General features: G+C 39.7%; 4 protein-coding genes and 1 pseudogene across 8 annotated transcripts; 1 reads left to right on the forward strand and 4 right to left on the reverse strand.

Moving 5' to 3' along the window:
• Nucleotides 1-1,350: 1,350 nt before the first annotated feature.
• On the reverse strand, nt 1,351-21,708 carry SPA17 (sperm autoantigenic protein 17). The gene is made up of 5 exons (XM_032285094.1): nt 21,563-21,708; nt 20,102-20,282; nt 14,497-14,567; nt 4,136-4,222; nt 1,351-1,849 (listed from the first exon to the last, which is right to left on the reverse strand). The coding sequence occupies exons 2-5, from the start codon at nt 20,253-20,255 to the stop codon at nt 1,697-1,699; spliced, it is 465 nt and encodes a 154-aa protein (XP_032140985.1). The 5' UTR covers nt 20,256-20,282; nt 21,563-21,708; the 3' UTR covers nt 1,351-1,696.
• Nucleotides 20,186-57,643, forward strand: SIAE (sialic acid acetylesterase). Of its 3 annotated transcripts, XM_032285092.1 has the most exons (11): nt 21,821-21,907; nt 23,298-23,380; nt 25,874-26,035; nt 34,391-34,566; nt 39,614-39,752; nt 44,197-44,374; nt 46,135-46,244; nt 46,816-46,949; nt 53,662-53,816; nt 54,764-54,959; nt 56,354-56,699. In XM_032285092.1, the coding sequence occupies exons 3-11, from the start codon at nt 26,011-26,013 to the stop codon at nt 56,570-56,572; spliced, it is 1,332 nt and encodes a 443-aa protein (XP_032140983.1). In that variant the 5' UTR covers nt 21,821-21,907; nt 23,298-23,380; nt 25,874-26,010; the 3' UTR covers nt 56,573-56,699. The 3 variants fall into 3 exon arrangements, with proteins under 3 accessions (XP_032140984.1, XP_032140982.1, XP_032140983.1); XM_032285093.1 differs by lacking the exons at nt 21,821-21,907; nt 23,298-23,380 and adding an exon at nt 20,186-20,262; XM_032285091.1 differs by lacking the exon at nt 23,298-23,380 and having other exon boundaries at nt 21,776-21,907; nt 56,354-57,643.
• Nucleotides 40,524-40,642, reverse strand: LOC116556472 (annotated as a pseudogene).
• A 3,627-nt stretch (nt 57,644-61,270) lies between the features above and the next one.
• Nucleotides 61,271-70,323, reverse strand: TBRG1 (transforming growth factor beta regulator 1). The gene is made up of 9 exons (XM_032285095.1): nt 69,941-70,323; nt 68,256-68,326; nt 67,369-67,601; nt 66,679-66,815; nt 66,240-66,386; nt 63,198-63,295; nt 62,828-62,938; nt 62,273-62,415; nt 61,271-61,623 (listed from the first exon to the last, which is right to left on the reverse strand). The coding sequence occupies exons 1-9, from the start codon at nt 70,088-70,090 to the stop codon at nt 61,478-61,480; spliced, it is 1,236 nt and encodes a 411-aa protein (XP_032140986.1). The 5' UTR covers nt 70,091-70,323; the 3' UTR covers nt 61,271-61,477.
• Nucleotides 70,324-72,276: 1,953 nt separating this feature from the next.
• PANX3 (pannexin 3) lies at nt 72,277-82,765 on the reverse strand. Of its 3 annotated transcripts, XM_032285096.1 has the most exons (6): nt 82,657-82,765; nt 82,233-82,394; nt 80,563-80,705; nt 76,901-77,115; nt 74,491-75,132; nt 72,277-74,170 (listed from the first exon to the last, which is right to left on the reverse strand). In XM_032285096.1, the coding sequence occupies exons 1-5, from the start codon at nt 82,730-82,732 to the stop codon at nt 74,493-74,495; spliced, it is 1,236 nt and encodes a 411-aa protein (XP_032140987.1). In that variant the 5' UTR covers nt 82,733-82,765; the 3' UTR covers nt 72,277-74,170; nt 74,491-74,492. The 3 variants fall into 3 exon arrangements, with proteins under 3 accessions (XP_032140987.1, XP_032140990.1, XP_032140988.1); XM_032285099.1 differs by lacking the exon at nt 82,657-82,765 and having other exon boundaries at nt 82,233-82,625; XM_032285097.1 differs by lacking the exon at nt 72,277-74,170 and having other exon boundaries at nt 74,477-75,132.
• Nucleotides 82,766-111,173: the final 28,408 nt, after the last annotated feature.

Raw genomic sequence — 111,173 nt, forward strand, 5'->3', positions numbered from 1 at the left:
GTTAAGGAGGATGTTAGAGACTTGTATTTAGCTAGCATGAAGTTCTTTATAGTGGTAGCAAGACTTTAGAAGGATTTGGCCACCTGTATGAGTGGACATTAGAGAATGAATGCCATAACCTTAAAAGGGTTGGTGTGAATCAACTGTGTTTGAGTGGAGATCTCTTGGGTGAACCTCTGTTGCAGTGCCTGATAAAGGCTCAGTGCCAGGAATGGGCAGTGAGGCACCTGAAATAAAACTGCTTTGGAGAAAGAGTACATCTAAGCCTATGACAAGGATCAAAGTGTTTGTAGAAGAGTATTATTTATGACATAACATATACCTAGTTTTAGAAACTCCTCAGGACTGGGCCATCCCGCCTTGTTTTTGAGCTTTGGGAACAATGGTTGTGGAACTATGAATGAAGAGAGATGTAATCCTGGAACTAAATCACGGACCATCCACTATGGTGCAGGCAGGAATTGGAACCAGTCAGAGAATCACCTCAGTCTGCTGGACTATGTTACAACGTTACGGTAGAAGGCAACAACATTAACTAAATGGTAAGACTGTACTTTCTACCTTTCGTATTGGGAAGAGAACTGCACCTTTTGGTCTAAGACATGAACCCTCAGTTTCTTGGACAATCAAGGGTGGAGGGGCCTCAAAAGGGAGAGACTGAACTTTCTAAAAATAAGGCACTGGGGATTTGAATGGTTCAGTGAACCATTCAAATAAGATATAAGGCCTCTGAGTTTGTAAAATAGGCATTACCATTTGTATATTTTTTTAATATACCATTGTATATTAAAAAAACTTGGGAAGTTTTAACTGAAGAAGACAGCATGATATGATAGCTTTTGCTTTTTCCAATGTGATGTTCTGGAGAGCAAAACAATAAAAAATTGTAAGTTGCATAAGTGTAAGAACGGTATTCACTACAAGTTCCCAGCACATGAATAGTGCTCAATAAATTTTCAATAAATAATCGAATGCATGTATGATAAATGAAAACAAGTGGGTTAAATTTACAAGGGGGCAGATTTTTTTTTTTTTGAGACAGAATCTTGCTCTGTCGTCCAGGCTGGAGTACAGTGGCACAATCTCAGCTCACTGCAACCTCCGCCTCCTGGGTTCAAGTGATTCTTCTGCCTCAGCCTCCTGAGTAGCTGGGATTACAGGCGCATGTCACCATGTCTGGCTAATTTTTGTATTTTTAGTAGAGATGAAGTTTCACCATGTTGGCCAGGCTGAAGGAGGCAGAGTTTTGACCCAGCTTATCTTTCTAAAAATTCTAAATTTAAATGGACTATCCTTAAAAAGCAGTGAAATTTTTTATCACTGGGAGTGAAACAGGAGCTCAAGAACATCTTTGGGGGATGTGATAGCGAGGATTTATTTATTTGGTAATGGTTAGACCACATAGCCTCTGAGATCTCTGTAATCTCAGATACTTTAGTTCTATACTTCTAAATCCAAGCGTCTCTATAGATAGGCTTGAGACAAGTGTAAACAAACTCATGATCTCAGAGAAATCTTCAAGTGGCATGTTTCAGTGGTATGCTTATTAAACAAATGCTCATGACAGATTTTCACAACAGCAACAAATGTTATTTCACAACATCTAATCTTCCTTATTCAGGAAAAAAAGACAATAACAAGAACATTAATGGAGTTGAATTATTTTTCATGTTTCCTGGAGGTAAAAACAGTGTCCTCACATGTTTTCCTCTTTTTCCTCATTTTCCTCATTTTGAAGACTATCTGTTTTCATTTTCTTTACCTCCTCTCTGGCTACGTGTCCCCGGAAGGCAGCTTGGATTTTGACAGCAGCAACCTCTTCTTTTTCTTTATCTTCCTCAGAAGAGTCCTTCATTGAAAGTAGAAAAAGTAACAGACTCTTTAAACATGCCGTAGTTTTGATGCCATAAAAATAAATGCATAAAATTTAATCAATTTAGGGATGCAACTATCTGAGATCTGTTGCTTCCTGAGGGACTTTCATATATTGTCACATTGTATATGCACCGAATGGCAAATGCCAAAATAGCAGGCATTTTGTTTTGTCACTCTTTAATATGTCTCAGCAACAAAAGATCATTGCCAACTTTCCTTCCCCCAGAATAGTGCCTATTTCAGTTTCCTTAAATAGGTATTATTTTGGGGGGTTGGGGAGGGACAATAAAGAATCCTTGAGGCATGGTAAAAATGTTAAGAATAAGAATAAATGTTATGTCTAAAAATAATCATAATTACATACAATAAATTAGAATAACTTCTCAATTTCTAAATGATTAGCTAATCAAAGTCATACATTTAAAGTGAAGTGCCAAAGAGAAATCCATTTAGTCCAGTAAAGTCAGTTTTAACATGGTTTGTTGAACTTTGGCACATACCATCTTTTTTTAAAAAAAAAGGGTATAAATTTTTAGGTATAAATTTACAGATAGTAAAATGTATGAATCATTAGTGTACAACTGAATAAATATATAGCTTTTAATATATCTTTAAATATTATAGAAATGATATGTATACACTTTAAAAACTCAAATGTCATCGGCAGTGAAAGCTTTCTCCCCCTATTCAAATCCTGCTCCTGGGAGATACCCATTATTATGAGTTGAGTATCTATATCCTTCCAAAATTTCTGCATATGCAAATATATTCATATGGTATATATATGCCTTTTTATTTTAAAAATGAGATCATGCTAATCACAGAGTTCTGCAGCTACTTTTTCCATGTAACAATTTATCTTGGTTCTCTTTTTCTGTATTATTAGTCAGTGTATAACTCGGCCCATTCTTTTTTTATGACATCATTGTATTATATTATACTGATGTACTTTTATTTAATATTTACTCAATCTCATATTAATGGGTTTCTCAAGCTCCCAGTCCCCCCATTATAAACAATGAGACAAATCTAGCTCAAACTTTTAAATGCAAACAGAATGGTACTAAATTCTTTGAGATGACATCCTAATACAGGCAAATGAAAACACTCAAGTTGGAAATCAATGAGATCCCTATTCAAATTCATGAAAACCTGTGTAAGAGCATCTATGAAAGATGTAGGGAAATAAAACTCCCTTCTTCCTTGACTTCCTGTTACATCTTAATGTTAGGCTTATTGGGTTGTATTGATATAATTCTGGAATAACCTGTACATCTTATAGGGAAAATTCATGCATTACTAGGTAGGAAGTAGGGTATTCCTTGAGGGGATATCCATTCTGGGTGCCAGATACTGGGCAACTACCTGGGACCTGAGACATAAAAAGGAACTCAGAAGTTTGAACTTCGACATTGTAGAGAGTGAGTTTTTTTCCTTATGAGGCCTAGTCCACAAGAGTCTGGACTATGAAGAATATAAACAATCATGTACTGATAAGTGTTTTAACAACTGGCTCTCCAGAAAAAAACAAAGCCCAGATTTGCAGTGTTTGCCATGGTCTTAAAATTCTCATTGTGGATGATTCAAGTTATTAAAGTGACATTACTGAACATGAGCCTGGGTAGAAATGTGCACAATTGTCTCTTGAGAGCTGGCTCTAGCACACCACTGAATATAGGTATCTTTGAGGGTGGACTTCTCTATGTCTTGACTGCTTGGATGTAGTACTTCAGGCACAGAGGTATTTTTGTAGAGAGTTATGCCTGGAAGATGAATAAGCCACATTGTTGTAAAGCCATTATTTTGGCTGTATGTAATTCCCTGTGACTTTTCTTTTGTTATCTCTGAATGTTTGCTATTGTATAGTGGTGACACCATCAATTAGTGAAAAATTCCCAAAGTGGAAGATGAATCTGAAACATCACAACTGGGGCTGTGAGTTCTGTCTGCCCTTCCCCATAGGGAGATTTTCCATCCATGAACAATCTTGAAAAATAAGATTTTATTTTTAAGGGAAAAATGAGTTTTTGATCATAAGAGGCATGGCTGAAAATGATCTACCAGTTATTTTATCTGGATATTATCTTGATGTTAATCTTTATCTGGAGTTTATCTTGATGTTAATTATCTGGAAGGTAAAATCATAATTTTGACAATAAAGATAACAGACATTCATTGGAGTTCAATTTTAAATTGGGTAATATCATTCTTTGTACATGAAAATATCATTCTTCAATAGTACATGAAAAATATTACATACTAAGATGGTGACTGGTGTTTCTTCCTCCTTCCCAGATATCTGAGACTTTTCTTGTTTAGGATCACATTTCTCAGGTGGTTCTTGCTTCTGGACAGACAGGAGAGAGCCAAATTAGCAATGTTTCCAAAATAGCAAAGTCTTATATAAAACTGTTTAGAAGTAATTAAATATTACTTTAAATTACTGAGAAATCGAGGGAATTAAATACTACATATTTATCTTTAATAAGGAAAATACATTAAAACAAGAATAAATAATTAACGCTCTTAAGGGAATATGTGTAAACAAATATTAAAGACCAAATAATTGGCAAAACATTTGATCTGTTGCTTTTGGAATGTGTGTACCACTGTTTTATGATAAAAGTAAACCACTGTTCTATATTAAAAGTTGATAAGATGCTATAATGAATCCTGAACAAAGTATAAAAGAGAGATTCCAATAGTTTCTAAAATAGGAATAAAATAAATGGCATTGTGTTCTATAGTGTGACGTCAAGTTGACTTTTGAGTGAGGTTTATGAATTAAAACTAGCAAAAGAAGGAAGTTTTGCTGTGGAGTTTTGCTTTGATTTAAATATAAAAGGAGAAACCACCTCTGCCTATTTTGACATGGTTATTTAAGTCTTCCTCCCCAAACTAAAGGCATTGCTAATTCACGATTGAAAGAGCTTATTTAACCCATGAAACTGAAATTTAAGAATATGTGCTCTAATCAAATAAAACCTTTAGAATTAAAAAAAAGAAATACCCCAGAATTGCTATGTGATACAAGGATTTAAAATTTTCAACAGTATTACTTTATTTCAATAAAACATGAATACAAATAAAACATGAACACAGAGAATCTAGTAAAATAGAAATAAGCAGAACACACCCATATCTGCAGGTACAAATGGATGGAACTTCACTTTCAAACTCATGTAATAAGTGACAGCTACTTCTTCAGGAAATCCCTCAAATCTACCGGAGAACACCGCCAAAACCTGAACTTTGTTAATTCTTTTCAATTCTAATATCCACTGATGCTTTGTGGCTAACAGTATTAACTCAGTTGTCTACAGCAGTGTTCTCAAATTTTAATGTACCTACGAATTATTCTGGTGATCTTTTAAAAATGTAACTTCTGATGTGTAGACCTTGGGAAGACAATACTTTGAATTTCTTCTTTTTTTAATATTTGTACAAATTTATAGAGTACACGTACAAATTTGTTATAGGCATGGATTGGTGATCAAGTCAGGGTTTTTAGGATGTCCATTACCCAAATAATGTACATTTTACCCATTAACCAATTTCTCATTATTCTCCCCCCTCCCACCTCTCCTCATTTTTTTGAGTCTCCATTATCTATCATTTCATTCTCTATGTCCATTTGAACACATTTTTTTTTAGCACCCACTTACGAGTGTAAACATCTACTACATGTCTTTCTGTGCCTGGCTTGTTTTACTTAAGATAATGGCATCCTGTTTTATCCATGTTGCTGAACAAGACATAACTTCTTTCTTTATTATGGCTGAATTATATTTCATTGTGTATATATCCCGTATTTTCTTTATTCATTCATCCATTGGACTGATATGTAGGTTGATTCCATAATTTTGCTGTTGTGAATGGTGCTGCAAACAACATAAAAATGAAGGTATCTTTTGATGTATTAATTTATTTTCCTTTGGGTAGATACCTAATAGTGAGATTGTTGGACTGAATAGTAGTTTTATTTTTAGTTATTTGTGAAATCTCCATACTGTTTTCCTTAAAGGCTGTACTAATTTATGTTCTTGCCAACAGTGTATAAGAGTTCTCCTTTCTCTATATCCTTGCCAATATGTTATTTTTTTTTTTGTCTTTTTCATAATAGCCATTCTGAGTGGGGTAAGATGATACCTACTGTAGTTTTGATTTGAACTTCTCTGATGATTAGTGATATTGGGCATTTAAAAATATACCTGTTGCACTTGTATGTCTTCTAAAATATCTCTATTCGTGTCCTTTTCCAAGTTCTTTTTACTTTTTCCTTTCCTTTTCTTTTCTTTCTTTCTCTCTCTCTCTTTTTTTTTTTTTTTTTTTTTTTTTGAGACAGGGTCTCACTCTGTTGCCCAGGCTGGAGTGCAATGGCATGATTATGGCTCACTACAGCCTTGGCTTGTGGGCTCAAGTGTTCCTTTCACCTTAGCCTCCCTAGTAACTGGGGACTACAGGTGCACACCACCACGTCTGGCTAATTTTTTGTAGAGATGGGTTTTACCACGTTGCCCATGCTAATGTCAAACTCCTGGGCTCAAATAATCTTCCTGCCTTGCCTCTCAAAGTGCTGGGATTACACGCATAAGCCACCATGTCCAGCCCTTTGCCCATTTTTAATGGGATTATTTATTTGTTGTTGTTGTTGAATTGTTTGACTCCCTTGTGTATTTTGGATATTAGTCCTCTGGTGGATGAATAGTTTGCAAATATTTTCTCCCATTCAACAGCTTGTCTTTTCACTCTGTTGATTATTTCTTTCACTGTGCAGGAGCTTTTTAGCTTAATTAAGTCCCATTTGTCTATTTTTGGTTTTGTTGCCTGTGCTTTTGTTGTCTTAGTCATATGTTCTTTGCCTAGACCAATATCCAGAAAAGTTTCCCCTAGGTTTTCTTCTAGCATTTTTATACTTCTAGGTCTTATGTTTAGATTTTTAATTGATGATGAGTTGATTTTTGTATATGATGGGAGATAGGGATCCAGTTTCAGTTTTCTATATATGGGTCTCCAATTTTGCCAGCACTAATTATCGAAGAGGATGTCCTTTCCACAATGTATGTTCTTACCAGCTTTGCTAAAGATCTGTTGGTTATATGTATATGGGTTTATTTCTGATTCTTCTCTATTCCATTGATTTATGTGTCTGTTGTTATACCAGTTCTATGCTGTTTTGGTTACTATAGCCTTGTATTCATTTGGTGCAAAAGTAACTGCAGTATTTTTCTACTGAAATAGCAAAAACCGCAATTACTTTTGCACCAACCTATAATATCATTTGAATATCATTTAATAATGTGATATCTCCAGCTTTGTTTTTCCTGCTCAGGATTGCTTTGGCTATTTGGACTCTTTTTTGGTTCCATATGAATTTTAGGATTGTTTTTCACAATTCTGTGAAAAGTGAGCTGGTATTCTGATAGGGATAGCATTGACTCTGTAGATTGTTTTGAGAAAAAGTATGGTCATTTTAAAGATATTAATTCTTCTGATCCATGAGCCTGGGATGTTTTTCCATTTGTTTGTATCATCTTCAATTGCTTTCATCAGTGTTTTATCGTTTTTCTTGTACAGATTTTTCACCACCTTGGTTGCATTTACTCCTTGTTTTTTAAAGCTATTATAAATGGGATTGCCTTCTTGATTCTTTTCTCAGTCACCTTGTTATTAGTGTATATAAATGCTACTGATTTTTGTGCATTGATTTTGTATCCTGCAACGTTAATGAATTCTTTTAAAAAATCTAAGAGTTTTCTAGTGGAGTCTTTAGATTTTTCTAGATATGATTATATTGGGAGTCAGGCATGGTGGTTCATGCCTGAAATCCCAGCACTTTAGGAGGCCAAGGCAGGATGATCACTTGAGACCAGGAGCTGGAGACCTGTTTGGACAACATGGCAAAACTCCATCTTTACAAAAGACAAAAACATTATTCAGTGTGGTGGCACGTTTGTAGTCCTAGCAGCTTGGGAGCCTAAGATGGGAGGATCCCTTGATTCCAAGAGGCCAAGGCTACAATGAACTATAATCACACCATGGCACTCCAGCCTGGATGACAGAGTGAGACCTCATTTCTGAATATATATTCATATATATATATATATATATATATATATATATGTATATACAGCAAACAGAGATAAGTGACTTACTCTTTTCCAATATGGATGTTTTTTATTTCTTTCCTTTGCCTCATTGCTCTGGCTAGGACTTCCAGTAGTATGTTGAATAGGAGTGGTGAAAATCCTTGTCTTGTTCCTGTTCTTTGGGGAACTGCTTTTAATTTTTTCTATTAGATATAGTATTAGCTGTGGAATTTTTGTATATGGCATTTATTGTTTTGAAGTATGTTCCTTCTATGCCTAGTTTGTTGAGGATTTTTATAATGAAGTGATGTTGAATTTTATCAAATGCTTTTTCTGCATATGATTTTTGTCTTTCATTTTGTTGATGTATCACATTTATTGATTTACAGATGTTGAATCATCCTTGTATCCATGGTTTAAAACTGATTTTATCATGGTGTGTTACCTTTTTGATGTGCTGTTGGATTTTGTTTGCTAGTATTCTGTTATAGATTTTTGCATCTATTCATCAGGAATATTGGTCTGCAGTTTTCTGTTTTTGTTGGGTTCTTGTCTGGTTTTGGTATCAGGGTGATACTGGCCTCATAGAATGAGTTTAGGGAGAATCCATTCTTCTCAATTTTTTGGAATAGTTTCAGGATTAGTTCTTCTTTGTATGCAGAGCTGGGTAGAATTTGGCTGTGAATTCCTTAAGCCTGGCCTTTTATTTTGGTGGTGATGATGGGGGCAGATTTTTATTACTGTATCAATCTTACTACTTGTTATTGGTCTGTTCAAGTTTTCTATTTCTTCCTGATTCAATCTTGGTGGGTTGTATGTTTCCAGGAATTTATCTATTTCCTCTATGTCTTCTAGTTTGTGAGTGTATAATTGTTCATCATAGTCTCTGATGACTGTTTATGTTTCTGTACCATCAGTTGTAATGTCTTCTTTTTCATTTCTAATTTTGTTTATTTGGGTCTTCTCTCTTCTTGGTTAGTCTAGCTAGCCATTTATCAATTTTATTTATCTTTTCAAAGAACCAATTTTTTTGGTTTGTTAATCTTTTTGTATTGTCATTTTAGTCTTCATTTAGTTTTGTTCTGATCTTTGTTCCCTCTTTTTTTCTGCCACTGTTTGGTTTGTTCTTGCTTTTCAAGTTGCTTGAGGTTCATCTTTCAACTGGTAATTTGTAGCCTTTCTACATTTTTGATGTAGGCATTTATTGCTATCAACTTCTCTCTTAGCACTACTTTTTCTGTATACCATAGGTATGTTGTTTCCAGTTTTAATTTGTTTCAAACTTTTAAAAAACTTTCTTCAAACTTTAAATTTGTTTCAAACTTTTCAAAAATTTCTGTCTTGATCCAGTAGACCTTCAGAAGTACGTTGTTTAATTTCCATGTATTTGTACTATTTCCAAAATTCCTCTCAGTATTGATTTTTAGTTTTATTCCACTGTGGTCTGACAAGATACTTTATACTGACTTTAAAAAATTTGTTGAGACTTATTTTGTGCCCTAACATTATTTGGTCTATTTTTGAGAATGTTCCATGTGCTGATGAAAATAATATATATTCTGCAGTTGCTGAATAGAATGTTCTGTAAATGTTGTTAGGTCCATTTGTTTAAAGTCAAATTTAAGTTCAATGTTATGGCATTACTTCATTCTCAAACTGCTATGAAAAAATACCTGAGACTGGGTAATTTATAAAGAAAAGAGATTTAAATGACTCACAGCTCTGCATGGCTTGGGAGGCCTCAGGAAACTTACAATCATGGTGGAAAGCACCTCTTCACAGGATGGCAGGAGAGAGAATGAGAGCAGGGCAAAGGGGGAAAAGCTCCTTATAAAACCATCACACCCATGATTCAATTACCTCCACAAGGTCCCTCCCATGATATGTGGGAATTAGGAGAACAACAATTCAAGATGAGATTTGGGTGAGGACACAGCCAAAGCATATCATTTGGCCCCAGTCCCTCCAAAATCTCATGCTCTCACATTTCAAACACAATCATGCCTTTCCAACAGTCCCCCAAAGTCTTAACTCATTCCAGCATTAACCCAAAAGTCCAAGTTCAAAGTCCTATCTGAGACAAGGCAAGTTCCTTCTGCTTATAAGCCTGTAAAATCAAAAGCAAGCTAGTTACTTTCTGGATACAATGTGGGTACAGGCATTGGGTAAATACACCTGGTCCAAATGAGAGAAATTGGCCAAAACAAAGGTGGTACAGACCCTATGCAAGTCTGAAATCCAATAGAGCAGTCATTAAACCTTAAAGTTTCAAAATGATCTCCTTAGACTCCATGTCTCATATCCATGGTATGCTGATGTAAGGGGTGGGCTCCCATGACCTTGTCAGCTCCACCCCTGTGACTTTGCAGGGTATAGCTCCCCTCCTGGCTGCTTTCATAGGCTGGCATTGAGTGTCTGCAGCTTTTCCATGTGCACAGTGCAAGCTGTTGGTGGATCCACCATTCTGAGGTCTGGAGGATAGTCACCCTCTTCTCATAGCTCCACCAGGCAGTGCCCCAGTGGGGACTCTGTGTGGCTGCTCCGACCTCACATTTCCCTTCTACACTGCTCTAGCAGAGGTTCTCCATGGGGGCTCTGCACCTGCAGCAAAATTCTGCCTGGATATACAGGTGTTTCCATTCTCCTCTGAATTCTAGGTGCAGATTCCCAAACCTCAATTCTTGGCTTCTGTGTACCCACAGGCTCAACACCACATGTAAGCTGCCAAGGTTTGGGGTTTGCACCATCTGAAGCAATGGCCTGAACTGTACATTGGCCCTGTTTAACCACGGCTGGAGCTGAAGCAGCTGGGACACAGGATACCATGTCCCAAGGCTGCAGAGAGCAAGACAGCCCTGGGTCTGGTCCAGAAAACCATTTTTTCTCTCTTAGGCCTCCAGGCTTGTGATGGGAGGTTGCTGTGAAGGTCTCTCACATACCCTGGGGACATTTTTCCCATTGTCTTGGTGATTAATATTTGGCTCCTCATTACTTATGCAAATTTCTGCAGCCAGCTTGAATTTTTCCCCAGAAAATGGGGTTTTCTTTTCTATTGTGTCATCAGGCTGCAAAATTTCTGAACTTTTGTATTCTGCTTCCTCTTGAATGCTTTGCTGCTTAGAAATTTCTTCCACCAGATACCATAAATTATCTCTCTCAAGTTCAAAGTTCCACAGATCTTTAGGGAAGGGGCAACATGCTGCGAGTCTCTTTGCATAGTAAGAGTGACCTTTACTCCAATTCTCAACAAGTTCCTCATCTCCATCTTAGACCACCTCAGCCTGGACTTCATTGTCCATATCACTATCAGTATTTTGGTCAAACCCATTCAACAAGTCTCTAGGAAGTTCCAAACTTTCCAACATCTTCTTGCCTTCTGAATCCTCCAAATGGTTCCAACCCCTGCCTGTTACACAGTTCCAAAGTTGCTTCCAAGTTTTGGGTATCTTTACAGTAGTGCCTCACTCTCTGCAGTACCAATTTTCTGTATTAGCTAGGCCACATTGGCTCATACCTGTAATCTCAGTAATTTGGGAAGCAGAGGTGGATGGATCACTTGAGGCCAGGAGTTTGAGACCAGCCTGGCCAACATGGTGAAAATATAAAATACAAAAATTAGCTGGGTGTGGTGGTATGTACCTATAATTCCAGCTACTTGGGAGGCTGAGGCAGGAGAATCGCTTGAACCTGGGAGGTGGACGGTGCAGTGAGGTGAGATTATGCCACTGCACTCCAGCCTGGGTGAGAGAATGACACTCTGCCTCAAAAAAAACATTACTGTATTAGTCTGCTCGTACACTGTTATGAAGAAATACTGAGACTGGGTAATTTATAAAGAAAAGAGGTTTAATTGATTCACACACACTTCTGCATGGCTATGGAAGCCTCAGAAAACTTACAATCATGGTGGAGGGCATCTCTTTACAGAGTGGCAGGAGAGAGAATGAGAGTTGAGCAAAGGAGGAAACGCCCCTTATAAAACCATCACCCCTACAATTCAATTATCTCCCACTGCATCCCTCCCACAACATGTGGGGATTGTGAGAACTACAATTCAAGATGAGATTTGGGTAGGGACACAGCCAAACTATATCAGTTACTTTGCTGATTTTCTGTCTAGATAATCTGTCTAATGTTATGAGTGGGGTGTTGAAGTCCCCCACTATTATTGTATTTCAGTCTACCTCTGTCTTTACACATAGTAATTTTTTAAAATGAACTGGTTGCTCCAGTGCTGAGTGTGTATATATTTACAATTGTTACATCCTCTTGCTGAACTGATCCCTTTTTCATTATAAAGTGAACTTGTTTGTTGTTTTTTACTGTTTTTGACTTAAACTGTTTTTACCGAATATCACTATAGCTACTTCTGCTTACTTTTGGTTTCTGTTGGTCTGGAATATGTTTTTCCACCTCTTTACTTGCAGTCTATATGTTTTTACAGGTAAGGTAAGTTTCTTATTGGAAGCATATAGTTGGATCATGTTTTTTTTTTTTTTTTAAAAGAAATTCATTCAGCTCATCTATAGCTTTTATGTTGAATATTTCATCTATATATGTTTAAAGTTATTATTGATATGTGAAGTTTTGTTGCTTTTGTCATATTGTTAATTGTTTTCTTGTTATTTTATATATTATTTGTTTCTTCTTCTCTTACTGTTTGTCATTGTGGATTGGTGGAATTCTGTTGTGGTGCCATTTGGTTCATTTCTCTTCCTCCTTTGTGTGACTGCTTTAACATTGAGTTTTATACTTTCATGTGTTTTCATGATGCTAAATGCCATCTTCTGGCTTCCAAGTTGAAGATTTATTTGAACATTTCTTGCAGGACAAGGCTAGTTTGCTTGTTTGGGAAATACTTTATTTTTCCTTCATTTCTGAAGGTTAATTTTGCTGGATATAGAATTCTTGGCTGATAGTTGTTTTCTTCCAGCACTTTGAATCATCATTCCATTCTTCCTGGCCTGTCAGGTTTCTGCTGAGAAATACAGTTACCAGTCGGATGGGTTTTCCCTCTAAGTTGATGTTTTTCTCTTGCTGTTTTTAGAATTCACTCTTTGACTTTAGATAGTGCTGTGGTGAAACCTGTGTATGTGTGTGTGTGTGTGTGTGTGTGTGTGTGTGTATGTGTGTGTGTGTGTATGTGTGTTGTATTTGTTTGGGGAATCACTGTGCCTTTTATATCTGGATGCTTAAATCTCTTGCTAGACTTGCAAAGTTTTCATTTTTATTACATTAAATAGGTTTTCTAAACCTTCTGATCTTTATGTCCTTAGGGATACCAATAATTCAAATATTCAGTTGCTTTATGTTATCCCAAATGTCTTACAGGCTTTTTTTATTCTCTTTTACTTTTGTCTAACTGGATCGTTTCAGACCTGTATTCAAGTTCTAAATTTTTTTTGTTCTACTTAGTCTAGTCTATTGTTAAAGCTTTTGAATATATTTTGCATTTCCTTCAATAAATTCTTCAATTCCAGAATTTATGTTAGAGTTTTTTTAAAATAAAAATCTATCTCCTTGAATAATTTTTCATTTATATCCTCAATTGTTTCCCTGAGTTCTTTGTATTGGTTTTCAGATTTCTCTTGCACCTCACTGACCATATTTAAAAACCAATATTTTTAATTCCTCACCTGAGACCTCAAGAATTTCATTTTGGTTATGATCTATTGCTGAAGAATTGTGTTCATTCTGGGGTGTCATATTTCCTTGTTTTTCATGTTTCCTGTGAGACTCTGAATTTCTATCAAGTTTCCAGTTGATGCCAATAATGCTGATACCACACAGCCTTTTTCAACCAGGATTCATTATCTAAGTCATAGAACACAGAGAATGTTTTCAGTGCCTCTTTTCTCAATTTTCCCAAGGATGGTACACAACCAGAACCATTCTAGATACAAAGCAGGGCACTGATTCCTTATATGCAATTAGTGCCTTTGGTTTAGGGCTTAATCTTTTTTTGAGGAAACTCGGTTGAGAAAGTTGTCTTTGTAAAGCTGCTAAAGAGAAATATAGGCTCAGGCGCTGAAAAAACTAGCTTTATAGAGAAAACTATACCATTACCATCTTTAATTATAATTAGTCTTTTGTAATATATCACTGATAATGAAATGATTGGACTAATAGTGTTTTGGTCTATGAAATAGACTATTTAACAGACTATTCATAATATAGACTATGAAATAGACTATTCACCTATTAATTCAGTAATTATTTGTTGAGTACCTGCTATTGTTAAGCACTGTGATGCTGAAAACATTTGAAGAATAAATAATGAAATAATTATTCATAACTTGCAAGCACTTTCTTCCTGTTGATCATTGTTAAACTTAAGTGAAATATCTGTACATGACTCAGATACTTTAGAAAAAAATTTTCATAAAAAAATCCCAGACCAATTAAAAAGATTTAATAAGTTATTTGTGATGCCTCCTCACATAATTCTCACAATTCTGGGGATAGCCTAATAATTGCTAGCCATTGAGAGAGAGAAGAAATAGCCAAATCCAATAGCTTCAAAGGACCATACCTCAAATGCATGATTATTATAGAAGCGGTCGTCTACCTTACTCCCCCATTCTGCTGGATCAAAGTTGGTTTCTAAATAATAAAAATATAATAACTTCAGATTTATTTGAATGCATTAAGGTAAATATAGAATAGTAACACAAATATAAGTTTCTTGTTTCAAATTACAGGTTCTTTACTGACAGTCCAAAATCTTGTTGACATAGTACATAGCCTAGCACTGCAGACATTAGCAGTGATCATTAAATATACAATTACCAATTGAACATTGGATGACCCTTTGGGGATACTTAGAACAGCACCAAAAACATAATTTCTGCCTTGATAGAATTTATAATAAAATGGGAGAAAGAACAAATGCCAGTACTTAAATATAAATGTTGACACTTAGAACATGCATTAGTAAACACAGAAAAATGTATAAAACTAAATGCTAAGTTGTCAGAAAGTTTGGAAAAGTGAAGGATGAAAGAAACTTTTAAAAATAATATGTAGACAGTTGACATAGACAAAGACAGATATTTATTTTTAAACAATTTTTTCTTTAACTTTATAGTATGAAAAATTTCAAACTTAGAAAGTAAATAGGATAAGAAACTCCCATGTGCATACTGTCTAGATTCAATTATCAACCCGTGATTTACTTTGTTTTATCTGTAACCCTTTCTTCTGATTATTTCTAAACCAACCCCTTGCATCCTGTTATTTTATCTACAATTACTTATTTCAGAATGTATCTCAATATATACTTTAAAAATATAACCACAACACCATTATCATACTTCAAAATACTAATAATATCAATAATTCCTCAATATTATCAATTATTCAGTCAACTATCCAAATTTCTACCATTGTCTTATTTATCTGTTGGTTCAAATCAGGATCCCCAAAATGGGGATGCACAGCCCTTTGTTATGTCTTTTAAATTTCTTTTAAAGATCCCTCAGTCCGATTCTTTCCTTGCAATTTATTTGTTGATGAAATTAGGTGATTTTCCCTTTGGAGTTTTTCATAGTTCAGATGTTTCTGACTATCCCCATGGTGGCTTTAACAAATTCTTCTGCCTTTCAATTTCCTGCAGACTGGTATTAGATGTTTAGGTTTGATCTGATGTGGGTTTGATGGTTTGATTTTTTCAGCAAGTATACTTGATTGGTAGTGCTGTGTAATTCTGTCATAAAATTTATAATATGTGGTTACTCTTTTATAATTTTTATTGGCCCCCTGATGATCCTTGCTTAGATCATTTTTTTTAGGGGTTGTGAAATGGTAATGCTCTAATTTGATCAATACTTATTTATTTTCTGGAGTACTCATTAAGGAGAACTTTTCCTCATCAACTGTTTGGTTACTCTGAAGAACAGTTCTTACAGGAAAGAAAGGTTAAAGGTTTGGTTCTTTCCTTTTATTTACCAGTTTTCAGAATAATCAGTTGAATTCCTAGAATCCTTTAAAGATGACCAATGAATGTTTTTTTTAACAACCACAAATTCACAAATGTTTAAGAAAATGGATGCATTTCAATCCAATGCACACATTATTCTTATTATTGATGCTCTAATTGTCAAACATTTGTCCAGCGGTAGCTTATTCAGGTGCTCAAATGTTCCTGAGTCCCTTGGAAACACCTCTAGTAATCTTTGATAGCATCTGTCTTTTCTGGTATGGCAAGATGTTCAGCCTAATCTTGTATATTTCCTGCCAAGTTCATGAAATTAGCTTGTTCTCCAGGAAGCCTTCATTCCTGGGAATGGTATTTAGAGATGACAACCTAGAAGCTAGGTGCTCACTGGTACTGGGTTGGTCATTGTTTTGAGGCCTTTAAGTACAAAGCCAGAAAATACTTCTTTCATTTTTCAACGAGAGAAAACATGAGGTCACACTGATATTTTTCAACTCAAATTTAGGATTACAGGATTTTATTAACCTCTTTCATTTTCTTACTTGAATGTCACTTTTCCTATACTAAAAATCTTATTCCTAATAATACTAGCTTAGTTGCTTACTTGCTTTGTTCTACAATATATAACTTCATTTTGTTTTTAGGATATAGGCACTAGGCATGCACAAATTATTACATTTTAATATCACTTGAAATAATTCCTTTCGGTGTGTGTATGTCACTCAGTCAATACTAGTTAGGCTCATGTTTCACTTTGCTTTTACAGTTTAGAAATTGCTTAAAAATTTTTAAATTTAAAATTATAACTATGCTAAACTTTTATGACTCCAAATTAAAGATATTTTATATCATGTTCCCTCTACTGTGTTCACTTTCTCCTAAAGGTAAATGTTAAGTTTTTAAAGATTTACTCTTCCATTTAAAAATATAATTGAAGCCGAGTGTGGTGGCTCACTCCTGTAATCCCAGCACTTTAGGAGGCCAAGGCTGGCGGATTTTTTGAGTTCAGATGTTTGAGACCAGCCTGGGCAACATGGTGAAACCCTCTCTCTACAAACAAAACAAAGCAAAACAAAAATTAGCCCAGTGTGGTTGTGTATGCCTATAGTTGCAGCTACTTGGGAGGCTGAGGTGGGAGGACTGCTTGAGCCTGGGAGGTTGCAGTGGAGCCACAATTGTACCACTGCACTCCAGGAGTTTGAGAACAGTCTGGATAATATAGTGAGATTCCCGTCTCTGTTAAAAAAAAAAATAGTAGCACATTAAGCACACTTTTTCTCATCTTGCTGTTTTCACTGAACATGTCCTGAAAGTTACTCCATAGTATCACCTATAGTATCATCAAGTGACCTTTTTCATTTTTGAAAACAGTAATATATATTATTCAGTTGTGTACATGTACTATATTCACTCAACCTCCTATTATGGATATTTGGATTGTTTCTACAAAGAATAGTGCACTGAAAAATGTAAAAGTGGAACTTCTGGGTCAAAGATTAAATACATATATAATTTTGGTAGGTATTGCTAAGTTTCCCTCCTTGAAATTATGGCATTTTGCTTATCCACCAGCAATGTATATAAATGCTTATTATCCCACAGCACTGCCTACAGAGTATGTTGAGTTTTTGCCAATATAATGGAGGGATTGTTATTGCTAGGTCAGTGCAGTTTTGATTTGGATTTCTATTATTATTAATTATGAATTAGTTTGAATATATTTTTGTAAGTGCCATTCGCATTCATTTTTGTGTGAACTGTTTGCTCATATCTCTTGACAATGTTTTCTATTGGGTTCTATAAGCCTGTAACACACTGTTTTTTTTTTTTTTTTTCAAACTATTTATTAGGGCTATTAACCCACTGGGACATAAATTACAAATATTTTTTCTGTTTGTCTTTTGTAGTTTTGTTTTCCTCACAGTGCTTTTTCTCATGTAAAAGTTTGCTTTTATGTTGTCAAATTATAACAATCTTTTCCCTAATTGCTTCCAAATTTTTGAAGCAACTAAAGCAATTTAGCTAGCAAAACTTTTTCTTCTCTTACAGAGAGATTCATCCATATTTATCTGTACAGTTTCTTTTAAAAAATATTTATATACTCGACTAATTTGGAATTTGTCCTTGTGTATAAGAAATTGATCCAATTTTATCTTTTTCCTTTTTAATCTCAAAATAATTTAATAAAAGAGTCCATCTTTTTTCTAGTGACCTGAAATACCACTTAAATCATATACTAACATGTTTCCTGTCACAAAAATAAAAATGAAGACTAGTAACCACCTATGATGAAGGCTGGCAAGAGAATTCTTGCACTGTGTGGGAGACTGAGCTAGTGGTCTATAACGATTGTTTTTTTTTTTTTTTTTTCCTTTTTGAAGAGACTGAATTCTGAAACTTATATCATCTAGATAATTTGCCCATGGGTGTAATTGGGTGTGGTGCTTACAATTTTTTCAAATGGTTTTACCCATTGTTTATTAGAGAGCTAGTGTCCTGAGACCGTTAATCTGAAACATTTGCTTTAATTACTGTGATCTGATAACAATGACGCAAATGTTTTTATGATGGGATGTTTCTCAGTTCTAAAATTAAATAAATGACTAAAGACTTTTTACTGCATGAATTTGCAGTTAATCTTATAATAAAACAAATGTTCATTACAATTCACCTCTTTTTCCAAAGAATTTTATTCTTTTCCCCCTTCCAACTTTCGTTTTACGTTCAAGGGATGCACATGCAGATTTGTTATATGGGTAAACTCTATGTCGAGGGACTTTGGTGTGGAGACAATTTTTGTCACCAGGGTAATCAGCATAATGATTGATAGGTAGTTTTTCAATCCTAACCCACCTCCTACCTCTACCCTCAAATAGGCCCCAGAGTCTATTGCCACATAATTTCTCTTAATAACGTTCCTCTTCTATATATAGTTTATCAAATGTTTTCAGTGGAAAATATTTAAAGTGTCAGATTGTGCAACAAATATTCACACTGACCGGATATGGAAAAGACCAGCAACATTCAGGAAATTGGCAGAGATTCTGAGCTCTGCGAGGGCAGGGCAAAAAAAGCAAGCGGGTGGAGCTATGAAGTGTGTATGGGAGTTGCTTTAATTTTACCCTTGTGCTAGGTTTTCTTCCACTATAAAATGATTACAATAGAATGTTTGTTTGCTTGTGCCTATTTCTAGTCACCTTTACCACTCCATTGGAATACTGTAATAAAAAGTAATGATGACAAGAGTTTACATAAAATGGATGTTCTAATCAAGAATGGCTTTCTGAGGGTTGGGGCGGGGGTCATGGGAGTGGGGAAAGGGACTCACTTTGTTGCCCAGGATGGAGTGCAGTGGCTATTCGCAGGTGTAATCATAACTTACTACTCTTCTGAACCCCTGGGCTCAAGTGATCCTCCTGCCTCAGCCCCTGAGTAGCTGCTGCTAAAGGTGTGCACCACCATGCCTGGCTAAGGATAGGTTTTTAGTACAAAACTGGTCAAGCCCTGACAGTCATAAACCTTCATGGTTGGGGATTTAGAAATTTTATTTATGGGAGTGACGGGACTTTGCTTTGGCTTTCAACCAAAGAGTTATTGTTAGTGGGGATCTTGGCATCTGTGCAGGATGGGACTTAGCATAAAGAATAGAAATTACCTTTCCAGGCTGGCAGTCCAGCTTTCAAAGCATTTTTTCTGTGCCTTTATTGCAGAACAGTTTCATATACCCTAGCGAATATCAGTTTATTTAAGGAGTGCAGAATTCTTTTTGCAGCACTTATAATACTTTCAAATGAAAGGAATCAAAATGGAACAGACAACCATCTCAAGAATAATAGTCAACTGCCAGGGAGACACGGGAACAGTGTGCTGGAATGTGGTGAGGGTAGACTGCATGATCTTTTGTCCCCCCACTGAATTCTCCAGAGAAATGTATGCTCTTTTGAAGTTACCTTCCGCACTGTATGTCTGTAAGAAATACAATGAAGGTCTGAATAATGAACTGGTAATCTTCCATAATGTGAAACTGACTTAAGAGAACATATCACAGAGGTACATACTGTTTCAAAGAGCAAGAACTGTTATCTGAAACTCCTTGCCTCATAAAGGCTTTCTGCAGAATGGAGATGGTCTTAAGCAAGTTTTACCATAAACAAAGGCTTAGTCTCCTATTTTAAAAAGTGACTACTTTTAGAAAGCTTACTCTCTCTTTTCTCTAGAAGGCTCTCAAAATATGCTGCTGCAAAAGCTGGTATATTGTCCGGTTGTTCTCTCAGAATCTCGCGTGTCAGCCCTTCAAGAAGATTCCCAAATCCTTGTGGAATTCGATAGTGGGTGTTGGAGAATGGAATCGACATCTTCTTGGTAAGAACTGCCTGTGGAACCTAAAGATTCATTAAAGAGTACTGTCTTTAAATTTGTCTGATTTTACTTATATAACCACAACTATGCCAAAGAATTATTTCTGAGACCCACATTTTTTGGACTTGAATTCCTTTTTTCCCCAACACAAACCAAGTCCATTCATTTCTTCCAAAGAGTTTTAATTCTGCATTATGAATTAGAATAATACAAATACAGACCCATTCACTAGGGCAAATCTTTTTTTAAACACTACAAAAAAAATCACAATTTCAATATGACTTTTTCTCTCTTTACCTTTGGTATTCTCAAAAGGTAAGGGTAAATTTTTACTATCACACAGAAATTTAGAGAGAATGATTGTTAAAAAGTTAAATTGAATTCATTATCAATTGCTGAGAATACCCTCTTTGAAGTATATATATATATACATATATATAATTAAAGAGTAGAAATTAGTCCTGGTTCTAGAAATCAATTTGTTGAATGAAGAAGTTGCACAGTCTTTCCCTTTGCTGCCACTTCTGAAGCATGACCCCATAATGCTTTGAACACCTTTGTACTGTGGAATGGGGTTGTGCGTGCCTAGGTGTGAGGGAGGGATGGGATGGGATGGGATGGGGGTGTGTCATGATTTTGAAATCCCAGCCTCTAAAGTTTTGGGATTCTTATATTTTCCGGTTTCTTCTTGACCAGACTATCTCTTCCTGTCTTGGAATACAAGGGCTAGATTAAGGGTAGCTGCTAAGCAGAGGGTTGAGCTACTGAGTATGAAAAGAATCCTCAGGGACTCGGCCTGTTAATGTGAGAGTGCGTGTCAGTGAGGAATAGAGACAGAGGCCATGGTAGGGGTCCAGGTTAGGGGAACTAGACGGTTTAATGAGGCTCAGTCTATGGAGGGTTCTCGTTTCATCGTTTTTTTTTTCTTTGAAACGGTGTCTCTGGCCTCGAACTCCTGGACTCCAGCGGTGTTCCCACCTCACCCTCCCGAGCAACTGGGATTACAAACGCGCGCGACCACGCCAAGCTCCTCTCTTTTGCTTTTTCTGAGAGCAGGAGATGGGGGTATTGAATCATTCTAGGGCGGTGAGGACTGGCGAGACCGTGAACCAGTGTAGTCAGAGGAGGGAGGGCGGAGGGGGCAGACCCGTCTAGTCGAGGGCAAGACGTTGAGGACCCGGGATTTCAGACTCGCGCCGAATGGGCTGCCTCTAGGTTGTGTCTGGGATGCTGAGAGAATACGAGAGACAAAGGGAAAAGGGGAAGTTTTGGTGTCGGAGAGCAAGTAGGGAAGCGGCCTCACCTCCTTTCTCTCCCAGCTGGTGCCACTGGTTCCGGTTGTTTTTCTCGTTGCTAGGTAACCGTTTTTTCTTTTAAAAAAAAAAAAAACTACGGCGGCCGGGAAGGGGCGAGCACGGCCCCGCCCTGCGGTCGCTGGAGGCTTGGAGGACTGCAGGGCCTGAAAAGGGTGGAGCCGACCTCGCCTCCGACAGGCCCCGCCCCTGCCAGGCCCCGCCCTCGCCCCGCCCCCACCAGGAGTACACCTTCCCAGTCCCGGGCGGCGGGCAGATCCTGGCAACTATGGTCACGCCGGGGCTTGTAGTCGGGCTGCTGCTGCCGTTAATCCTGTGGGCCGACAAAAGTGCAGGTGAGGCGGCCCGGCTCGGCCGGACCCCTGCCCCTCAGGCTGTGCGGGCTCCGAGACTCCGCGTCCCCTCCGGGACACGGACCAGTGCCCCTTTCTCAAAGGTCGCCGAAGGAACCTAGCTTGGCTAGGGACTCTCATCTCCGACCTAGGCCTGGTCTGCAGGGATCCGCTGGGTTGGACCCCGGCCTCTCCGATTGCTCCACTCCCACTCATCATCCCTAACATACGGCGCGTGAGCAAGGAGGAAGTGCCGTTTATCTCAGTGGGGAGGCCCAAATGTGCCCAGAAAGAGACCTTCGGGGTTCTGGAGTAACTGCAGAGGAGCTCAGGGAAGGGGGCGAAGCTAGTTAGATAATATTTGGAAACAGGTGACTGAATCATCCAAAACATTTCAGCGCTGCCCCCTCAGTGGTGCCCTTGGGGAGAGTTTGCTTCAGGCGGGGTTCCGTGGGGGAATTAAATTTTACTAGTTTAAGTGGTTATTAGGGCTAAGAAATACAGCCTCCTCACTAGCTCAGACTATTTAAGGCTCAGTTTTGATTTCTGGTGCAGCTTACAGATATTGGTGGTGGGATAATATGAGTGGCATAGAGGAGGAGGGTGACTCGATTTTGCTGTTGTGTAGGTTAAATCTTGCCATTCGAATACCCTAGGCTGGACACTGGGTCACAGTATGGAGGCAGCAGAAGATGGAATCTATCTGCTAATGCAAACTAAAGTGAAAATGTTGGTTTTCTTCCTTTCTTTTTCAAAACACTCAAAGAGTGGACCCTGGAGATGTTAAGAAATGAAAGTTGGGGCAGGAGAACAGCTTGCAGAAAAATGTCTGCTGCTCTACCTGAGAGCCAGAAAAGTACCTAGATTCAGACAAACTGCAGCCCATAAATGATTGTTCAGGGTTTAACAAACGTGCAAACTGCTAGCACTCTGATTTGCTGATTCTTATCTCCACTCAGTGACCTTTGAGATCTATCAAATGAGGTGGGGAGGTTTTTAGTTAAAAGCTATTTATTTTAGTGTCAGTATTTTATCTCCTCCTTTGGGTCTTACTGTTATATCACCTTCATTAATTACATTTTTCATTCATTAGTACTCTACTTGGTTGCATATCCTGACATCCTTCCTTTAAGGCATTCCTCCTGTGCCCATGTTTACCACGTAATACTGGAGGTGCACAAAATTATACGTAACAATGACACAATAAAATAAACACCCATGAGAGCAGCACCCAACTTAAGAACTAGAACATTGTCAGTCTATTCAGCCTGCCATTGTGCCCCTTGCCAATGCATCCACTGTTCCTCACCAGAGGTAACCACTGTCCTATTGTTATTCCACTTTTAATGATGGTCTCTTCCCCAAAATACTAATCCCTGTTTTTCTACTCCAGCCCTAAATGAAGGAAAAAACTGAAGACCTGAAAAATCCAAATGTTGGCTCATGCCTGTAATCTCAGCATTTTGGGAGGCTGAGGTGGGCGGATCACTTGAGGTCAGGAGTTCAAGACCAGCCTGGCCAACATGGCGAAACCTTGTCTCTACTAAAAATTAAAAAAGAAAAAAATTAGCCTGGTGTGGTGGCGGGTACCTGTAATCCCAGCTACTCAGGAGGCTGAGGCAGGAGAATCGCCGGAACCCAGGAGGTGGAAGTTGTGGTGAGCTGAGATTGGGCCACTGTACTCTAGTCTGGGCGACAGAGCAAGACTGTCTCAAACAAACAAACAAACAAAATCAAATGTTAAATGTATGTGTCTTGTGTTTGACACAAAGAATGATCAGCCTTGCTCTCTTTCTCATTCTCTCTCTTTTTGTTTTTTGTCCATTGCACAGTTCCATGATGTTCCACTGTCTACTCTAATGAGCTTAAAATTTAAGCTTTACAAGGACAAGAAATACGACTTTTCTTTGATTTGCCACAAGTATCTAATTTCAGTAAAGTGGGAATTTCAAGTTTGGAATCAAGTGACTTGTTTTCTAACTTTGTCATAAGCTACGTGATTTGAGACCAAAGGACATTAATGTTTGTGGTGAGTTTAGCACCATGCCTGCCACAGGTAAAGTCTCCAGTAGAATGGAAGCTCCCTGTGGGCAAGGATTTTTGTCTGTTACTATTATTATTTTTTCATTGTTATATCCCCAATGCTTAAAATAGTAGGCATCAATAAATATTTGTTAAATTAACTGATGAACATGCAAGCTATTAAAAAAATCTGCTTTGGTCTCAGTTTCTTGATCAGTAATGTGATAATACTACTTGATTAGAAAGTAACATGTTTATACCACAACTATGAAGATCCTTTCCACCTCTAAAACTCTTTAGCCCCCACAGAGTCATCCACAAAGATGTTCACTAAGTGTATGTTGGTGAAAATGGACTGACTTGGAAAGGTATTTCCCGTAGCCTATGGGCTACTGACTGCATGCAAATGTGCAAGCTGCAACCGGTTTTCTTCACTCCATTCCCCTACCCCCACCCGCACTCTGCTTAGCTCTTATTTATGTCTGTGGTTTTCCTTTTTTTGGTTCCATATGAAGCACCTACCCAAGACAAGGCCCTCCCACACATGTGCCTCCCCCTTCCCCCCAGCAGGCTGCCAACCTGCTTATGCAATTCTGGGGCGTTGTATTCTTTTCTTAGAGCATTTTGCTCATGGTAACTGTGCAGCTCCAGCCCAGTAGGCCTTCTGGGTGATCTTTCATTGTCATGTAGGTTTTATGATCACACTAGCTCATAAGAGAGAGCTGAGAATTTTTAGGGACTGGGCTGTTATTCCAAGAGCAGGATAAATAGGCCACAGAGCTGTGTAGGCGACTGCATTAGCTGTGCTGTCCTGTTAAGTATAGCCAAAGGGGCCCTCATCATTTGTAGCTTCCAGGGAGGAAAATGTCAGCCTTGTTAATTCTGATTCTCTTTTCTGCCTATCATTTTTTTTTGTTTAAAATGCTTAAAAACATCTTAATTTTGTTAAATAATTTTCTTTTAGGTAGTTTGGGGTCTGTTTAGACAAATTGGGATGTAACTTGTTTTTTTCCTTGTTAAGTTTTGATGAGTAACGCGCTGAGATAATTTGGATGGATGTTTGTTATTAATAAAATACTTCTATATAGGCTGGATGTTAAAAATAGGAGTGATCTCGTTAAAGTGAGTTCTTATTCAGTCTTGTTAGTGACTCTTTAGAATAGAATCCAGTTTCTAGTGTGCTTTCTCTTGTCTTTTTTGTATAATTTAGGTTGTGGAATGGGTAAAATTGTGACAGAAGACCTTTGTTCAGACACATTGACCTTCTGTCTCTCACTGACCTTATTTTTGTGTCTTGATTTATCTGAATTTACCTGAGAAGGAAGCTGACTTATCATGAATATTTATAAAGGCTTATTTAGAATTTTCGGTGCAGTATAGTGGGTTGTCAGAAAACCGTGATAAGGGGCACTATTTGAAGGAAATTGGCATTAGTGGCATGGAAAGGGAGAGAGAGAGGAGGGGAAAAAGATTAGGGAAGGCTGTCTGGAGAGAGGCATGCTGCTTTACTCCCAGCCATTAGGAGTGGGTGTGGTAATGGAAAATAGGGAAAGGAAGCAGTTTATTTTTCTCATAAACACCATCTGTAGGGTGCATGAAAGGAACATTTTAGTGGTTTAGGGGGAGAGAGCCCAATGTTAGGGCCAAGCCTGAGAACAAAGAAAGATCAAGAGCTCTGAAAGGGAAAGAAGACTGTTACATTGGTTGCCTTGAGCTCTGGGAGTTTTCCTTAAGTGGTCATTGTGTACTGTGATGCATACTGCTGGAAAGTGTTCTTGTTATGTTGCTTGCCTAATTAGGAGGAAGAAGATCTAGTTTTAGATGATCAAAAGGACTTAGCATGTTAAAATTCTCTTGCATAAAGACCGTATGTTCTTTGATGTTTCACTCGATCTAGTTGGTGCTGAATCAGATGATGCTCCCCTCAGTGTTTGCTAAATTTTTTAGGTATTGGTTTTCGCTTTGCTTCATACATCAGTAATAACGTGGTGCTGCAGAAGGAGCCTGCTGGGGCAGTGATATGGGGCTTCGGTACTCCTGGAGCCACAGTGACCGTGACCCTGTGCCAAGGTCAGGAAACCATCATGAAGAAAGTGACCAGTGTGAAAGGTAAGGCAGCCCATTTCTCTTCAGCTATTGCCTTCTTCTGCCACCTGCTGGATTATCTGAAAATGAATGCTAATGCTCCAGCTCATCTTATCCATCCCTCCGTCTGTACGTCTGTCTGTCCATTTATCCGTAAAAGTTATTTGAATGTTTGCCATGTGCTAGACACGGAGGATACAAAGAAAAATAAGACGGATTCAAAGTTCCTGTTCTCAAGAAACTTATTGAATAATGGAAATAGATACCAAGTTATATAGGGCAGTATGATGAATACGATGATGAAGGTGCATGTGGGATGTCCTGGGGTACAGAGGAGAAACGTTGAACTCAGACTGGGTGGTCAGGGAAGGTTTCCACAGAAGGTGATATTTGAGCTGAATTGTATATAAAGGAAGAGACAGTGTGGAGGAAAGGGTAAGAACCTAGGCTCTGGAAGTGACTACATTCAGGTCCTGATTCTGTCATTTATATGGCTGCGTAATCTTGGACTGTAATATAACATCTCCATGTCACAGTTTATATGTAAAGTGGCTATCCTCATAATACCTACAGGATTGCTGTGAGAATTAAATGAACTAACAGGTTTAAGTACTTGTAACAGTGCCTGGCACACAAGTGCAGAGTAAGTTTTAGCAGTCATGATTGTTACCCCTACTATTATTAGTCATTCAAATATCTATTGAGAGCCTACTATGTGTTCCTTACTGTGCTAGGTACTGGTGATACAGTGATGAGTAAAACAGATGTGGCCTCTCCCTTGATGAGGTGTGCAGGTTGGACAGGAAGACAATAAGCAGTTACAGTTAGGTGTGATAAGTGCCATAGTGAGGAAGAACAGGGTGCGATGGGAGTGCTTCGTAGAGAGTAGGGAGAATTACGTAGTCTGAGGCTCATCTCAAGAGGTGAGCAGGGCACACCAGCTAGTGAGAATAGCCTGGCAAAGGTGTGGAGGCCTGACAATACCTGGGTCACGAGAGAGATGCCAGGCAGGTTGGTTGCTCTGGAACACGGTGGGTGTGTGACTTTGGGCAGATGAGAAGAGATAGGTTGGAAAGGCTCATTTGTCATTGTTCAGGAGTGTATGTTTTATTCTAAACTGACAGATTTTTAAATGGCAAAATAATATGATCAGATATCTTAGAACACTTACTCTGGCAACCTGTGGAAGATGGATTGGAGATCAGTAAGACAGAGGTGGTGGGCCCTGTGGGCAGGCTGCTATGATATCCAAGCAGGAGATGATGAGGGCTTGACCTCATAGAGTGGCTGTGAGGATGTTCAGGAAGGTGAGAATTAGCAGTTTTCATGAGCAGGGAGATCTTACAAAGGAGTAAGTCTTTGTCTAGAAGAGATGAAGATGTAGAAGACAGTGTGGAGGAGGCGAAGCTAGAAGTTACGGGATGCAGGAAGGCATGCTCAGGGCTGGATGTTACAGAGAGCTCTACAATTGTGTGAAGTGGAAGTGAGAATGAGACAGATGAGGAGGCTGCTCAGAGGTGGAGGTGGAGTTCAGGTACACATTGGTGGTTTGAGCAATGGCAAGCATATATATATGTGACAGGGCTGCCTGTGGGAATTGTACTGGCCCCCGAAAGCAAGGATTGCCTGGTTAGTTTTATCAATATATAGAACTGATGATCCAGTCCAGAGTGATCCATACCCTGATGCAATCTCTTCAAAATTCATTTCCATTCAGCAAACATTTAAAAATACTACATGCCAGGCGTAGAAGTAAGGTAAGTGCTTCTAATTCTTGGGTTTTAAGACTTTTTAAGATAAGAATGTTGTTGGGTAAACTAAGAGACCTGAAAGTGAAGCTTCAGCGGATGAGACGTGCTTCTCTGTTGAACTAAATGCTGTTGGTGACTTGCAGGATATCCTGAAAGTGAAGGATTCAAGGGACTCTCGGTGCTTTCTGTTTGTGCTGGGCCACCTTGGAAATGGAGCATTGTGTACAAATAATGGCACTCTCAGTAAATGATGCTCACTTAGAAATCCAAAGAACTGCTGTGATCTAAAAATAAGAAATGGGATTTACATGGTACTAACAATTAAGTTACCAATAAATATTTAGGCGACAGAGACAACATAGTGCTGTAGAGATACATACAGAAAGCACACAGTATTACATAGGGTTTCAGTTTAAAAAGTCCTTGTACATCATTTTTTGAGTTTTTTCTCCCTTCATGCCTGTTTCAGACCTAATATTTGAGGTGGGCAGAGATGAAGCAGGAGGCTAGGTGGAATGAAAGGTAGTAAGTAGGAGAGGAGCCTCCCTTTTCCTTTACCGTGATTGTGAAGCTGGTCATTTGCCTTGAGTTCAATTTGATAAACACCGAGCGAGGGCTTACTATGCCTAAAACACTGAGCCAGAAACCCTAGGAAAGTATAAAGAAGAATACCTGTCTTTCAAATGTGCCCATCTTTCAAGAACTCACTCCCCCATTCCATCCTTTCACATTTAGTAATTTAGGCTCAGGTAACGCTCCAGCAACTTCACTGCAAAGGGATGTATTATTTGTAGTTAAAATAGCCAGCAGCAACTTAAGATAATTGAGTGATTCATGGGTACTGATAATTTCACAGGAAAAGGGGTTGATGTTATTGGTGGTGGTGGGAGGAACCTATTTATTAGACTTTCCTCATTTGCTTGGTAGAAAAGGGCAAGGTATTTGAGTTTAGAGAGATCTGTAAACCTGCTTCAGTGGGTATCCTACTTTGTTCTGCCCATGAAGCAAAACAGATGAAGTGTTAATTGGAATAAAGGAAGTAGACATGTAAGAAATTTCATAGGCAGAAAATATCTCTCAAAAGAGATACCACAGAGAATACTGGAGGGTGCATTTTTGGTTTAGATTTTAATGAGGACTCTGAGATTTTCAGCCACATTACCTCAATTTGCAGCTTTTTCTCCCTCTGGTAATATTTAACTTATTACCCACCGTCCCCTAGGTACCCAGAACAAAGTAAGATATTACAGTATAAAGGTTTTTGTCTAGCAGACTGACACTTAGACATTGGGAAAATTAACACCTGGGGCATGACTGGGACCATGGTCAGGTACTGGGTTGGTTCACACGATGTTGTCAAATGATGCAAGATGATTCTTTCAGACACAAGGAATCCAATCAGGGAAAATAGGGCATATCCTCTCACTTTGACATAGGTGATAAAATGATGGTGTGTCTGTTTATATTTATCGTCATGATTGAGGTAAATAGATATATTTTCTCTAACTTAAAATAATGCAAAAGCCTAAAGCCCTCCCCGCCCCTGGTTGTCATGCATACCAATTTTCTTTCTTTTCCTTTTTTTTTTTTTTTTTAAAGATAAAGTCTTGCTCTGTCACCCAGGCTGGAGTGCAGAGGTGTGATCTCGGCTCACTGCAACCTCCAGCTCCCAGGTTCAAGTGATCCTCGTGCCTCAGCCTCCTGAGTAGCTGGGGTTACAGGCACCTGCCACCATGCCTGGATAATTTGCATACTAGTTTTCTATGCTACATAATAAATTGCCACAAACTTAGGTGCTTAAAACAACATGCTTTTACACTCTCACAATTTCTGCAGGTCTGAAGTCTGGTCACGGTTTAGCCGGATTCTCTATTCAGGGTCTCACAGGGCTGAAATCAAGGTGTAGGCCAGGCTGTGTTCCCATCTGGAGGAGTGAGTAGCGAGTTACCTGCTTCTAAGCTCCCTTGTGTTGCTGACAGAATTCAGTTAGGTGTTGAGTTCATGGTAGCACCTCTGCTGTTTCAGATCTCTGACCTCTAGATCCTCTTTGAAAGAGCTCACCTGATGATGTATGCCAACCCAGGAAAATCTCGATTTTTGTTAAAGTCAAATGACTAGGGACTTTAATCACATCTGCAAAATCCCTTCACCTTTTCCATAGAACAGTATCTAATCACAAGAGTGACATCTCATTCCCTTTGCCATTTTCTGTTGATTAGAAGCCAGTCACAGATTCTGCCAGCCACACAATTGTGTGACTTTGGAGTGTCACCTTAGGATGTGTCTGCCACCACAGGCTATAGTGTAAGTAACTCGTATGAGCAATTTTATTGATACAAAAGCATTTAAACCTTTTCCCTTTGCATTCATATTTTGTGGTAGAGATGAACTTCAGGTTACAACAGAATAAATGTAGACTGGTGAGGGGCAGTGGAGGCAGTAAGGCCTTCTTGACTTCCAAGCCAGTTCTGCAAAACACTGAGCCACTTTGCAGCTAGTGAGGAACTAGGTTGTGTTGGGTGGTTTGGTTGGGGGTGGGGAGTGAATAGTCTCCTTTTTTCATTTCTAGGTTATTCTTCTCAGCAAGGGAAAGGTCATGGATAATTTTCCTTTTTCTCTTCTTAGCATCTGAGATTTTGGCACAATAATAGAACGATATAATTAACATCTGATATGAATGGTAAAAAGAAAAAACAAGATAGCACTTTTTGACTATGTCTCTAGACAAATTATTTTCATTGTTTCTTTTGTTTGCTTGTTCTTCCCATTTGGAGGTGGGAGTTAATTGGGAGGTGGAGAGAAGGTAGAGACAGAGAGTTCTTAACTGCCCTTGGCTGGAATATGAGAAGAAGAGCAACAATAAGAAATAGGCCACCAGAGGCCAGGCATGTGGTTCACGCCTGTAATCCCAGCACTTTGGGAGACTGAGGCCAGCAGATTGACTGAGCTCAGGAGCTTGCAACCAGCTTGGTCAACACGGTGAAACCCTGTCTCTACTAAAAATACAAAAATTTTTTGGACATGGTGGTGTGCTCCTATAATCCCAGCTACTTGAGAGGCTGAGACAGGAGAATTGCTTGAACTTGGGAGGTGGAGGTTGCAGTGAGTCAAGATCATACCACTGCACTCCAGCCTGGGAAACAGAGCAAGACTCTGTCTCAAAAAAAAAAAAAAAAAAAAAAAAAAAAGAAAAGAAAAAGAAAGAAAGAAATAGGCTACCAGAAATGCTAACCTTTAGATATGAAAACATAAAGCCCTAGTCAATTTGCATGGCTGTCTTTTCAATGTAACCCAGGGATGGGGTTTACTTCCTACTATTTACTTGATGGAGTGCCTGGCACACTAAGCACTCTAAGTAGCTGTGTAATGAAAAAAGGAAATTAATCTTCCTAGGTGGTACAAGAAAAATTGCAAGGAAGCAGAGATTTGAATGCACTGAAAATGAAAATTTACAGAAACCTGGGCCTGGCTTGGAATAGCTGATAGCAAGTGATTAGGGCCCAGAAGAAGGATGCAGAGCCACTTGTTCAGAAAGCTGATCTGGATCAGCAGAAAGCCAGCTGGATAGCGAACTCTTTGTGGTTAGTTGGTCATTTATTATTTGGACTCAAGCTTATGGACTTCATGGGTCTGTACCGTTTCTAATACCTCTTAAATGAACTTCATTTGCCTGTGGTGAGCTCCATTTCAACCAACCAGTCCTGAACTGATAAGAAACATGGTGGGTTTTCCCTTTTTAATCTCACCCTTGCTTTTGGTCTAAGAAACAGTCTTCACAGTTGCTGCTGTTCTTTGTATGTACCTACATAGAAGTAAATCCTTATTGTTTTAAATGAACTGTCTCTGAATTGGTTTAACCATTAGTAACCTCTGGAGTGCATCGCATCAAGTTTTCCCTGCTTTCTCTGGAAGTTAACTGTTCTTAACACTTGTTATTGTCAGAGTTTACTTTTTCTTTTCTTTCTTTCTTTCTTTTTTTTTTTTTTGAGCTGGAATTTTGCTCTTGTTGCCCAGGCTGGACTGTAATGGTGTGATCTCAGCTCACTGCAACCTCTGCCTCCTGGGTTCAAGTGATTCTCCTGCCTCAGCCTCCCAAGTAGCTGGGATTACAGGTGCCCACCACCATGCCCAGCTAATTTTTGTATTTTTAGTAGAGATGGGGTTTCACCATGTTGTCCAGGCTAGTCTGAAACTCTTGACCTCAGGTGATATACCCGCCTTGGCCTCCCAAAGTGCTGGGATTACAGGCATGAGCCACAACGCCTGGCCAGAGGTTACTTTTCTTTTATCAAGTAGGGAAGGAAAAAAAAGTTCGAAAGTAACATCTTGAGGACTAGCACAGAAGAAAGTTTTCCAAGGTCTTTGAGGAAGTTGGAAGGAGGTTTCTCTGGGAGGGCAATCTTGGGAATAAGGCTCAGCTCTTGATGCCTAGTTTTTTGACTCCTTAGGCCCTAGAGGGAGTGCATCCAATGGCTGTAGTAGGATGGTATTGCCATGTTTTGCCCAAATAGTTTGAGCATTGTCTTTTTATTACTGGGTAGCAAAATTTTTCAGAACCTCTGGTGAAGGTAGTTTTCTTCACCAGCTATGTTGCTGGATTGAGGCTAAGGGTAAATACCTAATTAATAGCAGTGAATAGGAATAAATAGTATAGCCATAGAAGGCTAAGAAATAGTCCTTGGTTTTCTGGGGGTTGACCTCACCATCATAAGTGAGTAACGTTGGTGGCAGAAGGACAGAGCTCCAGTAAGATGTGTCAGTGCAGGAAGCCTGGAAAGACCTTGGCAAGCCTGGAGTTGGGACAGATTGGAGTGTCTGCCTGCTCAGAAGTGTGAGCCATATGGAACACATCACACCTGTGCGACACAATCTGTCCTAGCTGCCCACTGTTTCCAAAACAGTGATTTTTCTGGTTTAGGTGAATTATACATTTAATATGTTGACTTGTAGCTATTGATGGTATAAAAACAATACCGAACATTTGGTCCAGGGTTTAATTAACCTCTTAGGCATGGGAGTAGCAAGCTTAATTGCTTATGCTTTTTTTTTTTTTTTTTGTAAGACGGAGTTTCGCTCTTGTTACCCAGGCTGGAGTGCAATGGCGCGATCTCGGCTTACCGCAACCTCCGCCTCCTGGGTTCAGGCAATTCTCCTGCCTCAGCCTCCTGAGTAGCTGGGATTACAGGCACGAGCCACCATGCCCAGCTAATTTTTTGTAATTTTAGTAGAGACGGGGTTTCACCATGTTGACCAGGATGGTCTCGATCTCTTGACCTTGTGATCCACCCGCCTCGGCCACCCAAAGTGCTGGGATTACAGGCGTGAGCCACCGTGCCTGGCCTGCTTATGCTTTTAAGAGGAGCAAACATGCACCCTTTCCCTGATGACTTGGGGCTTTTGGACATTTTCCCCAGAACTCTGAGCAATATTTTATGAATTGAGTTTTTGCTAGTCACCTGTTGTACATCGGGACATCTGATGCTTCTGCTTAGCTCTTGCTGATTAGAAAGAACTTTGCAGTGTCTAGCATATAGGAGGCACTTGGATGGTATATTTAGAATTTATTGTTTCTCATATTGGATGTAATAATTTTAGGATGCTTCATTTCCAGTTCTTATCATTCTTTCCCTTTGAATTTACATTGATCTGATGGGTACAAATTATAAATCAGTTCATATTCTTTGGCATAATGCCAAGGATATTTATTTTAAAATGTTAATATCTCATTTTTTTTCTATTTTCCCACTCTTGTTTCATCAACTTTGTTCATGTTGCTTGGTTCTCCTTGGCATAATTTTTGCCATTTTGAAGATATTTTCCTGAAGCTTCTAAGTTTGTTGATGGCAGAGGTGGTCTGGTGAGTGATGAGAGGGAGCAGGGTGGTAGGGGTGGTTCTAGGGAATATGCTTTGAATTCCTGAAATTGGGTCTTGGATAGCTTCTCATCTCCCTAATTGAGTCCCAAAGACTTGAGTCTTGTAGACAACTCTGTAAAAATAATTAATTGGGCATATTGGAATATCTTTTTCACAGAGAGATTAAATTATATGCTTCCCACTACTTTTTGGTGTGTCAGTTTCTCCACTCAACAGTTTGCTGTTAGGAGAACCCGGACCACTGGTAGTGTTAATCCTTGTTAGCAACGCAGGAGGAGGTGGGATACTGTCAAGCCAGGGGAAGTTCCAGATTATCAGCGATTTCCTCTACCCTGTGGTCACATATGATTGAGTAATTGCAAGTTAGTTTGGGACATTATGCTAATCTAAAAGATGAAATTATGTTAATTTTGACAGCTGGATAGTATAATAAAAATTTCTTTTTTATGTTTTCTATTAAACTCTTGAATTTTAATCTGTGCGTATTTTTGTCTATCCTCATTTAGGATTATAACTGGGTAACTTACTTTTTTTGTAAATGCTTCAAAAGTTAAAAGTAAAGAGGGATTGGTACAGATTAAGGATAAAAATGTTGCTGCTCTTGTTAGTTTTATCCTCTTGTCTGAAATTTGGCCAATCTTCATAGCTTTGAATTCAGTTTATTACAGAGGCTGGGAATAGCCACAAATGAGTATAATTGGGCTTTAATTTCATTTAATTGACTAATTCCTTGGAGTCCTGTTACTATTTTAGCTCACTCTAATACCTGGATGGTGGTACTGGATCCTATGAAGCCTGGAGGACCTTTTGAAGTGATGGCACAACAGACTTTGGAGAAAATAAACTTCACCATGAGAGTTCATGATGTCCTGTTTGGAGATGTCTGGCTCTGTAGTGGGCAGAGTAACATGCAGATGACTGTTTTACAGGTAATTTGCAGAGTCTCAGCAATAATACATAGTGTTGATGATGAAGGAAAAGAAGGAAGAATAAAGGGGCAACGAGGAGAAGCAGAGCTGTTTCTATTTACTGAATACCATGAGCCGAGATCTGTTCTAAGTGCTTTGAATGAATTCATTAATTTGACTTAACAATCTTAAGAGATAAGTTATTGATTAAATTGGTAGTTATTGACTGGTGCTAATATATTCTACATAGGTTAAGAACTTAGAAGGTTAGGAACCTAGAAGGAGTATTGTTTTCTCTAGCACTTTTTTAAAAACTGAGAGTTTCTTCTCAAGTTGATTTTTATTTTCTTGCCCTTTTTTTTTTTTTTTTTTTTTTTTTTTGGAGATGGAGTTTCTCTCTTGTTTCCCAGGCTGGAGTTCAATGGCACAATCTCAGCTCACTGCAACCTCCGCCTCCTTGTTTTAAGTAATTCTCCTGTCTCAGCCTCCCGAGTAGCTGGGATTACAAACATGTGCCGCCATACCTGGCTAATTTTTGTATTTTTAGTAGAGACGGGGTTTTGCTATGTTGGTCAGGCTGGTCTCGAATTCTTGACCTCAGGTGATCCACCTGCCTCGGCCTCCCAAAGTGCTGGGATTACAGGTGTGAGCCACCATGCCCAGCTAATTTTTTATTTTTTATAGAGATAGGGTCTTGCTGTGTTGCCCAAGCTGGGCTTTTTGAATTGAAATGTTTATTAAACAGAACTTTGACTGGACTATCTTTTAGCATAAGAGAGTGGAGGCAAAATTGAAATTTATTTCTTGATAGGAAAGATAGTTTTGTACAGAGCAGAATTGCTGTTAACTCATTAAGGGAAAGAGTACTTTTCTTTAATGCTGTAATTGCAGTTCCCTGTTTGCACAGAAAGGCGTGGACCAGATATGTTTGTATCTAGTCACTTTCTCAACAGCAGTCTATGCCAGGGGATCCCATCCCATTTTCTGTCAAGTTAAATCACATTTTGATTGTTAAGAGTAAACATATTTTTCCTGCCTAGAATTTACCCCTAAGCATCTTCTGTATAAAGCTAGGGCTCCAAGCTCTGAGATATAGGGGAAATAGGAAAAAAATTCCATCTGAAACATCCAAGTGTTAATTTTTATTTTTTATTTTTGTTTAAATCATACACTTAGTTTGCAAGATAACATTTTAGGTGCTGACAGTACCAAAAGCCAAGTTTTCTAGTCTCTTAACAGCCTATGCAACCTTATATTTTGACTAAAAGGATGTTCTACATGGCTTCCCCTTTATTCCTTTTGCTCCTTTCCTCCTACAAACCCCAACACACACACATCTCTCTCTCTCTCTCACTCTCTCTCTCTCTCTCTCTCTTTCTCTCTAACACACACACACCCACCCACCCACACACACACACACACACACACACACACACACACACACACATCTTTCTCCTTCCCTCCTTCCATGTGACTTTTCTGAGGAGGTAAGATTTCCACTATAACCTACCACTCTTCACATTCAAATCAAGGAAATGGCAGATTGCGTGCCCATCTTGTTGTTAGGGTAAAGTGGAATTTTAAAATTGAGTGTTATTTATAACACTGAGTGAGATGTTTATAAATGGAGAAAAGTCTAAATGTTCATCTGTCGCCTCCTAAGTCAGGGTAGGTCTTAAGACTTGAATATTTCTAGTTATGCTCAGAAAAAGATGGCCAATATCCATCAGGAAACCCATTTTCCAATACCTCAGAACTCCCCACATTCCTTCTTTACAAATAGAGAAATTAAGATCCAGAAGAGAAGGGCTGATACCACATTCCAACAGAAGATTCACAGGACTTATGAGGGTGGCTTTTTTTTATAGTTTCCTCCTCAGTTTTAGAAGTGTGCCATAGTAGAAGGTAAAATAACGTACAGAATTTCCAAATTCTTTTAAGTAAATTTTCTGTCCTTCAGTGTGTGTGTATGCACACACAGACTCACACACATGCTTTGCTTCCCCATGCAGACCCCATGCCAAGATCCTCTGAGGAAATAGATTCTTGACGTGTCTTCATTAATTCAAGAATGTGGTATAAAGGTTACAAAACGAACACCAGTGAGCAGCTGCTTTGATGGTGAACGGTCCAGTCCCTAGAGAGGCAGCGGTTCTCTCTCCCAGCCTCTGAGGCGTTAATGACTTCAAATACCTTGGTATTCATTTACATCCTCATTTAAATACTTGGTAGAAAAATAATTACACTGAGGTGTTTGATGAGATGAAATCTGATCTCAGCAGATGGAGTAAGGCTTCCCCTTTCATCAGCAGGGAAACCAAGTGTCATTTAAATGAAAATCTTCCTGCAATCTCTTTATTCCTAAGTTTGCTGCCCATATCCCTGAGGAAATGCTTTCATCAAAAAGGCCTAGTTATTGGGAAAGGATACCAATTTCTGAAGTAATTGTCATTACGTTGTCAGGTACAGAAGGAATGGTCCCACCCCCCATTTTTGCTGACACTCTCTGTGGCTTTCAAGTCTTGGCTTGAAATTCCACGCAAATGTGTCTGAAAATGGAAGTTTTCCAGTTAATGTTTTGGATCCAGTTCCGTGTGCTGGTATCAATATAGGAGAATGCCAACCACTCTGACTCTATTGGCCTCACAGCACTCTACAGTGTTAGCAACGGGTCTAAAAGACACGTAGCATGTGCTCCCATACTGCCTCCCAAGCTGGCGTCTCACTGCGATGAGGCACTTGAGTTCCCAGTCAGTGCGGAAGCTAGTGTGGGTGGAGAGAATGAAAGCAGTTTCATCCACTGTTTCCATGGAAGCAACATACAATCCTGAGTGCTTAGTGCAGAGCTGAATTCCAAAGGAGGCGGCTTTTTACAGGTACTTGCTGCTGAAAAATAATTTCCCTGCCAGATACACTGTGAGTGCATTAGCCTGTTCTTACTCCTTCGTGTTTACTTTACATTCAACCTGCCAGGTATGGATTTCCTGTGGAATTTTCCTGAGACCGTATGTAATCTGTCTGGAAAATGGGAAGACCAGTAGCCCTGACACCCTAGAGCTGCCATTTCCAAGGGAGCATTTCAGGTTGTGGCTCCCACTGTGAGACAAAAGAGCCATCTCGTTTCCATCTGGTCATCTTACTGGGTGCTGCAGGCTCATTGGCAAGTCCAAAGCGATTCAAGGGGCAGCATCTTTCAGTGAAATGCACCATGGGGGCACCTGGCTGCTTGAGAGTTTCTCTTACGCTGTGGTTGGAGGGCCAGCTGTGTTCTCTGTGGTGGGTGGGGGCAGAAAGCAAGCCAGCTGCACACTCTGTGACCAGCAGCCAATGGAACGTATCCGGCCTCCTGTGCCTCCGGCGGCTGTGGCAGCCCCGACTCAGCTGGAGCGCCTGTTCCCTGAGGCAAGTGGTAACTGGGCTTCCTGATGCTACTGTTAGTCCTTTGTTTTGGGAGAAGCTGGGCCAGTCCAGGGGGATAGAAAGGACTCAAAAAGAAACACACAAATTAAAAAGCAGAATAAAATATTTCTGATATATTTGTTTTAAAATAAAATAACTAAAATGTCAGGATGAAAGGAAATAGCACTGATGCATAAGCTCATAGAGGAAGGATGCTTCACTGCACTAACAAAGAAGGTACTAGGTGTAGCACCCACATTCTTGTCCAGAAAAACTCTCAGTCACTCCTTTCATACTCCTGACAATTGATGAGGTGTAATAAAGTGATTTGGGAAAACATGATTTATCTCTGGATGGACCCTTTTCTTTGTTTAATTCCTTGGGACTGTTCTGAGCTGTTACCCTGAACACCATCTTTCCAATCTCCATGCCTCCCTTGCTTTTCTTTGGTGATTTACCAGGACCAAGATGAGGATACCGTCAGCCTTGAGTATCCACCAGTGCCACATGTGCAGACCCAGCCTCAATATTTTCAGATGGAAAATATTTGAAGAATAAAAATTAAAAGTGACAATGCAACAATAAATAATACACATTGAAAAAACAATACATACAGGTTGAGTATCCCTTATCTGAAGTTGCTTGAGATCAGAAGTGTTTCAGATTTCGGATTTTTTTTGGATTCTGTAATATTTGCATAGACATAATGAGATATCTTAGGGATGGGACCTGAGTCTAAATATGAAATTCATTTATGTTTCCTATATACCTTATGCACATAGCCTGAAGGTAATTTTGTATCATATTTTAAAATAACTTTGTGCATGAAACAAAATTTGTGTTAAGTATTTATGTGTGGAATTTTCCACTTGTTGACATCATGTTGGCACACAAAAAATTTTGGATTTTGGGGCATTTTGGATTTTGGATTTTCAGATTAGGGTTGCTCAACATATAACTATTAAATAGCATTTACATTGCATTAGGTATAAGTAATCTAGAGATGATTGAAAGTACAGGAGGATGTTTGTAGGCTATAAACAAATATGCCATTTTACATAAGGGACATGAATCCTCAGATTTTGGCATGCTGGGTTTTGGTGGGTGGACGGGGTGGGGGGGTTCTTGGAACCAACACCCTGTAGATCTGAAGGATAACTGAGACTTACTCCAGTATGTTTCAGTAGTTTAACAGTCATTTCTTAGGTGTTGAGCACGCTTCTCTTGTGTGGTATGGATTAGACAAATCTACCTTCCCATGGCCTTTTTGGTTCCACAGAATATCCTACTTTAAAAAGAAGTTAATTGGCATGGTTTTGTGTTATGAAATACTTTTTCAGAGTAGAAATAGTTTCAAGGTATCAGAGTGTGCGCAGTGTGGGGCAATATTCTTTAGCCTAAGCTACTTCACGGCTCCTCATGTCTAATATAGACCTGCTCCTTAAGATCACAGATTTCATTATATTTCTATCCTTTTTGGGAACATGATTCATCATGGTCTTTTTTGGTAAAAGTGGATCAAGGTGATTCAGTCTACCCATTGGTTTTGGCTATTAATTTGATCTCAGTGTATTGAAGGCTCAGGAGCTCAGAGGATTGATGTTTACTAAGAGATGTCAGGCTAGTTCACCACCCACCAGGTTAAATGATGTTTCAATTTCTTTTCCAGATATTAAATGCTACAAGGGAGTTGTCTAACACGGCTGCCTACCAGTCTGTCCGCATCTTCTCCGTCTCCCCCATTCAAGCAGAGCAGGAGCTGGAGGACCTTGTTGCCGTTGACTTGCAGTGGTCTAAGCCCACTGAAGGTATGACAGCTTGAACGTGCTGTCTCTTATATAATGGTTTAGTATCCTAAGTGGAATTTATAAGACTGAATTTGGTTCTTATCTGTCTGTTTATTGTTACTCATGTCTTTTATTCCTTTCTTATTGATTCTTCATCCTTCCTGATGGTGATTATTTCAGATTTCTTCCCAAGACTACCAACAAATCTTCCCTCTTGCTGTGGGAAATGACTCTTCCATCGACACCTGCAGTGAAAATATCGAGGCCCCTCGTCATGGTCTCTGCCAGCATCTCTCCCAGTGCCTTCACTCCAAATCCTCTTCTCTTTCTTCCCTTGTTTCTTTGTCTCTAGACAACTGACTGGTCTCTTTTCAGGGCTAACTCTGATTTGGGTTCTGCTTTCTCCAGAGCCTTCTTTAATCCCGTAGGCGGTGTGGTTTCCCCCTCAGTCCATGCAGCATTTCGTGACTGCTCTGTGTCAGGATCTGTGCCAGGCCCCAGGGACAAAACAGTGACCAAACAGATTCACGGTCCCTGCTCTCTGAGCTTAGCCTTTCTTTTATTCTCATGAAACAAAACAATAGTAAACATCACAAACACCCTTCTCAGACGCTTCATCTTTCTCCTTTGCTTTGTTAAACCTTTCTAGAACATCTCCTGTTTTCATGCTTTTCACTGCCTTTCCCTGTGTTCATTCTTCAGCCCTTTGTCACCTGGCTTCTGCTTCCACCTCAACAATTTGTTCACCCGGAAGTTCCTACTGTTCTTCTTTTTTTATTTTTATTTTTAAAAAGCCTACAGCACTTGGTAGTCCCAGGCAGTCTCCCATCCAAGTACTAACCAGGCCTGGCCCTGCTTAGCTTCCAAGATCAGATGAGACCGGGTGCGTTCAGGGTGATACGACCATAGACCCTACTGTTCTTCTAATGATAAACCTGGAGACCTCTGCCGCATTCGGCACTGTGGACCACCCCCTTTAGAAACCACATGTTCCTCCTCGCTTGCCTGGTGCCTTTCCTTTCCTAGTTCTCCTCCTCTGGCTTCTCTGTCCCTTTTTCTTGGCTTCTTCATTCCCTTCTTTCAGATGTGACCCCTGTGTTCTCCCTGGACTTTTTCTTTTTTTCCTATGCATGCTTTCCTTGGTGCTCAGATGCTCCAACATTTTCAAGTATTAATTCACTTAACAAATATTTGAGTGCCTGCTGTGTGCTCGGCACTATTCCAAGTGCTTGGTATATAGTAGTGAGTAAAACGGGCAAGAATGCCTGACCTCATGGAGCTTACAGTCTAGTGTGAGGAAATACTGAAAGTGATTCATAAAATTAGTAAATTATGGCAAAGTATCTGATGCTATCCAGTTTCATGCTATCTGAACTCTCCCTGTAAAAGAGCTCAGGAACTGAATGGATTCAGGTAAATTTTTGGGCGAATCCTTTGCTTTATGAATTCTTACTACATGGTATCCAAAACTCAGGACACAATCAAATTTGGATAATGCATTATGCCTTGCTATCTGAATTTGTTTTCACTTTGTGAAATCAGAAATGGAATGAATAAATGTGGATATCACAGGATAGGTTAATGGGTGATATGTACTAATGCGACAAAAATAAATAAATCAAATATATCAGGGAAGGGAGGCAATAGGGAGTGTTGATGCTGGGATGGAAGAGTGGTTTGCAATTTAGAGTAGCCAGGGAAGTCCCAACTGAGAAAGGTGACATTTCAGTAGCAGCCTGAAAGAGGAGAGGCAAGGCAGACATCTAGGAAGGGCACAGAGGATCCATCTCTCCCACACTGAGATTCTCTCTTGTCTCTTCTTCCTTTTTTTTTTTTTGAGACGGAATCTCACTCTGTCACCCAGGCTGGAGTGCAGTGGCATGATCTTGGTTCACTGCAACCTCCACCTCCCGGGTTCAATCACCTCCCGGGTGATTCTTCTGCCTCAGCCTCCCAAGTAGCTGGGATTATAGGTGCGTGCCATTGCACCCAGCTAATATTTGTATTTTTAGTAGAGACAGGGTTTCACCATGTTGGCCAGGATGGTCTTGAACTCCTGGCCTCAAGTGATCTGCCTGCCTAAGACTCCCAAAGTGCTGGGATTGTAGGCGTGAGCCACCGTGCCAGGCCTCCCACCTCTTCTGTCATCACATCACTGCTGCTGGGAAAGGTTTTCTGATTTTAAGGGCTGTTGTAATTAGATTGGATCCACCTGGATAATCCAGGACACTCTCCACATCTCAGGTTTTTAATCTTTATCACATCTACACAGTACCTTTAGCCATGTGAGATAACACATCCACAGGTTCCAGGGATGAGTGTGTGGATGTCTTTTGGGTCTGTTGTTTTGCCTACCGTCCACATTCTCATTCTCAAGCATTTCCAAGTGGCTTTCCATTTTCTTTACTCCAAGATGTGGCTCCAACCTCCCCTCCAGTCTTATCTTCCACTGTTCTCTTTTGTAATGTCTGCTCCAGCCAAATACTTTCAGAGCATTTCCTATTCTGTGTGCCTTTTTATGTATTTTTTCTTCTGCCTAAGGTGCCAGCTCTGTTTATTAAACTCCTGTTGGTGGTTTAAGGCTTCCCCAGCTCTTCTCTTCCTTCCTGTTTACCACTCCCCTCTATCTACTGCCAGTGAAACCACCCTTATACCAGATAGGCACAGCCACCCTCCACCAGTCAGCAAACACTGACTGTCCATTGTGTCCTGGACACTGGGGATACAGATGTGAATCAGGTGAAGTCCCTGCTAATAGTGTAGTGGGCTAAGGGAAACACTAAACAGAGGGTGATTGCAAAGTCTAGTGATGGAGCAATGCTCAGAGTATTGTGGAAGCACAGTGTGGGGTGGGGAGGTCAGTCTTTAGCAGAACTTTTAGGATCTGCCTCTCATTTGATATTCTTTCTTGGTGTTAAAACTTTTTAATACTTGTTTGTACCTCTTGAGGCACTTACCATCTTTTGCCATATATTTTATTCAACTAAATACTTGTCTTATTCTATCAAGTATTGGAGTGCCAGTGACTTAGCCATAGTCCGTCTTTATTAATAAACCTTGGGCTGAACTGATTCCATCCTTGTGTATATATGCATGTTCCCCTCTTCACCAGCTTTCCTCTAACATGAAATTGCCCACTCTTGCTTCTGTTGGTTACTGGGCAGTGTAATTGGACGAATGAGTTACACTGTGCTGAGAATTTAAACACTAGTTTTGGCTTCTGTTGCCTTTCTTTTTGGGCCAAATTTTCCATTACTTATCTGTTCATGTTTTCTTTACCATAGCTATTTACTTTTATTTTTTGATTTTTATTTTATTATTTATTTATTTTTTTTTTTGAGACCGAGTTTTGCTCTTGTTGCCCAGGCTGGAGTACAGTGGCACAATCTTGGCTCGCTGAAACCTCCACCTCCTGCCTCAGCCTCCTGAGTAGCTGAGATTACGGGTGCCTACCACCATGCCTAGCTAATTTTTATATTTTTAGTAGAGACAGGGTTTCACCACGTTGGCCAGGCTGGTCTCGAACTCCTGACTCCTGATGATCCACCCGCCTCATCCTCCCAAAGTGCTGGGATTACAGGTGTGAGCCACCCTGCCCACCCTCTTTACCATAGCTATAAAATTGTGTATAAAGCCACCCAGAAAAAAAAAATACACATTTCTTCTTAAGTTGCCCCCTGCTTGCTTTTTCCCTTCCACAGAGCTAAGTGGCAACGAGTGGCTGAGTAAGAGGGGAGACATAGAAGAGAGTGAGTAGCATAGGGACCTGATGGCCTTCCCACCTCTCACCTATTTGAGGGAGATAATTGATTATCCGGGAGTCTGCAGAGTCTGTAAGTGATGGGAAGCACAGGGAAGCCTATTGCCTAGCCAGAGAGCTTTAACTTTCATGTTATGTAAGTGAATTATTTATACTCAGGCTGAGAGCAAAATCGCTATCATATCTGCCTCTCTCCCAGGCAGAGAGTGCTCTTTCCTTGTTATGAGAACAAGCATTTTGAGCAACTGAAAAAACATGAAGACAGATAAAAGGGAACTATCGCTAAGATTGTGGTTTTCTCCCTTGGAAAAGATTCTCCTTAGGGAAGGTTTCGAAGAGATGATAGTGTCCAGACGGGCATATTGGTCTTGATGCTGTATCTTCTCTGTGCTTCTCAATCTTATCCTACTTTTAAAAGTCTTAGAAAAGAACAGAAGAATGACCTCGGCTCACCCTTCTCACCTAGACCCACCTAGCAGCTGCAGTTTGTATCCGTCCACCTTTTTTTTTTTGAGACGGAGTCTCACTCTTTTCCCCAGGCCGGAGTGCAGTGGCACAATCTCAGCTCACTGCAACCTCCACCTCCTGGGTTCAAGCGATTCTCCTGCCTCAGCCTCCTGAGTAGCTTGGATTACAGGCATGTGCCACCACACCTGACTCATTTTTTTGTTTGTTTGTTTGTTTTTTTACCGTTTCTCTGAACAGAAAACTTAGGCCATGGAAATTTCACGTACATGTCAGCAGTGTGCTGGCTCTTTGGGCGTCACCTGTATGACACTCTGCAGTATCCCATCGGTCTGATCTCCTCCAGCTGGGGCGGGACACCCATTGAAGCCTGGTCATCTCGACGGTCACTGAAAGCCTGTGGGGTCCCTAAACAAGGGTAAGACAGCATTCTCCAGTCTGAGAAAGAGCCTACCAGGGAATTATGTAAGAGAGAGGTTCATGTTTCTCTGTGGGGAGTTAAGTATATGTTGAATGTCCTAGTACGTGTTGAATGTATGTGATTTATTCAAGCACAGGGAAAGCATTATTTTCATGTCATGCCACCACAATCATTTGAGAACATGTAAAAAAATTATCTTTTTCCCTGATAATAGTAATAACTAGTAGTTACTGAAAGCTTTTTATATGGCAGACACTGTGCTAAGCACTTTATATATATTATTAATATAATGAATATATATTATATATTGATATATTGAAGTATAGATACTATTAAAGACTGTGGATGAAGACACTAAGTTTCAGAGAGATTTAGTAACTCGTTCATGGGCATGACTAGTAAGTGGCAAGTCTGGCTTCAATGTCTGTGTACCTAACCATTGTGCTGTATTGCCTAGAAAAATAAACAGGCCAACAGGAAGAACAAATGCTATAAACACGTACTCAGAGAAATGTATTGGCATACTGACTATGAACACCCACTTAGGAAAGGCTGGATCAGGAAGAATATGTGGGAGAGGAAGGGCTAGTTAATATAAATCCTGATACTAACATCAATGTAGAGATGAGCAGTATGTGACCTGCTTTCATGGACCATGTCTCATTCACACTGGGAAGGCCTGTGGGAAGAGGATGGGCTCGAGCTCTTGGTATAGTTTGGGTACAAGCTTGCCTGTGGGGGAGTGAAGATGTTCAACTTTGGAACAGGAAGAATGGCCTGCAGTAGAGTAGGAGGGAATGTTAGACCAGATCTCTGGGGATGGAAGGGATAATACTGAGGGTGTGGGGAAGTGGGCTTCTCACACGCAGCAGCTACGGGATAAATTCATATAAATAATCTACAGAGAAATTTGAGAACGTGTTCAGAGTCTTAAAAAAAGTGCCCTTTGACACAGCAGTTTCATTTCTGGGAATTTATCTTATGGATATAGTTAAGCATGTATGCAATGACTTAGCTATGAGGAAGATAATCCTGGCATTGCTTATAAAAGCAAAAAGTTTAAAACAACCTAAATGCCTGTCCATTAAATAAAGGTTTATTTAATAAAAGTTAAATAAATGTATTGCCCGTGTGAGATACTCAACAATAAAGCACTCCTTCCCTGTGACTTTAATTACCTTATCTGGAAACTGGGATGACCCACTCTGGACTCATGAAAAGCTGACTGATACACTTATTTTGGGAATAACCTGGAGGTAAAATTCAGAGACTATTCACATGTTTTCAAGTGAAAGAGTTTCAATTCAATTTTTTTTTTTTTTTTTTTTTTTTTTTTTTGAGACTGAGACTAGCTCTTTTCCCCAGGCCGGAGTACGGTGGCATGATCTCGGCCCACTGCAACCTCCACCTCCCTGGTTCGAGAGATTCTCCTGCCTCAGTCTCCTGAGTAGCTTGGATTACAGGTGTGCACCACCACACCTGGCTAAATTTTTTGTATTTTTAGTAGAGATGGGGTTTCACTATATTGGTCAGGCTGGTCTTGAACTCCTGACCTCATGATCCACCCCCTGCCTCAGCCTCCCAAAGTGCTGGGGTTACAGATGTGAGTCACTGTGCCCAGCCTCAATTCAATTTTAATTCTGTGTTGCTTTTGTCAGAAGTTTGCCACAAGTGAAAGTGGATAGATGCCCAGTTAGGGACCCTTATGTGATCAATTACTGGCTCTTTGGTCACACTTGTGCATGGTATGATTTCAGATCAGTTCCATCTGATACGGTAACTGGTCCTGCGAAGCACTCTGTTCTCTGGAATGCCATGATCCATCCACTGTGCAGTATGACTCTGAAAGGGGTGGTATGGTACCAGGGTAAGTGTTCAGTGTACTCTTTCTCCATTGTATCAGATAGTGTTTGCTGTATAACAGCACCCTAGAACTTACTGGTTTAAAGCAACAATAACTTTATAATTTTATTCAGCTCACTGTTCTGTGGGTTAGCAGGGTAGTTTTCCTGTCTGGGCTGCTTCAGCTAATTCCTGCCGGGACCTCTTATGTGTCTTTGGCCTCCTGGCAGGTTGTCTGGTGGCTGGATGACCTGGGATGGTCTCTGCCTCCCATGTGTTGTCTGGGGACTGTTATAACATGGTTCTGAGGTGGCCTCTTATCCTTCAGCAAGCCAGTGTAGACTCATTTATTATTTATATAATAGTCTCAGGGTTCCAGGGTCATCAGGAGAGGGCAGAGCCCAAACCTGAAGTGCTTTTCAAGCCTCTGCTTGTACCACATTTGCCGATGCCTCATTGGTCAGAACAAGTCACAGGGCCAGTCTAGAGAGACCATGGGAAGACTACTAATTCAGGGCATGGGTAGAGGGAGGAGAGTAATGTGTGGCCATTTGCAGTCTGCTCCAAACTCCACTTGCAATTTGGACTGTTTTTAGGGGAATCCAATATAAATTATAACATGGATCTGTACAATTGCACATTCCCTGCACTCATTGAAGACTGGCGCCAGACCTTCCACCATGGTTCCCAGGGGCAGACGGAGCAGTACTTTCCATTTGGATTTGTCCAGGTACGATGTGGGCAAAGGTTTCTCTGACCATGTTAGTACATGTTCCTGTGATGAGAAGAAGAGGCTTATGGGGATTGGTATGGGGATGTGCTATTTAGACGTTTTTCCTGAGTTCATATTCTGTTTTTTTTTTTGTCCTTATAATGTACTGATCAGGAACTGAATGTTAAGACTTACTTCATCTCAGTTCACTGATAAGACAATTAAATCTTCAAAAAATGTTGATAAGTAACTAATATTATTAAAAAAGGATTACAGTTTCATTGAGGAAATATTAAAAAGATAAGCAAAAAAGAAGCTAAAAACATTGATAATTTTACAATCCAGAAATAAGCTCATTCATTTTTGAAATAGATCTTTACCGTATTTTGCATTTTCTCTTAAAGTAGCATCTCAATTAGAGATAAGTAGTAAACGTTTTTTTCATGTCAATAAATATTAATTTTCAATGCAGTTTGTAATGATTGCAGAGTCTGAAACATGTTTATATTGTAGTTTATTTGACTAGCTCTCTATAGATGGGCATTTATGTTGTTTTACAAGTTTGCTTTAATAAGCTTTGGCATGTTTATTTTCCTTGTTGCTAAATCATTGCATATATGCTTGATTATTTCCCTAAGGTAAATTCCGAGAAATGAAATTCCTAGGTCAAAAGGTATACCTTTATAAGGCTTTGAACACGTTCCCAAATTTCTCTGTAGAAATTCATGAATTTGTATAAATTTATACTCTTAGCAAGTGTCTGTAAGAATGTCCACTTTCCCACCCCCTCCCCAACTTGATGTCCACTCCCTGGAATGCACCATGCTCCCTCACTCCCAGGCCATTGCACATACTCTCCTAGTTAACTCTAATCACCTTTAAGTTTCAGCCTACATATTATTTAGGAAGCCTCCTGTGACTATCCAGAGTCTGGGTTAGATGCTTCCTTTCTCTCTACTTCTCCTTTTTATTTGCATGAGGTTTCCTACGTGACTATATTTTCCTGGGTCACACTTATATCCCTGGTAGGTATGTATGTAGCTGGTTGGCACTCATTAAATAGCAGCTTAGCACGTGAATGAAAGAAGATAGCAAGAGAAACTATACATTTATTTTATTTACTATTATTATTATTATTATTATGCTTCTGCGGTACATGTGCAGAGCGTTCAGGTTTGTTACATAGGTATACACGTGCCATGGTGGTGTGCTGCATCCATCACCCCATCATCTACATTGGGTATTTCTCCTAATGCTATCCCTCCCCTATCCCCCAACCCCCTGCTATCCCTCCCCTAGCCCCTCACCCTCCGACAGGCCCTGCTGTGTGATGTTCCCTTCCCTGTGTCCATCTGAAACCATACATTTAATTAGAGATAACTAGTCAGAAAGATTCTGCTTTCAGCCTTGCATAAAAGGAATAAACATTTGACCAAGTTCATAATTGCCTAGCCTCCATCTGTTCACATGACCTACACTTTTTAGCAGGGTGGTAGTTCAGGTTTTTCTAGAACATAGGAAATCAAGTAAGGTGATATAAAAACAATGCCTATCTTACAACATGACAAGAGAGGCTTTACTGTGTAAATGGGACATACGTATTTGCAGAGACCTGCCTCCGCATGCCCCACAGATGCCTTCTTCTTACCATCATCCCATCTCCTCTACCTTGTCCTATTTCACGGCACCTTTTTTTTTTAAAATTTGTATAGACCTTCTTTTCACTTAAAATGTCTTTATGATTATTTTCTTCTTTCCTGCATTTGTTTTGACTTTGAAATAAGATGATTATTCTCATTATTTTCAAAGTAGCAGCTCCTGTCACCAGTTCTGCATCACTGTTCGTGGAAACTACACTTGGGCTTTGGAAGTTCTTTTTTCCTCTCTTGGCCTGTGCACATGGTGATTGGAATATGACTTTAGTCAACTCACATCAAAAGTATGTGTTGAATGCTTATTATATGCTGTGAATCTCGTGAGGTGCTAGAAATATAGCAACGGAGAGACCTGGTCCTTGTACTTATGCCTTACAGTTTAGTGGACGTCCTTTAAGCTCCAGGCGTTAACTTTCTTATCACCAGCACAGACATTCTGGTTACTTGTGGGAGACTGGAAATACAAACATATCCCTCCAAAGGGAAATACCCAACATGACAACATAATGGTCCAGACTGAATCGGAGCGAGACTAACTGCATTCAAATGCTAGCTCTGACACTTCTTGAGCTATGTGATTTTGAACATGATATTGGACCTCTTTGTTATTTTAAATATTGAATGAGTTAATCCATGTAAATCCCAGAACATGCCAGATAATGTTAGTGTTGAATATTATTGATGAGAGAAATCAGAAAATCTGGAGGGATAGTTGGTCTGTAAGGAAAGAGGAACTGGCTTCATAGAAGTGCTGAGTTTGAAATGATGGTTACAGTGACTAGAGTACAGCTAGAGACGGAGGAATGAGCTCCGTGGAGAGACCAGGGCTAGACACGTGTATCTGAGTTATTATTAGAGCGACCACCTGGAGCCTGGGAGAGAAGGAGCAGGAGGCTAGGGGCTGGAGTCCCAAGGAGTGTGCTTTTTAAAAAGGGATTTGGAAACAGTTGAACAGACCACAAACTGCAGCATGTTATTTGTGAAATCCTCTGAGCATGGCCAGCTTTATATTCTTTGGCTGGTCTATGCCTTTATTAGCCGCAGTATTTCTACCAGCCACTGTGGGAGAGGGATTAGCGCCCCACTCTATCTCAGATTAGGAAAACAGGAATTTCATTTGGGTGTGGAGTACGCTGATGCCTCCATGTGGCGAGTATATAGTAGTGTAGTTAATGAAACAGAGCAAATTGCTGCAAGGATTCTCAGCAAACTGCCATTTTGAGAAAATTCCTTTGGCTTGAGAAGCTGTTATTAGCTTGCTCCCTGTTGAGCTTCAGGCTGGTTTTTACCAGAGGCTCTTTCCCATGGCTTTGTTGCTGTGATCTTCATTATGAGCGTGGCTGGTGCACATGGTTCTACTTTGTCTTCTGGGTGTTGTGTGGAAGAAGTAGGGTGACTTACTAGATCTTTTTATTTCCATCTTCTAGTCTTCATGAGATTCCACTGTGAAGCTCCAGAAGCATCTTTTTGCATTTCCTATGTTAAAGCTGATTTGCCTAAGAGAATTTTAATAAGAGAATTGGAAATATCCTATGAGTTCCATATCATATCCAAGGCTCCTTTCTGTTACTATTGCAACCTTGCTGTGTTCTCCTGATGATTTTCTCATCTTTCTGGAGCAACTCAGAGAGCAGAAAATATCCTTGATTCAAAGTTGCATTTGGCCACATTTCTAGGGATGATGTCAGGTATTTTCTGGGCTGTGTGAGTAACAGGCTGGTGGAACAGTCTGTGTAAAATGCAGTCCTTTGAGGGGGTCAGACATTTTGAAACGGAGTCAAAAAACTGTTGTTGCTGGCCCAGACTGCTTCCCAGTTTGTGGTTTGACTTACAGTAAGATCATCGCTTGTAAAAGAGAGATAACAGGTTGATGCCTCTCATTGGCTGGAACTGGGGCTAAGAATAAAATGCTATCTAAATCAAAGGACAGGGTGATGTAAACATCAGAAAAGGAAGGAAGGAAGAAATAGCTGGACTGCATGTATCATAGTAATAGTAAAGAATTTTTTCTGGGAGCCTCTGTGTTTTGCAGGAGTAGGAGTATATCAACTTTCCGTTTAGATGAAAACAAATCCTGTTAACTCACTCTGCATTCAGAATCTGACCACTTCTCACTACCTTTACCCCTCCTACGCTAGTCTATGCCACCATCATCTCTCCCTTGAATTATTGCCTCCTAACTGGACTTCTTCCTGCTTCTACCTTTTCTTCTCCCTCTTTAGGATATTCTCAGTATATCAAAGTGATCCTTTGAAGCGTAAGTCACATCGGAAGGCTCCAGTGGGCCCTCGTGTGCTGAGGTCAACAAGGCCATACATGATGTGGCCCCTGCCTGCCTTACCCGCCGACCTCACCTCCTAATTCTCTCTGCCTTGCAGACGCTGCTCCAGCCACACTGGCTGCCCTACTTTTCTTTAAGCGCGGTAGGCATACTCCCCTCCTAGGGCCTGCTATTTTCTTTTCCATTCTGCCTGGGAAGTTCTTTTTCTGTTTTAGTTTTCTGTTGCTGAGTAAGAAATGAATGCATAGTTAGCAACTTAAAAAGAGGAGAGTATTGTATAAGAATGTGGGTCACTGTGGGTCATCTGCCTAACATACGCAGATATCCTCATAGCTTCTTCATACATCTCCTTCTAGTCTTTATTCAACTCTGACACTCTCTCCTCTTCCCCCGTTATATTTTCCTCCAGCACACTTACCACTTTCTCATAGGATATGTAGTTTACAGATCTATTTTGTTATTGGTTATCTCTCCCCACTAGAATATAAAAATGGGAAGGAATTTTTGTGTTTTGTTCACTATCTCCTATGCCAATATTAGTGCATGACACAGACTTGATGTTCAGTAAATATTTGTTAAAAGCATGAATAAATAAATGAGCGGACTGATATTACATGAGCTGTGGATCCTTCACAGGTTCCTTCTGGAACAATATTATTCCTCAAATATTCTGGTGCTACTTGGATGCCTGAGACGCCGTACAGTTAATTCAGATGCCGTGGCTTCTGAATGATGGATTTTAGCCTTTCTCTTCTTGTCCCATATCCAGCTGGTTGCCCGGTTCTGCCGGTTGGTCTTATGTCTCATCATCTCATTCCACTACTATCTTTGTAGATGAGACCTTTGTTGTTTTGTGTCTAGAACATAATAATAGCTACTTAACTAATCAGTCTCTGTGCGTTAAGTCCTTTATTGTTATGAATTTTCTTGCCACAGCCGTTTGTATGATTGTTAGAGCAATCTTTTGAAATGGTCCTTTGATCATGTCAATAATTTCAGTGGCTCTGTTAATAACTTAATTGAGTTGAAATTCATGTAACGTACAATTGACCACTTAAAAGTGCTCAGTTCAGTTCAGTTGAGTTCAGAAGCATTTTAGCACATTCACCATGTTGTGCAGCTATCACCTCTACAGTTCTTTATTGCTTAATACAAAAGTATCAACTATACAAACACTTGCCTTACTGTCTTTCCAAGTTTGCCTTTCCTTCACAAATCCCCCAGTCCAGCTGGATTGCCCTTCTCTCAGAACGACCATTCTCTTTCCCACCTTTGCATCTTACATGGTCCTAACATGTGAAGTGGGAGCAGTACTGCCGGTAGTGATTTCTCATATTTTTGGTGCCCATTTAATTTTTTTTATGAATTCTAAGGCCACGTTTTCCTATAATAATATTTGCCTGTTCTAAATGTTTAGTACTTGCCATCTGTGCCACTGATTTAGCATTTAATCCATACTATTTTATAGGTTTATGAACCATAAACTCATTAAACTCTTATGTTTATTTCTTATGTGTAGGTCTGTCTGCAACAAAGCTGTAAAGTACTTGTACCAGTTAGCTACTGCTCTGTAACAAACTACCTCAAAACCCCCTGGCCTAAAGTAGCCTTTCTTATATAGGTAGCCCTTGTCTAGGGAGCCGGGGTTTGGGGGGATTTGGCTAAGCTGCAGATCTTTGGGCTCTCTCAGACCTCTGTGGGTCAGTGGGGAAGCTCTGCTCCAGTCTGGGCTGCTGGAGTGGATTAGACACAGCAGCTCTATTCCATATCTCTTGTCTTTCTCCAGGGAGCATCAGGCTAGCCCAGGTTAGCTTCGTCCTTCTTGTGGCGATAGCAGCAGTGCAAATGAGCAAGTGAAGCCATGTGGGGTCTCTTGAGGCCTAGGCTAGGAAGTGACACATCATCATTTCTGCTTCTGTCTATTGGTCAAAGCAAACCACATGGCTGAGCTGAGAATCAAGTGGTTGGGAAACATACTTGTCTTGATAGCAGGGGGAACTGCAAAGCCACATGGCAAGAGGGTGTGGATATAGGAAGGAGTGAAGAATTGGGGTCTCCAATGCAATTTGGCACATGCTCAAGGGCAAATTCTTCTCTGCTTCCCCACAGTGCCTAGCGTATTGTATACAGATGTATCAGTTATCTATTGCTTTGTAACAAGCTACCCCAAAACTTAGTGGCTGAAACCATCAGCCATAGTTTTTGCTCATGAGTCCTTGGGTTGAGCATGTAGGGCTCACCTGGGATAGCTCATCTCTGCCTTACATGATGCCAGCTGGGCTTGCTTATGTGGCTGCAATTTGAACTGGAGGATCTAGAAATCCACATGACTGGTCTCTTATCTGGGATTCCTGGAACACTAGAGCCTCTCTTTCTAAGGACCCTCTCTTTGCATAATCTCTCCAGCAGTAGCTGGGCAGCATGACCAGCTCAGGGTTTAAAGAGAATGAAATCAGAAGTCAAGGCGTCATAAGGCCAAGACTCAGTAACTGTATAACATCATTTCTCTTGTATTCTGTGGGTCGGAACAAATCCCAGATTCAAAGAGAAGAGAAACAGACCCCGCTGCTTGATGAGAGGTGTGGCAAAGTTGCATTCCAAGAGGGCACATGGGATTAGAGGGACTGCTGCAGCTGTCTTTGGAAAGACACTGCCACAGCGATAAGAAGCTTAGTAAATACTTGTTGAATGAGCATTTGAACGCAATGAGAGAAGCAGAAGCAGAGTCCGCCAGTGAAACAACTCCAGTGTGCGAATCAGATGCAATAAAATGAACAATGTCTCTGCTTTCTAGTTATCTTCATATTTGTCTAAGATACGCTCAGATGGTTTTCCCCAGATCCGTTGGCATCAAACAGCAGACTTCGGCTATGTCCCCAACCTAAAGATGCCCAATACTTTCATGGCCGTAGCTATGGATCTCTGTGATAGAGAGTCGCCTTTTGGCAGGTATGATTGCTTCTTGGGCTTTGCATGAACAGTGTATGTACTTTGTAGTCTTTCACTGATGTTCACCTGTGAGGGGCAAATTAGACTGAGGATTGGCACTTAGAATCACGTTTGCTGGGATGTGCCGCAGTAACAACAACAAACACCCTCAACATCTCAGTTCTTTGATGCAACAAAAATTTATTTCTTGCTCACACTCTACGTTAAAAGAAGGTCAACAGAGACTTTGCTCACTGTAATCATTCATAGACCCAGAGCAATAGAGGCGGCAAGTTGACCTGTGCTTCCACAGTCATCTTAAAGTCTCATCCTGGCAATTCAGTGCTTCCACACAAGTCATTTCTGCTCACATTGCACTGGCCAAACCAAGTCACAAGGCCACGGTTAACTTCATTGACAGCAGGAAATGGGATTCCAGCATTCCTCTAGCCTCAGAGGAGGAATACTGGAATACCTGTGATCAGCCCCCGTGAATAGCACACACTAACTGTAGGATGTGAGAGGAGTCCAACATACAACGTCTGGATTGTAGGAGTAACTTGACTGATTTATTGAATAAATGAATAAAAGCTCTAGGGGACCAAATAATGAACAGATGTTTCAGAAGAAACCTTTTAGTGGTTCAGAACAGTCTTATGAGTTAGCTCTCCTAGGTTAGTTCCAGTATCTTTCCTTCCTCTGTCTCCCTCCCTCCTCCCATCCCTCTTTTTATTCCTTCCTTCCAAGCCATCTATTGTTTCAAGGTTTCCAACCCATAGAAGACCCAGAGCCCCATCTATGGTTACCATTCACCATTTCTCTTAAGCTGACTAGCCACTGATCAGGGAGGTCAGTCAACTTCATTCTTACTTTCATAAAGGGTGCTTGGTATAATAACCCTTTAAAAAAAATATGTGGTTATTGTTGAGCTTAAACCCAAAGTTCTCTACTTTTTCCTTATCCTGTAGCATCCACCCTCGAGATAAACAGACTGTGGCCTATCGGCTGCACTTGGGAGCCCGGGCTGTGGCTTATGGTGAGAAGAATTTGACCTTTCAAGGACCACTGCCTGAGAAGATAGAACGCTTGGCTCACAAGGGGCTGCTCAATGTCACATATTACCAGGAAATCCAGGTGCAGAAAAGGGACAACAAGATATTTGAGGTGAGAACAACAGAAAAAACAGGGGTTCATCTTGTGGTGGAGTCAGGATTTCCTCCATGCTGAGGCCATCTCTTTCATTATAACATTACGATGTGGCGGGTCTTGGTTGGTTGGGGGCTGAGCTCATCTCAGAGACACACATAAACAGCTGTTAATTCATTAGATTAGAGGCAGTTTTGATAGAACAATCAAGGAAGGGAAGACAAGTCCATATTAAAATAGACTTTAAAAATTTGAAATTTCCTTTCAAATTTTTTCTCCCAGAGCAACTATCGTTGCTCAGGGCTGGACCTACAGCTTTATTGGTAGGTTACCTACTGAAAGATCCTTGCTCCAGAATATTTACCTCATCCTCAGGTGTATTTTTTTGTTATACTATCCTAAATTCTGACATTCTCTGAGTTTAGGTTCTCCTTTGAGAGGCTTATTCTTAGTGATTTGTAACTTCGTGTGATTTAATATAATGAGACTCCTTTTAATACCTAGCAGGGGTCATTCTGCTGTAGAATTGTGGCCGCTGATGAAGGAGGTTATTCAGGAGTCTTCTATAGTTGAGGGTGGGGCGTGGAGGCATTCCTACATGGAATATTTAAATGAGTGACTTTGGGAATCATGAGGTCTTAGGCTGGAAAGGGGTGTGCGAAAAGAATGCATTGGAGGAGAGAAAAGAACATTAAAGGCAAACTTTAACTACACAGGAGTTTAGGGCTGTTGTTTCTGGAATTCTAACTACAGTATCCACCTGCCTCAGATGCTTGGTTGGCACTTATCCCACTTAGCTTCTTTCCACACTGGGTTCTAGGTGAATTTAGAGAAGTCTGCATTCTGAGCTCTCCTCTTTAGTCAGTTGCTGGTGGTCTGCCCATCATCTGGTCCAGGACAGAATTTAACCTTTGGGTTCTAGATAATTTGTATTCCCTCTTCCAGATTGCCTTCTGGCTTGAGAAAGTCTTTGTATCTAGAGTTCCTTTGTGCCCCTTCTTCATTCTGCAGCTCCTTGGGAGTACCAGAGAGAAACAGCAGCAGCTGAGCCACGCTGTTAACTTAAATTCCCACCTGCCTTGCTGTTTAGCAGGAGGGATCACCCAAGGAATGTTCAGGCGAGCCCTTCCCTAAATGCCTCATGTGATCATGCTTCCTTGTCTTCCTCAGCAAATGTTTTATTTATTATTTATTTAACCACATGGAAATCTATTATCAACCTGTGACTGCTGACTAAATCCAAAGTGGACTCAGGTTTGTTCTGGTTACTGTAGGAATACGTCCTTGGTGAAGAGTGGCTCCTTCCTCCCATCCGTTGTCTGAAAGAGCAGCACCTGGTTTCTTAGAACACCCTTCTGAGCATTCTTTAGGTCACCCTTCTAATCATTCCTATTTTATGGCTCTCTTGTTAGATCTCCTGCTGCAGTGACCATCAATGCAAGTGGCTTCCAGCTTCCATGAACACCTTCTCCACCCAGACCCTGACCCTGACAATCAATTCTTGTCATGGCACTGTGGTTGCTCTCCGCTATGCCTGGACCACATGGCCTTGTGAATATAAGCAGTGTCCCCTGTATCACCCCAGCAGTGCCCTGCCAGCCCCTCCCTTCATTGCGTTCATCACAGACTAGGTTCCTGGTCATCAGAGCAATGTTGCCAAATGACCGTTTCAATATAATCAGAGCTTAGCTATAAGGATGGGCTCTTTAGATTTTAGCATTTAGGAGTTTCATTAATAACTGTTGCTTTTAAAGGAAATTAATAGAAAGCCTCATTGAATGGCTTCCAGCTAGCACATGGCTGTTTCTATATTCTGATGAGCCCAGGCTGGTAGGTAACTTGAAATGCTTGCTTTTAGTCCCTTAGTCTAAGGTCTGTTTTGGACAAATTCTGAACTACGGACAAATTGGACCTCAATGTCATTCACTTCCCTCATATTAATGGGAGTGAAATGTCTAATACTTTTGTCCCCTTTTATCCAGAGTTGTGGGATGTTAGGATTGGAAGAGATGTTAAAGGCCCCATAGGCCAGCTAGTGTTCACATGTTCTTTACAAAATTTCTGACAGGTGGTTACTGAATCTCTGTATGAACTTTCCATTCAAAACTTTCCAAGTTTTTCCTTATGTGGAACTGAAGTCTTTCTCCTGTGAAACTTTATTACTATCAGAGTCTTTCAGATAATTTAAGACAGATCTATTTGTATTCTCTTCAAGCCAAAACCAGTTCTCTTCCTTCAATCTAAATAATGAAATATGAATGTTTAAGAAATAAGAAACACATGCAGGGACTTTGGGAGGTGCTAAGGGACTGCCCTAGGGAATGAAAAGCAAGGGCCAGGTGGTAGTAACCCAGGGAAGGCACTTGGGCTGCCATAAACAGGAGAGCTGAGAAACTCTGGTTTATGAAAACATGAACACAGGGGCAACAGAGGCAAATGTGTCATTCAAGTTAAATATAAATCTCAGACTCTTTAAAGGTAAAAGGTTTAAGGATAATCCATCTGGGAGAAAAGCGTGAGGCTGAAAGTAAAGCCGCATAACAAGCATGTAAAAAAATAATGCAGATGATACAAATGTGAAAGAGGCCTTTTGTGTTTATTATTAATAATCTTAATGCAGTTTATTGATGGATTAAAAACAGCTAACGGTACTTGAAAATTATATTACCTATTAGAAGTTAGAAATAAAAGAATGATCACTAGTGATGTGTATATATTTATATCCAGCCAAAACTTGCTAATTGTCCTTGAAACATGTGAAAAGAAATAAGAATGCTATCTATGGGTAGCTTTCCTCCGCTTAATGTGAAAAATGAGAACTAAAGCAAAAAGTATCATTCACTCTACATATTTAATGTATTTTACACAGTGTAAAAAATACGGTTTAGGTAGTGAATGTATTAAGGAAGTCATATGTAAATTTATTTTTAGTGGCTGAATAATTTAAAACCTTATGTAGGAATTCACTAAATTTCCCCCAATTTAGGAACTTTTTACTATTTGAAAAGGAAATTTATAATCACTTTGTAGAGTGAGTGATGGTTTTTGCTTTAGTTCTACCCCTTTGTAGAGTTCCAAGGGGTTCTGGTATAGCTCCAAACAGCAGGCATAGCTTTTGTCAGTGCCAAGATTTTATTTAGTTAAGAAACAAAAAATCTTTACAAGGAACTTTGGCTCCCCTGAGGACTTCCTAGCATTCAATTCATTCAATTAACTCCTATTGCGCATGCTTTGACCTCTCATGTATCTGGTCCCATAGAAACCATGAACCTCGTAACAGATTGATGCCTATGAAAACGTCAATTTGCCTGTCCATTCTTCCACCCCAATACACATACCCCCATGGGCTGTTCTAATTTGGAGGCAGCTAGAGGTAGCCAAGAACTCCAGGTTTCTTTCACCTGCAGGAACTTAGAATACATACTGTGAAAAACTTGGTTTAGGTATTGAATATGTTAATGAAGTCATGTACATTTATTTTTAGTGGCTGAATAATTTAAAACATTATGTGGGAATTCACTGTATTTCCCCAAATATAAGAACTTTTTAGTTTTAAAATGGAATTTACAATCACTGTAGAAAATTTGGACATTAAAGTATAAGCAAGTAAAAATCACCCCGAAATTCATCATTCAGAGAAACAGTATTTTGCCGAACCATTCGAGTTACATAATTTTATATACTACATATTATTTTGTAATCTGTGTTTTTGACTTACTTTACCAAAATAATTTTCTTATGTAAACAGAATATAGATTTAGAGTGTTTCAATTTGGGGAAGCCTCATACTTTAACCAATTTCCTATTAATGGACATATAGATTTTTAACAATTTCTACTGTTAAAATAATACTATAATGAATATCACATGCAATCATCATACCACACTTGTCCAATTATTTCTTAGGGTCCTTAACGTTGAATGGAATGAATATGTATTTAAAATTTTGATATCTACAGTTTAACCCTCCCAAAGGATTAAACAACTTACATTCTCACCAAGGTAGTCCTTTTTTTCCTTCACCATCATTGACACTGGATGTTGTTAAATTGAAAAAAATCATTGGCTGGGCACGGTGGCTCATGCCTGTATTCCCAGCACTTTGGGAGGCCAAGGTGGCTGTATCATGAGGTCGGGAGATCAAGACCATCCTGACCAACACAGTGAAACCCCGTCTCTACTAAAAATACAAAAATTAGCTGGGCATGGTAGTACGTGCCTATAATCGCAGTTACTTGGGAGGCTGAGGCAGAGAATAGCTTGAACCAGGGAGTCAGAGTTTGCAGTGAGCTGAGATCGTGCCACTGCACTCCAGCCTGGTGACAGAATGAGACTCTGTCTCTAAATAAATAAATAAATAAAATGAAATAATCTGATAGATGAAAAGGTAGTTTAAGTATATTATGGTAGTGTTTTTCAGGTTTCTCAAATCAATCCATAGTAAAAACATTTTACACATATATCCATACAAGTATATGTGGTATACATATACATTATAGTTGCATATGCACTGTAGTTGAAAAAAGTTTCAACGTTTCTTTATGTGATACGTTCCAAAAAATTTGAATGTCTTTCTAAAATGAGGCTCTTTTAGTATGGGTATTACTCAGGCTGTAATAGTGAGAAAATATTTGTTATATGAAAAAAGCATCTATCACTTCTGTGTTAAGTGCCAGTATTCTCAATTTATGCAGAGAAAAAAAGAAAAACAATACATTAATATTTTAAGCAATCCCCTTCCCACCCGATTTGCGATTATACAAAATATATTAGTTTCTTTTACATTGTAAAATGTATACAACTTATAAGAAGACTATACTCAAAATCATAAAATACTAGTTAACTTAGCTTCTGAGTTTACAGTGGCCAGTGTGGTGTGCTCTAAATGCTGCTGTCTGATCCCTCCCTCCGCTGGTCAGATTTATTACTATAAAAATACCACTCCCATTTGTTTTTTTCCTCAATTGGCAATTATAAATGGTAGTGCATTAACCATTCAGTTCTCACCACTCCTTCCCTATTCTTCTACCTCTGGGTCCTTTTGTTCCTCCCTTTCCAGATAGCCCTTGGTAACCTGGTGATGAGTAGTAGCTAAGGCATCCCACAAGTAGTGATGAGTTGTTAGGTGACAAAGGGAACCTCTATCTTAATGCTATTAACAGGGTCCAAAAATCCCATTGCATGGAACACGGAGTTATATTATTACATGGCTAATGAAAAGACAGGACTAAGTCTGTTATAGAGGATGGGACTAACCCCTAATTATGTTATATATGAATTTGTATTATTATATGGTTTCAATGTATTGAGCTAAAAAGCATTCTCTGAGGTGTGAAACAAAGGCTTAAAGCTCCCCTTGAAGGATGTGCAAAATGTGAAGAAAAAGATGAACAGTGTACCTTGGACTAGACTTTCCATCTTGAGTTAAAGCAGATTTGACTTTGATGATACATGAAAATAACGCAGCAGCCTGGGTTGCAGGGCCTGAGACTTGATATTCCTTGAATTAGGATCAGAATCAAGAGTAGAAGTTTATCAGAATCTCTCCATCTCCCTCATTAGTCAGCGGCTGCTACAGACTGTGTTTTTATCTCCCCACAATTCATAAGTTAAATTCTAACCCCTAGTGTGGTGGTATTGGGAGGTGGGGACTTTGGAAGGGCAGACATCTCATGAACGGGCTTAATGTTCTTATGAAAGGGACCCTGAGGCTGGGTGCGGTGGCTCACGCCTGTAATCACAGTACTTTGGGAGGCCAAGGTGGGCAGATCACGAGGTCAGATCAAGACCAGCCTGGCCAACATGGTGAAACCCCGTCTCTACTAAAAATACAAAAAAATTAGCCAGGCGTGGTGGCACATGCCTGTAATCCCAGCTACTTGGGAAGCTGAGGCAGGAGAACTGCTTGAACCTGGGAGGTAGAGGTTGCAGTAAGCCAAGATCACACCATTGCACTCCAGCCTGGAAGACAGAGCAAGACCCTGTCTCAAAAAAAAAAAGTGACCCCGGAGAGCTACCTTCCCCTTCCACCATGTGAGGACACAGAGACTAAGAATTAGGAAGTTCTAAGACTAAGAACTAGTCTAAGAACTAGGAAGTAGGCTCTCACCAGACCCTGAATTTGCCGGCACCTTGAACTTGGACTTCTCAGCATTCAGAACTGTAAGAAGTAAATTTATTTTATAAACCACCCAGTCTATGGTATTTGTTGTAGCAGTCTGAATAGACTAAGATAGCAGCTCTCTATCACTCTTGTTTATAAGGGGTTGAAGTTTACTCTACCTCAGGCAGAGCTAAGCAAAAAAGATTCTATCCTGATTACAACAAGATGAAAATAAACAGAATTGACAAGATAAATTTATTACTAAAAATAAAGCAGCTGAAGTTTTTCCCAGGGAAAACCATCACCACAGGATCCATGATGAAATATGTTAGTATCTTCTTTGCTTCTGAATTGCTGCTTTCTTCCATATATCTGAAATCTTAAAGTTAAATTAATCATGATGAAAATGATGTGGCATCCGATCCCTTCCTGTTCAATCTGAAGACTGAATTGGGTTACACTGTGATGGAGACGTCAAGTGCTGCAGGTGAGTATCTACCAAGGGTTCATGTGTCAGGAACACAGGCTGGTAAGAAGACGCAAAGGCTGCAGGCTGAAGCTCCGGGAGGTCCAGGGATCCTGGAGAAAACAATTCCTTAAGTTCCACTGCTACTTGGGAGTCTCAGGAGACTGTTTTGGTCAGACATGTACATGTCCTTTCAATCAATTCCTCAACACCCTTGCATCTGTCAGCTCAATTTTGCCTTTGTTAGGATAGGAAAGATACTTTGACAATGAAAACTGAAACACATTAAGTGGGTTATAGAGTGTATTAGGCAAAGAGTGAGGATTTCAATTCCATTTTTTAGCCCAGAGTTTTCCCTATATGACCCCAAAGCCTGAACCCCTGATCACTCATTTGTGGGAGGAATTCATGGAACACAGGCAGGGCCAAGGCTTTGACTTTACTTGAATGTTATTCCCTGAACAGTAAACCTTCCCCTGGTGTTCTGCTCTGGTCTTGTTAGGTTACAGAATGAGATACCTTAGTTTCTGGGGCACCCTGCCTTACTATAATCGCAGGTGCTCCCTGTGACATCTGTGAGTAACCTAGGAAGCTATGCAGGCCACAGGTTCCCCTCTGACGCAGCACTCTGCAAGGCTGATTCAGTGAAAGCTTTTTATCACTCAATGCCTAGATATTTAGGGTAACTCAGTTATGTGTGAAGATGGGAAGGTAGCCTAAACACAGTCAATTCTCAAACCAGAAGGGTAAAGTTAAAGATACCTGGCAGAAGGGGATCATTCTGATCTTCATTAAAGGTGTGTCTCTGAAAGGCTTCAAAGCTCATAGCTGCATCATTCTCTGGCAGCCCCTCGGGTAGCTGCCCATCTCCAGGTTTGCACACATCAAATTTCACCCACTGGTAACTGTGGAGTCAAAGGAAATCACTCTTGAGAGTTATCTGCTAGCCATAAATACCCATTCCTACCTCCAAAGGATCAGGTATTTTTTCTTTATATTCCTCCCATATATATCTAAAACACATATTAGCTAACAAAAATCTAAAAGCAGGCCTCTTTAGTGACAAATTATTCCGCTAGATTTCCCACCTCTTTTGCGGTCATGGTATACACAGAAAATAGTAATAATCAAGAGAACAGTGGGGTCCTGGCTCTTGCTCACCTGACCAGAGGGCTAAGAGGACCGATACTGAGCCATACTGGTCAAGAAGCAAGCAGGCTCTGCACAAAGCAGCTCAGTGAACAAAGCAGTAACTGCCAGTCCCTGCCTGGCTGATCACTGAGCTTTTCTCAAGGGAATGAATTTGACCACACTTACTCCATGCATTTTCGAGCTCCTGGGCAACTCTGGATCAGGTTGTGGATGGCTGGATGGGAAAACCCAAAAAAGTCAGCTCCAGCTGGAAGCAGGTTAGGCATTAGTTTCCCCCTAAACAGGAGAGGGATAATTTTGGTTTGAGAGCTTAGAGGGAGATGAAGATGGGTTTAAGAACAGAATAGTGGTATGAACACATAGGATAAGCTTTCTTGACTTTGATAATGTGGAGGCTCTAGTTGGTATGAAGTGAGGAGAATCCAGGATAGGTTTCTATAAAATAAGAGATCTCCACTCATTAAAAGCAAGAGTAAGGGTTTCACTGTACCAGCGGTGATCTTTTATCCTGTTTTCAAGCTTTTGGTCAACTTACATAGTAGCGCTTATAGTCTTGAGCAGTTCTGCATGGCAAGCATCTGCAGAAGAGCTGACGATGGGATTCTGGGGGTCATCTTCGGGAACAATTTCAAACTGAGAAAGATAAACGAACAATGAGATCAATCCTCAAGAAGGAAGGAGAGAGAAGCATACTACCCCTGTAAATATTTCTTTACTCTGGAGCTTGAAGCTGATGTATACCATCCTCAAAAGGGACACAATTACTTTCCTATAGGGCTGCTAAAAATTAAAAAAAATCCAAGTCCATAGAGAAAGTCCTTTGACTGTTTCAGTTCTACCCTTCTTGGTTGACAGCTTTCCAAAGGTGAGCATTTAATTTGTTATATACCTTTCCAATCCACTTATATCCTTAAGTACAAATACAAATGGTATTTTAAAAACAAATGAGATTACTCTCCATGTAGTCTTGTTAGTTTTACAAGATCTAGAAAAACAGGCTGATTGCAAACTGCCATTTCATTGTATTTGCTTTAAGTGTTAAAAGATCTTCATTGTGTTTATGTGGCCAGTTTTCTATAAAGTTCAATGATATTTTTGCCAGGAAAATATTTCTGTAACAAGTTCTACCTAGCCAATTAAATTCCTTGACTAGTTACATAAAGTTCAGTTAAACAGTTTCTAGTTCTTCAATGTTTACTTCATTCAAATTATCCTGAGTGGTATTAATTTATTTTCTGTATAATTTTTTAGAATACTGAACATTACTGATTTCTAAAAAAGTCAAAGCAAATTTTACTGAGTATAGATTCTATTACTGTTAGTTTTCTTCTGTGGTTATTTCACTGGATTAAATTTACTATGTCAAATTTTAGAGATCTCTCAATTGTATAAGTAATAAATTCTCCTGTGAGTAGTTTTAGTCAATGGTGGTTTTCTTATTTCAAACAATGGCATATCTTGCCAGGTTAAGATTCTAATGTTTTATATTTATTTCTCGGCTAATTAATGAAAACACTGTGAGCAATTAATTTCAAGTAGTCCAGGACTGCTCTACTATTTGGTATCCATCATGTCCATTTCAATTACTTTTTTGTATTGAAAGTTTTACCCTACTTGGGTAAGGAGCATTAAGGGTAGAAATGTTACACTTTAAAGATACTTCCTTGTTAGTACTAATGTGTAAATCCATCTCATTCTTTCAATTGCTATACATACAAGAATGGATATATTTTACTTAACCATTTTCTGGTTGATGGTTATTTAGGCTATTTCTGATTTCCTGCTATTGCAAATACTGGTACAATGCACATTGTTACGTGTTACTTTGGTCACATTTGCACATTTCTCTAGGTGCAAATGTGTACCTAGTGCAGTCTAGATACCAGACTATCTAGACATATTCTGGGTCAAATGATATACATATTAAAATTGTTGATACTGCCAACCTGCCCTCCCAAAACACTACCAATTTTCACTCCTACTAATGTGTACTTGTTTTCCTCCACCCCAGCCAGCACTGGATATTATTAATCCCTCTGATAGGTGCCTATGAGCAAAATAAGATCAAATAAGATATCATTTTTGTTTTATTTGCATTTCCTCACTTACTGATGAGGCAGGCCCACTCTTTACCATCTGTACTACTTCTGTGAAATGCCTGTGGGTTTTGTTTTTTTTTTCTTTTTTTTAAATATTGCTTTTTCTTACTCTACAGGAGCACTTTATCTAATAGTAATCCTTTGGCATATGTTTTCTTTCTGTTTATTGCTTGTGTTTTAACTCTGATCATGGTGCCTTTTGCCATTCAGAAGTGTTTACATTTTTAATAGTTAAGTATGTTATTATTTTCCATTATGACTTCTAAATTTCATGTCTTGCTAAAGAAAGCCTTTCATCTCACCCTAAGAGTATAAGAAATTCTTTTAAATTTTCCTTTAACATATTTGTAGAATAAAATATTCAACAAAGCTAAAGTAATAAGTCATATTGCCACTTACAGACAAATATATCAATAAAATGGAATCATCTGGAAACAGATACAAGTATTACATATATTTACTGTGCCACTTGACGTTAGTTGGAACAAAATTTCAAGCTAGATTCCTAGCTCACAAACCTAAAACTAATGTCCAGTTAGGTTAATGAGCTAAAAAACTAAAAACACAACAGATTCTTCTTTTTCAAAAACGTTTTAGCATTTTGTTTTTCACCGGAAATTAAGAATTGACTCATCAATTTCTATTAGTATTTTGATTAAATTTGCATTACATTTATAGATGTATTATAAATATGGTATACCATTAAAATAATGAGTCTTTCTAAAGAAACTGTTGCATAATTAAGGTCATATGAGCTCTCAACTATGCCTAACAGCGCTCTGATAGGCGTGATGCAGTATTATCTACAAGACTCAAGCAGTCTCAGGGTTCTCCTAGCTTCTGCTGAAAGACTCCTTGCCTTGCCTCTACTTCCTTCTACCTTACTCTCTAGTGATCTGTAACTTCCTCAGTGAAGTTTAAAACTCTGAAAATGGTCTATTTCCCCCCACCCCCCAAAATCAGGAGATGATGGTTGGGGAAAATGAACTGTCTCAAATCTTAGCACTGAGAATTATGAAAAACGTACTTAGCAAGACCAGGATTTAAGACTCTCAGGTCTTTAAGAGTATGTACAGCCAGAAACTAATACGCAGCTTCTTTGCCAACTCCATTTTGGTCCAACCTGAAATGGCAGTGTATCAAACCATACCTTCCCTGTATTTTGGCCTGTACTTCACAAGTAGGCTTGATCAAGGCTTGATCAAGGCTTACACAGTCACAAAGTCAGCAGTTGAAGTAGCATGGTTAAATAGAAAAGAGCCTCAATTTGAGAATTAGACAGATAACAGACTCACATCCAAGCTCAACCACTTATTAGCAGAGGTATGACTTTGGGCCACTTACTTTTCTGCATCTTTGGACTACCCAAATGGTGATTATACGTATCTACCTTGTAAGGTATCAGAACAGGTAATTCATATTAAGTGCCTAGCATAGAAAAGGTTCTAAAGACAAACAGTGGTTATTGGAGGGGGTACCTGAGGCCGCACACCACCATCCTTTATCTGACAGGTATATAGACACTTCTGGTCTGGGCACTTCATGCTGGCATATATTCGAGTACTGCAGTAGCCCACAGGGTAGATGGCACTCTCATCATGAAAGCCAGGTCGGTCGGTGATGATCTATAAAAAACATTCCCCCAACCTAGGATTGAGGTCACTGCAGAATTTAGAAGTCCAGTTTCCTGTGGTCGCCTTTAGAACCACTTTGGGGCTGTAAAGAGTGACAAATCACAGAGACAGAGAGTAGGCTATGTGGCAGACAACACTGACCTGGTTTTGCAGGGACTGGAGATATTCTGGGGTTGGTATAAATCAGCAAGGGGCTGCTGCTAATGGGAAGAGGGAGGGAAGGCTCAACCCCATTCCCACATTTCTCTGATTCTCCTCTCTATATATCGCTGGTCTCACTCACCTCCCCCAGGCTATATACTGTTAGACCCCCTAGTCCGATGGGGAACACAGGCCGTCCTGAGGGATCCAGGGCAATGGGCTGAACCAGCTTGCGAGCACCTCCCTCCATTTTCTTTTTCTTGCATGTTTTCTTCAGAACTGAAACGCAAATCTGGGGTCACCCACTTCAGGCCCATCCCAATGTTGAAGGGAAGGGAAAAATTTGCATGTGAATAGTAAGAGCAATAAGCCAATTCTGGTTTTACATACTTACTGAATGGGCATGTGGGGCATTCCCCCAAAAGCCTTGAGTAGCTTTCTAACCTGCCCATATTAGTGTTTAGGAGCTAAAAGCCTCATACATTTTAAGGCCTCTTATTTCATTTGTAAGATCAGAAATTTCCCAAACCAGCAGTGTGCTCAAAAGGCCACCTAGCCCATTCCCCTGCCTCTAGGAAAGACTAAATGGAATGCAACCCAGAGAGCTGGGGGAAGGAGGAAGTCCGTCTGCTCCCCTTGCATTTAAGGAAGTCTAGCCAGAATTTCTCCACCCAAAGTGGCTCTAATACATTTGTTTCTCAAGGGCTATCAGGGTTCCTTAACCGGATGAGACTCTAAGTATATCTGTAGCCATATGTGTCTATAAGTTAGTACCAGGTCTGTCATTAATAGGTGAGTCACTGGGGCAATTGATATCATCTCCCCCAAGTACCTTCCAGTTTGTTGTTCTCTTTGCCTTTTTCTTTTTTCTCCTTCTTGGATTTCTTCCCAAATGGTTCCTCAGCCCCAGTGCTGGGCCCAGAAATAGGCCCAGCTCCCTGTATAGTTCCCACAGAGCTGGCCACACTGTAAGTCAGGGGCAAACTGGAGCTGTGGGAGGGAGCTGCAGTCTGCACTTCCCCTTCAGTTAGAGCCTGAAGCTGGAGAAGCTTCTTTAGCAAGTACCTGAGGTCAGAAAGGAAAAGGAACAGAGGAATGAACTTCTGTATTGTCTAAATTCAGTATTTTACTCAAGTACTGGGAAAAGCCAGAATTGTATATAAGATTATTACACTCATAAAAATAAGGTTCTTAATTGGACCCTGTGAATCAACCATAAAGCCCTAGAGGGCAATGAATACTTCAAGAAGCCACAGATAGGATAAGAGCTGTTGCTTATCTCTTGCATCTGGATGGTTTCTCTACTTTGATGTTGGACAGTGTTAGGCTTCTAAAAGGCACATGATTTACAGATGTATATATACCCATTTTGCTTTGCACAGAATAATATGTACAGACTAAATATTTGTAGAATGAGAGGCAGTTGCTTTTATCATTTAGCTTTTATAATTGGGGGGTTTAAATAAGATTATTTACTAGATGTGGCAAGATGGCTTTTTCAGAAAGATGAGTAGAGGAGCTGTCGCATCACCATGGCCCAACATAACTTGGGTGTGCAGGAACCAATGCCACAGGTTGTGAGTTTCTCTGTATTTGATCAAGTGGCCAAGGGGCTATGCGCTACATATAAATCCCAGTGGAAAGAAAAATCTCTACAGCAGTAACACCATTATCAAGCTCCAAAAATGTGATGCTGAACACAAAATGAAGCCAGCTCACCTTCTTTCTTCTTTTGCTTTAAGAAATTTTTCCTCAAGACGAGCAATTTCATCACAAATAGCAGCATTTTCCTTTAAGTAAAATTTTGAATACAATCATATAAAATGAATAAACAATCACATTCATATGCTGGGAAGAGAATCTATATTTCAAATCAAAAACCTTGTATTGCTGAGTGAGAAGGAAGAGCTATTCTACCTTGTGACAAGCTATAAATAGAGCCATAGGTAAAGGTAGTCAGGTTCTACTATGGGCAGGGTAACTATGTAATTTATTATCCAATCTGGGACACCTTTGAGTGAAAAGGGGGTGCTATTAATGCTTATGCCAGAACAATATGGTAAACCAAGACTGTCCTGGGCAAGCCAAGATTAATGGTCACCCTAATTAGTATAGTGTTTGGTAGAGAAAAAGGCATACTGCTTAAATCCATAGATGCTTAAATTCAATACTATAAAAATGAAGACTGTCTATTCCCAAGTGCCTCAACTCTTGAGAAACTTAGAAAGCCTATCTAACCCAAATAGAGAAATACTTATATGTATTCAAGCATCATCTTTTTTTTTTTTTTTTTAACTGATGACTCAATCTATCTCCCAAGCACCAATCCTGAAGGGAATGCTGAATCTGAATGCTCCATAGGTGGAACCTCAAGCTCTCAATGTTCAAAACAACATCCCTTTTCTTCACATAATCTTCTTCATGTATTTGATGGAACCAACATCCTGGAAATAAATTCCAAGCTTTAGGTACCTTTGACGTATAGGGGATAAAAGAAAGGGAACAGTCAATCAGATGCCAAGTCCTCTTAGTTCTACTTTTCTTGTTCCTCTCCAGTGCAAATAGCAAGCAATGCACTTAGCAAGTGCTGAATAAGTGTTTTTGGAACGTGTATTCTAACTTCTGAACCTTTCCTTATGCTTCCAAAAATGCTGAGACGTTTGAGCTTTTGGTAAAGAGAAGAGATAAACTGTTGACTTGGATGTAGGAGGACATTTGAGGACTCCACCTCTATTTCCAAGCACTGAAGCAAGCCAAAATATTCTAATATAAAGTTATGGCTGGCAAGCTATATTAAGTTTATTCATTCAATAATTCCAGTGCTTCTACAATAAAAGGAAGAAACACTTGGAACACTCAAAGCTTAGAGGGGGGAAATTCCTGAAAGTTTCATGTACGTGTTTGGGCAAGGGGTCAGTTATGGGGAAGTGAGGTGCTCAGAAAATAGGCTGTGTAGTGGAAGTTATAAAATAGAATCACGGCATCTTAAGTTGGGGTCAGGGCTCTGACACACTACCCTTGGGCAAATCATCTCTCTGGGCTTCAGTATTCTCATTTTAAAAATAATGCCTAATTCTCAGGGCTGCATCTCGAGAATCAAACACATTTCCTAGAGTTTTGCAATAATAACGATGACTAAAATTTATTGGCATATCTTCTAGGCACCAAGCACTTTTCTTTGCTCATTTAATCTTTATTATTCTACAAGGTAGTTATCTCATTTACAGATTAGGACAGAGAAATTACGTAATTTGTCCAAGGACACAAGGCTAACAAGTAGTAGTGTATATGGAAAAGCCAACACTATATTAATACTGTCACCCTGAGAAGAGGGGGAACGCTTGGGGAAAGACTTCGTGAGGGAGTCTCCAGGCGGAGACTGGCTGGACGCGGGTCAGACTCACAAACACCGTGGCCTTGGCCGCTTTGCGCAGCCGCAGGTACTTCAGCCGGTACTTCTCGTTCTGGCTCTTCTTCGGAAGCTTTTTCATCCTGGCCTTGCTGGACTGCAGCTGGGCCCGCGGCGAAGAGGCGAGGCCGTCCAGCAGGCTCATGGTCCAGCCCCGCTACGGGGGCCCCAAGACGCGGCCGGCATCGGATCCTAGGTCAGGGAGCAGGCAGGAGCGCTGGCTTCGTTTGTTCGGTGCCAGTGGAATCGGGCCTCTAGGAATCCAGCTCTCCAAGGCGTTCCCAGGGCTGACCGCAGAGCCAGAGACCCTAGCAACCCACCCGGCTCCCGGATCCTCTCAGTACTTCCGTGTCTCTCTCGGAAGTAAGCCATTCCCGGAACTTACGTCACGGTGCCGGCCGCGTGTAACTTCCGGGGCAGGGAGAGTAGGTAGTCTAGCGGTGCAATCCCTGGCCAGCTTGGAGGAAAGAAAGGGCTGGGGGGAGTGCGGGAAGAGGAGAGGAGGGATGGCCGACGGCCGGAATCGGAATCCGAACGTCGGGCGTCTTTGTGCTTAGCTGAAGGGTACTATTGTTGAACTAACTCGCGAACAAACAAAAAGCTTACCAACGCGAGCTCTCGTTCACGCTCCCCCGCACGGCCACTGCATTTCAACACGTTTTTCATGCGTGGAGCAGACAGGCTTTCCCCAGACTATAGAACAAAGGGAACGCAAGTGTTGGGACTCTGCTTCCTTACCTGTCTCATTCCTTTATGCAGCTCACAGAAATGTGTTTGCAGGGCCTTCTAATGCTATGATCTTCCTAGGAGCTGGGAACGCAGTAGTGAATAGGAAGAAACGCCCTGGCTCTTTCTAGTAGGGAAGATGAAAGATTTAACACGCAGTTTTAATACTAGCACTAAGCAGGCACTCAGTAAATGTTTGCCTACTGAAGCCAGAAGTATATTTCTGTACATAATATGTACGTTTATGTGGTTCTAACTTTATAAACAAGGTCTATTTAAAATTAAGGTGTATAGACAAATCTTTATGGTGCGGTATTGGTAAATGACCCAGGCCGGATGGCAGAAGGCTTGCATCTTTTCCAGCGATGGCAATACCTAGTTTAGTAACTCTCTTTTTTTCTCTCTAACCTGAATATAGTCTTTGGATTCTGAAGTTTGTAATAGTGGAGGTGAATGGGATTTCTACATTGTAAAATACTCTATTGATACATAATGACTGTTACATTTTCAAAATGTAGGCTTCTTGTTTTTTTTTTTTTTTTTTTTTTTTTTTGAGACGGAGTCTGGCTCTGCCGCCCAGGCTGGAGTGCAGTGGCGCGATGCGGCTCACTTCAGCCTCTGCCTCGTGGATTCAAGCGATTCTCCTGCCTCAGCCTCCCGAGTAGCTGGGATTACAGACGCCCGCCACCATGCCTCGCTACTTTTTGTATCTTTAGTAGAAATGTGGTTTTACCATGTTGGGCAGGCTGGTCTCAAACTCCTGACCTCAGATAATCTGCCTGCCTTGTATTACAGGGTGAGCCACCGTAACCGGCTCAAAATGTAGACTCTTAGAAGTGTAGAAATTCAGGAAATATGTTACATAGTTAAAACAGTAAGTTCACTACTGGAGAAAAATATAACACTATAATACGTAAGGTATAGTCAGAATAAAAAACAGGTTTAGAACTGATGACCCAGGTACTTAATTTCTGAAAATAGTAAAAGCAGTGACAGGGTCTTGGCAAAATTGGTTTAATACAGAGGAAAGCTTATGGAATTCTTTTTATGATCATCCATATTGTAAACTGCTCCAACAAGACCTGAGTGAGTTAGGTGCCAGTGTTTCACAAACATACTTAAGGCAGCCATATCTATTCAGTTTTGGAAAATACTAGGATTATTTTTAGCTCATAAAATACCCACATTAATGCCTTTGGTAATATAGACTGGTGCTTTACCTTGGAACCTGAAAGTAATCCCAGTAATAGGAAGAGACTTTTCTTTCTTTTCCTTTTTCTTTATTTAAAAAAAATCTTGTTTGTTGATTGCCTGATTTATTTGCTGTCATGCTGTATTTTGTCCTTGCAGGCTTTGGGGTCTGACTTTATTTGCATTATTTATGTTCATATACGTGTATCACATCTAGTGGGAAGAAAAGTGCTATCCTTTGTCCTAGTTTGCAGGCTGTTCTGGCCAATGGACTTCAGTGGAATTTTCATGAAAATATTTTTTGTTTGTTCTTCATTTGAAGCATTTCCTAACCCTTACAAAGCATTTCATTCGAAATTTAGAAATTTAGAAAATATAGTACAAGAAAGGTTTAAAAAATCCATAATGTTACCATTTGGAATGAACTACTTTTAACATGTTAGTATATGTGTCTAATATTTTATGCATTTTTATATAGATTAGAGAATACTGAAAATAAAGTTTCCTTTTTGTTCATTTACCATTATGTCATTTCAATTTCACAAGTGTTACTATAGCTTCTTTTTAAGCATAATTTAAAGTAGCTGGTTGATATTCTAGTTATGGCTGTATTATATTTTGCATAATTACTTCCATGTTCTTTGGCTTTTTGGTCAATTCCATTAAAAACACATCTTTGTGTACAAAGCTTTTTCCATGTAGGACTGTTTAGAGGCTGGATCTGTGTGCTCCAAAATGGTGATGCCACTGAGCAACTCATTCCTTATATGTTTAGAAGAATATTTACTTAGTGCCAATTATGATACCACCTTTAAGAACCTTAGTTTAAGAAGGAAAGACAGAGAAGTAAATTGGCAATGTTAATATGGTGTAATAAGTTTATTTCATAGGTTTTATTTTATTTGACAGCACCCAGTCAGCGAGGGAGGGAGAAGATAGGAAAGGTTTCTTAAAGGAGATCTATCTGGGCAGACTCTGAAGGAATGGTAGTAGTTGGCTGGCCCAGGGAAGAACAAAGGAGGGCATGCTGGGTGGTAGAGACAGCATATTCAAAGGGTCAGCATAGTGAGAAGCATGGGAACTACAAGTAGTTGATCAGTGTGAAAGATGAGTGTAGAGAGAAGCAAGAGGGGAGACTGAAGCAGTAAGTAGGGTTTGGGTCATGGAAAGTCTTGTGTACCAACTGAAGAGTTGGACTTGAACCCAGTGACAATAGGAAACCATTGATCAATGTCTATCAGCTCTTTGCTTGTTTTAGGTAGACTTAACTGAATTTGTCAGAAGCAACATAACTTTTCTACTTTATGAAGAAGGGTGTAAATGGCCTACACTAAAATTCTCTAATGAAATGCATAATATGCAGCCCTAAAAAGAAATATAAAATGGCAGACAGCATGATGTTGTGTCTGAGTGTCATCTTTGAAGTCAGATCAAAGTTCCATTAACTACAGGTGTAGGAATAGGAGTTAGAAGCTAAAATGGGGTGATAAATCAGGAGAGAAAGAAGTTCAATAGGACTTTACTGTCTACCCATTTCTAAGTGCTTGCTATGCAGTGATTGGCTATAAGGGAAGGCATAGTATCCTCTGGAGTACTAAAAGCATACCTGGCCCCATTAACAGCTGTGAAGGAGTCCATAGCCCATAATCACAGCCCCTGGTGGAATGAGTTCCTGGTTTAGATGGTGAAAGTGTATCTGGGTATCTGAAGCCCCCACTCATGGCTGAGACATGGCCCTGGCCTTTTTCTACTATGTCCTTACATCCCAAGAGCAGATTACAAATTGAAACCATTATCTCCCAGTGCACTTTGGAGGCTACAGAGGACTTGGGCAAGGTTGATAACTTCCACGGAGTAAGCTGGGTAAATTCCTAGGATTTCAGGCCACACCAGAGGGTTTCCAGGGGTTTACATCTTTATTAATCTCTTGACAACTTGCCTCACTTGCTCTCTTGGGTGAGTGGAATGCACATCCTAGAAGGATTATGGAATTGCCTCCATAAATGGCCTTTAGAATCTTCTTTCCTTGCAGCATGTCTTTATTTCTTTTTATTTATACTATCGTCATAGAATGTTCTAGATTTAATTTTTTCTCTCTTTAACTCTTCAGCTCCAGCTTTCACATTTATTTCCATGTCTTGATTATGTCTTCTTACTTTTAGGATAACACGATAAAAGATATTCAGTTAAATCCAAACTTAGCAATTCTAAAGTGTGTTTTGTGTGTGTGTGTGTGTGTGTATTAGTATGCATGTATTATGAAGAAGAAGAGAGAATTTCTACAAAATTTCTTGCTCCATGGCTTTTTTTCTTTTTCTTTTTTTTTTTTGAGACGGAGTTTCGCTCTTGTTACCCTGGCTGAAGTGCAATGGCGCGATCTCAGCTCACCGCAACCTCCGCCTCCTGGGTTCAGGTAGTTCTCCTGCCTCAGCCTCCTGAGTAGCTGAGATTACAGGCACGCGCACCACCACGCCCAGCTAATGTTTTGTATTTTTAGTAGAGACGGGGTTTCACCATGTTGACCAGGATGGTCTCGATCTCTTGACCTTGTGATCCACCCGCCTCAGCCTCCCAAAGTGCTGAGATTACAGGCGTGAGCCACCGCGCCTGGCCGCTCCATGGCTTTTTAACTATGGGTGTTCATCACATGCCGGGTGGGTGAGGTGTTTGGGTTTTGAGGGTTCTAAGCCAGCCAATAAAGTCATAAAATCAACTACTGTGTCAATATTGTGCTTCTGGGTGGTTGTTTCCTTTAACACACATAAGACACTCAGCCAGCTAAAAGAGATGAGCTCAGAGATGTTAGCTCGGAGGAAAAGAAGGATCACATTGAGGTCATTGATGGGGCATCCTAGCATCTTTCTGCTGAGGAGATCAAAAGCTGGGAGCATCTCATAGACAGATAAGAGTCGTTTGTCCCACTGACATAGTCGTGTGAGGTTGTATATTATCACTGGAACCAATATGGTGTATATTGCTATGCTGGAGAGGCTAACAATCTGGAAAACGGACAGCAATGTCAGCCTACACATGATTAAATTGGGGACATGGGTCTCATCACTTAGCAGCCCTGTCTTGATGGAGCAGCTGAATTCTTCCTGGAAGAAGATATCCAGATGGAAATGACCAAGGTATAGGTAAGTGGCGGAGGTGAAGAGGAGCAATAGGGAGTTCCTCAGAAGGTAGGTAGCCACTAGTGAATGTGAACGCTGCTTACATGCCAGGTACCGCTCTAGCAAAGGGAATTCAAAGTATCGTTCTTTCCGAGCCCTGGGCAGTGGAAGAAAGGAGGCAAGGTTAGTAGTGACCATTTAGAACTATACTCCAAGAGAGCCATGTGACAAAGCAACAGATCTGTGTTTTCAACATGGCATTCTTGGCTCCCATGAAAATCTGCCTTCCCCGAGCATACCCATACTTCTCCCCAAAACAGAGGCATGTGAGTATATCCTGATTCTCCAAGTTCTAACTGCAATGTGATAAACCCAGTGAATGATCAGTGAGTAATGATTTGTTACACTGGATTTCTGCCTAGCAAGGCAGATAGAAGTTCTAAGCTGAAGTAGGAGCTTTAGAATACACTTATGAAATTAGCACTGGACTGGAAGTTTAGCTAAGTATACTCTGGACCAGGCATGGTGGCTCATGCCTATATATAATCCCAGCACTTTGGGAGGCTGAGGTAGAAGGGTCCCTTAAACCCAGGAATTTGAGATCACCCTGGGAAACACAGTGAGACCCCATCTCCATGAGAAAAATACAAAAATTAGCTGGGTGTGGTAGTGCACACTTATCGTCCCAGCTACTCGGGAGGCCGAGGAGGGAGGATTGCTTGTGCCCAGGAGACAGACTGTAATGAGCCAACGTGCCATTGCATTCCAGCCTAGGCAACAGAGCGAGACCTTGTCTCCAAAAAAAAGTTCATTCTGGTTCTTGGCTTGTGTACTATGTGTATGATTTTTGGGCCAATTCATTCATTTTACACAAATAATTTGGCTCACAAATGTTTCTTGAGAGCTGTGGTGTTCAGGTACATGTAAGCCAGTCTGTGCTCTGAAGAAGCTTAGAGCCTGGCTTGTGAGGAAGGGGCAGATAAGACATGCAGATATGGAATAAAAATGACACTTGGTTTGTTGCTAAAATCATGGACACAAACTGTAGTAGCTGCAAAATTTAGGAGACGAGGTAGCAGTGTGGCCTTCAGTGTTCAGAAACACTTACGGAAAATATTGACTGAAATCTGGGCTTCAAAAGATAGAGATGAATATTTTTCAGAGGATAGAGTATGTGCATAAATACGGGTCAAATGTTAACGCAACTGTCCCCTTGTGCGGTCTAGCCTGGCCACTCTGTATAAAACTATCCCTCCAGCTTCCTCCTGCCCCTACTTTACTTTTTCTTTTCTTCATTCCACTTATTATCTCAGAACATATATTTCACTCCTGCGTTCTGTTTATTCGTCTGCTTTTCCTTAATAGAATGTAAACTCCACATGGGTAGGTACAGTTTTGTCTCTCCTGCCCTCACCCCCAACACATACATACGAATGTATCAGAAGCACCCAGGACAGTGCCTGTATGCAGGTGGAGGGATGATTAAATAGATAAATGATTTGTTCAGGGGAAAAGGAGGAGGCTGCCTAGGTGCAGTGAAAGGTTTTTGTCACCTGGTAGTTAGAATTTTGAAAAGGTAGTTGGTGACAGTGTGCTGAGGGCCTTGAACACATATTTGGGAAAATTTGGGTATTTTTGGTGGGCACGAAGGGAGCTATTTAAGGTTTCTGAAGGGAGTAGTGTATGAAAGTGGAATTCCAGAGAGATGAATTCCTTTGTGGGCTCAGTGTGGTCACCTGTACACTAGAGAAAGAGTCCCTTCTCTCTTCCTTTACAGAAACACTAGAAAGTTAATGAGATGATGTGTTAAGCACGTTGCTTTCTTAAGAAGGATGGCATGGAAGATCATTTAAAGATGACTATGCAAAGATACCATTTTAACGCTTGAGTGAATTTTTCAGAAAAAGATGGAAGAGACAACTCACTTCTCCAGCTCATCCCAGAACACATAGGGGTCGGAGCTCTTCTGCCGGATCTTCAGCATGTGCTGCACCAGGCGGATGGAGCGATTATAGGATTTGTCCAGTTCGCTGATGATGAACAGCAGATCGGAGCTGAGGGCTGGCACAGCTGCATACTGCCACAGCAGCACTGGCAGGTACATGAGCAAGGCCAGGGCCAGCAGGGAGTAGGGGAGGGCCTGCAGGGTGAAAGCAGCTGAAGGGAGGCTGGGGCTGCTGAGACCCCCCAAAGTGACAGCATTGAGTGAAGGGCTCTCTTTTCCTCAGTTCTCGCCTCAGCAGAGGAAGGCTGTGTGGGGAATGGGTTCGCCCAGGCTGAGGCCCTGAGGCTCCCTACTGACCTGGCTGAGTATAGGGAGGGCTGCTTGAGAAGGGATGAGCAACTTCATGCTCCCCTGGTTCACTTTTCTGATCCAGGGTCTGTGTGGGGTGCCAGGAAGAAGAGAGAGAGAGGAGGGGCGGGGAAGGGGAAGAGAACAGAGAAGGGGAAGAAGAAGGCGAATGGGGAGATACATATAGAGAGATAGGGAGGGAGAGAGAGAGCTATCTCCCTACCTCCCTCAAAGTAGTCTGGGCAGCTAGGGATCCTGGCCAGCAGAGGCCATGTTGTCTTAAGGGAGAGAAAATACCATTTCTTCCCTGTCACCTTCCTGGACTTGTCTGATGCACAGTGGTCTTTTCTGATTTTTGGATTCTTGGTAATGCCAAACTACACCATCAGACACTGTCTTGGGACTCTTTGGGGGCTCTTTCAGGTATGTAAATCTACAAGCATACTTTTAGGAATTGTCTCCTCAGTGACTATATCATTATCTACCTGCAATAAGGGACTGATATGGGTTGAATGGTGTCCATGTCCACCTCCCTCCATTCATACACTGAAGTCCTAATTCTTAGTACATCAGAAAGAAACCCTATTTGGAAATGGGTTTGTTGTGGATGCCATTAGTTAATTTAAAACGAGGTCATACTGGAATAGGGTGGGCCCCTAATTCATTATGACTGACGTGCTTAAAAAAAAAAAGGCAGGTAAAGAGGCAGACATGCACTCAGGGAGACTGCCCAGGGCACTGCATCTACAAGCCGAGGAGTGGGACCTGGCAGACCTTTCCCTCACAGCCCTCAGGGGAGCCAATACTGATGACACTTTGATCTTGGACTTCGGTCTCCAGAACCATGAGACAATAATTTTCATTATTGAAGCCACCCAGCTAGTGGTGCTTTGTTTTGGCAGCCCTAGCAAATTAATATAGGGACTTTTCCTTAGGTTTCCTCATCAGACTTACCACACCTAGCAGGGTTGGCCAACTATTTTGGCTACAGTGAAAAAAAAAGAGTTTTTTTTCTTTTTTCTTTTTTTTTTTTGAGATGGAGTCTCATTTCTGTCACCCAGCCTGGAGTGCAGTGGCACGATTTTCGCTCACTACAACCTCCACCTCTTGAGTTCAAGCAATTCTCCTGCCTCAGCCTCCTGAGTAGCTGGGATTACAGGTGCTTGGTACCACACCTGGCTAATTTTTGTGTTTTTAGTAGAGACAGGGTTTCACCATGTTGGCTAGGCTGGTCTTCATTTCTCAAGTAATCCACCTGCCTTGGCCTCCTAAAGTGCTGGATTATAGGTGTGAGATACCACGTCCAGCCTGCAAAGATTTTTTAAAACTACATTTTTGCTAGGTGCTAAACATGGATTATTTTATTTGATTTTCACAAGGATGTCATCAGGTAGATATAGTTAGCGTCTCTATTTAACAGATAAAGAAACCAAAGCATAAAAAGATTAAGTAACCCGTGCAGAGTTGTACATCAAGTAGGTAGGAGAGCCAGCATTTGGAACTATACACTGTCTGATTTTGGAGCTTATTCCCTGAATGACTACCTCACTTACAGCTTCTGCAGAACCAGGGATGTTTTTCAGAAGAGAGTTTGAAGAAAAAGGGAGGATACATAATTGATTGCATCTGGGTAGAAAAGAAAGGTGTGTGTTTGTGTTTTCTGAATTAAATGAGAAAGACATGTTAAGAAAGGCACAGCAGGCTCTAGAGAAAATTAGAAACTTTTTGCTCCTAAAAAAGGACATTTCTTGAAAATAAACCCTTCACACTTAGGGATTCTGTTGTAGTAGGCTAAAGTGGGGTCTGAGAATTTGGGTTTAAAGAGCTTCCTGGTGGCCGGGCGTGGTGGCTCACGCCTGTAATCCCAGCACTTTGGGAAGCTGAGGCAAGTAGATCACCTGAGATAAGGAGTTCAAGACCAGCTTGGTCAACATAGTAAAACCCCATCTCTACTAAAAATACAAAAATTAGCCAGGCATGGTGGCATGCACCTGTAATCCCAGCTACTCGGGAGGCTGAGACAGGAGAATTGCTTGAACCCTGGAGGTAAAGTTTGCAGTGAGCCAAGATTGTGCCACCGCCCCCCCCCCTGGGAAAAGAAAGGGAACCCACCCTCCCTACAAAAAAAAAAAAAAAAAAAAAAAAAAAAGAGCTTCTGGTGATCAAGATTATCAGGCAATTTGATCCTTTTCTGATATGCGAATTCCACTACCATAGAACTTTTTTTTTTTTTTTTTTTTTAACTATCTAGATCCTTCCTGAACTTCTAGTGACAGAAATCTCATGAACTCTTTCCATTAAGTATCCAGTTTTGTCTCAGTCCTAGAACTGTGGCAATTTGAGCCCCTGTAAACTGTCATGCCTAGAAAATGCTACAAGTGTCTTCTGACTAAACATCATGAATCAAACATACATGTTACCACTGCTGCCTCCTAAAACCCCACTAGGCTGTCAATGAGGTATAAAAGAAGACATATTTTTATAAGATCAAAGAGAACAGGGGAAGAGACAAAGAAACCCATTATTGAAAACTGGAAAGTTGCAGGATAGAAGACACCAGCCATGGGGAGGATGGGGAGAGCAGCAGGGACAGGCAGCTGTTTTCACCACTGAACCAGGAATTGGACACACCAGATACTTCTGAAAACAAGTGTGCAGGAGGGGCTCAAAACAGGGAAGTTTTTGGAAAAATTTGTGTAAGAAATAGCCTGCGTATCTTTTCTGTAATGTGAGGCAGACAAGCAACTGCTCTTTCCCTCCCCTAACAGAGGCTTGATGGTTACTCCCTGGAGAGATTAAATCACATTAAACTCTCCACTTGGGTCCACTGAGGCAGGGGAACGGTGCTGAGGACAGGGTGAGCAGCTGAGTGAACTCTGAATGGTGAGACCCACAGCCGAGTTCCCAGAGGGTTGGCAGCCGGGCTTAATTCCAATTGCACCCTGCCTCTCCCCACAAATTAAGGATTCAATGACTCTTCTAGGAGGAAACTGACAAGCCCAGGAGAGAGGACTACAGAGTCAATATTTCAGATACTAATGAAATAGACCAAAGGGATCACCTTAAACCGAAGTCTGCTTGTTTATATGCCTCACCCTTACAAACAAAGCTTCCAATTAGATAAAAGTCGGCAACCAAAGATCACCAGATTCAGAGAATGCCTGAAATGTGAAAGTAAGTGATGAAAATAAATGGGTTGGGGATGGGGGAGACAGAGGCAAGAAGGAGTAGAATGAAGTGGTTCTGCCGTACTCCACTCAGCTGTGAAGCCGGCCTTACAAGGGTTTGCTTTACCTTGTGGGGCCAGAGAGATTTCATCTTGTTCTGGCCAGGCCCGTCCTGCTCATGGTGAACCAGTGAGTCCCAACAGGAGCTGTCCACGTAGGCCGCCTGCCAGACGCTGAAGTTACTGGGAGAGAAGCAGCTGATTGGAGACCCTGCAACAGGAATACAACTTTGAGGCCGTTGGAGTGGAGCAGTGGGGAGTCAGGGGCAATCACGTAACTCTTCCCCAGTTTCTGCTTCTGGCAGGGACTGTCTTCTTCCCACACCTTAGTTTTCTGGGTTGAGCACTGCTATGTCACTGTAGGACAGGGCACTCCTGGACACATCTCACTATATGGCCTGGGCCTGCCAGTGCTGACTCATCCTTTTGGGTCTGGCAGTTCTTTGCTCTCAGTGCACCCCCTGGCCTCCTTGTGCTCCTGTAGTCTGGTACCAGAAGGCTTGCAGTTTGATGATGATGTCTCTTTCCTTAAATAACTGACATCCTTTAGGCTCTAAAATGTTGAGGATTGATTGCCTGGGCTTCTGAGCCTAAATGAAGAGAAAGAGTGGGCAAATTATGCCGGAAGGAAAGTGGGCTTGGAGGAGAGTTCCTGCCTTTTGTTTTCACGTCATTCTCCAGAAAGAGGCAGAAGTGGGAGCCATTTCTTCTCCCCTGGTGTGGATGAATGAAGAGGCAGTGGGAGGCTGGCATACCTTTTTGGGAACTGTAGTAAGCACTGCCAGAAAGGAAAGCCAGAAGTCTCAGTTCTCAGGAAGTCCACATTCTCTTTAAAAAAGGTAGTTGTTGGGCCCGGCGCAGTGGCTCACGCCTGTAATCCCAGCACTGTGGGAGGCCGAGGCGGGTGGATCACGAGGTCAAGAGATCGAGACCATCCTGGTCAACATGGTGAAACCCCGTCTCTACTAAAAATACAAAAAACTAGCTGGGCATGGTGGCGCGTGCCTGTGATCCCAGCGACTCAGGAGGCTGGGGCAGGAGAATTGCCTGAACCCAGGAGGCGGAGGTTGTGGTGAGCTGAGATCGCGCCATTGCACTCCAGCCTGGGTAACAAGAGCGAAACGCCATCTCAAAAAAAAAAAAAAAAAAAAAGGTAGTTGTTTTGCTGAGTGAATCCAGCACCTGAAACCCTAGATGTATGTGTATGCTCTTGTCTGTGTGTGCGGCTGGGGTTTGTAGACAGGAAGCAGTGGGTTCATCCAGCATCTCCGATGTGTCTGGGTCTCAGGCACTTAATACATGTTCTCAAATCAGTAACTTTGGAACTGGGGGGCTAGGGGTGGGAAGAAGGCCCAGAGCAAATAAGAGACTTGGTGACAGCCCAGATAAGATGAAGAGGTCTAAGGTCTTAAAAACATCGCCAAGGGCATCAACTTCTTTAATCCATACTGAAAACCAAAATAAACGTTTAATTAATTGAAATGAAGTAACATATATGAATACTAAAATTACAACTAATTTTTTTTTACTGTAATATTTTGGAGATGACTTTCAGACTTTTTGGTGCCTCTCCTTTGCTGGTGCCCTGAACTCATGTGTTATCTGCCTTTTGGGTAATCCAGCCCAGCCCGAAATCATGGAATCCAGTCACTGTGCACACCATCTCACTTCAGAGCCCATGCAGAGAGTGACGTGAAGAGGTGTCTCTCTTGTGCACTGGGTCTTGGAAGCGACTTACCGGAGGAGAACTCCTGGGCGAATGCCAGGGACATCAGCAACAAGGGGGAGCCGACAGATACGAACTTGACTATCCGGTCCAGGGGCAGTTCCAGGCGCAGTCCTTTGAGGCGGGGGCCCCTGCGGTCAGGCAGCAGGGCATCCGAGAGCATGTACTCTGCAGCTGTGTGTGCAAGTGACATGATGCTGCTGAGCTTGGGGGTGCAGAGGGGGCAGGAGGGGTCCTGGGATGGTGGAATGAGGAGATGGCAGCTTCAGGCAGCTGGCTTTGAGCAGAAAGTGCCTGTTGCCCCAGCCTTATGGATATCTATGCTGGGAGCAGGCGATGGTTCCCTAAATAACTGCCCAGGCCCTGAGTCAGGCCATGCTAATTAGAGGGAGGCATAGCCTTAGCGGGTCCTTGCTGGAGGAGGGTCGGGCCTCACCTGGGGCTGGTGCCGTGCTGCTGTCTGGATCGTCCCAGAGCAGATGGAGTTCTGTGGCTTTATGCCGCCTTGTCATTAATAAAGTATTTTCAGCGGGGTGGTGGAGAGAAGCAGGGCTGTGGAGCCAGGCCCCCCCATGTAATTGGTGTGGAATTTGGGTTAGGATTGCTTAAATGTATTGAAGGCACTCATTTTGTGGTTTGGGGTGGGAATGGAGCCCCCACGACCCAGCTGGGATTGCTACCCTACATAGCAGTCTTTGTCCCAGTAATGATTTTTGCTCCGGGCCCAGACTCTTTCCCAGAAACTGCTCTGTATTTGGTGTTAGGTTTCCTTCCCTGACTCTGGTCTTTTTTCCAAAATGTTTCAACTACATATTTACATTTTCCCGTTTCTTTTCAGCCCATCAATTTTTTAGGAACCTGGGGGATGCAAGGCAGTGTTGAGTTGTGGAAAGAGCACAGCCTTTGAAATTTGGAGGGAAAACTCCTTCACTGGAGACCTAGGAGTACTCAGGTTTTAACTGTGTGACTTCAGGAAAATCAGTTTTAGCTCAGTTTCACCATCTCTCAAATAGTAGTATAAAATAAGCATACAAGATTGTGGGGATTGATTAAGAGTGTTGTTTGTGAAGGCGCTTTGTAAACTGTAAAGTGTAGCGCAAGTGTCAGCTCTTACTTCGATTTGGTGGGGTATAGAATAGAGCACTCTTGTCTAGCACTGCCCTTAAACTTGGCAACAAAGGCTCTTAACCTTACCCTCTTTGGTTGTGTTCTCTCTTGAGGGAAGGAGTACGTGGGGCCAGGGGGATATATCCATTTAGTCTGTGTACCCAGCTAGAAACAACTCTGTAAGGCCCTGTCCAAATGGCCCCAGCCTGCTGCCCAGAACTGTGTGGGCCTTTTTTTCAGGAGTAACCTCCCAAGGGAAGATTGTGCTGCTGGTATGCCCTTCTAGGCCCAAGGAATGGCTGGTTGTTGGGGTTTGGATGCAATTTATAAGACTTGGGGTGTCCACATGTGCAATTTTGAGGTTTTTTTGCAATGTGGGCGTTAGCTGGGTTGGGAAGAGAAGATTGGGCCAGGGGCCTGGGAGAGTCTGAGGATTCTAAATTGGAACCTGGCATTCCTGATCATTATGAAGCTGGGTGTGTGTGTTTCTGTATGTCAATGTGAGCAAGGATAACATTTTATTCAACAGTTTGTTAGCTAGCTTTATAACTTTTAATATTTTAGATATCTGGTGTTTGGACCTCTATTTTTTTTTCCTGGGCCACAGACATTTGGGTTGGGCTTACCTCTTTCCCCATCCCACAGGCTAGAGGCCAACTTGGATTCAGAGCTGCCCTGTGTGTGCTAACTGGAGTGTATCAGGCATGGGGCAGCAGAAGGATCCTTTATTTCTATTCCCCATTACCCTCCCCACACCATATCTCTGTATCTTTTAATTAGGTATGTTTTTGCCAAATGTTTATTGTTGGTTTGTATGTATGTATATCCTTTTGCATTTTAAAAATACACTTTTATTGAGGAATAATATACACACCTTAATATTGTGTATAGTGTACACTACGTGGGTGGTCAAAATCTCAGACTTCTCCACTGTACACTTTATCCATGTAACCAAAAACTATTTGTACCCCAAAAGCGATTTAAATAAAAAATTGAAAAAACAAAAACTAGAGAAACATTCACATACCACAAGGATACAGTTTAATAAATATTCATCTGATCAATAAACAGAACATTACGAACACCCTGGAAACCAGCTCTATGCTCCTTTCTTCTAGCTTTTCCAAATGGTAATCATTATATAAACTTTGAATAGATTAGTTTTGCCTTTTTATACATTATGAAAATGGAAACATCTCTACATACTCTTTTGTGTCTGGCTTCTTTTGCTCCACATTGTATTTATGAGAATCTTCCATTTTAATGCCTGTTTTTGTACTTTATGTAAATGGAATCATATGCATGTGTTTCTGTGTCTGGATCCTCTGCTCAACGTATTTTTGAGATTCACCCATGTTGTTGTATGTACGAGAAATTAATTTCCTCTGTGTAGATATATAACAATTTGTTTATCCATTTATAAGCTGACACATATTTGGGTTTTTGGGTCTGGATGTTATAAGATACTGTTGCTGTGAACATTCTAATGTGTGTCTCTTGGTGAATAGATGTATGCATTTATGTGGATACATGTTGAGGGGGGGAATTGCTAGGTCATAATGTTATGCATATGTTTATCTCTGTTGTTTTTCAAGAGGTTTACACTTTTACCAACAGCTTATGGAAACCCTAGTTGCTCCACATCCTTGCCATTACACTTTTGGAATTACATTTTTTTTTTTTTTCGAGACGGAGGCTCACTCTGTCGCCATGCTGGAGTGGCTCGATCTGAGCTCACTGGAATCTTTGCCTCCTGGGTTCAAGGGATTCCCGTCTCAGCCTCTTGAGTAGCTGGGACTACAGGCACACACCACCATGCCCAGCTAATTTTTTAAATTTTTTTATTTTTTATTTTGGTAGAGATGGGGTTTCACCGTGTTGGCCAGGATGGTCTTGATCTCCTGACCTCATGATCTTCCCGCCTTGGCCTCCCAAAGTGCTGGGATTACAGGCGTGAGCCACTACGCGTGGCTCTGGAATTAGAAACTTTTTAAAGCCATTTTGGAAGGTGTGTGGTAGTAATGCATTGTGGTTTTAACTTGAATATCTCTGTTGACTAATGAAGTTGGCTACTTTGGCCATTTGGATATCTTCTTTTGTGAGCATATGAGTCTTTTGCCTGTTTTTCTGTTGGGTTGTCTACCTTTTGCTTACTGATTTATAGTACTCTTTCAAATAATCTGGATCTGAGACCATTGCCAGCAATATGTTTTATTTATATCTTCTCTCACTCCACTGGTTGCCTTTTCATTCTCTTAATGGTGTCTTTTGATGACCAGAAATTCTAATTTTAACATAGTCAATGTGCTATGTGTATTCTGTTTAAGAAACCATTGGTTATTAATTACAACGCCATGACAAATTTCTCCGTGTTCTCCAAAATATTTTTTTTTGTTTTATCTTTCTCACTTGGGTCTGCAGTTCATTTATAATTGTTTTTTTAAATATATGATATGAGATAGGGGTCAAGAAATACTATTTTCCATATGGCTATCCAACTGACTTACCACAATTTGTTGTTAGACCATTCATTTTTCATTGCAGTGCAGTGTTGCCATGGTCATAAATCAGGTGACTCTGTTCAAGCTGACAATTTGTCTTTTTTTTTTTTTTTTTTTTTTTTTTGGCCAACACTACACTGTCTTAACTAGTATAGTTTTATAATAGGTCTTGGCACCTGTAGTATAAGTCTTCCAGTTTTATTGTTCTTCAGGATTTCTCTGGCTATTTTTTATTGTTGCTATTTTTGATTTATGTGAATTTTACAATCAGTTTGTAAGTTTCAGCAGGAAAAAACCTGCTACAATTTTCGTTTATGACTTTAAATTTACAGCTTAATTTGGAAAAAATTGCCATCTTTACAGCATTTAGTTTTCAAATCTACAAACATGGCATGTCCCTCCATTTGTTTAAGACTTCCTTCTGTCTATAGCAACTTTTGGTTTTAAGTGTGGACGTCTTACACACTAGGTATTTGATGTTTCTTGGTGCTATTGTTAACCATATATTTTTTAAAATTGTTGCTTATATATGAAAATACAACTGCTTTTTGTACTTTGATCTTGTATATGTCAATCTTATTAAATTCATTTATTGATTCTAATAATTTGTAGATTCACAGATTTTTTTTTTTTTTTTTTTTTTTTTGAGACGGAGTTTCGCTCTTGTTACCCAGGCTGGAGTGCAATGGCGTGATCTCGGCTCACCGCAACCTCCGCCTCCCGGGTTCAGGCAATTCTCCTGCCCCAGCCTCCTGAGTCGCTGGGACTACAGGCACGCGCCACCATGCCCAGCTAATGTTTTGTATTTTTAGTAGAGACGGGGTTTCACCATGTTGACCAGGATGGTCTCGATCTCTTGACCTCGTGATCCACCCGCCTCGGCCTCCCACAGTGCTGGGATTATAGGCTTGAGCCACCGCGCCTGGCCGATTCACAGATTTTTAAAATCTATACAACCATATCATTTATGAAAAATCACAGTTTTATTTTTTTCTTTTGTTCTATCTTTATGGCTTTTATTATTATTTTTCTTGCCCTATTACACTGGTTAGGCCATCCAGTATAATATTGAATATAAGTAGTGATAACGGGTATCCCTGTCTTGTTCCTTCTCTCAGGGGGAAAGTTTTCAGTGTTATTATTGAGCAAGATGTTCATGGTAGTTTTTTCTTTTCTTTTCTTGATTGGTAGGCATTCTTTTTCACATTAAAGAAGTTCTCCTTTATTCCTAGCTTGCTAAGTGTGCTGGGTATGAATAAATATTTAATTAAAAAAATATTTTCTGTATACTTTGAGATGCTCATATAATTTTCATCTTTATATGCGTTATTGTGATGAAATATATTGATCAATTTTTGAACATTAAATTACTCTTATATCTGTGAAATAAATCTCACTTGGTTCAGATATATTACCTTTTAAATTTTTGTTGGTTTCACTTTTCTAATATTTTGTTAAGGATTTTTACATTTCTATTTAAAAAGGAGAGAGAATTTGATTTAATTTTCCTTTTTTATAAGGTCATTGGCAGGTTATGCAGGCCAACAGAGTTAGGAAGTATTTCTTCTTGATCTGCCTTCTCTTGTAAAAGTTTGTGCAATATTGGTATTATTTCTTCACTAAATATTTGGAAGAATTTACAGGTAAAACCATCTAGTCTTGGGATTTTCCTAGTGTGGAATTTTAGTAATGGATTCCATTTCCTTAGTCAATATTTGACTATTCTATTTTCTCTTTTTTCTTTCTGTTTTTTTTTTCTTTTTGGATATGGAGTCTCACTCAGTTGCCCAGGCTGGAGTGCGGTGACACGATCTTGGCTCACTGTAACCTCTGCCTCCCAAGTTCAAGCGATTGTCCCACCTCAGCTTCCTGAGTAGCTGGGATTACAAGTATGCACCACCATGCCTAGCTAATTAATTGTATTTTTAGTAGAAACAGGGTTTCACCATGTTGGCCAGGCTGGTCTTGAACTCCCAACCTCAGGTGATCCACTCGCCTCAGCCTCCCAAAGTGCTGGGATTACGGGCATTAGCCATCATGCCCAGGCTGACTAATTAAATTTTCTAGTTTCTCTTATCATAGCTTAAATGCACTAGTTTTCTCTTGTTGCATAAAAAATTACCCCCAAATGTATGCCTTAAAACAAAAAAAATTTATTATCTCAAATATTCTATAGATCAGAATTTGGGAGGGGCTTAGATAGGTTGCTGTGGCTTAGGGTCTAGTGGAGGTGTTGGTCGGGGTTGCAGACATCTAAGGGCTTGACTAGCTGCAGGATCTACTTCCATACTCGCTAAGCAGTTACTGGCTGGGAGTCTCAGTTTCTTGTTGAGTGTTGGTGGTAGGCCTCAATTCCTTACTGCATAGGCTTGTCCTTAGGGTGACACGGGTGCTGGTTTTCCCAGAGCAGATGATCCAATTCAGAAAGCAAACAGGAAGCGACAGTCCCCTGCATGACCTAATCTCTGAAGTTGCAACTGCTGTTTCTGCTTTTTGCTATTCACTAGGAGGCAGTCATTAAGTCCCCATATGCACAGGGAAGGGAGTTAGGCTACACAGTTTGAAGGAGTGTTGAAGAATTTGCAAACCATTTTAAACTGTTACATTAATAAGTTAAAAATTTGAGAATATTGTCCATTTTCCATTCAAACTGTCAAATTTGTTGGCATGCTATTAATCATATCCTCTTATTGTATCAAATTGTGTTATGTAATTTTAGATATATAGCAAAGCTGAAATAATTTTATAGTGAATGCATGCAATCCTTAATTCTATCATTAGCACTTCAGATGGTTTGATTTGTTATTCATCTATCCAGCCCTCTGTGCATCCATTAACTCATCTTTTTTTGGATGCATTTCAAAATAACTTGCAGACATTGATATTCTCTTCCCTAAACATTTCAGCATGCACATCAACTATACCTCAATGTTAATTTAGTTTTTTTTTTTCTTCTTTTTTTGAGATGGAATTTTACTCTTGTTGCCCAGGCTGGAGTGCAATGGCACGATCTTGGCTCACTGCAACCTCCACTTCCTAGGTTCAAGCCATTCTTCTGCCTCAGCCTCCCGAGTAGCTGGGACTATAGGCATGCACCACCACACCCAGCTAATTTTTGTATTTTAGTAGAGACGGGTTTCACCACGTTGGTCAGGGTGGTCTTGAACTCCTAACCTCAGGTAATTCACTTGCCTTGGCCTCACAGTGCTGTGAGCCACTGTGTCTGGCCTTTTTTTTTTTTTTTTTTTTTTTAGTTGGAATCTCTTCCTACAGCTCGTGCTGGAGTGCAGTAATGTGATATCAGCTCACTAAAACCTCTGCCTCCTGGGTCAAGCAATTCTACTGCCTCAGCCTCCCAAGTAGCTGGGATTACAGATGCCTGCCACCACACTCAGCTAATTTTTTGTATTTTTAGTAGAGACGGGGTTTCACTATGTTGGCCATGCTGGTCTCAAACTCCTGACCTCATGATCTGCCGGCTTTGGCCTCCCAAAGTGTTGGGATTACAGGTGTGAGCCACTTTTCCTGGCCTATTTACAGTTTTTTTTAGAGGTAAAATTTACATACAATTAAATGAACAAAGTTGAGGTGTGCATACATGGAGTTTGACAAATGAATAAGCCTGTGTAATCCACACCCCATTGCAATTAGAATATTATCATCACTCCAGAAAATTCTGCTTGATTATTTTTTAAAGATCCTAGTTTTCTGGCAGAAATATCCACAGCTTTCATCTAATTCACCCATCTTATATTTTCTTGATCTTGCTAATCAGTTATTTAAAAATTCTTATTGCTAACTTTAGAATCTAAGTCTATGGATCTGCTTTTACTGTCTACTTTTTAATCTTTTTTATTGGTCATATGGTCTTATGTCATTGTAGATCTAGTGGTTTCACCTTGTGTGCTGAAGATTGTGTATACAAAACCGTAAGAACCATAGACGTTCTAGATGATGTTATCATTCACCAAAGATAGCTTGTCCTTCTAATAGGTAAGTAGGATGAGAAGCCAATTACAATTCTACCAGGAACTGAGCATGGTTAGACCTGTGTTGGAATTTTAGTCAGGCTCTGTCTACATTTAGTTTTCCCCATTCCTAAGCTTGACCTTTCCAGGTTTTTGATTGAGAAGCTGTTGGGTCTTTTCTCTTACGCTATGAAAGATTGAGAGATTCTATTATCCTCCTTAGAGGATTTCCATTTGGCACTTTAGACTCCTACTGCTTCAAAATCTGGCAAATGTTTTTAAGAAGACACTGGCTCAGTGAGTTTGGATCAGTGAGTTCAATGCAGACCCCATCCTTCTGGAGGGTCTTTGTTTACTAAGCATCACAGAGTGTAGAAGTTTTCACTTTGTATTTTAGAAACTTCTATTCTAGTCTTCAGTCCACATGACTCCAGTGCACAGTCCATGTCCTCTGGGGAAAACTGGCCATGTGTGTGAAGTCTCTCAAGTTTCTAATTGTCACTCCATCTGCTAGCAATTATTAAAAGCTTTGAAGGTTCATTTTTTTTCTCAGCTGAGGTCCTTTGCTTGGACCAAGTCTCCTAGAAACAGAAAAAACTTGTTATCTTACTGCAAAATGGTTCTGTCTCCTCTGGAATTTCAATTCATCTCATTCTCATTTATTTCATAGCTTCCAGATACCCATAAAACATACTTTTTATTATTGATATACCTTTTTCTATTTGTTGCTGCAGGAACATTCACCTGCCATGACATATTGCACCTTGCTTGAAAGTCTGTGCTTCATAATTTTAATATACATAAGTAATATTCCATATTATATTTCATTCTGTTTCTTATTTTTAAAAACACTCAGCACTGTGCCTCTAAAGTCAGTCCATATTGTTATGTCAACAGCGAATCTGTTTCTACTGCTGCAAAACACTTTACCTATTCACTTGCCTGTTGCTGGAGACTCATTTTGCTTCCTCAAATAACATACATTTCCCCTTATGGTCCTAAAAGAAAATTCAGTTGGGATATATGTCCAGGACTAGAATTTCTAGGTCCTTTAGGGCTACTGGTGTAAAATGACATCTTATTACTTTAATTGGCTTTTCTCCTGATTACTAATGACTTTGAGCTTTTCATATGTGCATTATTTATGAGTAATAAATTACCTTAAAAATTAACATCTTAAAGCAACAAGCATTTATTATTTCCCAGGTTCTGCAGGTCAGGAATTTGGTAGCATCTTAGCTAAGTTGTTTTTGGTAGCACCGTAGCTGAGTTGCTGTGGCTCAGAGTTGCTCAAAGGTTACAGTCAAGAGATTGGCTTTGGTCATCTTATGTCTTGGCTGGGGTTGGAAGATTCATATCCTGGATGGCTGTCTCATGTAGCTTTTGGCAGAAGACCTCAGTGTGGCAGGAGGCCTCAGTGCCTCACCATATGGCCCTTTCCATAGGACTGATTGAATGTTCTCACTACATGGCACCCGCCTTTCTCTGGAGCAAGCAACCCAAGAGAGGACAAGACAACAGCATGAATGCATCAGACCCATGGAAAAATCCCAGAATTTGCCCTTTGTAAAGCTGATGTGAAGAATGCTGGAGAGAAATGGATTAAAAAACAAAAACTGTTAATCTAGTGACTACAATGTTGAATCAAGTAAAAAAATTATCCTATCAAAATACATGCTAACGCATGAGAGAAGTATGACCGACAATAACTCACACTACTACTGTTTTAATACAAGGCACAGTATCTGTTGCTGTACTAGTCAGCTCCATATAAATACTACAACTACCAGCAGCCAGCTGACTTGATGAAATGTGATGACTGTAGTTGCTGGGCAACGTGTTACATTTGGCCATGACAATATAAGCAAGAAGTATGTGACATGCTGTCCTCATAGGAGATGATGGTCTTCTGAACACAAACTTCATCAGTATTTTAAGGGTACTAGTAGAGCAATTGCAGTGATCCACAATGATAAATTTCCGATGAAGTTGTGCATGGGAGGGTGAAGCTGAGAATTAAGGAAAACTAGAGTGATCAAGATGAGGGCCTCCATTATGGAGCTAAAACAGATCCCTAGGACAAGGGGAGCTGGAGCCGTTCCTGGCTTTTTCCTGAGAATTAACTCTGTCACTGTAGAGTGATTTCCTACCGCCATTCTCCTGATGGAGCTAGGAATGAGCATCTCCACCGGCTGAGCTGTTTCCTGCATTTCTTTTTTTTTTTTTTTTTGAGACGGAGTTTCGCTCTTGTTACCCAGGCTGGAGTGCAATGGCGCAATCTTGGCTCACCGCAACCTCCGCCTCCTGGGTTCAGGCAATTCTCCTGCCTCAGCCTCCTGAGTAGCTGGGATTACAGGCATGCGCCACCATGCCCAGCTGATTTTTTGTAGTTTTTTAGTAGAGACGGGGTTTCACAGTGTTGACCAGGATGGTCTCGATCTCTTGACCTCGTGATCCACCCGCCTCGGCCTCCCAAAGTGCTGGGATTACATGTTTCCTGCATTTCACTCATGCCATTACTGCTAATGTTCTCCAGGAGTCAGACCAGCCACAGAATGTTCCAGAGATTAAACTGGTTAGAATAAATGGGTTAGACCTGATGTTTTCACTGCCTATACACTTTTCACATATTTAAAGATAAAAATTTTTATGTTTTACTTCTTGGGTTTGGATGCTTACTTTGCTTCTGCAATTTAATCTCCCTTTTTGTATAGGCAATCCCAAAATATTCACTAGATTTTGACTATATAAAACTGACATTATTCCAAATCTAGAGAGTACAGTGTCGTGTGGTTAAACTACTTACTGAGTGACAAGTCATTTCCTTATCTGTAGAATGAAGAGTAACAATGTCAACTCCCAACGTATGTTGTAAGCATAAAGGGGGATGATGTGTGTGAAAATATTTTTCCAATGCTCAGTTGCTATAGAAACATAAGTTGCCCTCAAGCATCTGAAAATCATCCTTAGTTTTTCCCTGGACTTGAAACTCTATGATCTAACATTGTCGGTGTCTTTTCACTTTGGGGAGGTCAGTTAGCAGCAAAATTAGAGGGAAGTTGATGGCATGAAATTGTCATATGGTGTGGTTCCTGAGAAATCATTTCAAAAAGAAGTACAATCTGCACCCTGACAGGCCATGCATATCAATATTAATGGAGCTCAATGAATTGAATTTTAATGCACACAGATGTGAAAGTTAGAAGACCAAGAAGAAACATTGCTATAGGTGTCTGCATGTGCCATGTCTGTGGTATTGGCACAATGTAACCAAAGAAGAAAGAAAAGAATAAAGAATTGTACACACCCATAAAAGCATACATGTTATCACAGTTATGTATTTGTGAAAAATTATATATATGTTTGTGGGGATATGTATTGAAAATGAAAGAAAATATGAAAAGAAATAGGATATACCACTTTCTGTATTTATGCCAATAAGTAGGTTTGCTTCGCATATGAAATTGAATCCAATAAACTTGTAGTTGGGCTTAAGCCATGTGGTTGTGGAAAAGCCAGCATCTATGACTCTAGACAGGAGGTTGTGTTCTGCCACAGAGGATTAATTAATGTCAACTGAGAATTTTGTTGTTTAGTTGGGCAAGCTAGACTTCAAATGTGGTTTATCCTGAGTAAAATAAAGGAACTAAGAAAAATAGGTAAGGTCTATTCCCTCCTATGCTCAGAGGAGCTCAGGAAAATTCAGGTTAGGTCAAGGTTAGAAGTAGGTGGAACTAGAAATAGAATATAACATGCTCACAAAAGCAAAGTAATTTGAACTGGCTTATCTTCCTCTGTGTGCCCTTTACCTTGAAGTCCCAAAAAGTCTTCATGTCCTTGACTTCCTCTTCCCATTTCACATTTTACCCCTGCAAAATCTCAACTGCTCTCATTGCTTCACCATTTTTCTGGTTTTTAGCTTTGATTCCCAAATCACTGTTTATTGGTTTTCCATTTTTAGGGTCAACCCATGGTTAGGGCAGAAAGGCTTGTAGCTGATGATAATTGTATGTTGCCGGCCAAGAGGACTGCTAGAGGAATCTTGGGATATTTAAGACAAAAATGCAGGTTAAAGTTTGGTCTTTAAAAAGCAATGCTTTTAAAACTATACAACTTTTAGAAGAAAACACAGGAATAAGTTTTTCTGACCTTGGATTTGGCAGTGGATTCTTAGATACAACACCCAAAGCAGGAGCAACAAAACTCAAAATAGATAAATTAGACTTTTTCGAAATTGAGTACTTTTTTGTGCATTCAAAGGACACTAATCAAGAAAGTGAAAAAGCAGTCTACAAAATGGGAGAATATATTTGGAAGTTATATATCTGATAAGAGTCTAGGATCCAGAATATATAAATAATTCTTAAAATTCAACAACGAAAGACAATTTAATTAAATGGGGAAAGGGCTTGACCAAATATTTCTCCAAAGCAAATATATAAATGGCTAACAAGCACATGGAAAGGTGCTCAACATCATTAGCCATCAAGGAACACAAATTAAACCTACAATGAGATGTCACTTTACGTCCAGTAGGTTAACTATAATAAAAAGGTGGACAATTGTTGCTGAGGATGTGGAGAAACTGGAACGCATTATACAATGGTACAGCTACTGTGGAAAATTTTGGCTGTCACTCAACAAGTTAAACATGTGACCCAGTGAGTCCATTCCTAAGGATATATCCAAGAGTATTAAAATATAAGCTTACAAAGAACGTAAGTATTCCTGGTAGCATTATTCATAATAGCCACAGAGTGCAAACAGCCCAAATGTCCATTAACTGACGAATGGATCAACAAAATGTGGTATTTCCATGCAATGGAATGTTATTCAACCATAAAAAGTAATGAAGTACTGATACATATTACAACACAGAAAATGTTAAGTGAAAGAAGCCAGTTGCAAAAGGCTATATATCTATATCTATATCTATCTACCTACCTATCTATGATTCCACTTACATGAACTGATCCAAATAGGAAAATCTATAGAGATAGAAAGTAGATCAGTGTTTGTCAGAAGCTGGGGGAAGAGAGGAAGTGGGAGTGATTGCTAATGTGTGCAGGGTTTCTTTTTGGGATGGCGAAAATATTCTGAGTTAGATGGTGGTAAAAGTCACAAAACCTTATGAATATACTAAAAAGTACTGAATCGTACATGTTAAAATGATGAGTTTCACAGTATGTGAATTATGTCTCAGTTTTTAAAAAAGCAATTGCTATCATTGTATCACTGGATTTTACACCGTCTTCTGACACACACATACAAACACATACACATGTTTATTTTTTATTTATTTTTGCTATTCAGATAAAAAGCTGTAGAAGAAATGCATAACTTGTAAGAGCAAATAGGACCTTTCTTTTGAGAAAATTGCTTGTTGTGATTGGATTATTCCTACAGAGAAGTGATTCTCAAAAGGGGGTGATTTTGCCCCAAAGGAATTCTTGGCACTGTCTGGAGACATTTTTTACCTGGGGTTGCAGCATATTACGGGCATCTAGGGGCCAGACATGCTGCTAACTATCTTACAATGCACAAGACAGCCCTTCAAAACGAATTCTTGGCTCTCAAACGTTAATAGTGCCAAGGTTGAGATTTTAAGGTAGTCCCCATGATCCCTGCCTTCTGGTAGTCATACCTTAGTGTCATCTGCTCATCCTGAGTGTCGGTGGGCTTGTGACTTAAGGTTCATGACAATAGAATGCAAAGGCGATGGTATGGATGTGATTGTGTGTGTATGATTGTGTAAGAGTGTTAGTTCCCATTTTTCTGGAGTCTGTCTCTGTTGCTGGCTTTGAAGAAGCAAGCTTCTGTGATTCTTACAGCCACAAGAAACAGAATGCTGCCAACATGAGTGGGCTTGGAAGCAGATCTTTCCCTAGTCAAGCCTCCAGATGAGAACCCAGCCCTGGCAATCCCTTGATTGCAGTCTGGTGAAACCCTAAACAGAAGACCCAACTAAGCTGGGCTTGGATCCCTGACCCATAGGAGCTGTGAGATAATGAATGTCTGTTGTTTCAAGCTCCTAAATTTGTGTAATTGTTACCCCAATTCAGGTAACTCCTTATAAAGAGTCCTAGACAAGATGGGTGGTTGGGTGATTGGACAAAATGACTCTATATTTCGCCAATCCTCTGATTTTGTGATTTTAAGATATGGATGAGGAAAGAAAGGTTCAATGCAGGTGAAAAAGCTATTTTCTCTCAAGTCTGAAGGATTATATAATACAACAATTCAGAGTAGTTAAAGATAGTGAGTGAAGTAACCTAGCTACAAGGTATTAGTATTTCTGGGAATCTTTATTTAATATTTATTGTTGAAAAGTGTCCTTTGTTATGTGCACATAATAGGAACAGAATGATATGAAAAATAAACAGTCTATATAAAGAGGAATTTTTCTGAAAATAAAAATATGACAGGCAAAGTTCTAATTCCAATAGAAAGCCTACAAAGTGAAGTTGATAAAAGTCTCCTAGGGAAATGAACAAAAATTAAAAAAAAATGGAAACTGGGAGGGGAGGTTGAATCTGTCAATAACATGGATTCCAGAAAGAAAAAGAAACAGAAATAGTGAATGGGAAGAAAATAATAATTAAGAAAATTTCCTAGGGTTGAAAGTTTTTTCCCCCAGATTAAGAACTCACTGAATATACTGTATTCATAAGCATTCAATAAGTAAGAAAAAGAGATCATACATCATTGAGAGATTTTAGAACACTCTGGAGAAGAGAATATATTGAAAGCTTCCAGGGAGAGAGAAAAATATTACATACAAATAGAGCTTCCAGATCAAATACAGGGTACCCAATTAAATTTGTTTTTTAAATAAACACGAATAAATTTTAAGTGTATCCCAAATATTTCCTGGGACATATTTATACTAATAATATTTTGTTACCTGAAAGCCAAATTTAACTGAGTATTCTGTATTTTTATTTGTTAGATTTGACAGTTCTGCACATAAGAGAAATGAGAATGGAATTCAAAATCTGAATGGCAATCATGATTACTAAAATAAAAGACAACAGAGGAATCCTTTCAATGTTCCATGGCAAAAATTATTCTTAATGTTTTTAAGTATAAGGGTTAGAACTAAACATATGTTCAAAAATAAGAACTCAAAAAATTATCTCCCACCTTCCTTCTCTGCATTCTCCTCCTCCTCCTCCTCCTTTTTTTTCTTTAAGGGAGCTTTTGAATAAAGTGTTCTAGCAAAACAAAGGTCTAATTCTAAACCAAGGCATGGAATCCAGAAAAGAGCAGATCCAACCCTACTGTGCAGCAAAAGGGAGTTGCAGGATGACAGCTGTGCTTCAAGCCTGGAGAGCAATCCAGGTGGGAATAGGAAAAGGGAGTCCTCCAGGCGAAAATGAAATTGACATATTGTTGCATGTGTTTGTGCTTTTGGGACATAATATTGATGGGTACTTGACAGTTATAATGGAGTGTGTGGAAATATTAAGAAGCAGCACATAGAAAGCTGTGAGGACAATATTTACTCTGGGAAAAAGATAACAGAACAAGTTAAAAAAATCCCCACATACAGTAGACATTTAGTGTTGAGAAATGAATATTGTGATTTACCTATATTGGGAAGATAAGAGAGAAAGTTTAGGGATGGGGGACATAAGAGAACTAAATTCCAATCACATCTAATTGGTAGCAATTCTTTTAGCAAAAAATTATTGAAGGCCAGGTGCGGTGGCTCATGCCTGTAATCCCAGCACCTTGGGAAGCTGAGGCCTGTAGATCACTTGAGGTCAGGAGTTCGAGACCAACCTGGGCAACATGGTGAAGCCCCATGTCTACTAAAAGTACAAAATTAGCTGGGCATGGTGGCAGAAGCCTATAGTCCCAGTTACTTGGGAGGCTGAGGCAGGAGGATTGCTGGAACCTGGAAGGTGAAGGTTGCAGTGAGCCAAGATTGCACAACTGCACTCCAGTCTGGGTGACAGAGTGAGACTCCATCTTAATAAAATAAAATAAAATAACATAACATAAAATAACATACAATAAATAATTGAATAATTATTATAAGTTAGCTACTATTCTGGACCATGAACCAATCATGTCTAAATTAGATGAATCAGCAAATAGCACTGTAAGCATGCTATTTAGAAACCGTGCTTCTGATCTTTTCTGTGTGAGCCTGAGAAAGCCTAAGCTTTCTTAAGCTACAAATTTTAAATTATTACAAGTGGCTTCCTCATAGGATTGTGAGGTTTAAATTAGTACAGTGCCTAGTAAATAGGAAACATTCAATATATTTTAACTACTGTGATTATTATTATCATTCACGTGTTCACATCATGTGTCTAACCGGGCACTATTATCTTCCTAGTAACAAAGTATTCACATTTCAGACATGGATTCTAGAAGCATGGATCCTCACTGTTCGGTTCCTAATATGGAAATAATGTAAATTTTAGCTATGATAGTTGCTTAACTTATATAATTAATGATACTTCATAATTCAGTAGAGTTTGGGCATTCCTTTCACACATTTAAATCATTTAATTCTCATATGTATTTTGGGGACAGGTGATATTTCTTAGCTAGAATTATGCTTTTTGTTGGTGAAGAAGTCGAATTGCAGATTAAGAGATTTGCCCAAGGTCACAGAGGTGATGGAGATGACTTGGAACATGAGCCTCAAGAGCCTGAGCTTGTTGTCTTGCCTCGCCTCTAGTTCAGTGGTTCTTAACTTGTGGTCTTCACACTAGCATCATCAGCACTGCCTGGGAACTTGTCACACACATTCTTGGGCTTCACCCACAGACCTACTGAATCAAAAACTCTGCAGATGGGGTCAAGAAATCTGAGTTTTAACAACTTTTCTAGGCAGCTCTAATGCATATTAACATTTGAGAACTAATCCTCTAGTTTGCAGCCTCATATCTGTGCACCTGTGTCTCTTAGGCATGGTAATTGCATGAGCTTTACTCTTTTAGAAATATTATTATTATTTTCTTCTTTTTAGTACAGTTGTAAGAGGGCCTACCTGGTGACCTGAAAGGCAAGTGCTTCTACTCTTGTTACTCTTGATTGTCTAGCATAGGGAAAAAGAAGAATCCTGTATTTCTTTTCTTTTTTTTCTTTTTTTTTTTTTTTGCATTTTCTAGGGGCTGAGGTGGGAGAACCCCTCGAACCCTGGAGGTTGAGGCTACAGTGAGCCAAGATCGCACGACTATACCACTCCAGTGTGGGTGGCAGATTGAGACCTTGTGAAAAAAAAATAAGAAAAGGAAAGAAAACAAAACACATAAAACATACGGTTTTATTTTATTTCACTTATCCTCCCTACCCCCACACCCAGTAACAATACCTATCCTATGTTCCTTCTTAGGTGTGGGAAAAGGTCTTTAAGCTTTATGTTGCAGTAGTAAAGACAGAGAAAGCATATTACATCGCACTGGTGCCAGAAATAGCACCATTAATCTATCACTATAATTCTTTGTGTTTAGGCATTATTATCTTTATTTTAAGTTAAGGGATTTGAAGTCCAGAGAGAGGCTAAAGAAATTTATCACTGTGTTCAGCTAGGATGTGGCAGAGCCAGCATTTTTACTGAGATCAGTCTGATTCCAGTTGATTGTCTGAATACTTAGTAGTAATATAATTTGTCATCCAAGTGGGCTACAAAGGGGGTTGATTTTAGAGTGATGTCAGCAAAAATGGCAGAGTAGGGAACTCCAAAACTCTTTTTTGCACCCACAAAAGCAACAAATAAACTACTAAAAACTTGCAGAATCAACTTGCTTAGAATTATGAATACTAGTAAAAGAAAACTTACATCAACCAAGGGAACACCTAAGGAAAAAAAGCTGAAGTTCATAAGAGAGCTTGGTGGCATTTTAACTTATCCTGGGGGCTTCTCCAGCTCTTACCTAGTTGGCAACAGTCTTGAAGACAGGAGTCCACATTCCTGTCACAAGTACCCAGTACCTGAGGTAGTAAAACAGACCATATTCTCAAAAAATTGAGATTAAAAAAAAATTGTAGACACTTATGGTGTGCAACATGATTTTTGACATACATATCATACTGAAATAATTACTATCATAACCAGCTTACCAGATCCATGATCTCACATAGTTACCTTTGTGTGTGTGGGTGTGTGGTAAGAGCACCAAAAATTCTTTTTTGGAAAATTTTCCAGTATACAATATTATTAACTGTAGTTCTCATGCTACAGAGAACTAGATTTATTAGATCTCTAGATTATTCATGGTACATAACTGCAACTTTGTACCTTTTGACACAAATTTTTCCACTGTTCCCCACCTGCTGCTGGTAACCACTGTTCTTTTTTGCTTCTATATGTTTGACATTTTTTTAGATTCTACATATAAGAGAGATTGTGTGCAATATTTTTCCTTCTGCATCTAGCTTATTTCACTTAGCATAACATCCTCTAGATTCGTGTTCATTCATGTTTCCTCAAAGGGCAGAATCTCATTTTTTAAAGCTAAATAATACTCATTCTTGTGTGTGTGTGTGTGTGTGTGTGTGTGTGTGTGTGTGTGTGTGTGTGTGTGTATTACAGCTTCTTTATCCACTCATCCATCCATGGATGATTAAAAAAAAAATTGATGTTTGTTTTGGCTTCCCCGGTGGCTCTTTGAAAGATCAGCTCAAGGGATTTGCCTGTATCCTGCCTAACCTGGGACTCTCCCAGGGCTAAGGTGGCTTTGTAGGGTGCCAAATGGGAGTACAGAAGTGGGGCTTCTTATAAATATTCAAAGGCAAATGTAGTAGACACAGTCAAAAGCAAGAGATAACAACTGGGACAAAAAATAGACGAACCAAAAGCCTGGCATAGTAGACTGAGAATGAGATGCTTTAGGAAATACGAACTTTGAAAAGCTCCCATGTATTCCTGGGAACCTAGAAGGTCACATGCATGCTTAGGGCTGAACACTACTCAGAAAAGATCTGAGAAGGCGCTGTCTCTAAGATCTCACCTTTGGCTGACATTCACGTAGTATTATTTATAATCGCCAAAAAGTGGAAATAATCCAAATGACCATAAACTGATGAAAAGGTAAATAAAATGCATATACACAGTATATAATATTATTCCGCCATACAAATGGAGTGACATACCGATATATGCCACGATCTGGGTGAGCCTTGGAAACATTATGCTAAGTGAAAGAAGCCAGACACAAAAGGAGGCTGTATAAATTTATTTATCTGAAATGTCCTGAATAGCCACATCAGTACAGATGGAAAGCCAATTAGTGGTTTCCAGGGGCTGGAAGTAGGAAGGAATAGGGGTGTTTGCTAGGTATGAGATTTCTGTTTGGGGGTTATAAAATATTCTGGTACAAAAATGTGGTGATGGTTGCAGAGCATTGTGAATGTACTAAACGCCACGGTATGTATACTTTAAAAGGCCTAAAATGGTGAATTTTATCTCAAGAAAAATAAAAATAAAAATAAACAAAAAGGCAATACATTAATTTTTGAGATGCATTTGAAATGAAGCCTCCATGGCAACAGTCTCTGAAGTGACATCAACTCAGAGGAACTTACACTAGTGTTGCATCATCCAGACAAGAATCCTCAAAAGTTCTTAGAGAAAAGTCAACTCTTAATGCATCCCTGAGGTCTTATTTGCTTTTGAGTCTCAAGGAGATTCTGCCTTATGGGGCTTATTTGATGTTCATAATGAATTGTTTTCTCTAGTTGTAAATTTTGTGTAGTGGGATTGAGAACAAGGAATGGGATTTATTAATAACACTGAAGGATGTGGCAGTATTCTCACTGAAAATCTACACATGAGGCATTGTTACTGCCGAGCCTTGGTTGAATATGGGCCGAGGAGGAAGATAAGCAATAATAAGTTTGTGCCTATACCCATAACCATAATTAGGCCTTGCTAGGGAGAACATGGGCTTTGTCCTTTGTGTTATAATTTTATAGCTTCTCCATGAGGGCTCTATCCCTTAACTCTGAACGGAAACATCTATAACCCATCTGCTAACTGAGATTTCAATTTCTCCAAATAGAAATTTATTGCTTTGGGTAAAATGCCTGTCCTCATTAAAATATAAATTATTTAAAATACAAATATAATATTAATATACTATACATTCCTAATACAAAAAAATAAGAAATGTGGACTACAGGTGGTCATATACCAAGTTTATTAGTCCCTGAAAGACTGAGTGTTATGAGATCCCTTTCTGAAGCTGAGTACCTTTGTATGGAATTGAGAGCAGCCATAGCTGGGTGTCTACGGAAGAGAATTGGTTGTTCACAGTTACCTTCATTATATTACTTGTGATTTCTTAAAATGCTCAGATATTTTGCTCATCTAAACTCTCAGTATGTCCAAATTTTTCTCCCTTTAGATCTGGTGGTTTGGATTTAGACATAGTTACTAAGATGTCTGATAAAATTTATTGCCTGAGACAGATGTTTCATTTAGCCATGATTACTCAATAGTACATTAGGGTAGCTAATATTATTGCGAAAAACTCTGATCATCTTTCTGAAGTCTTTGAACAAATATCACCTTCACAATGAGGCCTAACCTCACTACTTGATTGAAAACTGCAACCTATATCCCTGCTCTATCATTTTTCCTTGATTTATTTTTAAGGATATTAAAAATTGGGAAAAATATTTTTTTATATTTACCCATACACTTATGATTTCAAGTACTCTTTGAGTTTACATTTAGTTCATATCTGTAAGGTTACTTTTTGCAATTTCAGGACCTCTCCCTGCTTCCAACTAGTGCTGCTTCCAACTAGTATCTGTTTTCTTTTGCCTAGATGACTTCTTGTAACATCTCTTGCAGTGCAGTTGTTACTGAGCAAAAGGAGCTCTTTGCCCGATATGCTAGAAGCCAATACTATGACACCAGATTTTTGAGAAAAGAAAAGTTTTGTATTGTAAGTTGACTCACAAGGAGACAGGCATGTCAAGCTCAAATCTGTCTCCCCACGCTGACTTAAAGGTAGCATTTTTATTAGAAAAGGTACAGGGGGTGGATTTTGCGATTAGCAGGTGATGGGTGGAAGTAAAGGGGAGGTCTGGAAAGCCCTTGGGTATGTGCAATTGTTTCTTCTTGCTATATCATGGATCACATGTGCAAATTTGTGAGGCATTAGTATGAAGCATTTGGTAGAAATCCAGGCTGTGATGTCAGCAAACTCATTCTGCAAAAACTCCAGTCGGCCATATTGGTTCCAATCAATTTCAGCTAGTTTTTTCATCCCAGAGGTAGATGAAAGAGGGTTTTCAGTGTTTTCAGCAAAGGGAGTTTAAGTGTTTCAGCAAGTTTTTTCTTTTCTTAACTGCTGTCTGCCAAACTCTAGAATTTCTGTTAGAGGTATCTTTAACTCATTGGGGCATGGTTTCACTTTCACTTGTATTAAGAAGTCTTTATTTTGCCCTTTAATTTTGAAAGATATTCCACTGAATATAGAATTACAGATTGACAATTTTTTTCTTTTTGCCCTTAAAAAGTTTCAAAAGAATGAAATCCTGTCATTTGCAACAACATGGATGTAACCGGAGGACATTATGTGAAATAAACCAGGTACAAGAAGATAAATAGCACATGTTCTCGCTTACATGTGGGAGTTAAAAAAAATTAATCTCATGGAAATAAAGAATAAATTGATGGTTATCAGAGTCTAGAAAGGGGAGTGGGGGATAAAGAGGGGTTGCTTAATAGGTAGAAAATCACAGTTAGATGGAAGGAATAAGATCTAGTGTTTGGTAGCACCATAGGGAGACTATAATTTGCAATAATTTAACGCATATTTCAGAATAACTAGAAAAGTGGAATTGAATGTCCCAAACACAAAGAAACATTAAATGTTTGAGATGGTGGGTACTCCAGTTACCTTGATCATTTCACATTGTATGCTTGTATCAAAATATCACATATACTCCATAAATATGTACAACTGTTATGTATCTATAAAAATAAAAAATAATATTAAAAAAGATTTTTCATTATCTTCTTGTCTGCATCACTTCTGGTGAGAAATCTGCAGTAATTCTTACCTTTTTTCCCTTGGTATATAATGTGCTCTCCTCCTCCATCTCACGTCCCAGGTTGCTTTTAAAATTCTTTCTTTCTAATTGATACTCAGAAATTTAATAATGATGCACCTTTGCCTGGTTTTATTTGTGCTTATTTTGCTCACAGATTCATTGACCTTCTTGGATCTGTGGACATATAGTTTTCAGCTAACTTGAGAAATTTCAGCCACTACTTATTTATATGTTTTTTCTTTCCCCTTTTCTCCTGCAGGAACTCCAATTACAACTATGTTAAACTGCTTGATATTGACGTTGTTCCATAGGTCACTGAGGCTCTATTCAATTTTTGTGTCAGCCTTTTTTTCTCTCCCTGTTTCAATTTGGATAATTTCTATCACTGTATATTCAAGTGCATTGATATTTTCTTCTGCAGCATCTGATGTTAATACAACCAAGTCATTATTTTTCTTTACATATATTATATGTTTTAATCTCTAGATGTTCCATTTGGTTATTTTTTGGTATCTTCTGCTTCTCTCAGCATCATGTTTACTTTTTAAAAATTATCGATCACATTGAACATATACTAGCTAGTTATAAAGCTCTAATTTGCCCGTTCCATCATCTCTGTCATTTCTGGGATGTTTTGTTGAGAAATTTCTTCAGGTTACAAGGTCACATTTTTATGTTTCTTCCTTATCTAGTAATGTTTAATCAGACATGGACATAATAGATTTTATGTTGTTGAGTGCTGAATTTTGTTATATTCTTTTAAAGTGTGTTGGGAATTCTTTGGGAAGGCTTTTAAGCATCTTGAGGGTCAATTTGATCTTTTTGAAGTTTATTTTTAAGCTTAACTTAGGTATCAAGCCAAAGTCTCAAGCAGACCTCTACGCAGATTTGTGGGGTTCTTTTTTGCATGGCTCCCCCTTCTCATTTTCTGCTCCACAGATTCTTGCTACTCTGATCTCCCTAAACACATCTTTATCTTCAGTTCAGTGAGACTACCAAGCCCTTTTTGCTTCCCAATCTCTGCATTCCTGTTTGGAAATTGTCTCTAAGCAGAAATTCTCATTTGTTTTCCCTTTTCTTCCCCTGGAATAACAATCTTCTGCTACCTTTTGTCAATGTCTGAAGACAGTTGTTCTGCATATTTTCTTTTCTGGTTTTCTAATGATTTCGGGTAGGGGACAAGTCTGGACTCTGTTACTCCATGATGATTAGAAGAGAAAAAGTCTCAACCCTCCTTTTCCTTGAAGTATCTTTCCTATAGTTTTAACCTGCATTTCTTGTATGAGAAAGGTTGAATATATTTTTATAGATTCAAGAGCCATTAATATATCTATTTTCTCTGAAATCTCCTATGTCTTTTGCTCATTTTTGGGTTGTAGGTCTTTTTATTTTCAAATACTAGAAGCTGATTGTATTAAATATATTAGCTTTTTGTCATAGATATAAATTCCATATAGATTTTTCTCATTTTTTATCTTTTGACTTTTCTTACAATTTTTTTTCCCAGGCAAAAAGTGTTTTCTAGAATGTAGTGACATTTATTAAAATTTTATTTATAGGCTCTAGGTTTTGAATAATTGTCTGCCAAATATTCTCTACTTTCAGGTTATAAATAACTTCATCTATGTTTCATTTGCTTTTCCAGAACTTGTATGAATTTAATTTTTACATTTGGATATATTTGCAATTTATGCTGTTTATGGTGAGATAAATAGATCTAATTTTATTATTTTTCATACAGCTATCCAGTTATACCCTCACAATTAAAAAAATGATAACCTATCCTTTCTCTATTGATTCTAGTTGCTACCTTCATCAAATATTAAACTAAATTTCTATTTGTTTTATATTCTGTTCCAATGGGTTACCATCCTATTCATGTGCTAATATTTTGTTTTAATTATAGAAGCTTTATATTGTTTTCATGTCTGTCAGAGTTAGCATCTACCAGTCATGAGCCCTCATGCCCCCAGGATTTTCCATGGTATTCTTGCCTGTTTATTCCTTCAGACAAACTTCATCATCAGTTGTTTTCCTTCAGACCAAAAAAAAAAAAAAAAAAAAAACCCAAAAAACCAACCAACAAACAAAAAAACCCTCCTGCTGTATTTATTGAGATCATGTTACATTTACAAACAAACTTAGAACTAGCTGATACATTTTGGTGTTGAGTCTGACAATGGGAGACCATGCTATACCGTTCTGTTTGTGTGTCCTTTAGATGTGCATATACTTTTAGTCATACAGGTTTTGTACATTTTTTGTTAGATTTTTGCTTAGACATTTTATTTTCTATTGTAATGAGATCTACTGTGAAATGTTCTGCCAGGTTATTTTTTGTATATGAAGTACATTGATTTCTAATTTTATTCCTGCAATTTAGCTGGTATCGTTTTTAGTATTTTTCATGGATTCTTTGAAATTTCCAAATCAATAATAATAGAATCTGCCTATACAGATAGTTTTCCTTCTTCCTTTCTGATCCCTTTGCCTTTAATTTCTTTCTCTTGTCTAATTGCATTGGTTCCCTACTTTACAATATTAAGTAATAGAAGAGATAGTATTCATATTGGTCTAGTTCAGGTTTTAATGATGAGAGTATATCTAATATTTTTACCGTAAGAATGTTTTCCTATTTATCTTTAGAGTATGTCTATTAATTTCTATTTCACTGAATATTTAAAAATAATGAATGAACTATTGAAGGTATTGGTCAAATGCCCTTTCATGTGCTGTTAGTCCCACCCCCTCCCATCCTAAGTATTTCAAATCCTTAAATTTCTTTCTTTCTTTCTTTCTTTTTTTTTTTTTTTTTTATTTTTTTTTTTTCTATTGGTTTTTTGGGAACAAGTGGTATTTGGTTATATGAGTAAGTTCTTTAATAATGATTTGTGAGGTTTTGGGGTACCCATCACTCAAGCAGTACACACTGAACCCAATTTGTAGTCTCTTATCCCTCACCCTCCTCCTCCCCTTTCCCTCTAGTCCTGAAGGTCCATTCTTATGTCTTTGCATCCTCATGGCTTAACTCCCACTTATTAATGAGAACATATGGTGTTTGGTTTTCCATTCCTGAGTTATTTCACTTCAAGTAATGGCCTCCAATTGCATCCAGGTCGTTGCAAATGTCATTATTTCATTTCCTTTTATGGCTGAGTCATATTCCATGGCATATATTTATGTCAAAATTTCTTTATCTACATGTTGATTGATGGGCATTTGGGATAGTTCCATATTTTTGCAATTGCAAATTGTGCTCCTTTAAGCATGCATGTGCAAGTATCTTTTTTCTTATGACTTAATTTCTTCTGTAGATACCCAATAGTGGGATTGCTGGATCAAATGGTAGTTCTTTATTGCTTTAAGGAATCTCTGCATTATTTTCCATAATGGTTTACTAGTTTACATTCCCATCAGCACTACAGAAGTGTTCCCTTTTCACTGCATCCATATCAACATCTAAAAAAAAATTTTTTTTTTGATTATGACCATTCTGTCAGGAGTAAGGTGTTATCACATTATGGTTTTGCTTTGCATTTCCCCGATCATTAGCAATGTTGAACATTTTTTCATATGTTTGTGGGCCATTTGTGTATTTTCTTTTGAGAATTGTCTATTCATGTCCTTAGCCAACTTTTTGATGGGGTTGTTTGTTTTTTTCTTGCTAATTTGAGTTCCTTGTAGATTCTGGATATTTGTCTTTGTTGAATGTATAGATCGTGAAGATTTTCTCCCACTTTGTGAGTGGTCTGTTTACTCTGCTGACTGTTCCTTTTGCTGTGCAGAAGCTTTTTAGTTTAATTAAGTCCCACCTATTTATCTTTGTTTTTGTTGCATTTGCTTTTGGGTTCTTGGTCATGAAGCCTTTGCCTAAGTCAATGTATAGAAAGGTTTTTCCAATGTTAGCTTCTAGAATTTTCATAGTTTCAAACAGTTTTAGGTCTCAGATTTAAGTCCTTGATCCATCTTTGATGAAGATCCAGTTTCATCCTCCTACATGTGGCTTGCCAATTATCGCAACACTATTTGTTGAATAGGGTGTCCTTCCCCACTTTATGTTTTTGTTTGCTTTGTTGAAGATCAGTTGGTTCTAAGTACTTGGCTTTATTTCTGGGTTCTCTGTTCTGTTCCATTGGTCTATGTGCCTCTTTTTATACCAGTACCATACTGGCTTGGTAACTATGGCCTTAAAGTATAATTTGAAGTCAGCTAACGTGATGGCTCGAAATTTGTTCTTTTTGCTTAGCCTTGCTTTGGTTATGCAGGCTCTTTTTGGTTCCATATGAATTTTAGGTCAAATCCTCACATTTTCATTTTTTTTCTTGTACTGCGAATGTTCTGTTTTTACTAATTTTTTAAGAAATTAAAAAAGTTTTGGGCCGGGCGTGGTGGCTCAAGCCTGTAATCCCAGCACTTTGGGAGGCCGAGGCGGGTGGATCACGAGGTCAAGAGATCGAGACCATCCTGGTCAACATGGTGAAACCCTGTCTCTACTAAAAATACAAAAAAATTAGCTGGGCATGGTGGCGCGTGCCTGTAATCCCAGCTACTCAGGAGGCTGAGGCAGGAGAATTGCCTGAACCCAGGAGGTGGAGGTTGCGGTGAACCGAGATCGCGCCATTGCACTCCAGCCTGGGTAACATGAGTGAAACTCCGTCTCAAAAAAAAGTTTAAAAAATTTTTTAAAGTTTTAAAAATTTTTTTAAAAAGAAATTAAAAAATTAATTAACAACTTTTTTCTTCACCTTTATTACCCCCAAATTTTTCCCCACAATTTTCTCTCTCGCTTTTTCCTTTTTCAATTTTATTTTTATATTTTGTAGAGATGGGGTCTCTGTCACTATGTTGTCCATCCTGGTCTTGAATTCCTGGGCTCAAGCAATCTTCCTGCCTTGGCCTCCCAAAGTATTGGAATTCCAGATGTGAGCCACTATGCCTGGCCTATCTCTCTTATGTTATTGCAAAAAATTTTAAAATGTTTTGTATATTTCTCTTCCTGTCAACATTCAAGTGCTGGTGCTAACTTTTCACTGTTATACCATTTTTTCTCTCTTCATATGCAGCGCAAATTCCCTGTAAAGATGTACTTGGATGTCAAATCTAGGTTTCCTACAATTTAGAACTTGCATAATTGTCAGGCTTTCCCTGGGCCAGAGAGCTACTGAGAATGTTTGTTACTCTGCTTGAGTTTTAGGCATGCTCCCACCAGGTGGCAGCAGCAGAAAAAGTCATCCTGTCTGAACTGACATTAAATGCATTTAGGCCTGTGCTGATTTTTAAATACTATCTTCTCTTTTTATGGGAAGAAAAAAAAATGTATATATATATATATTTTTACTTTTGAGAGAGAGATATGTATTTAAATATTCCCAAAAGTAATTAGACACAGCTTCTTACAAAGACTTTTTTTACTTAATAAGGGGAATATATCTACACACATATACGTAGTATACAAATATATTTATATATGATGTATATATTTGTTTTAAGAAGTAAATTCTAGCAAGCACTAAGGCATTATTCAATAAATTTATTCTAAAGAAAACAAAAAAATACTGGGCATTAGTCTTTATTTTCTATTTTACTTAGAATTGCAGAAAGTACAAGAGCATTAAATGTTTTTTGACTAAAAGGATGATGCATTCGTGTAGAGGGCTTCTGCTTTTCTGAAAATAACAGCGAGTGTATGGCCAATTTGAACCTCTAAAAAGAAGAAAAACGTCACATGCTTATGGTGTGACTCTTCCCTGCTGACTTCAATGGCACAATATTACCCCCCAGAACCAATAGGAAAATGAGCAGTTTTTCCTCTCTACTTCATATAAACTGATTTTAAGCTCTCTCAAGGGCACTACCTGCCATTACTGAAGAAAACAGAGATCTTAGTAGTGTTGGATAATTTTATATAATTTAATTGAAGATGCCGATATGAAAAAGGCTTTGTCATGTATAGAATGTAAAAACCCTGCCCAATTGTCAGCTCCACAAATTGTGTTACTGAATTTCGGCCATTTTTGTGGACAGCTAGCCTAAGCATTTCCACTTAGCATCAGCCCTGGGCCCCAGAACCAAATGGGGGAGGGAGACAGAGTAGCCACCTCCTTTCATTGCTCTCATTGCCGAAGCAATATCGAACATGAAGGCTGTTAAAATTACTACCTGTGTAAACTCAAAGGACATAATTTCTTGTTTTCTGTAGTAACTCTAGGAACTAACTGAGTGAGCCTTCTCTGGATTTTTACCGAGGCCTCTGAAATATGTAAAAGAAAACTCAAAGCTGTTAGGTTGAGAATTCTCTGGTTGCTCTTGACTTGAGACACACTTTGTATATTTACCCCCCTAATTGCAGTAGGGCTCCCAGAAGCAGATCCAAACTCTGACTAGCAGAGAGAAACAGCTAGGCTAAGGGGGAAAAAAGTCTTTGTAAGAAGCTGTGTCTTAAAGTTTCTTAATTACTTTTGGGATGTATTAAAAAAAATTAATACATTCCAGAAGTAACATAGCACAGTACTGAACTAAGGCAGAACTTTGCAAGCAAGTATTTTACATGTCACAAGAAGGAGACTTGCTATCATTGGGGAAATGATTGCCCCTTCAGTGACTGAACCCAAAGCAGACCAGCATGTGTAATGGGATACCTAACTCTTCAGTGCCTCAGGAAGGTAAAGAGTGGGAGGAGCCCTTTCTCTTGTCCTTTTTCCCACTAGGCTCATCCCCCAGAAGGAACAGCGACTCCTGACTCTTGAAGCTGGGAAACAGTACTGGTTAAGTATGGCTGAGCCCCCTGAGCATTCTCATATTGGGATCGCCCTGACCTCAGGAGTCTCTTTCTTCCTATTCTAAGCGCTCTCCTTTCATAAAGAAGAGCTGCAGTTGCCATCTCTGCTTGTGTCTAGGTTTGTAAAATTAATCTAGGGAAGCAGAGAGAGAATTAGGGAGTCCTGTTGTGGCTGTAGCTCTAAGCTTTACCCTTCTATGAACGTCATCAGTGTTTAGGCTGATCTTCATCTCTTTCTATCTGGCTTCTATGTCTTCTTTCTCAATTCTCGGAGTGTGGAGGGGAGGATGATTAATAATCACCTATAACCTCTTTTATCAGTCCAGGTTCTCCAGAGAAACAGAACCCTATCTATATGTATCTATAGATATCTATATCTATATAGCTATACAGATGTACTATATAGATAGATGATATATCTGCAGGGAGCTGTGTTTTACGGAATTGGCTCACATGATTTTGGGGACTGGAAAATACAAAATTTGTAGGGTATAGACAGCCTGGAAGTTCAGGTAAGAATTGATGTTGGCCGGGTGCAGTGGCTCACGCCTGTAATCCCAGCACTTTGGGAGGC

The sequence above is a fragment of the Sapajus apella genome, unplaced genomic scaffold (genome assembly GCF_009761245.1).
Source record: "Sapajus apella isolate SASKATOON/1434 unplaced genomic scaffold, GSC_monkey_1.0 scaffold16, whole genome shotgun sequence".
Classification (NCBI taxonomy): Eukaryota; Metazoa; Chordata; class Mammalia; order Primates; family Cebidae; genus Sapajus; species Sapajus apella.

Coding starts and splice junctions, on each gene's coding strand:
- SPA17 (XM_032285094.1), bottom strand. CDS start 20,255: ATGTCGATTCCATTCTCCAACACCCACTATCGAATTCCACAAGGATTT. Junction 14,568..20,101: donor CCTTCTAGAGAAAAGAGAGA/GTAAGCTTTCTA, acceptor TTTATTATTTAG/AAACCAACTTTGATCCAGCA. Junction 1,850..4,135: donor AAACACCAGTCACCATCTTA/GTATGTAATATT, acceptor CTTTCAATGAAG/GACTCTTCTGAGGAAGATAA.
- SIAE (XM_032285091.1), top strand. CDS start 21,841: ATGGTCACGCCGGGGCTTGTAGTCGGGCTGCTGCTGCCGTTAATCCTG. Junction 34,567..39,613: donor TGCAGATGACTGTTTTACAG/GTAATTTGCAGA, acceptor TTTCTTTTCCAG/ATATTAAATGCTACAAGGGA. Junction 39,753..44,196: donor GTGGTCTAAGCCCACTGAAG/GTATGACAGCTT, acceptor TTCTCTGAACAG/AAAACTTAGGCCATGGAAAT.
- PANX3 (XM_032285096.1), bottom strand. CDS start 82,732: ATGACAAGGCGGCATAAAGCCACAGAACTCCATCTGCTCTGGGACGAT. Junction 82,395..82,656: donor CAGCACGGCACCAGCCCCAG/GTGAGGCCCGAC, acceptor TTGCACACACAG/CTGCAGAGTACATGCTCTCG. Junction 75,133..76,900: donor TTCTGGGATGAGCTGGAGAA/GTGAGTTGTCTC, acceptor TCCACTGCCCAG/GGCTCGGAAAGAACGATACT.
- TBRG1 (XM_032285095.1), bottom strand. CDS start 70,090: ATGAGCCTGCTGGACGGCCTCGCCTCTTCGCCGCGGGCCCAGCTGCAG. Junction 68,327..69,940: donor CGGCCAAGGCCACGGTGTTT/GTGAGTCTGACC, acceptor TTTTACTTAAAG/GAAAATGCTGCTATTTGTGA. Junction 63,296..66,239: donor ATGGTGGTGTGCGGCCTCAG/GTACCCCCTCCA, acceptor TATCTTTCTCAG/TTTGAAATTGTTCCCGAAGA.